Here is a 144,179-nt window from a genome sequence, read left to right as displayed (position 1 = left end):
TACTTACAAACAAGATATTGTATTCTAAGCTCCCGTGTTATCTATGTAACCTCTCCCAATTAAATAATCAATGCACAAAATCTACAGTTCAGACTCACACATATCGTACTGTAAAATACAATAAATCTCCCCTTCACACACCATCATGGCTTTTTAGTACTTTTCATCTTCATCGACTTACAAATTACGCCATCATTACGTCTCTCAAAATATCTAACAACCTGCTTTTTGCATGAATGCGACAAATTATATTAATTAATGAAAAATTCCTTTGCATGGTATGCTCGTTAAAGCATCTCAGCTCTGCTTAGTATCAAAATAAATTCCCCGATCCTGTCTGTCTGTCTGTCTGTCTGTCTGTCTGTCTGTCTGTCTGTCTGTCTGTCTGTCTGTCTGTCTGTCTGTCTGTCTGTCTGTCTGTCTGTCTGGTTTAATATCAATAACCACCGGATGAATTTTCATGCACTTTTCACCATTGAATTAAGGATTTCCCTAGAAACGTTTAGGCACAGAAACATTCATCTGTGATCAAAGGAAGCCGAGCAGTTACGATTTCAGTGAAACAAGTCGAAGTAAAAACGGCTGTTCGTGCAACTTTTTAGCTTACGCTGTTTAAACCATACTTCTATACTAATAGGGTAGCAGCAAACTTAAGTCAGGAGGTAACAGTACGAGGTCTAATCCTAAGCATACAAGAACGAGTAGAAAGACATCCCTTCTATATTTATCAAGTTCCTTATTCAAAATATCAGATCAAGAAGGGTTCTGTATGATGCTCTACTTGGACCGAGAATCGTTCAAGATAGACAACTGGAAGTGTTGTGAAAAGTGAAACTTGTTACAATGAGGTTGGTGTTGGAGCAGGTGGACGAAAGCAGTTCTTCATGCGAAAAATGTATTTAGTGCTCTGGGAATGGCAAGAAAATGCTCATGTGAAGAAACATGCTTTTCAGCGTGATTATTTTACTAGTTGTACGCATCTTAAATTCTCGAAAATTATTGATGCTATGCACCCCACAATATTTTAAAAGTGAGCTTTTGCAATGGGTGTGGTTTTTATATTTTTGCTAATAAATACATTTTTGATAATTCTTTCTTAATCTGCTTACCCTCCAGGATCGGTTTTTCCCTCGGACTCAACGAGGGATCCCACCTCTACCGCCTCAAGGGCAGTGTTCTGGAGCTTCAGACATCGGGTCGCGGGATGCAACTGGGGAGGATGACCAGTGCTTCGCCCAGGCGGCCTCACCTGCTATGCTGAACAGGGGCCTTGAGGAGGGATGTGAAGATTGGAAGAGATAGAAAAGGAAGAGGGAAGGAAGCTACCGTGGCCTTAAGTCACGTACCATCGTGGTATTTGCCTGGAGGAGAAGTGGGAAACCACGGAAAACCACTTCCAGGATGGCTGAGGTGGGAATCGAACCCATCTCTACTCAGTTGACCTCCCGAGGCTGAGTGGACCACGTTCCAGCCCTCGTACCACTTATCAAATTTCGTGGCATAACCGGGAATCGAACCCTGGCCTCCGGGGGTGGCAGCTAATCACACTAACCCCTACACCACAGAGGCGGACTTTTTGATAATTACGACATCATTTGTTGCCCGAAACTAGAGAGTACTACGGCAGACTGTATTTTGCCATCACAGAAAATTTGTTTTACATGCACTTGCGTTCACTTAAGTCTGAAATAGCCGTTCCCTACCCTAATTGTTCAGCATAATAAGTTATACAAAAATGTCCGAGACAGAATATATCTAATCTTTAACTCTACCCACTATAACTAATTTTATGTCCAAATTTATGGTATAAAACGTCAAATTTAAAGCAACATTTTGAATTAATTTAATCCTTATAAAAATAGTGTTTATTCCCCTCACATGTTATGTAGAATGAAATGTAATCTAGTTAATTATATTTTCATATATACTTTCGGAGATCTCATCGTTTACATTATTCTTCGCGAAATCTCAATTATAAAATAAGAAAATCTAAATGGCCAGCTTCAGAGCGACCTAATACATTGCGAGCCAGGGCGCGAGCTATCAACGACTTCGGCAAAAATTCGTTAAACATGCTATGACGCAATTAATAGATTTTCGGTGATTTTTCGTTATTTAAAGAACCTATTTCTGTCGAGATGGAAAGCGAATACAGGTCGCAGTACATTCCATGCGAGAAAATGCGTTTATCACGTAACAATGAGACTGACAAACGAAGTGATTCTCAAATGTCACAGGAGAGATTAAAGTATATTACTCAGTGTTCACAGCAGTCGATAGTGAAGAACCTGTTCATTACATTACAAAAATTCTAAATTTTTATATCCTTTTTTATAGCCATCGCACAAGTTGACTTTGAAAGTAGGGCTGCCTGTTACATTGTAATGTAATCTACATCCACCAAAGTTATGCAATGGGGCGCGATTTGTAGTGAACATTTTGAAATACTGTTTGATTGAATCTACTAATTTAAATGGCAATGGTAGAGAAGAATTTGTCTTAATACGGACAATATCTTCAGATTCCTGCAGATTTGCCTTTTAATTTCACACGAGTGCAATTCCCGGTAAGCGTCTGCTTTGGCATGACAATAAACGAAGTACAGTGTCAGGCATTAGTGAGGCTGGAGTTCATCTCAGTGGAGTCCGACTCGTTGGCTGAATGGTCAGCGTACTGGCCTTCGGTTCAGAGGGTCCTGGGTTCGATTCCCGGCAGGGTCGGGGATTTTAACCTTAATTGGTTGATTCCAATGGCCCGGGGGCTGGGTGTTTGTGCTGTCTCCAACATCCCTGCAACTCACACACCACACATAACACTACCCTCCACCACAATAACACGCAGTTACCTACACACGGCAGATGCCGCCCACCCTCATCGGAGGGTCTGCCTTACAAGGGCTGCACTCGGCTAGAAATAGCCACACGAAATTATTATCTCAGTGGAGAATGTTTTCCTTACTAACAGCTTTACGTGTCACTTTCACGTGTTTCACCAAAACCAAAGTGTTCATTGCTGGAGCGAAAAAAACTAATGTCGTACACAGTGAAATCGTATGTAAATTCTCGGTTCCCAGGTGTATGCATAAGTTCGGTTTTTGTGGAAAACAAAACACGCTATTTTCAAGGGAGATTCATTTTTGTTTATTCAAAATATTGGCCATCGGCTTCTACACACTTCGCCCATTTTTCAGGTAAGTTATGAATACCATGCCAGAAAGACGGCTCGTCTTTTTCGGAAAATCATTCGTCGAGCCATTTTATAACTTCCTCGGAATTGCTGAAGTGCTGCTCTGCGAAGAATGATAGGTGGGGCCAGGTCGGGAGAGTACGGCGGGTGCGGAAGGATGTCCCATCCAAGGGATTTCAAAGTGTCTTTCACTGGTTTTGATGTGTGAGACGGCGCATTGCCGAGTAGCAAAATCACTTTGACATCTCTTCTGGCCCATTCCGGTCGTCTTTCGATCAATGCGTGATTTAAATTAATAATTTTTTGGCGATGTTCTAATCGATGGAGCGTGTTCACCTTATGTTTCTACCAGCAAACTATGACTACCCACAGCCTTTTCCTTTTGATTAAACAATAAAAGCCACTATCGGCAGCCCTGAAGATGGTTTTCCGTGGTTTCCCACTTTCACACCAGGCAAATGCTGGGGATGTACCTTAATTAAGGCCACGGCCGCTTCCTTCCAACTCCTAGGCCTTTCCTATCCCATCGTCGCCATAAGACCTATCTGTGTCGGTGCGACGTAAAGCCCCTAGCAAAAAAAATAATAATAAAGGCAATGCGTGCCGCAAAAGTTCTTTTTCATGTACAAACGTCGACATGATCACTGAACGATACAACACAGACGCTAGTCTTTGGCGAACAGAACGTGTGTGTGTTGGTAGGTTAATATCAGACGAATAAGCTGACGTATATGTCAAATTCATACGCTGCGTACTGTTCGCTGGCGCCATCTCTTAGTAAAACGAGAAGAGACTTATGCATACACGCGGTAGAAGTAACCTAACATTAAAAGTAACATTGCCGAGAATTGTTTACAGTTACTCACAATCATGTAACGTACTTATTACTCTATTCCTTCGGCAAAACATTATCCGAAAAAAGCCTCATCTGTGACTGCATATCTTTACTCCATTCGAGTACTGCTGGGAGGTTCTCCTTCCCTGCCAGACAAAATACGGATGGTGAAATTTTTCTCCATCCACCGGACTCGAACTGGTGTCGCAACATACCGAAATAACGCCTTAATGATCATGCCCTCCACAAATGAGAGAATTATTTAAACATTCACTTACCTTGATGTACAGCGTTCAGCGGCAGTTGCACTTGGCAACTCGTTAACACAGACCTGTCAGTCTTCCTGGTTTAACATATACATTTTAAAAAACATATTCTCCCGACAATGGGTCGCGGTTAAGAGGGAGAGTAGTTTCGCTTATATCACTATATAACAGGTAATTTAGATAAGATTAAATATTTTTAGTGTAAATATCTCTCACGAATGGCAATTATGTTGAAAGCGAAAGACAGCTTTATCTACCGGCGACATGGGGTCTAACGTAACGGATGTGGAAGAAAATGAGTTTCACCTTGAAACGACAATAATGGAAATTTAATAATGCATTAACTGCTATATGATGCACTGATTTCGTGATTTCGAGGTTTATTTCTATTTTTGTGGCGCACATCAAAACATAGCACTGCTTCAACTTAATTATGACAGATTTTCACTTTCGTATTTATTTCATGTAAAGCTTCCGCAGACTGTCAAATTATTTAGTTCTGTCTGAATAAAGAATCACTACATATTCTACTTTGCAAATTTAAATATCAGATGTTGCCTCGTGACGTCATAGTTTCATCATGGATGACCTTCAACAAGTTGAAGGGGTGTATTGAAAGTGAACTATGACGTAATACAAATATAAATGGTCCGTTATTGGACATCATAAAATTTGTACCCAACTCATTCCTGGTTGCCAGCGTTTCGCCCCAGTGTGCTAAGTTGGGCTCATCAGTTGGTAAATAGCACACGCACCAAGACGCATGGCTAGTGCGTACCATGGAAGCCACGCAGTGGCAGGCATCAATTTTTGGCAATGAGACAAAGTCTCTCATAGTGTATTGGCACTGCCGGTGGCTCCGGGTAGCCTACGCGGTGGCCTCCATGGTACGCACTAGCCATGCGTCTTGGTGCGTGTGCTTTTTACCAACTAGTGAACCCAAGTTAGCACACTGGGGCGAAACGCTGGCAGCCAGGAAAGCTAGAAAATTTATGATGTCCAATAACAGACCATTATTATTGGTATTATACATTTACTCATTCGGGACAAATATTTCAGGTTCCCTATGGGAACCAACATCTATGACGTCATAAACAAGGCTACCATGGCAAAATAGTCGCAGCGCTTGGCAAATACTTCCATTTAATAATCGCTTATTAATTGCGAAAAATCACAATTTTCGTACCCAAGATCTTTCTTTGGACATGGTAGAATTCGCACTTCAGGTTTAAAATTTTCTCAGAACTTTTTATTTTAGGGTGATCACCAAATGAGTCGCCAGGGACGTTGGCATGTTACAACATGAGGGCTCGGTAAAGAAGCCAACAATCGCCATTTCAGGTTTCAGAAATGTTCTTGTATTAGAAGACTAGCAAGATACCCGTGTTTTAATACGGCATTATAATGAAATTTATAATTGAATGCTTATTGTCTTATACTTAATCCGCCGAAATTCGCGATCTGAGTGGTTTTGTAAGAGAATCCGCCAAAATTCGCGATCTGACTCGTTTTCTGATAAATTACGACAAGTTTCCTCCCATTTTTCAATCTTTCTTTCCAGCAATCGATTTCGTACTTCCTGGGCTAGGTCCAGGTATTCCACCCGGTCAGTTGGGTCCCTAAATCTTTGCCATCTTTTCCTATGAGCTTTTTTAATGTGGATCATATCCTTGAGGAGATCCGGCGTGGTGTCGTCTTGGGTGCCTTGACTGCAATCATAGTCATTACCCGTTCAGGACCCGTTTCCAGCGCGGTCCGCATATTATTATTATTATTATTATTATTATTATTATTATTATTATTATTATTATTATTATTATTATTATTATTATTATTATTATTATTATTATTATTATTATTATTGTTACGGAGTTTTCCGTGGTAGTTAGAGGTGAAAGAAGGTGCGGGGGGTGAACAGGTCTCAGGCTACGAAATTAAAGTGAATTTAAAATTTAACAAGGTTATATTTTCTTAGCAAAAAAAAAAAAATAACAATAATGGCAGGTACAGAGTAGCAAAACCACTAATCGAGAATGTACAATTACAGGATTTGGGCTCCGAGAGCCAGACACACCATTCTGAGCAATTAGCCCAACTTTACGATATACAGAATTCAACAAAGGGGCAGAAGACCCCAATCAAGCCCGGGAGCACTTGCTCCAAATTACACAGTAAAGCCTTCTTGAGGCATACAACACGCAATTTTCGAAAAAGAGCCACTCGCTCTCAACTTTAAGCCTATCAAAGGCCACACCAAACTCCACCTTCAAGTTGTCCTCTAAGGACATATACACAGGGGTAACATACCCAACCTACTGAGGTCTATTAAGTGAGAAAAAGGTTAAGTACATGACCTCTAAAATAACAATTTGAGAGGAGGCGATCTGCACTCCTAATACATTTGTTTAAAACCTAATCTGGCTCTAGGCCGCTAATGCAAGGGCTAATCCCATACTACGGAGGTGACTTTAGAAAAGAATAATTTACATTACATTAAGGAAGAATCGGTTGTGAGAAATAAGTTCACCTCAAAACAATATGAGTGGGAGCTCGAGAGGGTTAAGCACTCTCTATCCCAATATGTAGCTTGAAAGCGAATAGATACAAGGATTCTTTACATTTTAGGGAAAGTTACATGGTAGAAACGCTTCGGACCCGCCCCGAGAGTGAAACTGCTGAGCTAGCAAGAAAAGAAGTTATTAAAAGGCCATTACCTTGGTGTTGAACTGCTCCCCGAAGAAAGAGGCGCTTCCCACCCCCTGCTATTTACTTTACACACTGAAAGATGGTACTGAAGTGGCGCAGAGACCCTAAAATCAGCAGTTTATATACTCTCGCAGAAAGTTCGAGGCGTTTCAGGAAGGAAAACACCCGCCCACAAACATTTTATTGGTGGATAAAGAAAACCCCTACACAAGATGAAGAAGAAACACATTATTGGTGGAAAATTAATTAAAGAAATTCGGGATTGGCTAAATTCAAAACAAGGGGAAAGAAAGGGTTAATATTGCCAACTTAAGCAATGACTGAAAGAAATTTAGCAAAGAACAAACTTTTGAAATTAAATTTTCTCCAAAAAAAACAGTTCTTTCACTTCGCACTAGGGTGCACCGATGTAGTTCTTCAGTAGTGTCCTCTAGAAGAGAATGTTCACACTTCTTACTACAAGCAAAACAAAAATACGTCGAAAACAACACAGTTCAGAAACTTCAAAATTTCCAAGTAGTGACATCTTCAGGATAACTTGAACATTAATACATTAGATAAAGTTCAGACTTCCTCCGCCAGAGTAGTTTCAACTGGCGCAATTTTTAAATTAGCGGCGTGGAGGTGTACCGCCCGGTACAGACCTCCCCCCACAAAAGTTCCTCCAAGGGGTAACACAGAAGAGCATAAACTTTTGTTTGAAAACAAGGTCCAAGTTATGATGATATGGAGATTCATTGCAGAAGAATTTATCAAAATTGTTGAAATTTGATTTGATCCAGTTTCAAAATTCTCGTAGTAACTGCTGAAGTAATGTCTTTATGTTTGTAGAAGTTAAATTCAGAAGGAAATCTTTAGTTTTTAAAGTTGAGGAAAAATTTTCTAAGTCCACTAGGTACTGCAGTAAAATCCAAGAAAAGGTAGTAATGTTGAACTGGAATGTCCATATAGCTGATTAAATATTTTCAAGGTTGATTAAGTTGGATGGCCAGAGCGGCCGCTGCAGCTTGTGTCCAGAGGAGCCCGTTCGGACCCCTCAAGTACCCTGAGATACCGCTCGCCCGCACTATGGGATGAGTAGTGGTGTTGAAGCACGCCGCGCCCGCGGTGAACATATACGGGCTGCGGGCCAGTAGCAGGTCGTGCGCCGCCAATCAGCCTTGGCCGGGAGGAGGGCTCCGACTCGCCGTACACAGGTTGGCCTCACTGGGGAAGGGCGGGCCCGTACCCTGCCTCAGGAACGGTACGGCGCCGCGCTGCTGCGGGGGCACTGAAACATTAAAGCTCGGCGGCAGAATTTTGTTGGACCATCATCTTTTTGAGGGCACAGGCTTTGTGGAGAGGTTGAGGGGTCAGCGGCGTGCTGAATTTCTTTTCATAAGCAAGCCACTGTGTGTAGTGGAGCAGGAGACGGGAGCGTGGTAATGGCCGTGGCAAGGACAGGATGGCAGTTTAACTGTGCGGGGAGGGTTTACAATAAATGCTTAAATATTAAAAAAAAATATTACAGAAAGGGCAGAAGGCCTAAAAGTGAAACCCCTCAGAGAAAAAAAATATAACCTTCCTATTTCTTTCAAAATAATATGAAGCAAGTTAACACAGAAATTACACCGGTTTCACCTGTGACAGGTGAACCCTAAATATCCTCTCGGTGGCTGGATTACTTAATAACAACGTAACCGGCGTAAGAAAATCGAGAATGATACACGGCCCATGAAATCTGGGGGCAAGCTTGCCCGCGGGAACAAAGTTCTTGACCATCACCTGGTCACCTACCTTCAAATTGGTGGGTCTCCGTCCACGATCATATCTTTCCCTAACCTTTTCATGAGACACCTTAAGATTGGCTTTAGCTTTCTTCCAAAGATCTTTGATATTATCCGGATCTATTGTCTTAGGTAGAATGTCACTCAGAGACCAGAGGTTAGAGAGCGGCGTGTTGGGAACGAACTTGAACATCAAAGAAGCTGGAGTAAACTTGTGAGATTCATGGACCGCCGAATTCAAAGCAAAAGCTAACCAATGCAGGGACGTGTCCCACCTAGAATGATCTTCATGATGATAGGCAATAAGCGCGGACCTGAGATTACGATTAACCCGTTCAGCCAGAGACGGTTGAGGGTAATAAGAGGAAGTCGTCACATGAGAGATGGACAAGTCAAAACAGAATTTACGAAAAAGATTTGATGTAAACGCCTTAGCATTATCAGACACAATATATTGGCACGGACCAAAAGAAGCAAAAATAGAATTTAGGCAAGTAATGGTGGACTGAGCGGTAGCCAGCTTAGTCGGAAATAACCAGGAAAATCTTGTAAAACCATCTACGCATACAAAGATGAACTTGTTGGCATTTTCCTTTGACTGGGGAAGGGTCCTACATAATCAATATAGAGGCGTTCCACGGGGCGCGAAGCCTGATGCGAAGACAAAAGGCCTACCTTAGTGGACATGGTTGGTTTACTAAGCAAACAGGATTTACAAGCCTTAACTAGTTCACGGATTTCACCGTCCATACCCTTCCAGATGAATCTTTCACGAATCTTTTCACGAGTTTTAAAGATTCCAAGATGCCCCCCTAATGGGGTCTCATGATAGTACTTGAAGATCATAGGTACAAGAACAGCTGGAACGACAACCTTCATCATCTTATCATGCCTTGATGGGCAACATAAAACACCATTCCTCAGAACAGAAGGGACGACATGTTCCCCAGAAGAAAGGGTTTCCATTATCGGAGCCAGCGTCGGATCTTCACGTTGGTATTTCTCGATATCCCTAATGAGCATGGGAGCATCTGTTAAGATGGCATTAACATCAGATAGTATGGACTCGGGAGGTGATGAACTGTCGACCGGTTCATGGTTCTCAACGTCGTTGGAAAACATACGGCTGAGTCCATCAGCGACAACATTTTCGGTACCTCTGATATGCCTGACATCGAATTGGAAGGCAGAAATACGGATGGCCCAACGGGCTATACGACCAGTACGACGCGGCCTACCTAAGACCCAGCTTAAGGCTTGATTATCTGTCTCCAGGTCGAATTTGACATGTTCCAGATAGAGACGGAACTTTTCTAAGGCAAATAAGACTGCCAAACCTTCGAGCTCATAGATGGAATACTTGGCTTCTTGAGCCGATAGAGTCCTAGATGCATAGGCGATGGGTCGCCTCCCTAGTTCAGTCTCTTGAAGAAGGACTGCTGCTACTGCTGACGACGACGCGTCAGTTTGGACGATGAATTTCTTTGAGAAATCAGGCATAGCAAGGACAGGGTCATTACAGAGAGCTAACTTAAGATCTTCAAAAGCGGCTTGTTGAGAAGGTCCCCACTCGAATTTGATGCCTTTCCTACGAAGGAGGTTTAAGGGCGCCGCTCTATTAGCGAAGTTAGGAATAAACTTCCTGAAGAAATTCACCATACCAATGAACCTGGCGATACCTTTAATGTCCTTGGGAGGTTTAAAATCACGGATGGCCTGTGTTCTAGAATGATCGACGGCAACACCATCAGGAGACACAATATGCCCTAGGAATGACATAGAGGGCTTCGCAAAGGCAACATTGGACAACTTAACAGTTAACCCAGCCTTACGAAGGCGATTAAGAACTTCTCGCAGATGATCTAGATGTTCTTCAAAAGTCTCCGAAAATACGACGACATCATCCAAGTAGTGATACAAGTGCTCAAATTTGATGTCGGAGAAGACCCTATCTAGCAGCCTAGTGAGTACAGCTGCTGGAGATTATTATTGCTGTTGTTGTTGTTCTGGACTCCACAGCAAGATGCAAGACGGTCAATCTCATTCCTATCGTTTATTTCAAATGTGTTTAAATTTTTATTTATATGCCAGAAGAATCTACTTTAATCTAAGAAGGTTCTCTGAAGTATCCTCATTAGAGGCATTCAACCCATTCTTCACTCCTTTTCGCTCCTCCTATTGGGATTTTCCGAAAACCAAAAAATACGTGTTTCTTTATTTTGAAAGGAGATACTAAATACCAATTTCTACGTTTGAAAACTTTTACAGTTTTGAGATATAGATACATTCATTTTAAAAATTCACCCCCCCTTTTCACCTCCATTATTTGGATTTTCCAAAAACAAAAATTACGTGTTTCTTTATTTTTAAAGGAGGTTCCAAATTTAAATTTTTATGCCTATAACATCTTCAGTTTTTGAGATATAAGTCTCCACATAAAAGGTGTTCAACTCTTTCCCCCCCCTTTTCACCCCCCTTCATCGCATTTTCCGAAAAAAAAAACGTGTTTCTTTATTTTTAAAGGAGAAATCAAAGACCAATTTTTATTACTCTAAACCTTTAAGTTTTTGAGATATGGATATTCTCATTTAAAAAATTAACCCCCCTTTTCACTCTCTTAGCAGCGGAATATCCAAAAATCCTCCCTTAGCGAGCACCTGCATGTTAATATGAATGTATCCCCAAAATTTCATTTCTCGATGTCCAGTAGTTTCGGCTCGGCGATGATGAATCAGTCAGTCAGTCAGTCAGTCAGTCAGTCAGTCAGTCAGTTAGGACAAGTTACTTTATATATATAGATATTTACTTACCTTCGCTTCTAAAACCACCGCAGCTAGAACTTTCAAATAGATACAATGTTGCCAAATGATCATAAATATATTTACCGTCACATCGCACCCTGTAGGATGGCAGCAATCACCTGTACTCTAACACCCCTCTCTCTCAGTCTTCCAGTCTTGCCCATTCACGAATACTTCACACCTCAGCTTTGCACGGTTGCTAAGCAACGTCGCCTCACACATTTTATGTCGCTAATTTCGGGACGGAAATGTTTAAAGGACCCGCAGCCATAAGGCATATTTATGACATATTTGCCATTTACTCTATCGTTTTTCTGTGCTGAATTCACGACATGACTGGACCCTGTCAGATAGCCGACCAGCAGTTCCCATATTATCGGCACGGAGTAAACGTTCCACAGAGATAAGTTGAAACAAGGTGTGGACACTGCTGAAAATTTTCGAACAGGGCTCTATCGGGGTTATGGCCGCAAATAATGGATAGCTTCGATACGGTTTTGGAATGTTATTGTTGAGATTTCATTTATTAATTTAAAACAATTTATGCATCTTCAGGACCGTGAGTTATACAATATATTCCACTACAAGAGAAGGAGATGTACTCCGCTGGATCTCCGATGGCGCAAATATCGCCTTGCGACGCTCGGCCGCCTAGAATTTCAAAACACTCGCGATAAGTCTTTGGACGATCACTGTTGGTAATTTCAGACATTTTTGGGATTAAGACTCTGTCTTTCTTCGAAGGTCAACTGAGAATGTAATTCCTTATCGGATGCTACAGCTTGCGGTCTCCTCTCACCATATTATTGGCCCCTGTCAAGTAGGTGACCAGCAATTCTCAAATGCATTTTCTATACCAGGGCCTCTCAGGGTGCATGCGCTTGGTGCATGCACTGTGCACGGTGCAAAAGATGACTTCGCTTGGTTGACCAGAGTGCAGACCCCCACTCCTCGATTAGGAGCAATAGCGCTTACTCTCTCTTTCCTCGCGCCTGTCTTGCTCGCTCCCCCTGCATCCCTCTTCCACACTTGCCCCGTAGCGCTCCAAATCCGAACTGAGTTGCGCCGAGTAGAGCCGAGCTTAGCCGAGTAGCCCAGAGACGAAGCGTTGGTCCGAGACAAGCCGAGCCCGACCAATGCACAGTGCACGGAGCCCTTGCGCCTCGATTTGCACGCGTGAGATTTTGGGCGTTTGAGAGGCCCTGTTCTATACTCTTGAACACGTTTCTTGTTCTCATACCCCTACATTTTAAGAAAGAAGAAACATTTCGTAGTTCTTCTCACCACAATTTTCTCAAATGTTCACTGATTGATTTATTTTTCCGTACAGGTTTAGGACCCACTGAGTTGATTCAAAGAATTAAAGGGAGGGGATGCAGTCATTTGTTGTGTTCTTGCGGTAATCTGTAACCGTAAATATGTTCGAGATAAGGCTCCAGTACTACTGAACTACAGCATTACCATTTCTTAAGTTTGTAAACAGGGATATCAGTATTTGTCTGAGACTTCTTAATTTAAACAGAATATTAACGGAGGCCGTGACTAGCTCATTGGATTACCTGTTAACTTAATACACAGAAGGTCGAGATTTCAATCACGATCAATCCTGGGTTGACACTTGCATCCCAAAAATCACGTAGCATCAGCAAAGCCATTCACCATCAAATTTTCCGCCATCACCAAACAGAGCCTGAAAGGCTTCAACTATCCCCAGAAATTACTACGATAAACTGAAGAAAGTTAATAATAATAATAATAATAATAATAATAATAATAATAATAATAATAATAATAATAATAATAATAATGTCATTTGCTTTACGTCCCACTAACAACTTCCTGGCTTCGCAGATGCCGAGGTGCCGGAATTTTTTCCCGCAGGAGTTCTTTTACGTGCGAGTAAATCGATCGATACGAGGCTGACCTATCTGAGCACCTTCAAATACTACCGGACTGAGTCATGATTGAACCTGCCAAGTTGTGGTCAGAAGGCCAGTGCCTCAACCGTCTGAGACATTCAGCGAAGAAGAAAGTTTATGTACATTACAATTGAAGACCTGAGTGCAAGAACTAGCTAATAACCAAAAGTTAAGTTCTGAGAAAAACGAGAAAAACATTTAAAACTATATAAATCCGATAATTCGTTAACGGTTTCAGTTTAATGTGAAAGTATATGTAAATATACACTACTGTTTCAATTTTTAACCCTCTACTCCATTTAGAAATAATGAAAAAATGAGAAAATGTGTGATGGAATTATCCATTTCTTGCAGTCAGATGTTTTAAGGAATGTAAAGACGGGAATAGAAATTGGAAAATGAATGCCATTACATGTTTATTACATGTTTTAATGTTATAATTATCAAATATTGAGTTTTGATGGGCCAGTGCACATCATACATAATAAGTATTAAGTAAAATATGGTTGAAAACAGTTTTTAGAACTCGTGGTATGATGCCTCACTTTCAGAGCCATGTTCTTCATCCTCGCGTTCACATCTGAGATCGGAATACCATTTCATGTGTACAGGAGGAATATACTTCTGTGCCAATTTCATCACATCTCTGTACTTCTTGTTATTCAAAAGCAGTGGAGCTTGGTATAACTTGGCGGGATGTAATATTGGAGTACGTTTCGTCTTGAACAGACAAAATTTTGTATGAACAAAAGTGTTTTGACCAGCAGAAACAGACAGCTCTGTCCCTTCATAAACAAATTTATGGTACCTACTTATTCTGAATGATTCAGTACCATTCCTTATTATTTTCTTAAAATGTGACACCAAGTGATGTTTAAAATCAAATACCATGTCCTGGTGTACTTTCACCACAGTAAATTTTTGGGAAGCAGATGAAACAATATCGTACCATTCCTGAGGGACAAACACGTACTGTTTCTTGCGTTTTAGCTTCTCAATCTGTGCGAAGGTACGATCACAGGGCATGAACGAATGTCCACGTTCTGGAAAATGGTGATATATTTTGACAAATCTGCCCGAAGCCGCTAGTGTACTTAAGTACTGAACCATCAAAATATTCTTGTTTTGCCCTGCACTGTTGTCAGTAAAAATGTGCAGAGTTTTAATTTCATGCGGAATGTAGTTCTCTACATAATGGTTCAAAATAGATACAGTTTCATTGGACCCCTTCTTCGCAATAGTTTCATCATACATATACATTTTGGATTCTCCAGTTGAACAAGAATAGAATCCCATATTATACACCCACACTTGCCGCATGTAAAATATTTCTCCTGTTGTCAATACAGGAACTGGAAGGTTTTGCTGAAAATCAAAGCATAATGCCTCGACGGATGCATCCCTCTGGGCGAGCAAAGTAGTTTTCTTCAGATCATCGTAGAATATCTGTGCTTTGACTAGATGTAAATTCCTTTCAGCCTCTAATGCTCTTATTGTATCTTCATTCTCTTCTTTGTCTAATTTCAATTTTAAGCTGTCACATATTTCACAAGTGTCTGATCGGGGAAAGCCAAAAGAAAGATTGAATTTAGTATTGAATATGTGTAAGTAAAATTCATATGTCACTTTAGGTTTAATCTTACTTCCTCTTTTCATGGCTAGAAAAGCTTCAGGTTCAAATGTCTGCAGATACAGCATATGCATTTTATTTACACTCAAGTCGGCATTTAAATACTTCTTCTTGGTTGCGTTTCTTGAGTAGTGAGTGGATCGTGCAGGAAAACTTTGAATATGTTCAACAATCTGCTGTATAATGTCATTCTGTATTTTATTTGGTCTTGTATCATGCTTACCACGTTTATCTGTTGGTGGAGTAATGGCCACTCGTTTATGTTGAGCTAGACGTTCCACTCGACCCTTCTTTATACCATGCAGACTGCAGAATCCTGCCTTGCACACAATGAATTCTGTAGCAGCAATACAGACCTAAAGGAAATAATAACAAATAAATATAATACAGTAGTAATAATAATAATAACAAACCAATACAAACATATTTAATTTCATTTATGCAATTGTTTTTTTGAAACTTACCTTGTATTTAAATGATGAAGCTCTGTTTTTGACTTCTACACCTATTTCTTCGTCCTCATCTTCACTCTCAGTTTCATTGTTTCTTGCAGCAAGTTTCTTCTTCCTTCTCCACTTCGTGCTGAGATCAGGGCGCCTTCTACAACAAAAATATATTCCACTGTTGTGTATTCAATTCTCCTACAAAATTTATGTCTAAAACTAATATTTACCTAAAACATACCTTTGAATATTATGTGAGGTTATTAAGCCCATGAGATATGCATCCTGAGCATTCTTATCACTCATATCGTTGAAATTCCTAAGAATTTGTTCTTTAATATCTTTGGAGAACTTGGCTGTACATTCTCTCTTACAAAAACAATCTGGAGCAACTGTCTTTGCAGGCACAAGTTTCCCTGTTGTTGATATATATTCTTCTCCAATCAAAATATTTCGTTTCCTAACATTTCTTTGCGTTATCTTCTTTCCTTGTCATTTTCTTACTCTTTACAGGAGAAGTATCAGTAGAACTTGGTAGCGGTATCTAAAAATGTCAATCATTTACAAAAGCATTAAGTGTGGGCTACAAACTTCCACATTTATTTGAATATAATATTTAGGTCTAAAATATTGTTGTATAATGCATTGTAACATTGAACTGAATATTCTGTAATATACATTCTATATATTTAGCACTAAAATACAGCTCTTAGTGGAACCTACCTCTGAAGTAAAGCTTGCATTTGCAGCACTCAATAACTCACTGCATTCAGCCATCTTCCTTACTCTTCTTCAGTACGAGGGAAACTGAGAGCAAGAACTGGATAATTCCGGTTATTATCCAAGTCTTGCACTCAGAAAGGAAACAGTTGAAACTTAAAGGCCATCTAGCGAGAAAAGTAGGCACTTTCTGAAATTAACTTCTATAGTAACTGATAGAGGGCAGTTATGGCTACAAATAGAAGTAAAAAACTAATTTTCGCTAAATGTGGTCATTATCTAGTTCTTGCACTCATGTCTTCAATTGCAGTTCCAAGTTTCAGAGTTTAACTCAAAAGCAAGAAAAATTTAAGAAAATTCAGCTTCAAGATCTCAGGGTAATTTAAGTCAGGGAGAGAAATATGGCAACATAACATTCATCTTCGACTCATACGGATGAATTTGATGATGCTATATAATGGCGTATGGCCTCTGGAGAGACCTGGTATTTCGAACTGATGCCAATAGGCAACCTGCGTGTTCTCGAGCATGAGGCCCTACCTATGATGATATCTAAGGTCAGAGGAATTAACCAATTAATGCTAAAATACCTGACGTATTCGGCAATCGAACCTGGGACCCATTGGAGCAAACGCCAGCATGTTAACCATTTAGCCATGGAGGCAGAGATGATGATGATGATGGTGATGGTGGTGGTGGTCATGACGATGATGATCATGTTCCGCGCTGTACGTCCAGCTACCCCTGCCGGATTTGAAGTCGTGATCTTGTGATTCAGAATCACTTTATCACTGATTTACAAAGTAAGTTGTTATCTATATAAATGAAATAGTAACGACCGTGTGTCTGTACATTGACTATTTTGGCGAAATTCCCATACAGTTATCCGTTTCAGGTGTAATATTGATCATCTGCATCATTTTTAGCTTTGGTGTCTGGTTGTCGGTTTGTCTGTTTGTCTATTTGTCTGTTTGTCTGCTTGTCTGTCCTTGTATAACTTGAAAACTACTGGATGTATTTCCACCAAACTTCATATTTAGATTCCACCTGTCCTTGGGTAGGTTTTAGGCCAAATATTGTTTCTAAATCCCTGAAGTGATTGATGGTGTTTACGAAACCAAAACCGCGATTTTGCACTTCCACAAAATATACACAACCAAACTTAATGGAAATCTACCTACCTTGGTAGAAATTAATTTATAAACCTTTTTTCTCATGTGCATCATTTCGATACGAGGATTAATAAGGGAGATATCATTAACGGACCGTTTTTCGACGGAAGTCCCACCGGAATTAACGCAAGAGGGGGTGCGTGTAAAGTGTATATCTTACAGCTTGAAAACTACTGAAGATATTTGAACCAAACATTATATTTAGCATCCACCTGTCCAAGGGTAGGTTTCTTTGGTGTTTGTTTGTTTGTTTGTTTGTTTGTTTGTTTGTTTGTTTCTTTGTCCGTCTTTCTATAACTTGAAAACTACTGGACATATTTCCACCAAACTTCATATTTAGAATCTACCTGTCTTTGGGTAGGTTCTAGGGCAAATATTATTTATAAATCCCTGAACTGACTGGGGATTTATACGAAATCGAAACCGTGACTTTTCATTCCCTCATAATATACACAACAAAACTTAATGGAAATATACCTGCCTTAATGGAAATTAATTTCTAAACCTTTTTCTCATGTGCATCATTTCGATACCAGGATTAATAAGGGAGATATTAACGGACCGTTTTTAGTTACAAGGCCCACGGGACTTAACGCAAGAGCGGGTGCGTGTAGCGTATTTCTTACATCTCGAAAACTACTGAAGATATTTGAATCAAACTTTATATTTAGCATCCACCTGTCCAAGGGTAGGTTTTAAGGTCAATGCCATTTCAAATTCCGGGAATTGTCTGGGGTTTTATAGGGGAAAGAAATGATGATTTCACACTCCAAGACCAACCAGACTGGAAATCGACCAAACTTCATGGAAATCCAATTCTAATTTTTTCTTATGTGCATTTTTCAACAAGAGGATTAATAAGAGAGATATCATGAAAGGTCGGTTTCTCAGGCTAAGTCCAGCGGACATAGCCCAAAAGGTGTTATATGTGGAGCAGATTCCTTTACTATCTACATAAACCATATCGTAACGACCGTGTGCCTGTGCATTGACTATTTAGGCGAAAGTTTCGTACAGATTTCCGTTGAAAAAAGTCGTATGGATTTTAGTGCCGGGATATCCCAGGACGGGTTCGGCTCGCCAGGTGTAGGTCTTTCTGTTTGACGCCCGTAGGTGACCTACGCGTCGTGATGAGGATGAAATGATAATAAAGACAACACATACACACAGCCAACGTGCCGTTGAAATTAACCAATTAATGTTAAAATCCTCGACCCGGCCGGGAATCGAACCCGGGACCCTCTGAACCGAAGGCCAATACGCTGACCGTTCAGCCAACGAGTCGGACAGATTTCCGTTTAAGGGGTCATAATGACCATCTAAATATGTTTTTAGCTATAGTTTCCTGAAAGTCCTAACTTTTACCCCCCTCGTCCAAAATCAAGATTGCCTCACAATCTGCCACACGAGTTGGAAAATTGAAATTAAGCAAAATTTTACGTTTTAGTCGGTAACCTACAGAAAACTTTCAAGGTCTTATAATTGTTCACACTTTATGCCCAAGAATATCGAAATATGGAGGCAATTTTATGACGGTGCAGACCTTCGTTTTGAAGTATTTCGTGGCTAAACGGTAAGTCTTATCACAAAACGGATGACACAATCTCAGTTCAATTTGGAGAGATCTACAACTTTGGTCCTGTGACATTTTGTTGTCTCTCTCTCTCCGTTATAGGGTACATTTCGCTGTATATTTCGATTGTTCGTAAATGTTGTGCTTTTTACACGTGTGTTACTTAGATTGCCAACGGCCGTAGCCGTGTTGAAACACCGGATCCCGTGAGATCTCCGAAGTTTAGCAACATTGGGCGTGGTCAGGAGTTGGATGGGTTGCCACGCGCTGCTAGCCACCCTACCGCACGTAAACTCCGGCTCAGGAACACCTCTGCGGAGGTTCGGACCTGCCTTCGGGCAGAATAACCCTTATCTTACCTTACTTAGATTGACACACTTATAGGAAAGCAAGAGTCATAAAATTTGGCACGCACATTGACACAATCAATTTCTATGTGCTAACGAAATTTCATAATTCTAGCTTCCACAGAAGTATGTGAAAAATAATGTAAAATGTTAAAAACGTACCCGAATTGCAACCCATTGAAGTATCGTAACTCAATCTAACACATAAATATGGGAGATACGAGAAAACTTTTTAAGACCAAACATGTAGAGTGATGAAAGGGGCGTCTGAGGGTGTGAACCGTTTGTTGGTATGATGTACTGTTTAGGAGCAGTAAATCTCGAAATGAAGGTTTGCAGCTACGAACGTGCCCATGCTTATCTGCCATCTATCTAAATATAATCGTAACGACCATCTGCCTGTAGATTGACTATTTTGGCGGAATTTCCGTACAATTATCTGTTTCAGGTGTAATAATGACCATCTGTATATTTCTTCGTTTTGGTGTCCGTTTATCTGTTTGTTCTTATATGTGAGTTCTTATAACTTGAAAACCACTGAATATATTTCTACCAAAATTGATATTTAGAAGCCACCTGTCCTTGAGTAGGTTTTAGGGCCAATATTATTTCTGAATACCTAAATTTACTGGGGGTTTATCCGAAACCGAAACCGTGATTTTGCACTGCCCCAAAATATGTTCATCCGAAATCAATGGGAATCTATAGCCCTAATTGGAAATCCATTTCTAAAACATTTTTTTCTCATGTGAATTTTTCTACATGAGAGATATCATGAACGGTCGGTTTTGCAGGTTAAGTCTAGCGGACGTAGCCCAAAAGGTGTTGTACGTGGAGAAGATTCCTTATCTATCTATATAAATAAAATTGTAACGACTGTATGTGTCTGTACTTTTACTACTTTGGTGAAGTTTTCATACAGCTACACGTTTGAGGGGTAATAAATGACCATCTGCATATTTTTGGTGTACTTCCCTGAAAGTTCTAATGTTTACTCCCCTCACCCAAAAATTCAGATTGCGGCATAATCTGCCAGACGAGCAAGAACATTTAAATTTGACAACATTATACGTTTTAGACTGTAACGGAGAAAACTTCCAAGATCGTTAAATTGTTCACTTTTTATCCCCGAAAATATATCGAAATATTGAGTCAATTTTAATGATGGTACAGACCTTCGTTTCGAGGTATTTCGTGGGATAAACGGGAAGTCCTTTCACATAACGGATAGCACAATCTCCGTTCAATTTATAGTGATCTTCAACCTTGGTCTTATGACCTTTCGTCCTATCTGTATCCCTTATACGTCAGATTCGTCTATATTTCTCGATTTTAAGGAAATTTGGACTTTTTACATGCATAATTCATACTTTCAATCACTTACAGGAAAGATAGAATCATCAAACTCTGCACGAATATTGGTCCACCCAATACCCATATGTGAGCCAAATGCTATGTCACATAATTATCCAAAAAGTAACGCAATGTAAGATAATCTTACACAAATTCCAACATATTCAACGTTTCTAACTCGATCTGACCCATGAATAGAAGATGCGAGATGTCATTTAGGCCACTAAATACTGCGTCTTATAGTACAATCCTTTGTCGATATGACGTACCGTTTAGCAGCAGTTAATCTGTAAATGAAGGTCTGCAATAACTTAAACATGCATATACTTTCGTACGTCGATCTATATATACATTGATGTCGATTTGTAGCGATCGAGAAAGGGTGTGTCTGCTGGTTTAATCAGTCCTGCCCACACAGAATTTGACTGGCGGTAGGTTTGGGGTCCTTCTCCAACTGCTGTGTAACTGGCATTAGTAAGGAGGGCCTACCATTGTAATGAATAATTCACTTATCGATTTGACTTGCAGAAGGCAAGGGAGCGTGCAATTTTCTTCAAAACTCCCCTACCCGAATGTGTTTGGCTGTAGCTAAGAGTACACGACATTATAAACAAATGTACCCATCTGAAATGTGACTAGCATTAGTCATAGTGGCCTGCTATTTTAATGGAAACTCGCCAACTCAGTGTGACTGGCGGTAAGCTGGCTGGCAGAAGGAAAAGGAACTGTCATTATAATTATAACTGCACAACTCAATTTTGACTGATAGTAGGGAAGTTCCCTGCTATTATAATGAAACCTCCTGAAGTGAAATCTGTCCGGAAGTAGGAAAGTGGGCCTGCCGTTTTAACTCCCCAAAACGATTTTTTTTTTTTTTGCTATTTGCTTCACGTCGCACTGACACAGATATGTCTTATGGCGACAATGGGATAGAAAAGGCCTAGGAATGGGAAGGAAGCGGACGTGGCCTTAATTAAGGTACCGCCCCAGCATTTGCCTGGTGTGAAAATGGGAAACCACGGAAAACCACCTTCAGGGCTGCCGACAGTGGGTTCGAACCCACTATCTCCCGATTACTGGATACTGGCCGCACTTAAGCAACTGCAGCTAACGAGCTCGGTCCCAAATCGATTGTGACCGCGCAGTAGGCAATGGGGCCTGCAATTATAACGTAATCTTCCCAACTCAATTGTGAATGGCAGTAGGCAAGTGAACCAGCCGTTATCATCACAACTCCGCAACCCACACTTTACATTGGAAACAATGTATGGGGACCTCCCCATGCTATTACTCGGATAACGCTAAGGGACATGCAATTTTAAAACAATCTTATTTACTGCACGCACAGTATTTACTTCGATATCCGCATAAAATATAGAATACCGTAGCGAAGCACGGGTACAATTGATAGTCTATATAAATAAAATCGTAACGACCGTGTGTCTGTACATTGACTATTTTGGCGAAATTTCTGTACAGTTATCCGTTTCAGGTGTAATAATGTCCATCTGCATAATTTTGAGCTTTGCTGTCTGTTTGTTTGTCTGTTTGTCTGTCCTTCTATAACATGAAAACAACTGGATACATTTCCACCAAACTTCAAGTTTAGAATGCACCTGTCCTTCGGTAGGTTTTAGGGCAAATTATTTTTCTAAATCCCTGAACTCTCTGGGGGTTTATACGAAACCAAAACCGTGATTTTGCACTCCCTCAAAATATACACAACCAAACTTAATGGAAATCTACCTGCCTTAATGAAAATTAATTTCTAAACCTCTTTCCTCATGTGCATCATTTCGATAACAGGGTTAATAAGGGAAATATCATTTACGGACCGTTTTTCGGTACAAGTCCCACCGGACTTGACGCAAGAGCGGGTGAGTGTAAAGCTTATTTCTTACGACTTGAAAACTACTTGTGATGTTTGAACCTAACTTTATACTTAGCATCCACCTGTCCAAGGGTAGGTTTTTAGGTCAATACCACTTCAAATTCTCGGACTGGGGTTTTATAGGGAACCTAAATGGTGATTTTACTCTCTCTCTCTCTCTCTCAATATACTGTACAAAGTACAAGACCAATCAACTGAAAATCGACCAAATTTGTTGGAAATCCAAATCCAATTTTTTTCTCATGTGCATTTTTTCAACAGGAGAATTACTAAGGGAGATATCATGAAAGGTTAGTTTCTCAGGCTAAGTGCAGTGTTATACGTAGAGCAGATTCCTTATCGATCTATATAAATCAAATCGTAACGACCGTGAGTCTGTGCATTGACTATTTTGGCGAAATGCTATGCCACATAATTATCCGAAAAGTAATGCAATGTAAGATAATCTTACACAAATTTCAACGTATTCAACGTTTCTAACTCGATCTGACCCATGAATAGATGAGATTCGAGATGCCATTTAGGCCACTAAATACTGCTTCTTATAGTACAATCCTTTGTCGATATGACGTACCGTTTAGCAGCAGTTAATCTGTAAATGAAGGTCTGCAATATTGTAAACATGCATATACTTTCGTATATCGATCTTTATATATATATATATATCGACATCAATGAATATATATCTGTAGCGAGCGAGAAGGGATGTCTGTGTCGGTGCGACGTAAAACAACTAGCAAAAAAAAATGGGGTCCTTCTCCAACTCCTGTGTAACTGGCATTAGTGAGGTAGGCCTACCAATGTTATGAATAATTCACTTCTCGATTTGACTTGCAGAAGGAAGGGGAGTATCTAATTTTGACCAAAACTCCCCTACCGGATTGTTTTTGGCTGTAGACCAGGACGACTGCCATGATAAACAAATATACCTATATAAAATATAACTAGCATTATTCATAGTGGCCTGTTATTTTAATGGAAACTGACCAACTCTGTGTGACTGGCAGTAAGTTGGCCGCAGAAGGAAAAAGGGCCTGTCATTATAATGATAACTGCACAACTCAATTTTGACTAGTAGTAGGGAAGTTTCCTGCCATTATAATAAAAGCTCCTCAACGCTAATCTGTCTGGAAGTAGAAAAGGAGGCCTGCCATGTTAACGAAAACTCCCCAACTCGATTATGACCACGCAGTAGGCTATGAGGCCTGAAATTATAATGTAAACTTCCGAAGTCAATTGTGAATGGCAGTAGATAAGTGATCCTGCCGTTATCTCAACACCACAACCCACACTTTACATTGGAAACAACGTATGAGGACCACTTCATGCTATTTCTCGGATAACGCGACGAGACATGCAATTTTAAAATAATCTTGTTCACTGCACGTACAGTATTTACTTCGATATCCGTATACAATGTACAATACCGTAACGATGCACGGGTACATTTGCTTGTTACTATTATTAGCCCATTATTTATTTATTTATTTATTTATTTATTTATTTATTTATTTATTTATTTACTTATTTATTTATTTATTTATTTATTTATTTATTTATTTATTTATTTATTTATTTATTTATTTATTTATTTATTTATTTATTTATTTATTTATTTATTTATTTATTTATTTATTATTCAGTTTACTGTAGGCCTACTGGGTTGGTTCTTTCCTCGGAGTCAGCGAGGCATCCAACCTCTTCCACCTCAAGGGCAGTGTCCTGGAGCGTGAGACGTTGGTTCGGGGAATACATCTGGGAGGAGGACCAGTACCTTGTCCAGGCGGACTCACCTGCTGTGATGAACAGGGGCCTTGTAGGGTATCGGGATGATCGGAATGGATAGACAAGGATGCGGCCGTGGCTTTGAGTTAGGTACCATCCAGGCATTTGCCTGGAGGAGAAGTCGAAACCACCGAAAACCACTTCGAGGATGGCTAAGGTGGGAATCGAATCCCCTCTACTCAGTTGACCTCCCGAGGCTGAGTGAACCCCTTTGCAGCCCTCGTACCACCATTCAAATTTTGTGGCGGAGTCGGGAATCGAACCCGAGCCTCCGGTGGTGGCAACTAAACACACTAACAAATACACCACATAGGCGGTCATTATTATTATTATTATTATTATTATTATTATTATTATTATTATTATTATTATTATTCAAGAAATTATGCTCTTTTGCTTTTTTTGCTATTTGCTTTACGTCGCACCGACACAGATAGGTCTTATGGCGACGATGGGACAGGAAAGGCCTAGGAATGGGAAGGAAGCGCTTGTAGCCTTAATTAAGGTTACAGCCCCAGTATTTGCCTGGTATAAACATAGAAAACCATGGGAAACCATCTTCAGGGCTGCCGACTGAGAGGTTCGAACCCACTATCTCATGAATGTAAGCTCACAGTTGCACGACCCTAACCGCACGGCCACCTCACTCGTTAATTTCGTGTGACACAAAACTCTACTGAAAATGTCACTCCACATGTGTTGCCGGACCCCGTCCCTGCTGTGTAACATTAAGTACTAAAATGTAATGCAGAGTCCGTCTCTGTGGTGTAGTGGTCAGTATGATTAACTGCCACCACCGCAGGCCCGGGTTCCATTCCCGGCTCGCCACGAAATTTGAATAGTGTTACGAGGGTCGGAACGAGGTCCACACAGTTTCGGGAGGTCAAATGAATAGAGGAGATGTTCGATTGCCAACTCAGCCATCCTCGAAGTGGTTTTCCGTGGTCTTCCATTTTCTGTATGTTTCATGCAAGTATCGGAATGGTGCTTAACTTAAGGCCACGGCCGCTTCCTTCCCTCTGCCTTGTCTATCGCTTCCGATCATCCATTCCCCACCACCACCACAAGCCCCTGTTCAGCACAGCAGGTGAGGTCGCCTGGGCGAGGTACTGGTCCTCCTCTCCAGTTGTATAACCCGACCCAAAGTCTCACGCTCCAGGATATTGCACTTGAGGCGATAGAGTTGGGATTCCTCTCTGAGTTCGAGGGAAAATCCAACCCTGGTGCGTCAACAGATTAATAAAGGAAGAAATGTGTTACAGATGTAGGCTATATTGAGTAACTTACATTTAACCACTTTTATCATTTTAGTGCCAATTTTCGCGATTTTAAATGCCTATTTCATGCATTTACTGCGTATTTCCTGCCTAGTTTAGCAAAAATAAAATGCCTGAACTTCCGGGCTTAGCGATCACTCTTTAGACCAACTTCTTGATACTTATAAATAGCAGGCCATGTCAGAAGACAAAATTTGCCATCTAGAACCAAGTTTGTCTAAAATGTTGTGTTTTCATGGAAGAGAACGTGGCAAATACTGTATATCATACTTTACTTCACAACCGTTGACATATTTAATGGCCGTGCAACACTAGAAGTAACCTTACCGGTAAGATAAGTTGTCGTAACTGATACAGTGCAGAACATGCCATCGTCCTTCGTAGGAGAGAAAGTTCGGTGTGGTGAAATACATCCCAAGAGTTATTCCTGCTTATATATCACTTAATTTATCTACAGTTGACTAGCGACTCACCCTGATGGCTGAGGTGGGAATCGAACCCCCTCTACTCAGTATTTCTTAGTTAGTGGAGAAAACTCTTCTAAGATTTTCTTATAGACGACTTTAGTTCTTTTCTTTCGTAATGCATTTACTCTCCAGGGTTGGTTTCCCCTCGGACGTAGTGAGGGATCCCACCTCTACCGCCTCAAGGTCAGTGTCCTGGAGCGTGAGACTTTTGGTCTGGGTATAAAAATGTGAGGAGGACCAGTACCTCGCCCAGACGGCCTCACCTGCTATGCTAAACAGGGGCCTAGTGGGAGATGGGAAGATTGGAAAGGATACACAAGAGAGAGGGAAGGAAGAGGCCGTGGCCTTAAGCTACCATCCAGATATTTGCCTCGAGGAGAAGTGGGGAAACCAGGGAATACTACTTCGAGGATGGCTGAGGTGGGAATCGGAACTGCCTCTACTCAATTGACCACCAGAGGCTGAATGGACCCCATTCCAGTCCTCGTACCACTTTTCAAATTTCGTGGCAGAGCCGGGAACTGAACCAGGGTCTCCGGGATTGGCAGCTATCACACTAACCACTACACCACAGAGGCGGACTCAATAAAGAATTATGAAATATCTCGTAATTCTATGACGAATGTCTTGAAAATATAACTGCTCTCGAACTCCGTTAGTCCCTGCATTTCCACACAGGAGCCAGCTCTTACATCTTCCTTGATCTGTGGTTGGCCAGTTGCATCTTGAAGACAGTTTTGTTTTTAACTTTTTGGGCAAGTATGTATTATTCATTGCATAAATATTTCTTCGTTGTTGTTTTCTCACGAAAGTTACATTCACTTCCATTCAGTTGCATTCATTGTTCCTCCGACTTGTAGACTAGTGGATGTACTTGACAAAAATAGTGAGGTGTCACAGTGTGTAAACAATGTTTTAAACATGTCAAGTTCAGTGGAACTTTTAATCATGATGTCTTGATCCCAAGTTATAAATAATTCAGTATAATTTTGAATTCTTATATTTGAAAATAAATCATTTCAGGTCCATAAACCTATATTTGGTTTTGATAATATTGTTATTTTAGTATATAGTACGTAGTCTGCGAAGGAGGTCCATTCATGGCACGGGGGAAGTGAGAGAATGAACGCATGCAGCTGAACAACTACTGTACTCACCAAATGAGGGAAGCTAAGCCAAGTCAAGGTCTCACGCTACTCCTTCCAAAGCCTCGTGCATCATTGGACCAGAGAGCTGACATTTCCTATGCGCGCACTTGTGTGCCTTACTGGGGCACAGAACTGACGTCTTCTATGCGCGCACTCTCATGCCTCATTGGACAATTGGCCCAGACAGCTGACACTTTCTATGCGCAGAATCTCGTGCCTCATTGAACCAGATAGACGACACCTTCTATGTGCGGACTCTCGCACCTCATTAGACTAGACAGCTGGCAATTCTATGCGCGGAATCTCGTGCCTCGTTAGACCAGACAGCTGACACCTTCTATGCGCGAAACACGTGTCTCATTGGACCAGATAGCTGACACCTGCTATGCATTGACTCTCGTGCCTATTGGTCCAGACAGCTGACATCTTCTATGCGTGGACTCTCGTGCCTATTGGTCCAGACAGCTGACAAATTCTATGAACGGATTCTCGTGCCCCATTGGACCAGACAGCTGACAAATTCTATGAACGGACTCTCGTGCCTCATTGGACCAGACAGCCGACACTTTTTCTTGCTAGTTGCTTTACGTCGCACTGACACAGATAGGTCTTATGACGACGATGGGACAGGAAAGGGCTAGGAGTGGGAAGGAAGCGGCCGTGGCCTTAATTAAGGTACATCCCCAGCATTTGCATTGTGTGGAAATGGGAAACCACAGAAAACCATCTTCAGGGCTGTCAAAAGTGGGGTTCGAACCTACTATCTCCCGATTACTGGATAATGGCCGCACTCAAGCGACTGCAGCTATCGAGCTTGGTGCCGACACTTTCTATGCTCAGCAGTGGCGGCTCGTGGCTGTAAAGTATGGTGAAGAGCTATTACCCGTTCGGTTTCGAGCGACAGATTTCTTTCTTTCTTTCTTTCTTTCTTTCTTTCTTTCTTTCTTCCTTTCTTAATCCGCTTACCCTCCAGGGTTGGTTTTTCCCTCAGACTCTGCGAGGGATTCCACCTCTACCGCCTCAATGACAGTGTCCTGGAGTTTCAGACTCTGGGTCGGGGGATACAACTGGAGAGGATGACCAGTACCTCTCCCAGGAGGCCTCACCTGCTATGCTGAACAGGGGCCTTAGTGGGGGATGGGAAGATTGGAAGGGATAGACAAGGAAGAGGGAAGGAAGCTACCGTGGCCTTAAGTTAGGTACCATCCCGGCATTTGCCTGGAGGAGAAGTGGGAAAGCACGGAAAACCACTTCCAGGGAATCTAGCCCACCTCTACTCAGTTGATCTCCCGAGGCTGAGTGGACCCCGTTCCAGCCCTCGTACCACTTTTCAAATTTCGTGGCAGAGCCGGGAATCGAACCCGGGCCTCCGGGGTGGCAGCTAATCACACTAACCACTACACCACAGGGGAGGACAAGATTTAGGAACTACGTTTTGTTTTTGGTTGTTTTGTACTCGTGCCTCGTACCTGTGACTGGCGGAGGGTCCAGCACCTGACCACGATTTATTGAATTTAATGTTTCGTCATGACCACGAAAAGCTAGTTCTTGCTTACTTAAATAGAGCACTGCATCAATTACCAACTGAAGGAAAATCCTATTTAAATGTACGTTTTCACTGAACTGTACAATTACAATATACAGTCTGGCATTTTCCTTCAGGACATCAGAGATCGTATTTTGGTTTGCTTCCAATGTCTTGAAATCTAGCTGCCGTATTTCATGTTCTGCAGAGTCTGAGTGCTTATGTAAAGAACGTGTTATGTTCAAAAGGGGTGAAAATCCTTCTTTATTCCAAAGGTTATTTTTATTGATAAAAGGCAAGCAGGCCCAACAAAACAACTTCTGTAGAGCTGGAGAGGAGCACAACCATGGAAATTCCTTAAACCACGATCGTTTGAAACTAACATTGTAAGATTTACCGGAATGTTTAACTTCTTTTGTAGCACAAATTTGCAGTGATTCAGTAGGGCGATCAAAACATAGAACTTCATTCTGATCTTCGTTTCTCCAACGTGAAAATGGTGTTTATAATAAAATGCACACCATGCCATAAATAGGATACATATTTAAATAAAACAGCACAATACTACGAATGAACCACGATACGTAAGTACTCGTACTTCACACAGGATGACGCAGTGAAGACGAAACATTCCGCTCTTCCGACAACTTCACTAGCACATTCCGCTATGTGGAAAGTACGCGGGTGACGTCACGGTTGTCATGGTAACCACCAAGGCCAAGCGCTAGGAGGGAGCACTTGGGAGGTAGAGACAGCTGCGGAATCTCTCGTCTTCACTCAGTCTCACGCGCGGTACTGTGGCCGACAGCCGGCGCTTTCGTGAGTTCCCCTGGTTTTCATCAGGTGATGAGGTGCTCCAAACGCCGTACAATAAACATTTTCTTTCCGTAAAACCAACAAATGTCATAAGAAAAATAAATTTAAGTAATTCATTATGGTAAAAATAAGTGGTGAAGTGGCACTTTTCCTACTTCACCTGAAAAGCCGCCTCTGATGCTCAGGCTCTCGTGCCTCATTGGACGAGACAGACAACACTTTCTATGCGCAGGCTCTTGTGCCTCATTTTACCAGACAGCCGACACCTTCTATGCGCGGCCTCTCGTGCCTGATTGGTCAAGACAGCCGACACCTTCTATATGCAGGCTCTCGTGCCTCATTGGACCAGACAGCCAACACCTTCTATGTGCAGGCTCTCCCGCCTCATTGGACCAGACAGACGACACCATCTATGCGCAGGCTCTTGTGCCTCATTGCACCAGACAGCCGACACTTTCTATGCGCAGGCTCTCCCGCCTCATTGGACCAGACAGACGACAACTTCTATGCGCAGGCTCTCCCGCCTCATTGGACCAGGCAGACGACACCTTCTATGCGCAGGCTCTTGTGCCTTATTGTACCAGACAGCGGCCACGTTATATGCGCGGCCTGTCTTGCCTGATTGGTCAAGACAGCTGGCACCTTGTGTACGCGGATGACACGTTCTTACACTGACAGTTTGTAGACTTCGTGGGCTGAGTATAAGTACAAAATTTCGTGAAAAAATGCTAAGGAAACTCAACAATCAGTATAGATCCTATCTGCGCTAGAATTCTCATGTGCTATTATTACATTTTTGCTGTATGCATTATTTACTGCAGTATGTTGATTTCTCACTTTGGTGTTGCAGCTGTACGCGCTGCGGAAATTGATGCAGGGCTCGGCGGACACGCCTAAGGCACCGCTCGGGAACAATGCGCGGCCGTTGCAGCCCCTACATCATCGGACCGTGCGGACCAACATTAACTTCCACAGAGAAGAGGTAACTTCACTAATTCATCAAGCATGTATACATCATTATCAGTGTATTTAATTCATGATTTCTGTCTTGCTTGTGATCTCTCTTTTTTTTTGTTGGCCCCGTCGTCAAGGGAGGCTCCGGGTTTGATTTCCCGGTTAGGATAGGGAGTTTTACGGCTGGTTCCAGGTCAACTCAGCCTAAATGATTAAAACTGCGGAGCTATCTGACGGTAAGAATATGGCTCCAGTCTTGAAAGCCACGGATAAATGTCGAGAAGATTCGACACACCAACCATGCGGCACCTCGTAATCTGCAGGCCTTCGGCCTGAGCACTGGTCACTTGGCTGATCAGGGCTATAGCGTCATGAGATTTCTTTGGCTTGTTTGTTATGATAATAATTCATAACGCATTATTACCGCTCAGTTTGTTGCGGTCCGGCCAGTTACAGGTGCAAGCTCAGTACTTCGGCGACAAGTGAGTTTGAATCACTTCTCGACACCTGTTATGCGAGGACTCCCATGCCTCATTGATCCAGACAGCTGGCATCTTCTATGCACGAGCTCTGGTGCCTCATCGGACCAGACAGCTGACACCTTCTATGCACGAGCTCTGGTGCCTCTTTGGACCAGACAGCTGACATCTTCTATTCACGACCTCTGGTGCCTCTATGCACGAGCTCTGTTGCCTTATTGGACCAGACAGCTGACACCTTCTATGCACGAGCTCTGGTGCCTTATTGGACCAGACAGCTGACACCTTCCATTCACGAGCTCTAGTGCCTCATCGGACCAGACAGCTGACATCTTCTATTCACGAGCTCTGGTGCCTCATCGGACCAGACAGCTGACACCTTCCATTCACGAGCTCTAGTGCCTCATCGGACCAGACAGCTGACATCTTCCATTCACGAGCTCTGGTGCCTCATCGGACCAGACAGCTGACACCTTCCATTCACGAGCTCTGGTGCCTCATCGGACCAGACAGCTGACAACTTCTATGCACGAGCTCTGGTGCCTTATTGGACCAGACAGCTGACACCTTCCATTCACGAGCTCTAGTGCCTCATCGGACCAGACAGCTGACATCTTCTATTCACGAGCTCTGGTGCCTCATCGGACCAGACAGCTGACATCTTCTATTCACGAGCTCTGGTGCCTCATCGGACCAGAAAGCTGACACCTTCCATTCACGAGCTCTAGTGCCTCATCAGACCAGACAGCTGACATCTTCTATTCACGAGCTCTGGTGCCTCATCGGACCAGACAGCTGACACCTTCTATGCACGAGCTCTGTTGCCTTTTTGGACCAGACAGCCGACACCTTCTATTCACGAGCTCTGGTGCCTCATCGGACCAGACAGCTGACAACTTCTATGCACGAGCTCTGGTGCCTCATCGGACCAGACAGCTGACAACTTCCATTCACGAGCTCTAGTGCCTCATCGGACCAGACAGCTGGCATCTTCTATTCACGAGCTCTGGTGCCTCATCGGACCAGACAGCTGACACCTTCCATTCACGAGCTCTAGTGCCTCATCGGACCAGACAGCTGACATCTTCTATTCACGAGCTCTAGTGCCTCATCGGACCAGACAGCCGACACCTTCTATTCACGAGCTCTGGTGCCTCATCGGACCAGACAGCTGACAACTTCTATGCACGAGCTCTGGTGCCTCATCGGACCAGACAGCTGACATCTTCTATTCACGAGCTCTGGTGCCTCATCGTACCAGACAGCTGACACCTTCTTCTTCATCTTCTCCTATAGCTTTTAGGGGTTGTAGTAAGGATGTAAAAGACAGGGCGTATAAGCCTCTCGTAAGCCCCAATTGGTGTATGGTTACGGTGTATGGAACCCTCACAGGACTACTTCATACAAGAACTGGAAAATGTCGAAAGGAAAGCAGCACGATTTGTTCTCGGTGAATTCTGACAAAGGAGTAGTGTTACAAAAATTTTGCAAACTTTGAGTTGAGAAGATTTGGGAGTAAGGAGACGAGATGCACGACTGAGTGGTATGTTTCGAGTTGTCAGTGGAGAGATAGCTTGGAATGACATTTGGAGACGATTAAATTTGAGCGGAGCTTTCAGGAGTGGGAAATATCACAGTTTGCTGAAAATTTGAACTGGAGAGGACAAATATGTGCGAATATTAAATTATAGAACTAGAATTGTTCGCGGTTCACCGAGGTAGAAACCTCTTCTGCGTGTTCGTCGTAGAACAAACAGATTACTTTCTGTGTCTTGCCTGGTCTTTCCTGTGTCTTTCCTGCGTCCATATTAGAGTGTAATTGCTTAACGAGAAGCAATTCGTATAGAAATTCATCCTCGTTTGGAATTGAACTAAGTGCTTGCTTTCTTATTCCAATATGGATATGACACTACTGCTAGTATACACAGATGGTGAATAGTGGTTGCTATGGTTACAGTGGTGTCGCGAAAGTGATAGCGCTAACTCCAGATAGACCCCGCCAGCCCCGAAAAGTTACCCACGTTAATATAAGTTTTAAAATGTCGAACCCACACTGACTAAGTGTTTTATATTGACAATATTCATCACGCCGTGGGTATTATTTGTCAAAACGTCCACCCGTGACATTCGAATAGCACCCACGGTACCCCTGCCTGTCGTAAGAGGCGACTAAAAGGAGCCCCAGGGGCACTCGACTTGGGAGCGACGGTTGACGACCACGTGGCCCTGAGCTGAGTCCTAGCTTTGCTTCTTTTCTTCACTTACTTATACTAGCCTCCTCATTTAATATATCCTGTATAACCTGCCTTGGTCTACTCTTGTTCTTTTCCGACGCCGACGGTATTATGTTTTCGAGGTCTAGGGAGTCTTTCATTTTCACGCCCTTCAAGGCTCTTGTCTTCCTTTGGCCGATGCCTTCATTTTTCGAAGTCTCGGATCCCCCTTCAATTTTCCTCTCTGATTAGTGTTCATAGACGATGGTTGCACAGTTGTATTTGCTCCTTAAATAATAATCACCACCACCACCACCACCACCACCTGACCCTCGAAAGAGCCCAGTACGAATTTATTTTCTGTGGATTTAATGCTACATTAAGGGGTCTGGTACAGCTTATGACCTTCAAAAAATCAATTTTTCGAAATATTTTTTATTTTATGTTCCTAACCTTAGGAATATTTTGGTGGAAGAAAAAATATGTCATTATGCGCCATAGTTTTTGAGTTATGATTATTTTAAAACGCATAGCCCTGCACCCAATGTTCACCTTGACAGTGTAGACTGCCACACTGCCACGTTCCTCCCCCCCCCCCCCCCGCTCTTCAATTTCATTTCATTTAATACACATAAGAATGCCTTACCACTTGAAGTAATGGAGGCAATCAAGCCTGTATTTAAAGGTTAGTGAACTTCTGTCAAGATATGTGGGATCAAACACTCAGAATGAAAATGAGTCTTTCAACTCAAAAATATGGAAAACATGCCTTAAAACTGGCCATTGTGGGAAGAAAATAGTGAAAATTGCTACAAATGATGCAACTCTCACATTCAATAATGGCATGAAGAGTAAGCTGCTTGTTATGAAAGCGTTAGAAGTAGAACCCGGAACATTTTGTGAACTTGTTCTACGTGATGAAGTTGAAACAAGAGTAGCGACGGCAGAGAAAAGGAAACGTCAAGCGACAAAAGAGAAAAAAAAACAAAAAAGGGTCTCAGGTTGGGAAAAACTACACAGAAATCAGAAGTAGAATGCAAAACGGCACAACTTATGCTGTAGGGGAATTTTAACTTCACTAGCAAGGTTGATGGTATCTAAGATTTATGATCAAATATGCATCGCTCATTTTCTCAGAGCGGTGTTTTAGATAACAGTTTTAATGATAACTCTAAAACTAATTGACATATATTAGTGAAATTTTGTTTGTGCATTTCTCCTTACTACATCTACAGAATTATGTAAATTCATGACACTCTCTAAGATGGTTTCTTTTAAAAAATAACATGAATGCAAAATATAGTAAAATTTTGACATTTTCTTTTCAATACAAATGTTAAAATATTATTTGATAAGGCATGTTGCTGAAAGTACTTTCATATCTACAGGGATTGTTTGCAATAAAATAAAATTAACAGAAGCTAAAAATTTAGAATATTACAGGAGTTATCACTAAAACACTGCAACCTTGTATGATGAACAAACAAAATTTTGAATTTTGAAAAATTACGGAAATTTTTTAACATAGTGCTGTTTTTCGTATAAAATAATGCTAGGTGCACAAAATTTCATTGCTGTAACTGTTGTGTTTTTGAAGGGGGGAAAATTGTTTGTTGTTAAAAAATTTTCCATCGTAACCTGTACCAGACGCCATAACTCAGACCTAGGAATGGGGAGAAGGCGACCATGTCTTTAATTCAGGTATAGCCTTGTGTGGGAATAGGAAAGCACGCCAAAATTATTCAGGGCTGCCGATGGGGGGGGGGGGAGGTTCGAACCCACTTGAGTGCAAAGTAACCGCTACACTCCCATACCACTCAGCAAGCTCACCCCGTTTGAAGGCACAGTTCTTCAGCTTTACTCAAAATGAGCGCAAGGACCAGTAGTTATCTTTCTTAGAACTGCCATCATTCACTGACAATAATTCAGCAATTATTATTATTATTATTATTATTATTATTATTATTATTATTATTATTATTATTATTATTATTATTATTATTATTAACAAACTGGTTGCAGTTCCCGTCGTTGACGAGACAATCATATAGCTTGTGCAAAGTTGTCCAACATCCCAGCTACTTTGCGTCAATATTCAGGCGTCCGGCTCCATGGCTAAATGGTTGGCGTGCTGGCCTTTGGTCACAGGGGTCCTGGGTTCGATTCCCGGCAGGGTCGGGAATTTTAACCATAATTGGTTAATTTCACTGGCACTGGTGCTGGATGTATGTGTCGTCTTCATCATCATTTCATCATCACGACGCGCAGGTCACCTACGGGTGTCAAATCGAAAGACCTGCACCTGGCGAGCCGAACATGTCCTCGGACACTCCCGGCACTAAAAGCCATACGCCATTTCAATATTCAGGCAGGCTGTTTTACTCGGGACGCAGCAGTATCGGAGATGAGTGGCAACTGAAGAGGCAAATCCGAGTTTTATAAGCTATAGATATTGTAGGCCTTCATATATACTTCCCTTCCGACTCCGGGATATTAGAACATCTAATCAAAAGGCGTAAGTACGTCCTTCTTTCATGGCCCTCTCTTATCTTATTCTTCAAGCAATCGTTCGTTTACGACTTTTTCCCATTTATTTTATAAACATCACAATTTTTTCTTGTCGAAACGGACCGACGAGCACACGGTTTAAAACTTATGGTAATCATGACAAAAAACCATCGCCAGTTAACACAATTAAACAATATTTCTTCGTTAACAATGCTTGGCGTTGATATGAGCTAAGCAACAAAAGTCTGAATTCATTCTATTATCATAGCAGGTACGATAAAATGTAAAGCAAAGCAAAGTCACCTCCGTACAAGCCATGAAGGCCCTTGGAGGAGTGAAAGGTAAAGTCTTCCACCATTTTTAACCTCGGCACGTTATGGGTACAGCGGTTAGCTCTACGCCCGGCCGCCTTTGCCCCCAGGAATTAACCTGGTACTAATTTTTGGTGTATGCTGAGTGAACCTCAGGGCCGTATGCACCTCCGGAAGTGGAAATCTCGTTTCTTAAAGTTTACGACTTCCTGACGGGGATTCGAACCCACGTCCTTCCGGGCAAACCGAGCATGCCTTTACCGCCTCGGCCAGGCAGCCCCTACGATAAAAATGTATAAGACATAAATGATGTAGTATTTATCGACAAGGCCATTAATAACATAAATATTTGAGAATTACATTTTAGCCCTTCCCCTAGACCAGGGCCTCTCAGGGTGCATGCGCGTGGTGCATGCACTGTGCACGGTGCAAAAGACGACTTCGCTTGGTTGACCAGAGTGCAGACCCCACACTCCTCGATTTGGAGCAATAGCGCTTACTCTCTCTTTCCTCACGCCTGTCTCGCTCGCTCCGCCTGTCTTCCTCTGCCCCACTTGCGCCGTAGCGCTCCAAATCCGGGCTGAGTTTAGCCGAGTAGAGCCGAGTAGAGCCGAGCTTAGCCGAGTAGCCCAGAGACGAAGCGTTGATCCGAGTCATGCCGAGCAACACCGATGCACAGTGCACGGAGCTCTTGCGCCTCGCTCTGCACGCGTGAGATTTTGGGCGTTTGAGAGGCTCTGCCCTAGACTACCATTTCATGTTTAGAATCTAGATAAGCCCAAATATAAGGTCTCCAATTTTTTTATAAATACATTTCTACCTGTTTACATCATTTTACAGCTTGAATGTTTAGCTATTTTTCTACATAATCACCATTTCGGTCGATACATTCCAGTAGACCCTGTGACAGTTTTTGTATGCCCATGTCATACCAGCTCGCCGCCATGCTGTTCAGGAAGTTGTGAGCGGCACTTCGGGAAACCTCAGGAACCAAAGTGCAGAGATAATCCAGTGTGATCCACCGATTTTCACGCATGATTTGCTCAATCTTCACGACTGTATCGACGTAAATTGACGGTCTCCCGCTCCTTTCTTCGTCGTGAATATCAGTCTGACCGGCTACAAACTCTCTACACCACTTGCGAACATTTTTGACATCCATGAACTTGTCGGTAACATTCAACTGGAGCTCCATTCTCAACGGCTGCCAAGCCAAGACGCGGCGTGCGCATGTTGAGATGCGAGCGCGGGAAACACTCTTCACAATATTGTGACCAACAGCCACACGAACAGAGTTCTGTACTTACAAAAATATAGAGGACCTAATTTTTGGGATTACCCTCGTAACAGTGAATCATTCCCCGACGTTACATACCGATTTTCGTTCAGTTCTCTTCAGTCATTACCGAGCTCGATAGCTGCAGTCGCTTAAGTGCGGCCAGTATCCAGTATTCGGGAGATAGTAGGTTCGAACCCCACTGTCGGCAGCCCTGAAAATGGTTTTCCGTGGTTTCCCATTTTCACACCAGGCAAATGCTGGGGCTGTACCTTAATTAAGGCCACGGTCGCTTCCTTCCCACTCCTAGTCCCTCCCTGTCCAATCGTCGCCATAAGACCTATCTGTGTCGGTGCGACGTAAAGCAACTAGCAAAAAAAGTCTTCAGTCATTTCCTCGTGGTGCCCGTACATACAGACAGACAGATAGACAGACAGAAATGACGAATAATTAAAAAGTACATTTCCTTGTCACTGTGAACACGACCGATACAGAAATACCATTCCTTTTTTAAATTCTGAAAACTATATAATTCAGTTCATATAGAGATTATAGATACATCGCAATTGGGAAATATCCCGGTCGTAATAGTCACTTACAGTAATGTGATAATGTAGTAATGTAAAAAGAAAATTACCCAACTACTACAACAACAAGAGTACAACAAGCAAATCCATGAAAGAAAATATTACAAGAAATATTACAAAACATTCTATATCCACTATCATATACAAATTCACAGAACTTAAGTATTTCCTGTGCTTAACACAATGGCTTACAATACTATAGGTTGAGCTTTTTACTGGTGATAACCGGGCGAGTTGGCCGTGCGCGTAGAGGCGCGCGGCTGTGTGCTTGCATCCGGGCGATAGTAGGTTCGAATCCCACTATCGGCAGCCCTGAAAATGGTTTTCCGTGGTTTCCCAATTTCATACTAGGCAAATGCTGGGGCTGTACCTTAATTAAGGCCACGACCGGTCGTCGCCATAAGACCTATCTGTGTCGGTGCGACGTAAAGCCCCTAGAAAAAAAAACTACTGGTGATAAAGAAGTAAAGTTAAAAACCTAACTACCCAACAACACTAACTACAACAACGATAGTTGTGGTAATACGGCGGTAATATCTAGAGTTCATATTTAGAATGTAATGTCAAACATCTCTGCGCGCTGAGTGAAATGAACAATTATTAACATTAAGTCCGAATATGAAAACGTTATTAGTTATAATATCACGTGCATGTTCAGTTTGTTTACAGTTTAATTACAATGATTACCATAAAGGAGAGTGATATATATAACAATTGATACTTTATCTCATTTTAATTACTGTACATGTTTTCATTTATTTCACATTAACCCCTTCCTTGAACGCTTAGTGCATTACTCACTCACAATGATTGACACTTGAGTTTCATTAATTTCATTAAAAGTTCCCTGTCCACGACGTGTATTTAGTGATTGCAGTTTATTTTTCGCATAGTTAAAATTTATCAACATAAAATTACATTTTATTTGGGTACCTCATTTTGTGTTATTCATCTACTACAGTCGCATCTCTTTGTTACCGAGCTTGTGGCTCTACGGTCTGGTCACGTTGCTGTCAACTTGTATTCGGTTTAGGCCTAAAGGGATTTCCAACCGTACTGTCAGCTGCACTGAAGATGATGCTCCATGGTTTCCCATTTTCACCCCAGGCAAATGCTGAGTCCGTGCCTTAGTTAAGGTCACGATCACTTCCTTCCTATTCCTAGCCCTTTCCTATCCCATCGTCACCGCGAGACCCGTCCGTGTCTGAGCGACGTAAAGCAAATTATTGAAACGTATTCTTTATGTTAACTGAGGACTATATTATACATACAGAGCTTAGCACTACGGAGCCTTAGAGTAGTGACAAGTTTAAAGTATGGTTGTGCGAATATGGTCGTAATACACTGACTGACAGAGCAAATGCAACACCAAGAAGGAGTGGTCAGAACTTTATGCCAATTGCAGGGTAAACTGACGTCACTGAGGTGTGCTCAAGATGTGAAATGCGCCGCTGTGCTGTGCACGTAGCGAACGATAAATGGGACACGGCGTTGGTGAATGGCCCACTTCGTACCGTGATTTCTCAGCTGACAGTCATTGTAGAACGTGTTGTCGTGTGCCACAGGACACGTGTATAGCTAAGAATGCCAGGCCGCCGTCAACGGAGGCATTTCCAGCAGACAGACGACTTTACGAGGGGTATGGTGATCGGGCTGAGAAGGGCAGGTTGGTCGCTTCGTCAAATCGCAGCCGATACCCATAGGGATGTGTCCACGGTGCAGCGCCTGTGGCGAAGATGGTTGGCGCAGGGACATGTGGCACGTGCGAGGGGTCCAGGCGCAGCCCGAGTGACGTCAGCACGCGAGGATCGGCGCATCCGCCGCCAAGCGGAGGCAGCCCCGCACGCCACGTCAACCGCCATTCTTCAGCATGTGCAAGACACCCTGGCTGTTCCAATATCGACCAGAACAATTTCCCGTCGATTGGTTGAAGGAGGCCTGCACGCCCGGCGCCCGCTCAGAAGACTACCATTGACTCCACAGCATAGACGTGCACGCCTGGCATGGTGCCGGGCTAGAGCGACTTCGATGAGGGAATGGCGTATTCAAGGCACGTTAAATGCCCACCGCTACGTGCAGCATGTGCTGCGGCCGGTGGCACTCCCGTACCTTCAGGGGCTGCCCAATGCTCTGTTTCAGCAGGATAATGCCCGCCCACACGCTGCTCGCATCTCCCAACAGGCTCTACGAGGTGTACAGATGCTTCCGTGGCCAGCGTACTCTCCGGATCTCTCACCAATCGAACACGTGTGGGATCTCATTGGACGCCTTTTGCAAACTCTGCCCCAGCCTCGTACGGACGACCAACTGTGGCAAATGGTTGACAGAGAATGGAGAACCATCCCTCAGGACACCATCCGCACTCTTATTGACTCTGTACCTCGACGTGTTTCTGCGTGCATCGCCGCTCGCGGTGGTCCTACATCCTACTGAGTCGATGCCGTGCGCATTGTGTAACCTGCATATCGGTTTGAAACATCAATTATTCTTCCGTGCCGTCTCTGTTTTTTCCCCAACTTTCATCCTTTTCGAACCACTCCTCCTTGGTATTGCATTTGCTCTGTCAGTCAGTGTATAACTGAAGGATTGATTCTAAAAGCCAGGCTAGTCTAAAGCATTTACTATTCAGGAACTGTAAATTACAAGACAAGAATCATAAAGATGGAATTAGCGTACCAGTTGACGAAAGATGTGTACAACAAGGGATCATCAAGTCTGAGAACAAAACTAAGTCACTATAACACCGTGATGAAACCATAAGGACTGTACGCTGCTGAGGCCTTGGATTTAACAAGCAGAGGATTGCTGAAGCAACTGGAGGAGAAAGAAAGGAAGATCCTAAGGAAGATTCTGGGACCCATACATGTTGGTGGACAACGAAGATGTGGGATGTGGGATGATGATGATCATTAATAAGGTAGGGATATTATGAAACCCGGTATGAGCACATAGCCTGCTACTATCGAATAACACCAAGAGGTCCGCTCGAGCTTAACGTCACCATCCGACGGAAGATAGCGTAATATGCCTTCGCTTCAAATGAACACTGCCGAGAGGTTTGGAACTGAATCCCGGCTTTTGGCACGCAACCAAAGGAGTCATACAAAGAGACTGGTGGAATTATAGAGTCGATGAAGAAGATACGAATACAATTTTACGGACATCTTCTACGCATGAATAAAGAAAGGCTGACTCGAAAACTCGTTACACATTTCGGAGGAGGAAAAAATTGCTCCCAAGTGGTTTGTGGAGATACATGCGAATATGAAGAGATTGGTCATTAGTCACAAAGACATCCAAAACAGGAACCACTTTCGACAATTAGTTTCAGACTTCAGAGGCTTCCGAGGAGGGGGAGAAAAGAAATCTTCAAAAGTGATTTATTCAGAAGAATGAAGGAAACAGATAAGCCAACGAATGAAGCTATATTGGCAGAAGATCAAAGCCAGGGGAGATAAAAGATGATCCAGGATACCGTATTTGTTACTCTGTGGTCCTTAGTGGCTAAAATCGAATAGAAGTGAAGAACAGTGTAGGTTATTGTATTTTGCATAGTGCTGTATACAAATGTTCTGTAATTCTGACTCACGTATGTTTGTTCATTTTTAGTACAAGAAGCTTATTTTAAAAAGTATAATACAACTGTTGGATTTTTGTAGATTTTGTGGAATAGTGATGTCAAGAAGTCATGTTCACACTAGCAGTGAAGGCCCTGGTAGTGTTGCAAGGTAAACGCTTCCACCATCCGTAAACTCGGCACTTGGTGGAGTAGAGTGCTTAGCTGAACGCCAGACCGGCTATGTACCCGGGAATTAACCTGGTACTGATTGTTGGTGTAGGCTGAGTGAACCTCAGGGCCATGAGCACCTCGGGAAGAGGAAAACCCTTTTATTGATGTTTTCGATTTTTTTTTTCGCTAGTTGCTTTACGTCGCACCGACACAGATAGGTCTTATGGCGACGATGGGGCAGGAAAGGGCTAGGAGTGGGAAGGAAGCGGTCGTGGCCTTAAGTAAGGTACAGCCCCAGCATTCGCCTGGTGTGAAAATGGGAAACCACGGAAAACCATCTTCAGGGCTGCTGATAGTGGGGTTCGAACCTACTATCTCCCGAATACTGGATATTGGCTGCACTTAAGCGACTGCAGCTTTCGAGCTCAGATTTTCGAATTTTTGACGAGAAATCGAACCCACGTCCTTCCGGGTGAAACGAGCGCGCCGTTACCACATCATCCAGGCAGCGCCTAATTAAAATAAAGCCCAATCCCAAAAGTCTAATGTTGCATCATTTATTTTTTTATCGTACAGCTTTTAGTGACGGGTGTGTTTGAAAACATGTTCGGCTGGCCTGTTCCATGTCTTTCTATTTGACACCAATGGACAACCTGCACTTGTGGATATGGGATGATGATGTTCATTAATAAGGTAGAGATAATATGAAACCCGGTATGAGCACCTAGCCTGCTCCTATCGAATAACACCAAGAGGTCAGCTCGAGCTTAACGTCACCATCCGACGGACGATAGCGTCATATGCCCTCACTTCAAATGAACACTGCCGAGAAGTTTGGAATTGAATTCTGGCTTTTGGCACGCAACCTGGTGATTACAATATTTGCACCATCTCTCCTATCCTACCTTGCTGACCAACATTATTTATTTATTTATTTATTTATTTATTTATTTATTTATTTATTTATTTATTTATTTATTTATTTATTTATTTATTTTAACGAACGGGATGGTACCTAACTTCAGGATACAGCCGCTTCCTTCCCACTTCCTTGACTATCCCTTCCAATCGTCCTATCCCCCCACAAGGCCCTTGCACAGCATAGCAGGTGAGGCCATCTTGGCCAGGTACTGGTCTTCCATCCCAGTTGTATTCCCAGGGCAAAAGTATCACGCTCTAGGGCACTGCCGTTGAGGGGGTAGAGGTGGGATCCCTCTCTGAGTCCGAGGGAGAGTGGTGGTGGTGGTGATTATTGTTTTAAGAGGAAGTACAACTGGGCAAGCATCCCCTATATAACACTAATCAGAGGGAAAAAATTGAAGGGATCCGACACTTCAAAATATGAAGATATCGTCCAAAGGAAGACAAGTGCTACGAAGGGCGTGAAAATGAAAGACTCCCTAGCTCTCGCAAACCTAATAGCGTCGGGGTCGGAAAAGAAGAAGAGTTGACCAAGACACGTCGGATAGGATAGAAAGTGAGGAGCATGGCACAAGTAAGTGGAAGCAATGCCAGGACTCAGCTAAGGACACCGTGGACGCCAACCCACGCTCCAAAGTTCAGAGCCCTTGAGGCCCCTTTTAGTCGCCTCTTACGACAGGCAGGGGATACCGTGGGAAAAACCGACCCTGGAGGGTAAATAGATTAAGAAGAAGAAGAAGAAGAAGGAGGAATAAATGTTATTTTGGATCCGTATTGACAATTATGTTATACAAATTTTAAAAAACCTAGTATATTGGTTCCACCTAGCCAATACCTATAAATTGATTTACAATTCAAAGTTGTAAAAGCGTCTTATTAAAATTTCAGGACATGTTTCGGCAGCATTAGGACATCTTCAGATGTGTAGAATAGTGATCGTGGCAGTTTACTTGATTTGGAAGTACAGAGACGCCACTTCTGGCGTAGACAAGCTTGGTGCTGCAATCAGATGCAGAAACAATTCAACAAGGCTAAGCTTGGTGATCGCTGATTCATAATCTTTCTGACTATCCGTGTTTACATTACCGGTACTATGAAGTGACGTTCAACCAGTCCGAGATGGTTTCTGATAAACACAATGCGGAAAGTATAATTACAGTATGATACATTGTCATTATTCAGTACTCTATTGAACGCGGAATGAAACCAATTACGTCAAAATATGAAGTAAAATGTATTATCAGTTGTTGTATTATTAAGACTGATACGGTCCGTAATTTAGACAAGATAATAAGATTTTGGGCTTTGGCCGTGTCAGAAACAAAGGTGAAATTCTTTACGTTTAGCAGAGAACTTTGCCCCGTGTCTTCAGAAGAAAATCTCGTCTGTTTACAAGCAAGACTTCTCCAATAATTAAGGTTTGAATTTAAGAATGCTTTACACGGCCGACTGGATCCCTCGCTGCGCTGAGCTAGCTTGAGTGACGCATCAAGTGGGCCGTGGTCTACAGAAAGTTGTACTGTTGTTCGTCACCAGATGGCTCACTATGCGCTTGCCTTCCGAGCTCCAGTTAAGATGACTACTACTATGAAAGTATTCATTCCATCCCCGAAGGAGTCGACGGGCCACTTAGAGGGTAACGCCGTCTCTCTGGCCGGGGAGATTTGATACGATGAAGCAGATGCTGTGAGAAGGTGAGGAAGCTGGCGGCCGTGATCTGTACTAGGAAGTGACTCGGCATTCACCTTAATGTAGGAGAATGGAAAAGCACGGCAAACTATTCTCAGGTCAGCCGACGCGACTGTGGGGACCAGCCCTGCTACGTCTCACGAATACCAAGGCTTCACCCCTCCTCTGCTCGGTTGGTCGGACGGAATGCAGAGCTGTCGGACCACGGACCCACCGTGGCAATTTGTAGGCCTAATCCTACTCTGCAATCGCCGACTCCAATTTCTTCTGTCGTATGTGCATGCGAAGTAAAGAGCAAGGCATCATTATTGTTCTGCCAATCATTTTTCTTTCCATTTTCAGCTGTATTCTATTCTTCTATCCTGTTAGTCTATTATTGTACTTCATTTTATGTTATCATTTCATTTCATTTGTGTTTCTTATTTCTTCGACCGCATTCGCCCTTGATTTGTTGATAACTTTGCTGTTTACTTCGCATGCACATACGATGGAAAGGAACATCTTAACTGGAGCTCGGAAGGCTAGCACATAGTGAGAAATCTCGTGACGAAGGTGAGTACTGCTTACTGTAGATCAACGGTAAAGCATTCTAAAATTCAAAACCTCATTATTAGAGAACTCTTGCTCGTGAACAGGCCAGATTTTCATCTGAAGACGAAGAACAAAGTTGTTTTCTGACACGACAAACGACCAAAAGCTGTACTGGTAGCAAGTATCATCACCATCTTTTCATCATCGCCTTTCCCAGGGAGATCTTAACTATAATAGGCTAGATGAAAGACCTGAGTTTCAATTATCTTGTATAGTAACAGGTTACAATTATCGAACAATACTTGCTACTTGCTGTATTGTTGAATTTTATTTCGGTGGTTAAGTGTAAGAAAGGGCACAGAGCCCTAACTTCGCCTCCAATAACGACGATATCTAACCTAATCTAATTGTCTCCATAGTACTTATGGGGGGATTGAATGTTATAACTTATGAAACTCTCGGTCAATTTACATACATGAACTTGCATAGGTACTAACTTGCATAATATTATATCGATCACAGCGTTGCTTGTCCAAACATCAAGCTATTTCTGCAGCTATTGTGAATTTATATTCATCAGTTTTTCACTCATTATAATCGGGTCCTGTTAATATGATTTACTGAGAATTACAGAGAACATTATTTGAGATGAAGTTTGAATACGCTAACAATCGCCTATCACCGGCCAAAAATTACTACCGGTTAATGCATATAAATTTCAACTAATAATGAATTTATAAACTAATAGATATCAACAGGCACGTCACATGTTAGGCCACACTGCGTAATTTAATTCCAGTATTAATTTTAAATATAACCCCACTTCTATTGTATATTTACATACCTGTACGAGGGTAAATAATTGATATGAAAGACCTGAGTTTCAATTATCTCATGTAGTAACTAGTTACAATTTACCAATATGTCAAACAATACTTGCTGCCATCAATTATGTTCTATATACTCCAACCCCCATACATATTCCAGTGATGCTGTGTGTCAGACTAATAATTCACATAGGAGATGCGCATGAAGGAATGTATCTATTTTCATAGTTACATTCGCCAAATGAAGGCGGCCCACATAGATGAGATCAGTTGGATTTGGATGTGTAATGGAAGGAGATGTGTGAGATAAATACTTCGAGTTTGATGGTGGGAGTATTATCTTAGTTAAGATCTTCCTTGGAAAGGCAATGATGAAAAGATGGTGAAGATAGTTTTACGAGGAAGCATGGGCAACGATCTTTTATTAATACGAACCAGAAACAAATAGGGTAGGATAGTACGATAACTCATAATCTTTCATTATTGTTCAATTTGTGATAATGGACTACGTTTCTGTCAATTGTAACTGCTATAGCAAATGCAACACCTAACTATGATAGGTCTTTTATTTCTTCTGATAATATGTATTATTAATTTTTATGTAATACATTTATTTATTTATTTATTTATTTATTTATTTATTTATTTATTTATTTATTTATTTATTTATTTATTTATTTATTTATTTATTTATTTATTTATTTATTTATTTATTTATTTACACTCCAGGGTTGGGTTTGCCCCCGTGTTCGGCGAAGGATCCCACCTCTACCACCTAAAGGGCAGTGTTCTGGAGCGTGAGACATTTGGTTGGATATACAATTGAGGAGGAGGACCAATTCCTCGTCCAGGCTGTCTCACGTGCCATGCTGAACAGGGGCACTGTGAGGTGATGGGAAGATTGGAAGGGATATGCAAGGAAGAGGGAAGGAAGCTGCTGTGGCCTTAAATCAGGTGCCATCCCGGTATTTATCTGGGGAAGAAGAGGAAAACCATGGAAAACCACTTCGAGGATGGCTGACACAGGAATCGAATCTCTTCTACTTAGTTTACCTCCCAAGGCTGAGTGAACCCCGTTCCAGTCCTCGTACCACGTTTCAAATTTCGTGGAAGAGCCAGGAATCGAACCCGGATCTCCGGTGGGTGGCAGCTAATCACATTAATAAGTACACCATAAGAGGCTGACGTAATTTTTACTCAAATATTGGAATTCTGTCTGCGATACTTCCATCACACGAAACAAACATATCAGGTGTTAATGAGGAGCACTTTCATGCACGGTTTGAAATAACTGGATCATTTGTGGAAATACTGCTTAAGTTTAGCGAAGCTTAAAACTTGAATCGTTTGTTAAAGTCTTGAGGTACAAACACAAGAAAGTATTACGAGACCATTTAACTCTCGTTGAAATCTGAGAGGGTGGATATCTCTTGCCCCTGGCTCTCAATTACGCTCGGTCGAGTTTGACATTCCTGTGTTCATAACTGGTATGTGCGCTATGCGTTAGGGCGAGTGGACTAGAACATGTTGTGAACACTTAAAGTTGGGATACAATGTGAACATGCAAGCCACTGCATGATTCTAGAGGAGTAATAATTTATAAACTGTGGCGTTCTGGGAGGACACACACGAGAAATAGTTATGTTTACTTGTAGATGAAGTGCGCTTTACCAGTAACATGCAACTTATCATCAACACTTGTTGTCTTTAAGAAAATTCACATTGTATGCATGATGTCGTATAAGGAAACAAAGTGAAATTCTTTACCTTTCGCAGAGAACTTATTTCTCGCTTTTGTGCTACAATTTTATTTCCGTCTTCAGCTCTGTTCTATTCTTCTATACTGTCACTCTTTCCTTGCTCTTTTTTAAAATATATTCTACAATGTTCTCCGAGATGAGTGGCTCAGGCGGTTAAGGTGTAGGCCTTATTACCCCAACTTACCATGCCCGATCCTGGCTCAGTCCGGTGGTATTTGAAGGTCCGTAAATATGTCAGCGTTGTGTCGGTAGATTTACTTGCACGTAAAAACTCCTCCTGGACAAAATTCCGGCTCCTCGGCATCTCCCAAACAGTCAGAAACAGTTAGTGGTACGTAAGCTTATTATTATTGTTGTTATTATTACTATTATTACTATTCCTTGGACACGTTCTGAGACATTACTCTCTTCTCCAAACCATCATTGAAGGTGAAGTACTGGCAAAGAGACCAAGGACATCAGGAACTCCGTCGGTGAACTGGCATGTAGATCATACAGCATCATCAAACGTCTAGCAGAAGATCGCCAGATGTGGCTACAGCGATAAGGCATTGCCTTTTGTAGATGATGATGATGATGATGATTTATTACCAGGCGTGTTGGTCATGCGGTTAGGGGCGCACAGCTTTGAGCTTACACCCGAGAGATAGTGGGTTCGAACCCCACTGTTGGCATCCCTGATGATTGTTTAAGGTGGTTCCCCCTGTTTACACTAGACAAATGCTGGGACTGAACCTTACATAAGTCCAAGGCCTTTCCTTCCCAATATTAGCCCTTTACCATCCCGTCGTCGCCATAAGACCTCTCTGTGTCGGTGCGACAGAAAACAAATTGTAAAAAATATATATATATTATTCTACCACAATCTTCCCTAATTCCTCTGATTACCTTGCTGTTTACTTCGAAAGGACACGGGATGGAACAAGAAATATCTTAATTGGAGCTCGAAAGGCTAGCACACAATAAGTCATTTAGTAGCGAACAAGAGTACCACTAAGTACAGACCAACGGTAAAACATTCTTAAATTCAAAACTTCATTATTAGAGAAGTCTTGCTCATGTAAAAACGAGATTTTCTTCTGAAGACGCGATGCATTTTCGAAATCTACGATAAATCCACAATTCTAGCCCTTCAGGTAAACAACTCAATATTGAAATCATCCTAGGGATATGGGCTACGAATTATAGGTAAATAAAATATAATAAAGTATGATAACATATTCTTTATTTATTCCCCAAAAAATACAATCCTGTTCTTAATCGTCGTTATCCGATCGATTATATTAGCAGTTTGCCGTTTTCTAGCAGTATGAGCGCTAATTTGAGTCAATGCAGAGTTTCAATTAAGCACCACTACGAGCGCTAATATGAGTCAATGCAGAGTTTCAATTAAGCACCACTAGGAGCGATAATGTGAGGCATTGCAGAGTTTCAGTTAAGCACCACTACGAGCGCTAATATGAGTCAATGCAGACTTTCAGTTAAGCACCACTAGGAGCGATAATGTGAGTGAATGCAGAGTTTCAGTAAAGCACCACTACGAGCGCTAATATGAGTCAATGCAGAGTTTCAATTAAGCACCACTAGGAGCGATAATGTGACTCAATGCAGAGTTTCAGTTAAGCACCACTACGAGCGCTAATATGAGTCAATGCAGAGTTTCAATTAAGCACCACTAGGAGCGATAATGTGAGTCAATGCAGAGTTTCAGTAAAGCACCACTACGAGCGCTAATATAAGTCAATACAGACTTTCAGTTAAGCACTTGTTGACTTGTTTTATGACTTACTGCGGCTACCATCTATGATGATTAATGAAGACAAGGAAATTAGCTCATTGAAAGAAATTCTGGATAATTTTGCTGACACTTTCAAAACATTCCATCCACCCAGTGTTCCCTGTAATTCTCACACCGAACAATTAGGGGAAATTAATTTATCATCAGTAGTAACTTCGGCATCTTTTTTTTTTTTTTTTTTTTTTGCTAGGGGCTTTACGTCGCACCGACACAGATAGGTCTTATGGCGACGATAACTTCGGCATCGGAAGTCTGCAACATCTTGAAGTCGATGGATACGAAGAAGTCTTGTGGTCCAGATCAAATTCCAGGAATTGTGTTACGTGAGTGTGCTGAGGAGCTGGCAACCCCACTAGCTACGATAATCAACTGGTCTCTTCGTACAGGCAATTTCCCGTCGGAATGGAAGAAAGGCTATGTTATTCCAGTTTTTAAGAAAGGTGACAGATCTTTATTTGTCAATTACAGACCAGTAGTTCTTCTTTCACTCATATCCAAAGTAGCGGAAAGAGTCGTATACAAAGCCGTGTACAGTGCAGTCAGTGGTTTAATTAATATTAACCAGCATGGGTTTGTCCAGAAACGCTCAACTACCACCAATCTTGCTGTGTACTCCCACTTCATATCTAGCGCTCTGGACAATTGCTAGCAGGTTGATGCCGTGTACACGGACTTTTCCAAGGCTTTCGACTCAGTGCAGCATAATGCTCTTCTGACTAAGTTGTCAGCATATGGCATTCATGGAAGCTTGCTTGAATGGTTTAAATGTTATCTTAACGAAAGAAGGTATTCAGTAAAATACGAGGGTATCATTTCTCGCCCTTATCAGCCTATGTCTGGCGTCCCGCAAAGTTCACTACTGGGTCCTTTATGTTTCCTTCTATTTATTAATGATCTGCCATCACAAATCCATTCGAGCAACTACCTGCTCTATGCTGATGACCTTAAAATCTACAGGGTAATTGAAAAGATGAGTGATTGCGAATTGTTACAGTCTGATATAAATAATATTAGTGATTGGTGCAAAAAACTGGCATTTAACCCGAAATATTTCAAAGTGCAGTGCGATATCCTTCACGAGAAAAATGCAAGTTAATGTATTCAATTATAATGTAGGGAATCAAGAAGTGAAGCGTGTTAATAAAATTAACGATCTTGGTATTATTTTTAGTAATCAAAATGGTCTGTCTTTCAATGAGCATGTGTTAAATATCGTTAACAAGGCATTTAAAACGTTAGACTTCCTCAAAAGAAATTGCAAGAGTTTTAAGTCTGTTGTCCCATTGAAAACCCTGTATTTTTCGCTTATACGATCTAGTCTAGAGTACTGCTCTGAAGTGTGGATCCCCTCACAGCAATACTTAGTTAATGCCTTAGAGCGAGTACAGATCAGATTCTCAAAATGGATTGGTAAAAAGTGTTTGGGTATCAAGATGTCATCGACAGATTATGATTTGTTTTGTACAAATATGTGTATTGAGTCGCTTAGGACTAGGCGCAGGTATGTCAACGCACGTCTCATACACAAATGTATCGGTAATTTCCTTGACTGTCCCAATTTACTCCAGTTGCTACCAATTCATGTTCCTTCCCGCAATACCCGACAGGCTGTCACCTTTCACTTACCCAGGTGCAGAACGGAATCACACAGGAACTCTTGGTTAATGCAGGTCCTAAGATCCCTGAACGAAATTAGCGGGATAGTGGATATATTTCACTCGTCAGCTAGTGAAATTCGCAGACACCTTATGGACACTTCATAGACAGAGTGTTCCTTGTATCTTGTTCTGCCCATTTAGTAACTGAAAGTTATACTTCCTTCCTTCGGTCATTTCAAAACATGTCTTTTTTCCTTCCTAATGTGTTTTGTAAATATGTATATATTATATAATGCTTATTTATAATTAGTGGTAGTAGTAAGTTCTATTAATATTGTTATTATTTGAATGTATTATATCATCTGTAATTGGAGAATCAATAACTCTGTTGATGATAAATAATAAAAACAAATCAAATCAAAACCACTAGGAGCGATAATATGAGTCAATGCAGAGTTTCAATTAAGCACCACTAGGAGCGATAATGTGAGTCATTGCAGAGTTTCAGTAAAGCACCACTACGAGCGCTAATATAAGTCAATGCAGACTTTCAGTTAAGCACCACTAGGGAGCGATAATGTGAGGCAATGCAGAGTTTGTTAAGCACCACTACGAGTGCTAATATAAGTCAATGCAGACTTTCAGTTAAGCACCACTAGGAGCGATAATGTGAGTCAATGCAGAGTTTCAGTTAAGCACCACTACGAGCACTAATATGAGTCAATGCAGACTTTCAGTTAAGCACCACTAGGAGCGATAATGTGAGTCAATGCAGAGTTTCAGTAAAGCACCACTACGAGCGCTAATGTGAGTCAATGCAGAGTTTCAATTAAGCACCACTAGGAGCGATAATGTGACTCAATGCAGAGTTTCAGTAAAGCACCACTACGAGCGCTAATGTGAGTCAATGCAGAGTTTCAATTAAGCACCACTAGGAGCGATAATGTGAGTCAATGCAGAGTTTCAGTAAAGCACCACTACGAGCGCTAATGTGACTCAATTTAGAGTTTCAGTAAAGCACCACTACGAGCGCTAATGTGAGTCAATGCAGAGTTTCAGTAAAGCTTAATGTATGAGTCAATGCAGTGTTTCAATTAAGCACCACTAGGAGCGATAATGTGAGTCAATGCAGTATTTCAGTTAAGCACCACTACGAGCGCTAATATGAGTCAATGCAGAGTTTCAATTAATTATAACTACATTCGATGTGGACAGTTTTCAAAGAAATCAAGAAATGCTTGAGTGTATTGTACCAAGTAACACATTACAGAAAGTATTAAATAAGTTAATTTGGCTCAGATTTGAATCAAAAGGAACACGAGTAAAGAAACAAGTGAGTTTAGGCTGTTTTTCCGAAGTAGACAGTGATTTTCGATTTTTTTTTAAAAGTTTGATAGACCTATCCAAGACTCATAGTTTGATACCTCCCCAGGCCTTTTAGCCCTTCAACTTTCGGCCCAGTTGAGGAAATTGCTTAATTTTACGTATTTCATAGTATGTTCCCAACATTTTTTTAAAAAAATACTCAGTGATAGACATAGAAATTCGTCCAGGGCAGTGTAAGCCTGATTTTTTTTTTGTTAGTGTTCTTACGTCACACCACTTCAGACACAGAGAAGGAAGGAAACGTTGCCCTAAATTTGGTAAAACCGGGAGAGTTGGCCGTGCACTTAGGGGCGCGCAGTTGTGACCTTGCACCCAAGAGATAGTGGGCTCGAGCCCCACTATCGGCAGCCCTGAAGATTGTTTCCGTGGTTTCCAATTTTCACAGCAGGCTGTACCTTAATTAAGGCCGCGGTTGATTCTTTACCACTAGTAGCCCTTTCCTATTCCATTGTCGCCATAAAACCTATCTGTGTCGGTGCGACGTAAAGTAAGTTGTAAAAAAAAAAAAAGAAATATGGTAAAGCCTGGTGGGGAATAAGAAAACACGGAAAACCATTTCATGGCTGCTGATTTTTTAGTTCGACCTCACTACCTCCTGAATGTCAGCTAACAGTTAACACGGTCGGGACCACACAGCCACCTCAGTCAGAAACAAAAGTAATATAAGCAATATCTAAGATTGAGGAAAGCAACGGAGAACCATCTCACTGCTCATTTCCCTAGTATGCCTCTTCAGTGACGTATAGTCCATCTATGATAAATGATGTTGGAGCAGTTGATGATTAAACTAACTTTCGGGTTGAATACCTAACATACATTATCTAAGTTACAAAGTCTAACCATGCCTTAGCAAAACCTTTGCATGTCTTCTTCTTCTTCTCTTCTTCTTGGCGTTTTCCAAATTACCTGGCATTCTGTGTGGATTAATTCCAGTTTTACGGTTGGATGCCTTTCTTGACGTCGACCCTGTGTCGGGGTTTGTATTTACTAAATTGCGTGTTTCTATAGTGATTTTTGGCGCAATGTGTTGGATGTAAATAAAGGTATGTATTTAGACGACCACAAGCACCCAGATCCATCGGCAAGGAGAACTAACCGGAGAAAGTTAAAATCCCTAACCCAGTCTGGAATCGAACGTGGGGCCGTCTGAAGGCCACTACGCTGACTAGTAAGCTCGAAGGCTGGTTGAATCTTCAACAGCTCCATCCACCATTTCGTGTTATGGATAGCCTCGGCATCACTGGAGAGGCGTACTAGGGAAATAAGGAGTGAGGTGGTTCCCTCACTGAGCCAGAAGTTGCTATTACATATCAGCCTGCCAAGCCCACTGATATGCATGCACCAACCGATCCTATGTGCAACATGTTTATGCCATTCATGGCAGGGATTGGCTGCATGAGAAATGGCATTACTAACATCGCTCATACCTCTGTCACTTTCATATTGTCAAAGCACCAACTGAGTTGTCTGTCTCCATGACTAAATGCTTAGCGTGCTCACAGGAGTTCCGAGCTGGACTCCAGGCAGGGCCGGGAATTTTAACCATCATTGGTTAATTTCGCTGGCACGGGGGCTGGGTGTATGTGTCGTCTTCATCATCATTCCACCCTCATCGCGAAGCGCAGGTCGCCTATGCGTGTCAAATCTAAACACCTGCATCTGGCGAGGCGAACATGTCCTCGGACTCTCCCGGCACTAAAAGCCATACGCCATTTCATTTTACCCAGTGAGTTGGCCATGCGGTTAGGGGCGCGCATCTGTGATCTTCCATTCAGAAGAGAGTGGTTTCGAAACGCACTGTCGACAGCCCTGAAGATGGTTGACCGTAATTTCCCATTTTCATACCAGGCAAATGCTGGCGCCGTGCCTTATTTAAGCCCACGGTAGCTTCCATCCTACCCGTAGCCCTTTCCTCTCCCATCATCGCCATAAGAGCACCGAAAGAGATTGCGGTCACTTTTGTAATGGCTGCAGGGTGTTCAGGCTTTCGTAGACTTACATATTAGAAACTTACCACGATGTATTCACAACAACAGATAATCTCCAGCTGAATGCGCGAGTCAACACAGCGCCATCATATAACAGATCTGTTTTCAAAACAATTCAACATCTCCGTGAAAACTAATTTGTAATGCTGTTTTGAACCTAAAATGTGTTATAAACGTTCCACAGGAAGCCCTTTTCCATTAATGTAATTATAAGTGCTAGAAGTAGAAGAAAATAATAGTTTAGATGTGAAATTACGATTTGTTTCGTCCGGCCCCGCGATGTAGGGAGCAACGCGTCCGCCTGTCACCCGGCGGCCCCGAGTTCGATTCCCGGCCGGGTTGGGTGTATGTGTCGTCCTTAAAGTTCCTTTCCCAACATTCAACACTCTACACTTCCGCAATTACTCTTACACGTAGGTTTCTCTCATATGGTGAAAGTATTGGCAAAAGATCTGCAGAGGTCGACGCCACGAACAAATATAATTTTAAACAAACGTTATTTTTATTTATTCTTTCTTGTAAAGATTAAATTAGATCAGATGTGAAATACTGTTCCTTTCCCATTGTAAATATAATATTAGAATACATCAGGTATTAGGTTATTAGACTAGTTTAGATACGAAATTATGTTCTTATCTACTTGTTCCTTGTAAGGATTAGATAAGTAATATTATTCCTTTCTCAATAAATGTATATTACAATAGTTCAGGTATTAGGTTATTATACTCAGACTGATTAGAAACATTAAAAAGAACACGTTTAAACATTTGCCACTGTATTTAAGATTACAAATCCTCTAGTGCACAGTAAATAAATAAATAAATAAATAAATAAATAAATAAATTAAATAAATAAATAAATAAATAAATAAATAAATAGCAGAGCATTCCTGTGAAGTCACATATGTAGCATAAATCTTGTCTTATTTTGAAGCACAATTTCATGAAATGTACGTTTAATATTTTCGATTCCTCTCGTTTTTTCTTTCATCAGTTAGCCTCCTCTTTTATCTGCCAATTGAGACATTAAACATAATCGCAGTTTAAATACTTTCGGCAGTATACGCGTTCTATCAAACACAGAAAGCGTCTTAATCTCTTCTTTCCATGTACCCGGTGTTGAGGAACGTAAGTCTACATCAAAAATATTGTCAAAGCTAACGAAAAGACTGAGACAGTTCAATGAAAGTAACAAAATGACTTTATCCCATACCAGAAGACATAGTGCACTGTTAACAATACGTTTCGCTGGGCAAAGGCATTTCTATGCCTTAAGTGTTTGAAACAATCTCATCCTCTGTCAGTGAGTGTCATCACTTTTCCTTCCCTGGTTTGACTGTTCACTCGAAGGAAGACTGTACGCCATGCACACGTGCATTGAGTGAAATTATTCTCCTCCTTTCTCTGCCGGCTGCAAAGCGCACCGTCTACTCAGTATTAATCTTATAAACAAAATTTTCCAATACCAGCGCCGTGCTGAGTGTTTGTACACATTGGGAAGCGGAAATTAGAAAACATCTGTGCAGAGTGCTGGGGCTGATAAAGTCTGATATACCGCTCGTGCAGTGGGCCAGCCCAATTCCCAACATGATTTATCTTCCATTAGTTTAAAAGGATTTGTAGCTATTATTAACGGTTTTGAGGGTTTGTGAGAGTCTCTTTTGCAGGAAATGTATTTATGTCTTCCTTCTTCCATCTCACTTATTGGTAATACGTTTATCATAGTCTCCTAAATTCCATTATAGATATTGCTTTCCATAAATGGCAATGAACGCCATGCAACAGTGAAGTAACTTCCAACAGAACAAACTTAACAATTTTCTTTTGTAAGCAACTACTTCTTATACAATTTCCATTCTATCTCAGGAGTGTAACTGTGGATTTCGAAAGCATCAATTAATTAATTAATTAATTAATTTATTTATTTATTTATTTATTTATCGTTCGTTTGTACTGTAGGTGGCGAAGTTGGCCCTCAGTTATACTTAACCACTGTAGTGATTCATCTTTGGGAGTAGAGCTTAAGAGTATATAATAATATATATAAAGTTGTATGGGGTTCCGTTGTCTGAAATTTAGTTTGTTTTGGCAATTTTTCTGATATTTGTCCGATTTAGGTCAACTCAAGACCGTATCAGTGGCTTTTAGTATTCGTGCCTGTTTCTCCGTCTGTTCCACTATCATGGCGGAACGGCTGAATAGATTTCGACCAAACTTCATTTACAGTATACTCATACAGGGGAAGGTTTAATATGCATATAATTTAAAAATAACTGAATAGACTGGGGGTTTATAAGAAAACCACAACTGTTTTCTTCCATTATCTCTTATACTATTTATTTTCGTAAAAATCCGTGTACTATATGTGAAACTTTCCCTTCAACAACGTCTCTTATCAATATAATTTCGCTTACTCTTCAAATATCGGACAAAATTATTACTTTCTGCAGGTTTTATGCTCTGCATTGGGAGACCGACAGACCGGCAACTAATCTATCGGTTACCATGGCAACGTCCCTGGCTGCTTGCCAGGAGGAAAGTAGCATAATGCCATTTTCGACAAACTTGCTGTAAACTCGTGGTTATTTCTTGCGTAGAAGGTGAAAGAGACGTCAAGCTGCCATTCTTCGGGATATTTGCGGAATACCGTTGGAGGTTACAATCGTCTTCGAATAGCACTAAGGGTGGCTGTTAACATTTGAACAGTACCGCGGAGTGTAGCCCATTATTTCACACCATAAGGTGTTTTCTGGCATTTGCTATACTTTTTACAGTATTTCCCTTGTACTTCTGTTCTCCGCTTTAATTTCTTGACTCTGTCTTGCCTCTTTTAGCTTAAGTCGTGCTCGTGAGAGGTTCATTGTATATTTCTTGCACAAAAAATATAAAGAGACACAGACATCTATAACTGGTACCAATTTCAACAGCTGAAACTTTCTCCTTTTCTCATTATGGCTGTGAATGACAGACATAATTAAGGATTATACTGTATATATACCAATATATAAAGAGGTAAAGTTTGTATGTAATGAATAATCTCAGGAACTACTGGACCGATTCTAAAAATAATTTCACTAATAGAGATACACTATCCCTTAGTGTTCTAGGCTATATTTTATTTTCAAAACAGTTCGGTGGGGGGGGGGGGGGCGACGTCGGGAGATACAAAAATACTAGGCCTATATAGGCGGCATATCGAATTTGTCGTACAAGGACGAGACAAAGCTCATTTTAAGCCCCTTGAAGCAAAGAACAAAACTCAGTAAGACCTACGGCACCTCCTAAACCATGTTTTAAGGCCCTAAAACCAACCGTTATTGAGATATTGGCACCATACTACCGCTGCTCCAGGAATCGGATAAAGAAATGAACTGCCGTAACCTTGGCAACATCAGCTCCAGTATGCTTACAGCAGCGAGATTATCTACTATATATCACAAAAGCCTAACATGTTACAGTCATAAAATTTGGTATTTGGAATCTCCTTTAAGATAAAATAACACAATTTTTTGTTTTCAGGAAATCCACTTAAGGGGTGAGGGTTGATAAGAAGTGAGGAACGAGTTTAATTATTTATATGAAGATACATATATCTCAGGAACGGAAGATGTTACAGACGTAAAGATTCGTAGGCCGTACTTGGAATCTCTTTTAAAAATAAATGAACGCACTTTTTTCTGGAAAATCCACTTAAGGGGGTGAGCATATTTTTTAAAAGCGGGTGATATTTTAAAATGAGTATCTTCTTCTCTTCTACCGGTTTTCCCACACCTGTGGGCTCGCGGGTGCGAACTGTGTCGCACATGTGGATTTGACGCTGTTTTACGACTGGGTGCTCTTCCTGACGTCAACCCTATGTGTAGGGATATAAGTATTCCTGTTGTGGTTGTTAATGTGGTGTGTTGAGTGAATATCAAGAGGAGAGTGTTGGGACAAACACCACCTGTCCTCAAGCCAGAAGAATTAATCACACGCGATTAAAATATCCGACCCAGCCCGGAATCGAAACCGGAACTCTGTGAACCGAAGGCCACAGCGATGAACTCTCAGCCAAAGAGTGGGGCAGTATATTTTGTTATGTACATAATTTTGCATACTCTTCAAATGACAGAGAAAATTACTGTTTTCTACGGGCTTCATGCTCTGCAGGCAGTGACGGACACCCTCTCAGACCTACAGGTATTTGAAGGATTTATAACAGGAGAAAATCTCACCATGCATCATATTTCGCTCGGCTTGAAAATTAACCTCACCTAATGTAACTGAACACCGAGAAAACATGACGTAGAACTTTTCCCTTTTGTGTCTGTCTGTCTGTCTGTCTGTCTGTCTGTCCCTGAAAGTGGAAAACTGCTGGATTTATTTCAAACAAACTACGTGTATGGAATCTACTAACTCAGGATTGTGTCATCAGGTGCATATAAATAAAATTTCGTGTGGCTATTTCTAGCCGAATGCAGCCCTTGCAAGGCAGACCCTCCGATGAGGGTGGGCGGCATCTGCCATGTGTAGGTAACTGCGTGTTATTGTGGTGGAGGATAGTGTTATGTGTGGTGTGTAAGTTTCAGGGATGTTGGGGACAGCACAAACACCCAGCCCCCGGGCCACTGGAATTAACCAATGAAGGTTAAAATCCCCGACCCGGCCGGGAATCGAACCCGGGACCCTCTGAACCGAAGGCCAGTACGCTGATCATTCAGCCAACGAGTCGGACATCAGGTGCATATGATGTCAGAGAGTTGATATTTATACGAAGATAATTCTCAGATATTTTCGTTAACATTAGATCTATCAAAAGACTGTATACAACAAACGTTTAAGAATATGTTATTTCCGTTCCTTTATGCCGTGTTCGTATTTATCGTACGCAGATGATTACAAAAATGGGATTTTTAGTCCAACTCCCGTGGGACATGCCGCGGATGTCACTTCAAGTTAGGCAATGGGAAAAACTAAAAAGCCATTTTACTCTTCTCGATGGAGCAGATATTAAGGGAGGTATCATAAATATTAGAGCGCCACGCCATTGGTCAGCGATGCAATACACAACCTCAGAACTACTGAGAATTTCGCGCAACTTCGGACCAGGCACTGTACCGAAAAATAAATTCGGAAGTAATCATTTTCAACCATCTTATTTAAACTGCAAATATGATCTTCTGTGTATGAATTAATTACACACAAATATGTTACGCAAAAAATAGAAATACATTTTGTTAAAGTTATAAAATCAGTTTTATTGTAACAATGTAAAACATGTAAAGCCTATATTAGATTTGTGGAGAATATTACATTTGGTTCAAGTCTTCTGAGATCTGTGTGACACCTCATTCTTTAATACAGCAGTAGATTGGCCTGCTTTTTTAACTGCAAAATATTTTCTTAAAATATAAATTGAGAGGAAAGCACACACAAAACCTTTAGAGTGTCGTGTGGTTAGGGGAGCTCCACCCCTCTCCCCCAGAAGCGCGGCGACCAACCAGTTTAATTTATCGTCTCCACATTCCCGTAATGCCATACGAAGAACCATAACGATAATGAGGTTTTTGTTGTATGATGATGATGATGATGATGATGATGATGATGATGATGATGATGACTGTTGATTTAAGGGGCTTAACGTCTATGTCATCAGCTCCAGTTAAATATATTGATGAAAACTTTACTTAATTACCCGCACTAAATAAAAAATGATTGACCATGGAAGCAACCGGAGAAAAATTTAGTCTAATGGCTCCCATTGGTGGTAGGATCTTCTACTCTGTTCGCCCTTGGAGGTGTGTACTGTTTCTATCATGTAGTACCTCAATTATTTCATTCCAGGCTGTGTGAGTCCTGCGCAGCAGACACCACCTTAGCCAAGGAAGAACCCTGTAAAGAGATCGTAATTGAGCTCAGCACAACCCATGCAACAACCTGACACATTAACCGGTTTGTTATTATGACATTGTTATGTAAATTTTCCCTATCCAATAATATCCTGTAGTATGAAATTCGTACATTACATCTGGTTAACTTCCTCAAACCCAGCACTAACACACACACAAACCCACCCATACACACACCCACCCACTCACACATAAGCAAACACACATCTTAGTCTAATTCTCACCTTCTGATGATCAACTGACTACTCCGAAATCTTCTGATGTTCGGCTGGCGACTTCAAAATCTTTTCATGATCTGCTGGTGACTCGAAAATTCGTCTGATGGTCAAGTGGCGAAACCAAAATCTTCTGATGATCAGCTGGCGACTCAAAAATCTTCTGATGAGAAGTTGGCGACTCCAAAACCTTCTGATGGCCGGCTAGCGACTCCAAAATATTTTGATGATCAGCTGGCGACTTCAAAATCTTCTGATGATGGGCTGGCGACTGCAAAACCTTCTGATGATAATCTGGCGGCTCCAAAATCTCCCGACGATGTCCATCGTTAGTCAATTTCACGTCTATATTGGTGACAGATGGGAGGGTGTTGGATGGATACAGCAGTCCTACTACCAAAGGTGAAATGAAACTACTTCGCTGGAATAGCTCTTCTCGTAACAACAGTGTAACTTGCGACATGGAGAAGGAGAAATGTGTTAACATATTGTCCCCACTATGGCAAACTAGCGAAAGTGACATACTAGGGAAACTGTAGTTGTGAAGTTTTGGTCTAGATTTTATTGTTTATATAATGCCTACCCTCTGACAAAGTCTCACATCTGCAGCTCGTTCTGTATGGCTAATACATAAAACCAATCAATAAATATAAAAAATAATTTTGACATGAGTAATCACAACTTTTTCAACTCTCCTAATTTTTGGCCAATTTGCAGACTCGTTAATTTGCCACAGCGGGGAAGATACGACCCTAAGCACTCATTGCAGGTATAATACTTCGTATGACATTATTGGCATGCGTTGTTGAAGATCGTACTCCTTACGTAGTCAAGGTGCGAACCGTACAGTGGACAGCACCGCACGACAGTAATATATTTTTTATTTGCTTTGGGTGTTAAATGTTCCTAGAGAAGGAAGTCTTTTAGGGGATCCTTCATTTTTGTCTCAGATATTTCTTTTATTTCTGAAAAGTAAAAGCTATAAATAAATTCAGAATATGATGTATTTTCATTGAAATTGTATATAAATCTATTCGGCATTGATTTGCTTTTTTATTTTAAGTGTCATTTTCTATGTTACTTCTCATAGTATATTTTCCCTCTTGTTTTCTTTTTACAATTTGTTTTACGTCACACAGACAATGATAGCTCTCATGGTGACGATGGAATGAGAAAGGCGTACGAGTGAGAAGGAAGCGGCCATGGCCTTAATTAAGGTACAGCCTGGTGTTACAATGGGAACCACGGAAAACCATTTTCAGGGCTGCCTGAATGCAGGTTGACAGCTGCGCGTCCCTACCAGAACGACCAAATTGCTCGGTTTTCGTACAATCGTAAGTTATTAAGCCAAACGAAGGGCTAAACAAATTTAATTACTTCATAGTCGAACAATAAACACGATATCAATATCAATTTTATTCAAATAACAAGAAATGTTTCCGTGGAAACTAAAAATATTTCCTCCCCAATGCATTAACATTATCATTACAGTCTGGAAGAAGTTTGGCTATAAGGTACAAATAACATGTTAATGAGGTCAAACATGAAAGAAATTCAGCAATGAGAGAGCATATTGTTGAAAAGAATTATAAATTTACAGACATTTCTAATGACATGGAATTCATAAATTCGGCCAAGAAGGGAAATTTCATTAACGTTTTAGACAGTTGAGAAATTTATCTCGCTCAAAAAATTACTTCTATTAAAGTTTGAATGAAAGAAGTGTAGATGAGAACCCATTGTATAAACTGGCGATTAAATATTTAAGAAAGAGGAGGGAAAAAGATAAACCTTGAACATATTAAATTGATTTAGGTATTATCATTCAACATCATCTATACAGGGTGAAGCGTAATTCGCGCACTCGGGCGTCGCAGCGCGACTCCTCACATGCCACCAATAAAAAAATGTATCTTACAAAATTTCGTCTTGCGAGTATATCCGGTAGAAAACGGACGTTAAAGAGTAGCAATCTGGCAACACTGTAACCATATGTAGGGTAACTACCGCTGTCAGCACGTCCGCGTCGTGCTGTACAGTTGGTGCAGTGGGTAGAGTTTTTGGCATGCAGGAGGTCGATGGTTCGATCCTGGGTTAAGGCGCATTTTTTATTTGCTAATTTCCATCTGACATTACCTACTGTGATACAGTAAGACACCGTTTCTGAGGTCACATGTATCCTACATTTACATCATCATCATCTGTTTACCCTCCAGGGTCGGCTTTTCCCTCGGACACAGCGAGGGATCCCACCTCTACCGCCTCAAGGGCAGTGTGCTGGAGCTTCAGACTCTTGGTCGGGGATACAACTGGGGAGAATGACCGGTACCTCGCCCAGGCGGCCTCACCTGCTATGCTGAATAGGGGCCTTGTGGAGGGATGGGAAGATTGGAAGGGATAGGCAAGGAAGAGGGAAGGAAGCGGCCGTGGCCTTATGTTAGGTACCATCCCGGCATTCGCCTGGAGGAGAAGTGGGAAACCACGGAAAACCACTTCCAGGATGGCTGAGGTGGGAATCGAACCCACCTCTACTCAGTTGACCTACCGAGGCTGAGTGGACCCCGTTCCAGCCCTCATACCACTTTTCAAATTTCGTGGCACAGCCGGGAATCGAACCCGGGCCTCCGGGGGTGGCAGCTAATCACGCTAACCACTACACCACAGAGGCGGACTCCTACATTTACAACAACATAATAATAATAATAATAATAATAATAATAATAATAATAATAATAATAATGAGGAACTATACAAAAGGACCGAAAAAATCACAACATCCTTCAAGAAGAGAAGACTCTGCTTCTTCGGACACATTAAAAGAATGCCACCAGAGAGAACAGCCAAGCGAATTCTGGAATACATGAAGAACAGGAAGACACAAACTAGCTGGCTTAAAGGGGTCAAGGAGGATATGGAGGAAAATAATATATCACAGCAGGCAGTATACAACAGACAGGAATACAGAAAAATCATCAACAAAATTAAGGGATTCAAAGATCAAAGTAGCAAAAAACGGACCGGCAACAACTGGTCACGAGAACGTAAAGAAGCCCACTCCGAAAGGATGAAGAAGTACTGGGCCGATCGAAAGAGGAAGAACCGTAAATGAATGATACTTAACGTGGTCCATAGTAGACCTATTCGAAAACAAGAATAATAATAATAATAATAATAATAATAATAATAATAATAATAATAATAATAATAATAATAATAATAATAACACATTGAGATACGAACTAAACAGCATGCGGTTACCAGACGCAACACGCAATGTTGAAAGGCAGAATTATTGGGACCATGGTGATAACACATACAAATTGTAACCGAGTTTGGACATTATTCGCAGAGCACGTTGCTAGGCCTACTGGTAACGTAAGGCCCTAACGAAATGTAATGGACCTGAACGAGGCAAGAATAATAGTTGGTACTAATCTATGGGACCACTGGAGGAGGGTACAAAGAAAACAGGTTTCACATCTAGTAGATGAAGTGGTGCGAATAAATTCACGCCTACGACGTGGAAAGAGCGCCTTTCAAAGCTGACCAATGAAAACGATTGTTCGTCCATTTCTAGGATCGTAGTATGTAAGTGCAAATGGTTTCTAGAGGACCCACTGCAATCGCTGTTGGCGATTATGATGCCAGATACCATACCACCTGGACTACATCTACGAAATAAGAAACATACGCCTCAACCCAGGATCGACCACTCGACCTCCTGCATGCTAACCCAAAACTCTATCCATTGCACCAACTGTACAATACGAGTAATGTCTGCTGACAGAGGTTGTTACCCTACATGTGGTTACAGTGTTGCCAGATTGCTAATCATCAACGTCGTTTTTCTGCCGGATATACTCGCAAGATGAAATTTTGTAAGAGACATTTTTTTATTGCTGGCATGTGAGGAGTCGCGCTGCGACGCCCGAGTGCGCGAATTACGCTTCACCCTGTATATTAACATTTATGTAATGATAATTTTCGTAACATGTCACTAATGTTTGTTTATTGTTTGTTTATAATACTTCTTTAAATTTGGGTTAAACGAAAGAAGGTGTTATATTGTTCTTATTATTTGACTGGACTTCACTGGTGAAGGGAATATAGTATGTTCCTGAAACATGTTTGAATAAATAATTTTCAATTATAAATGTGCATTGACAAGGTGGATCATTCACATACTATCTTAAATAGTTTTTAATAGCTTTAGATAGAAACCAGTCAGTGTTTGCCAGCCACCACAACCACCACCGTTCGTAAATCAAGAATCGCCTACTCGCTGGCTTCCATTGAAATAAATTGCACGGTAGATTTGCATATATTGCGGTTTTTTAAACAATAATACCTAATGTCTTCCCCAGCCTCCATTGCGATAAACATTTTACTCTCTTTGGCTGTGGAGAATGATTTAAATGTGGAGAGGATGGGGCAGGATTTAGTTATGCATTGGGGCTTGTTATCGTTAGAGAGAAAGATATTGATTCCCCCATACATTCTGGCAGCACAACAGGTACTGCGCTATTTTTATTTTGCCGCGATTGTAAATACAGCGAAGTGGAGTGGACCGCCAATGGAGCGGTTCCCCACAATCAATACCGTGTTATTTTGTCGCATCTCGCAATGCCACACTACTATAATGACCGAGTAATAAACGACAATTACATACTATTAGTGTGATATGCATACCTATCCTGCAGTAGCTATCAACCCAGAGGCATTTCTCGGATCTCATTCCACCAGTTAGCAGAACAGCTGCTGCAATCCTGGAATAGGTATTTAGCCAAAGGGAAGTAAGGATCCGGAGGATGACGTAGACTACATCGCAATGATTACACACATTCACGTATTGATTGGAAATTAAGATGTTTATAGAAATGCATGGATAACCTATGGGCCGGGATGAGTTGCTCAAACGGTTGGGGCACTGGCCTTCTAACCGCAATTTGGTGGTATTTGAAGGTTCTCAAATACGTCAACCTCGTGTCGGTAAATTTACTGGCACCTAAAGGAACTCCTGCGTCACTATATTCCGATACGTCGGCGACTCCAAAAACCGTAAAAAGTACTTAGCGGGACGTAAAGCAAATACCACTATTATTATTATTATTATTATTATTATTATTATTATTATTATTATTATTATTATTATTATTATTATTATTATTATAACCTGCGGGATTAAATGGGAAGCACTGGAAATACGTAAAAATCATTTTCAACAGGGACACTGGCTATCAGTTAAGTTATCAGTTAATACGTGGTGACCAGCCATTAAAATTTTACGTAGGTAGTCTCATCTCTATCTTTCATAATTGTTAATTTTGTATTTTTTTTAATTCGTACTGTCCGCATCACTAGGTGGTTAGCTCTAGCATGTCATACCCTCGTAACCTGTGTACACCTGTTACTATAGTATTCATGCTTTCCTTCACTCTCGTGTCTTCATCTTCATTGTAGTACGTCTTCCTTTCCGCCCTCTCCTCCACACAACCGCACGTCTCAAGCACACATTTTATCTCTTCTCTCTCTTCTCTGTTTTCCTTGTACACACTTTTCCTTTTCATCTTCACCTTTCTTCTATTCTTCTACCCTTGTTAGCCCTTCGTTGAAATTTATTTTACACTGGGGGAAAAAGTATCCAAACACCAAGAAAACGTCGTGCTAGATCAATGAATGGTAGGCATGTTTATACATCTGAAAGATGACATTGATTCAAATTTCCCGCAAATCGCATTACCGTGGCGCTAGTAGCGTCCCATGACGTCGCACATGAGGTTTGCTTCAAATACGGGCTGTAATGTGCCAGAGCATTAGTTACCTGTGAGACTGGGCAGAGTGAGTGGGTCAAGAATGCCTTTACGACGACAAAGAACTCACTGCGGTTGAACGAGGCTGTATAACACGGCTACGTGAAAGTGGATTTCTCCTTCCGCATTATTGCAGAACGACTTGGCAGGAAAATCTCCTCCACTGTGTTTGCGTGCTGGCAGCAGTGGTCACGAGAAGGTACGCTCGCAAGAAGACTGGGCTCCGGGTGCCCCCGTGCAACCACCCGAGGGAGGACCGCCGTATTTAGGCGTATGACGGTGGTACAGCGGACTATATCTGCAGCAGCAGTTACAGCCGCAGTTGGCACCATAGTGACGCAACGTAGTGTTCGAAATCCGTTGCTTCAAAGACAGCTCGAGCCAGACGGCCTGTGGCGTGCATTCCACTTACAAAAACTACCACCGTCTGCGATCTCAGTGGTGTCAAGCGAGAGCTTATTGGAGGAGGGGTGGAGGTCCGTTGTCTTTCCCGATGAAAGTCGGTTCTGCCTTGGTGCCAGTGATTGCCGTGTGTTGGTTAGAAGGAGGCCAGTTGAGCGTCTGCATTCCACCTGTCTGCAGCGTCGACACACTGAACCTGCACCAGGAGTTCTGTTCTGGGGAGCAATTTCCTATGACAGCAGAAGCACTCTCGTGGTTATCCCACAAACGCTAACTGCAGATGTATACATCCGTCTGGTGATTCGACAAGTTGTGCTGCCGTTCATAAACAGCATTCCCGGAGGTGCTTTCCAACAGGATAATGCACGTCCCCATGCCGCTGTTGTAACCCATCGTGCTCTTCAGAGAGTGGACATGTTGCTTGGCCTGCTCGATCCTCCGATCTCTCCCCAGTCGAGCACGTGTTGGACATCATTGGACGAAAACTCCGGCGCCATCCACAACCGGCATTAACCGTACCTGTATTGACCGACCAAGTGCAACAGGCATGGAACTCTATTCCACAAGCTGACATCCGGCACCTGTACGACACAATGCATGCACGTACGCATGCCTTAATTCAACAGTCAGGCGATTGCACCTGTTATTAATGGTCCAGCATGGCACACTTGCGATGGCTTCTCTCGAGCGGATATTAACCTGTAGTTCCGTACCTTTAATCAATTTATGTTTCCTCGACAAATATATTGCCAAAATGTATGTACTCTACATTCTTTACTTCATAGTGTTTGGATATTTTATTCAACCAGTTCATTTTATTTATTACATCCAACATATTCCTTCCCCAATGTCTTTGCTTCAGCTGATGACCTTGCTGTATATTTCGCAGCACACATACGAATTGAAGCTAAGGTGGCGTCGTCACTTCCTATTTGGAAAGCTAGCGCACAGTGAGCCATCTGGTCAAGAACGAGAGCACCACTTACAATGGCCAAAGGAGAAGTGTTGTCAAAATCAAATCGTTATTTTTAGAGAAGCAATCCTCGTGGACAGACGAGTTTTTCTCCTGAAGTTGCGGAGCAAATTCTCCGCGAAACGTAAAGAATTTCACCTTATTTTCTTCGCACTGCAAAACACAAAAGGTAATTTATCATGTGTAACGTACTGAATTTATTATATACTTTATCACTTAAATTTTATTCTTCGCCTTTTATATTCCATACAAGAAATTAAAATTAACAACACATGAGAGTGAATGTTCAAATAATATAATGTAAAAATGATTACGGGGAAATATTTTATGAACATATTCACAGAACGGACAAGAGTCTCCGTGGTTCAGTCGGCAGCGCTCCGGCCTCTCACCGCTGGATTCCGTGGTTCAAATCCCGGTCACTCATGTGAGATTTGTGCTGGACAAAGCGGAGGCGGTACAGGATTTCCTCCGGGTACTCCGGTTTTTCCTGTCATATTTCATTCCAGCAACACTCTGCAATATAATTTCATTTCATCTGTCAGTCATTAATAAATGCCCCAGAGGAGTGCGACAGGCTTCAGCAGCCGGCAGAATTCCTATAAACGCCGCTAGATGGGGGCTTCATTCATTTCATTCCTGACTCGGTCGAAAGACTAGAAACAGGCCGTGGATTTTCATTTTCATTCACAGAGGGGAATAGCTCTGCTACGGCTGTGGAGCCGTTCGAGAGACGCGTGGGTTCGGAGCCCACCGTCAGTTGTCCTAAGAATGGTTTCCTGTGCTTTCTCATTTTCACTTCCATGTAAATGCTGGGACAGTTCGTATTCATAGCCCGCAGACAATTCCTTCAACCTCTTTTCGCAGTTTCATTTCATCTTCATTCGCTCCTAAACTGATGTTGGTGTCAGGAAGGGCATCCAAACGTAAAAACATGCCAGATAAATTTATCTCGCCTAATTCCGCAAGGCCGTGACAAACATTTCAAGAAGGTAGCGGAATTTAGTCGTGCAGGAGTTCTTTTACGTGCCAGTAAATCTACCGACACGAGGCTGACGTATTTGAGCATCATCAAATACCATCGCACTGATCCAGGATCGAATCTGCCATGATGGGGTCAGAAAGCCAGCGCCTCAACCGTCTGAGCCACTCTGCTCGGCAGATTCATCAAATTAACATGGAAGACAGTTATATTAAAAGACGGACCGGAAACGTTCAATCTCGGCGTTATCCGACTGTCATGCCTGATCGTAGTGTTCACCAGTATGTTTATATTCCGAAGTAAAGTTAAAAATAATAATGAAAATCCATAGTCATTCGACCGGGTCAGGAATGGAATGAATGAACCCCCATCTAGCGGCGAGGATAGGAATTGTGCCGGCTGCCGAAGCCTGTCGCATTTCTCTGGGGCAATTATTAATGAATGACAGATTAAATGAAATTATATTTCAGAATGTTTCTGGAATGAATAAATATGACAGGGAAAACCGGAGTACCCGGAGAAAAACCTGTCACGCCTCCGCTTTGTCCAACACAAATCTCACATGGAGTGACCGGGAGTTGAACCACGGAACCCAGTGGTGAGAGGCCGCCTTAGCCACGGAGGCTAATAATAATAATAATAATAATAATAATAATAATAATAATAATAATCATCATCATCATCATCATCATTATCATCATCATCATCATCATAGGCTCTGGTGCGTATCACTGAATATGTGGCCCTTCCCAAGCCGGTAACTGAATTTGGGACTCCTTGGATGAAGGGCCAGCACAATAATCATTTAGGCATCGAGCCGGACAATTAAATATAATGGTAATGTTGTCATGAATATCAATTATATCTCGGTTAAAATACAATGCTGTTGCGCCAAGTGAGTCGCGCCGTGGTTGGGATACGTAGCTCTAAGATTGCATTGGGTAGATGGTGCGTTCGAAACCCACTGTCGGCAGCCATGAAGATGGTTATGCGTATTATCCAATTTTCACGCCACCTTAATTAACGCCACGGTTGTTTCCTGCCCGCTCTTAACCCTTTCCTATCCTATTGTTGCTATAAGACGTATGCGTGTCGGTGCGAAGTAAACAAATTCTAAAAAGAAAAAAATATTTCTTCTGCACTGGAGAAGACACGACAAGACAAGACGCAGGCATGACAAGTTTTCTCCGCACTCTACAGTTTTTCTCGCAAATTCACTTCAGTAAAATTGATATTGGAAATTTATCGCGTGTTGGCAAACTCCAGATCAAAACTTCTCATTTCTGTTCTTATTGCTAACACTGAAAATAAAAGGGCTTTAAACTAAGATTTCCATAAATGCTTCTGATTTTTGAATGTATGAAATTTTCTGGAAGCTCTTCCTAGGTTATTCAGTACCAAAAATATATATACGGTTCTTTTTTTTCTTTTTTTTTTCTTTTTTTTTTTGCTATTTGCTTTACGTCGCCCCGACCCAGATAGGTCTTCTGGTGACAATGGGATAAGCAAGGCCTAAGAATGGAAAGGAAGCGGCCGTGGCCTTAATTAAGTTACAGCCCCAGCATTTGCCTGGTGTGAGAAACGAGAAACCACGGAAAACCATCGTCAGGACTGCCGACAGTGGGATTCGAACCCACTATCCCTCGATTACTGGATACCGGCCGCACTTAAGCGACGCATACGGTTAGGAACAAGGACATTCAAAATTTCACTTTAATGAAAGTTCAAAATATGAACCAAAGACGTCATCTTTATTCCAGTAAGAATGATACATTTGAATACACATTTGACACAAAGTTTTTGTTTGACCCGTTCTGTTTACCAATGGCTAACGACTCAACACCTTCCCAGAAAAAAAATATCGTAATCATCAATTAATTGTGGAGCAAATTAAAAACTGGCTGTTTTATTGGTCTAATTTAATTTAGAATGACCCAATCAGCACACACACACACACACACAAACACACGCACACACAATTAAACTTGAACATGAATGGCAATAATTTCTTTATTATCAGCTACTTACTAAATCCCGTGTCCTTACAGTGAATCTCCAGTTGGTCTATATTTACCGGAATTGGGCGAACCTTACATTATCTTGATTAACAATTCTTAACTCCTAATTGGCTTTGCACGCACCAGTCACTTAATTCAGTAGCTCCATGTACACAGGTTCAAACACATGAACCTTGGATATCACAACGCACGACGACTTTACTCTTGGCTAACAGCTCAACACAACTAAACATCAAAACTGGACAACGACAACACTCCAACACTATTCATCGACAACAACCTATTCGCGACGAGCCTGCTTTTATATACCTGGCTATGAACTTCTAGTAATTTCACGGTGCAGCTCGAATAGGATTGTTCTAGTTTCACCTTCCTGAAAATCCACAGAGACAGCAGACGAAAAGCACAAAGCAGGGAGAGACCGTCGCTCAGTCACCCTATCCGGGGAAAATCAGAGGGGTCTTCAAGAGGACTGGCAGTTTATTGATTGGAATTAGCACAGTGAGCTCTTAGTTCTGTTTTTCTTATCGTCATATATTTTATTCCACTGTACAAACTAGTCTTCTCCATTGACCCCACTAGAGGCAAAGCCGATTTATCATACATCGAGTTCGTTCCTAAATATGAGAGGTCTCTTCTCGTTTGTGCTTGATTGTACCGGCATTTATCCTGAGTTCACTCAGCTTTCACTCCCTCTCCTGTCTGTTTACCCTTCATATGGTTTGGTGGCATGTCATGTGTGATTTAAAAGTGTTTACCATGCTCTTTTCTACTGCGCTAGATGCGTCGATTCATGTAGAGACCTCCCAACCAACTCCCTCATGTTGTCGATCCTCCTTGCTGGAACCCATCCTCGCGTCCTTGTTCCTTGCAATTTTCCCTATACGATCAACTTTTCCATAGCTCCAGTCCTCCTTTATCTGTGGCCAAAATATCGCAAATAAGCCTCCCTAAACTTCTTCATAAGACTCTCCTTCATCTTGAGCCTTTCTAGGACAGAAGCGTTCGTCCAATGCTCGGTCCATAATACTCTCAGCAGTGGGCGGTACACCCACATTTCCATCACTTAGGTCTTTTCCCTATCAGCTTTATGAATTGTCCAGGTTTCAGCTGCGTATGTGGCGATTGGGAAAGCCAGAGGATTTACCAACCTAAGTTTGGTGTTGTTATCGAAGGCTCTGTCTTTCCAGATATTCGTCATGTTCGCCTTCATATTGTGTGCCATTGCAAGGTGTCTCCTGATCTCATCCGAGCAGCCCCTATTGTTCGTTATAAGATTCTGATCACCACGCCAAAGCATACTATTTATGTTATTATTATTAGTAGTAGTAGTACTATTATTAGAAAACACGTCGCAATTGGTAATGATCACCTAAAGTAGTGTGACTGTAAAGTTCAAAAATCATTACCCAACAACAACAAGAGTGATGAAAACCTACAACCTGTTATCCAGTCAGTGACCGGGTCAGGGATGGAGTGAATGAAGCCCCCATCTTGCGGCGAGGATAGAAATTGTGCCGGCTGTCGAAGCCTGTCGCACTCTCTTGGGGAATGATTAATGACTGACACATGAAATGAAATGATAGTGAAGAGTGTTTCTGGAATGAAATATGATAGGGAAAACCGGAGTAACTGAAGAAAACCCTGTCCCGCCTCCGATTTGTCCAGCACATACCTCACATGGAGTGACCGGGATTTGAACCGCAGAACCCAACGGCGAGAGGCCGACGCGCTGCCGCCTGAGCCACGGAGGCTACTACAGCTACATGAGTTCAACAATAAATTCCATGGAAAGTAAATAATACAAAAAATACTACTACTTTAACTTTCTAAATCCATATACAAATTCAACACAACTTAGGTATTTTCAGTGCTTAACACTGAGGCTTACAATATTACAAATTGAGCTTACTACTAGCTTAACATGACAAGTGATAATACAGCAAAGTTAAAGCATAATTACCCAACAACAACTACAACAACAAGAGTACAACAAGCAAATCCATGGAAAGGAAATAATTCAAGAAATACTACTAGTTTAACATTCTAAACACAGCAGAAAATATCACAAGAAATACTTCTAGTTTAACATTTTAATCCAGTATAAAGACATGTAACTCCATGGTTACACAATTAAAATATTATATAAAATATCGTTTTATATCATCGCCTTTGTATAACAGGAACAGGTGAAAAAAGTCAGACATTCAGAAACGTGTCGGTTATCACAAATTCAGTGCCCGTCATTTACAACATTTACTTTCCACTTTGTCTCAGGTGTGGCTCGTTGTTTTTTTTCTCGTTCCTCAAACAATGGTCTTTATTCCACACTCCCCACTGAATCTTGTGAGCCAGTTCATGATAATCTCCATCATCCTGGCTTTCACTACCGTACTGTAAAGTCGAAATGTATTATTTCTTAGCAAAGCTCTAAAAAAGGTAAAACATTCAAGTGATGCCTCATGTTTGCCAGTCATTTCTTTTGTTACTTCCTTTTAATCCAGATAGACTATAATTCTCGTTTGCTTCGAGATATTGGTTCGGAAACAAAATAAAAACAGAGACAGTGCAGAGAAAATATCACAATCCCTTTTGTGTTTATTTAACTCCCAAATATTCCACTTCACCAACTCCAAAGGAAAAACAACAACGTATTTTTGTCACATTCTGAAAAAATACTTTCCCAATTTTCAATTTAATGTGAGGAAACGATAGAGTGTTAACTGACGGAAGTGCTGAGGTGAGGTGAAGTCAGCACAGTCCACTGCAGAATTTCAAATATTTTATGGGTGTTGGAGTGGATACAACTATGCGTTATATCAACCAAATATGTCACACTTGAATCAATACCGATTTGTCGACTACATTGTCCTGTAGCCTCGTAAAGCGCCATACGTCAGAACAGAAATTGGTTCCCATCCACATCTGCACGCAGTGATATAAAACGGAACAAGCGAGTGAAATAAAACAGAGCCTTGTATAATAGAGATCAATCAGAGTGTAACTCAATTGAATTACATAGCACAAGAGGATAAGGTGCATTTTATACTACATATCTTCCATAGAGGTGATGATTTATACAACTGATAGCTTTCTATTTGAAAAATGTGTCGCTTCATTATCGAAAAAATTTAATATTATTTCCTTATTTTTAATACAGTATTTAAAAAATTGATCGAGCTACTTCTGTGCTGTTTGGGCCACATAGCTGTCAGGTTGAATTAGGGAGAAACCGAGTTCCAACTACACTGCCGGTAGCCCTCACGATATTTACCGTGGTTTCCCATTTTCACACCAGGTAAACGCTGGGGCTGTGTCTGAATTACCTCCTCGAACGCTTGCTTCCAATTACTACTCTCTCCTATTCCATTGTCATCACAAGGCACCTATCTGTGTCGATGTGACGTTAGAATAAGCAGATTGTAAACAAGATAAATTGAAAAGAAGTTATATTATCAAAAAATGAAATTATTGAGACTTTTTGAACCACTAATTAATCAGCGTTTCACCCAGGTATCATGTATCTTAAAATATAGTCCAGCACAGATTTTCACAGGAAATTACGAACTACTTTTTTGATGCATACCGAATACAGTATATCTATATCAAGATAAACTTAACAACGTTGGAATAGGAATCATAGTTATGAATGCTCATGTTACATTTTAATATACCATGCGAGTTGGCCGTGCAGCTGTGACCTTGCATCCGGGAGATAGTAAGTTCGAACCCCACTGTCGGCAGCCCTGAGGATGGTTTTCCGTGGTTTCCCATTTTCACATCAGGTAAATGCTGGGGCTGTACCTTAATTAAGGCCACGGCCGCTTCCTTCCCACTCCTAGCTCTTTCCTGTCCCATCGTCGCCATAAGACATATCTGTGTCGGTGCGATGTAAAGCAATTATTATATTATATCTGGAATTTGCTTCGTCAGTACTTCCCGACACCATTGTAACCGTGCCAATTAATGTTTGTCTTCTACGGTATATATTCTAGGTCAATAGCGTCATCTATACGAATACCATTTACTACATATCGTACCTTGTGGTGATGTGAACATCGGTATAAAGTAAGCACCTGGTGAAGTGTTTCTCTCCTTCATGCGAGATACATTCGCCCTGGAATAAGAAAATGACCCAGCCACTTCCCTTACGAGGAGTAGCACCGATGTTGTGTTCAGTCGCCACCGTAAACTAGTTAAAAACCCAATTTCCCCGTTATCGACCGGCATGCTTTTGAAGCCTTGATGGCTGGCTGTGTTTACATTCCTTGTTCGTGGAGTGCCATGATTTCCCCAACTCAAATCACAGCGTTGTCAACCCTCCGTTTTAACTGTTTAATATCTGAGAGCGAGCAGCGAGACTGGACAGAACTGCGTGCAGCTGTGCAACACTGAAGAGCTGACAAGCGAGTCGGCTCCATGACCGGCACGCTTTTGAAGTACTTTTGAATGTCACTAACAAAGCAAGCATGCTATTGATCAACAGCCATGTGCTATTGGTCACAGAAGAGACGACTGTAGACAGTCATAAATCTGTCATTTCATCACTGAAATTTAGAACTTCCACAATTTACCACTTACCACAACCAAATTTAAAACACAAGCATACATTAGTGATAGAGAACCGTACAAAATTTGAAGCTGATAAGTTAATTATTTCAAAGTTATTAGCATGGAAAATACTTATTGCTGCACACTTTCATTATTTTTAGGTCACAAGTTGTCATATCACAAATACTCATATATTTAATAATAACTATGAGTTTTTTAATCAAGTGTAAAGTATTGTTGATACAAGATTTTCAATTTTTGATTATTAATAGGCAAAACTCTAGTTTGAAGATATTTTAGGAATAAACATATGAAGGTATTTTTAAGCTAGAAAAATACAATTGAAAGTTTTAAGAAACATACTTGTATTAAAACTGCTGAGAACTGTAATTTACTCCCTCAGACTTTGTCTCCTCTAATGCACAGTCTAGGCCTACTGCAAGGTAAATATATTCCAGCGGGATTGTTTCTAGGAAAGTGAAGCATTGCGAGTAGCATCCACTGATTGTTTTAAATACATATTCATGCATTCATTCATCATCATCACGTTTTGAATTCTGGTCAGTGGGTGAAATTTTGACTTTTAAATTGTCATTGCATTTCGTGTCATCATGGGCCGATGACCAAGATGTTAAGTAGTATAATTGGATGGTTCTGGCGCCTCCTCCCGCGGGAAATTTGAATTCTGGCGGGAAATTTGAATGTTGGCGGGAAATTTGAATTTTTGCGGGAGATTTGAATTTGTAGACAAAGCCACGTGCTTTTTGACAGCTGTCATCGACAACAACGCATCGCTAACCTCACTGCTGCCATCTTGACGGGCCTAAACCTCAGTAGTGCCAACTTAACCTAACTAGCGCGAGGTAAACAAAGCCACGTGTTTTTTGACAGCCACGTGCTTTTTGACAGACAACAACGCATCGCTAACCTCACTGCTGCCATCTTGATGGGCCTAAATCTCAGTAGTGCCAACTTAACCTAACTAGCGCGAGGTAAACAAAGCCATGTGTTTTTTGACAGCCACGTGCTTTTTGACAGACAACAACGCATCGCTAACCTCAGTACTGCAATCTTGACGGACCTAAACCTTAGTGGTACCAACTTAACCTAACTAGCGCGTGGTAAACAAAGCCACGTGCTTTATGACAGCCACGTGCTTTTTTGACAGCTGTCATCAACCATCTTTAAACTACAGAGCACTGTGCTGCCCTCTTTATCGTAGTAAATGAAAATTCGTCACCTGTCATCGGCAGTGCTGCCATCTTGGCGGGCCTAAACCTTAGTGCTACCAACTTAACCTCACTAGCGTGAGATAAACAAAGCCACGTGCAGCTGACATCCGCCATCTTTAATCCAGAGAGCACAGTGCTGCCCTCTTTAGCTACTTACATTTGAAATGTGGTACGTCACAGCTGTCATCCGCCATCTTGCATCCGAAACCTCAGTGCTGCACTCTTTAGCTCAAATGAAGTGGCGGCAAGTTCTTTATGCTCTTGTTTGGAAACAAAGCCACGTGCAGCTGTCATCCGCCATCTTTAATCTAGAGAGCACAGTGCTGCCCTCTTTAGCTGCTTACCTTTGAAATGTGGTACGTCACAGCTGTCATCCGCCATCTTGCATCGCAAACCTCAGTGCTGCACTCTTTAGTTTGAAATGTAGTGGCGGCAAATTCCACATGCTCTTGTTTGGAAACAAAGCCACGTGCAGCTGTCATCCGCCATCTTTAATCCAGAGAGCACCGTGCTGCCCTCTTTAGCTACTTACCTCTGAAATGTGGTACATCACAGCTGTCATCCGCCATCTTGCATCGCAAACCTCAGTGCTGCACTCTTTAGCTAGATACCTTTGAAATGTAGTGGCGGCAATTTGAAAAAATTTTTATGCTCATGTTTGGAAACAAACCTATGCGCTTTTTTTTGTCAGCTATCATCCGCCATCTTTATTCCAGAGAGCGCCGTGCTGCCCTCTATGTGGTGGTGGTAAATTCTACAAGCTTTACAAACCTATGTGCTTTTCTGACAGCTGTCAACCGCCAGAGAGCACCGTGCTGCCCTCTTTGTGCCGGTGACAAATTCCACGTGCTTTTTGACAGCTGTCATCCGCCACCTTGCATCACAAACCTCAGTGCTGTACTCTTTAGCTGAAATGTGGTGGCGGCAAATTCCACGTGCTCTTGTTTAGTAAACAAAGCCACGTGCTTTTTTGACAGCTGTCGTCCGCCATCTTTAATCAATAGAGCACTGTGCTGCGGGTAATTTCGTCAGCTGTCATCCACATCTTTAATCCACAGAGCACCGTGCTGCTCTCTGTAGTAGCGGGTAATTTGAAAAGTTCTCTTAGCTGTCATCCGCCATCTTTAATCAAGAGAGCACCGTGCTGCCATCTTTAGTTGAACTGTGGTGGCGGCAAATTCCACGTGCTCTTGTTTAGTAAACAAACTCACGCGCTTTTTGTCAGCTGTCATCCGCCATCTTACATCGCAAACCTCAGTGCTACACTCTATAGTTGAAAAATGGTGGCGGATAATTTAAAAAGAAAAATTCTACAGCAGCCATCTCTCGACGCTAATTGCACAAGATGGTGGCTATACATGACTCCTTAAAGGTGCTTATGCGAGATGATCGCTATACATAGTTTCTTATGAGACTCCCTTTTGATGCTTGCGCAAGATGGCGGTAATACAAGGCTCCTTATGAGACACCCTAGGGATGCTTGCGCAAGATGGTGGTTGCTCTTATGAGGCGGCTTAAGGGTCCTTGCACAAGATGGCTAGAGACGCCCTAAGGATGCTTGCGCAAGATGGCGGACGCAAGATGGCGCCTATACATAGCTCCTTATGAGACAGCCAGTACTCGATACAACATGTGATCAGAACATTGATTGATGTGTTCAGAACACAAAATAAGTGATCAAGACTAGAATCGAACACTGTACTCGATGTCGTTAACTTCAACATGTGATTAAAACATTGTTTCGTGTGTTCAGAACACTACATAAGTAGAATCGAACGCTGTACAACATGCTAGGGGATACCTTTGTTCTAAGAAGATCAGATTGAAACATAACAAGACTAGAATTGAACACTGCACTCGATACAACATGTGAACAGAACATTGACTGATGTGTTCAGATCACTAAACAAGTAGAACCGAACACTGTACAACATGTTAGGGGATACCTTTGTTCTAAGAAAATTAGATTGAAACATAACAAGACTTGAATCGAACACTGCACTCCATGTCGTTAACCTTAACATGTGATCAGAACATTGATTGATGTGTTCAGATCACTAAACAAGTAGAACCGAACACTGTACAACATGTTAGGGGATAACTTTGTTCTAAGAAGATCAGATTGAAACATAACAAGACTAGAATTGAACTCAGCACTCGATGTCGTTAACCTTAACATGTGATCAGAACATTGATTGATGTGTTCAGATCACTAAACAAGTAGAACCGAACACTGTACAACATGTTAGGGGATACCTTTGTTCTAAGAAGATCAGATTGAAACATAACAAGACTAGAATCGAACACTGCACTCGATACAACATGTGATCAGAACATTGATTGATGTGTTCAGATCACTAAACAAGTAGAACCGAACACTGTACAACATGTTAGGGGATACCTTTGTTCTAAGAAAATTAGATTGAAACATAACAAGACTAGAATCGAACACTGCACTCGATGTCGTTAACCTTAACATGTGATCCGATACAACATGTTAGGGGATACCTTTGTTCTAAGAAAATTAGATTGAAGCATAGCAAGACTAGAATCGAACACTGTAAGAACATTGTTTGATGTGTTCAGTACAACTTCAATGATTTACCTAGTGTAAAACACGCACTGTGCAAATATCGCATAGCTATCTCGCCTATCACTTGCCTAGTATGAAAATCAAAAACACACTGTGCACATATCGCATAGCTAACTCGGCAACACTTCAAATGATTTGCTTAGTACGAAAATAAAAAAATCTATACCGCGTAGCTAACTCGTTCATCGCACTGCTAAGACGCTTAGTAATTGCAAATACACTGATATATGTCATACGAAAATCAAGAAAGCACACTGCGTAGCCAACTCGCGCGGGTCACTCGCTTAGTAATTGCAACACGACTAGAACACTGATACACACACGGATAAGAATGTTGTGAGATACTACATACTTACATGTTAAAAAAATTGGGGGTGAAAGATCATAAATTATATGTACACATGTTGTCTCCTCCAAGTTGTAAGACGAAATAGACGCAGTACTGCGAGTTTCCGCTATAGCTGGCGAACGGAAGTAGCATGATATCTCAGCAAAAAAAAAAAAAATTACGCGTGAGCTTGCAAGTCAGACACAATGATGGATACCGCGATTCAAATCCTGGCAACTTATGCCGTCAGGAAGGGCATCCGGCGAGCCTGTAAATCCCCGATTCTGATGTTAGAAAGAGCAACTTGTTGTAAAACATTCTTAATGCCAGTTCTTTGACGTCAGGTAGGGCAACAAGTCGAAAACAATAGTCTATGATGTAAGAGGCTAGATACTGCTAGTTTTGCGTCAGGAAGGGTAACTAGTCTTAAAACAAATTCTTCTGATTTAAAATCTTAGTTTTGCGTCAGGAAGGGCATCCGGCTGTAAAACAATAGTTCATAATACAGCGATTTAAAATCTAAGAAGAGCATCTAGCTGCAAATCCCCGATTCTCGTGTTAGAAGTTGTAAAACAGATTCTTAATCCGAGTTCTTTGACGTCAGGAAGGGCAACGGGTCGAAAACAATAGTGTATGATGTAAGAGGCTAGATATTGCTAGTTTTGCGTCAGGAAGGGCATCTAGTCTTAAAACAAATTCTTCTGATTGAAAATTTTAGTTTTGCGTCAGGAAGGGCATCCGGCTGTAAAACAATAGTTCGTGATACAGCGATTTAAAATCTAAGAAGAGCATCTAGCTGTAAAACACCGATTCTCGTGTTAGAAGTTGTAAAATAGATTCTTAATCCGAGTTCTTTGACGTCAGGAAGGGCAACCGGTCGAAAACAATAGTGTATGATGTAAGAGGTTAAATACTGCTAGTTTTGCGTCAGGAAGGGCAACTAGTCTTAAAAAAAATTCTTGCGATATAAAATCTTAGTTTTGCGTCAGGAAGGGCATCCGGCTGTAAAACAATAGTTCGTGATACCGCGATTTAAAATCTAAGAAGTGCATCTAGCTGTACAACCCCGATTCTCGTGTTAGAAGTTGTAAAGCAGATTCTTAATCCGAGTTCTTTGACGTCAGGAAGGGCAACCGGTCGAAAACAATAGTGTATGATGTAAGAGGCTAGTTACTGCTAGTTTTGCGTCATGAAGGGCAAGTAGTCTTAAAACAAATTCTTGCGATTTAAAATCTTAATTTTGCGCCAGGAAGGGCATCCGGCTGTAAAACAATAGTTCGTGATACAGCGATTTAAAATCTAAGAAGAGCATCTAGCTGTAAATTCCCGATTCTCGTGTTAGAAGTTGTAAAACAGATTCTTAATCCAAGTTCTTTGAGGTCAGGAAGGGCAACCGGTCGAAAACAATAGTGTATGATGTAAGAGGCTAGATACTGCTAGTTTTGCGTCAGGAAGGGCAACTAGTCGTAAAACAAATTCTTGCGATTTAAAAGCTTAGTTTTGCGCCAGGAAGGGCATCCGGCTGTAAAACAATAGTTCGTTATACAGCGATTTAAAATCTAAGAAGTGCATCTAGCTGTAAATCACCGATTCTCGTGTTAGAATTTGTAAAACAGATTCTTAATCCGAGTTCTTTGACGTCAGGAAGGGCAACCGGTCGAAAACAATAGTGTATGATGTAAGAGGCTAGATACTGCTAGTTTTGCGTCAGGAAGGGCAACTAGTCTTAAAACAAATTCTTGCGATTTAAAATCTTAGTTTTGCGTCAGGAAGGGCATCCAGCTGTAAAACAATAGTTAATGATACAGCGATTTAAAATCTAAGAAGAGCATCTAGCTGTAAATCCCCGATTCTCGTGTTAGAAGTTGTAAAACAGATTCGTAATCCGAGTACTTTGACGTCAGGAAGGGCAACCAGTCGAAAACAATAGTGTATGATGTAAGAGGCTAGATACTGCTAGTTTTGCGTCAGGAAGGGCAATTAGTCGTAAAACAAATTCTTGCGATTTAAAATCTTAGTTTTGCGTCAGGAAGGGCATCCGGCTGTAAAACAATAGTTCGTTATACAGCAATTTAAAATCTAAGAAGAGCATCTAGCTGTAAATCCCCGATTCTCGTGTTAGAAGTTGTAAAACAGATTCTTAATCCGAGTTCTTTGACGTCAGGAAGGGCAACCGGTCGAAAACAATAGTGTATGATGTAAGAGCTTAGATACCACCAGTTTTGCGTCAGGAAGGGCAACTAGTCTTAAAACAAAACAGATTCTTAATCCGAGTTCTTTGACGTCAGGAAGGGCAACCGGTCGAAAACAATAGTGTATGATGTAAGAGGCTAGGTACTTCCAGTTTTGCGTCAGGAAGGGCAACTAGTCTTAAAACAAATTCTTGCGATTTAAAATCTTAGTTTTGCGTCAGGAAGGGCATCCGGCTGTAAAACAATAGTTCGTTATACAGCAATTTAAAATCTAAGAAGAGCATCTAGCTGTAAATCCCCGATTCTCGTGTTAGAAGTTGTAAAACAGATTCTTAATCCGAGTTCTTTAACGTCAGGAAGGGCAACCGGTCGAAAACAATAGTGTATGATGTAAGAGCTTAGATACCACCAGTTTTGCGTCAGGAAGGGCAACTAGTCTTAAAACAAAACAGATTCTTAATCTGAGTTCTTTGACGTCAGGAAGGGCAACCGGTCGAAAACAATAGTGTATGATGTAAGAGGCTAGGTACTGCCAGTTTTGCGTCAGGAAGGGCAACTAGTCTTAAAACAAATTCTTGCGATTTAAAATCTTAGTTTTGCGTCAGGAAGGGCATCCGGCTGTAAAACAATTGTTCGTTATACAGCGATTTAAATTCTAAGAAGAGCATCTAGCTGTAAATCGCCGATTCTCGTGTTAGAAGTTGTAAAACAGATTCTTATTCCGAGTTCTTTGACGTCAGGAAGGGCAACCGGTCGAAAACAATAGTGTATGATGTAAGAGGCTAGATACTGCCAGTTTTGCGCCAGGAAGGGCAACTAGTCTTAAAACAAATTCTTCCGATTTAAAATCTGTAAAATATATTTTTATTCCCAAGAGAATCGAACCCGAGGCTGCCGGGTGAGAGGCATGCACACTAAACCAAACTGTAGGCTATAGGTTACATTTTTTTTGTTCCACAGTCTTTGAAGTTGTATTGGCGCAGTCATTCTGAGCGATGTATGGAATGCATGTGTTAGCTGAAATTGTACACTCGGCTTCCGACAGCATTAACCTTGAACGAAGACACTGCGTGGTGATAAGCTACTTGTAACTCACCGTGTAAGCTCCTAACATAAATTATCATGATTGTACGGAGAGGTTGAAACACACAGTGCCAGCATATAGCCCACTCCTATCGAAAGAGCCTGCACGACACGGCATGTAGGCTACTCCTGTTGAAGGACCTGTACAAGGTTTAACAACTGCCATCAACAGCCCTTACTTAACGCTAGCATTTTTTTTTTTTGCACACCCGCCTCTTAGATCATACACCATAGTTTTACAGCCGGATACCCTTCCTGACTAAGATTTTAAATCGCAGTATACGCAATAAATTTGTTGTAGCGGGTTTTATAACTAGATGTCCCGGTACCGGCACATAGCCTACTCCTACCGAAGAATCCTGCACACAGCATAACGCCTCCATCCGACAAATGAATCACCCTCAACGTCTTGTACTCAAAATCATTTTCGAAGGAGTCTGCACAAGGTTTAACGCTCCCTATCAACAGCCCTTACTTAATGCTCGCTTTTTTACACACCCGCCTCTTAGATCATACACCACAGTTTTACGACCGGTTACCCTTCCTGACTAGGATTTTGAATCGCAGTATGCGTGATAAATTTGTTGTAGCGGGTTTTATAACTAGATGTCCCGGTACCGGCACATAGCCTACTCCTACCGAAGAAGCCTGCACACAGCTTAACGCCTCCATCCGACAAATGAATCACCCTCAATGTCTTGTACTCAAAATCATTTTCGAAGGAGTCTGCACAAGGTTTAACGCTCCTTATCAACAGCCCTTACTTAATGCTCGCTTTTTCACACACCCGCCTCTTAGATCATACACCATAGTTTTACGACCGGTTACCCTTCCTGACTAGGATTTTAAATCGCAGTATGCGTGATAAATTTGTAGTAGCGGGTTTTATAACTAGATGTCCCGGTACCGGCACATAGCCTACTCCTACCGAAGAAGCCTGCACAAGGCTTATTGCGTCCATCCGACAGATGAATCACCATCAACGTCTTGTATTCAAAATCATTTTCGAAGGAGTCTGCACAAGGTTTAACGCCCCCTATCAACAGCCCTTACTTAATGCTGGCTTTTTTGCACACCCCGCCTCTTAGATCATACACCATAGTTTTACGACCGGTTACCCTTCCTGACTAGGATTTTAAATCGCAGTATACGCGATAAATTTGTTATAGCGGGTTTTATAACTAGATATCCTGGTACCGGTACATAGCCTACTCCTACCGAAGAAGCCTGTACACAGCTTAACGCCTCCATCCGACAAATGAATCATCCTCAACACTCTTCAATCATTCTCGCTACTTCGGGAGATAGCGGGTTCGAACTCCTACTGTCGGAAGCCGTAAAGAAATAGCAAATGCTAGGCGAGGGGGTCCTGCGCGATCGTCATAACATGATCTAGCCAGATGCCCATCATGACGGCATAAGTTGCCAGGATTTGAATCGCGGTATCCATCATTGTGTCTGACTTGCAAACTCACGCTTATTTCTTTTTTTAGATTTTAAATCGCTGTATCACGAACTATTGTTTTACAGCCGGATGCCCTTCCTGACGCAAAACTAAAATTTTAAATCGCAAGAATTTGCTTTAAGACTAGTTGCCCTTCCTGACGCAAAACTAGCAGTATCTAACCTCTTACATCATACACTATTGTTTTCGACCGGTTGCCCTCCCTGACGTCAAAGAACTCGGATTGGGAATCTGTTTTACAACTTCTAACACGAGAATCGGGGTTTAAACAGCTAGATGCTCTTCTTAGATTTAAAATCGCTGTATCACGAACTATTGTTTTACAGCCGGATGCCCTTCCTGACGCAAAACTAAGATTTTAATTCGCAAGAATTTGTTTTAAGACTAGTTGCCCTTCCTGACGCAAAACTGGCAGTATCTACCCTCTTACATCATACACTATTGTTTTCGACCCGTTGCCCTCCCTGACGTCAAAGAACTCGGATTAAGAATCTGTTTTACAACTTCTAACACGAGAATCGGGGATTTACAGCTAGATGTTCTTCTTAGATTTTAAATCGCTGTATTATGAACTATTGTTTTACAGCCGGATGCCCTTCCTGACGCAAAATTAAGATTTTAAATCAGAAGAATTTGTTTTAAGACTAGTTACCCTTCCTGACGCAAAACTAGCAGTATCTAGCCTCTTACATCATACACTATTGTTTTCGACTGGTTGCCCTTCCTGACGTCAAAGAACTGGCATTAAGAATGTTTTACAACAAGTTGCTCTTTCTAACATCAGAATCGGGGATTTACAGGTAGATGCTCGCCGGATGCCCTTCCTGACGGCATAAGTTGCCAGGATTTGAATCGCGGTATCCATCATTGTGTCTGACTTGCAAGCTCACGCGTATTTTTTTTTTTTTTTTTTTTTTTTTTTGCTGAGATATCATGCTACTTCCGTTCGCCAGCTATAGCGGAAACTCGCAGTACTGCGTCTATTTCGTCTTACAACTTGGAGGAGACAACATGTGTACATATAATTTATGATCTTTCAGCCCCATTTTTTTAACATGTAAGTATGTAGTATCTCACAACATTCTTATCCGTGTGTGTATCAGTGTTCTAGTCGTGTTGCAATTACTAAGCGAGTGACCCGAGCGAGTTGGCTACGCAGTGTGCTTTCTTGATTTTCGTATGACATATATCAGTGTATTTGCAATTACTAAGCGTCTTAGCAGTGCGATGAACGAGTTAGCTACGCGGTATAGATTTTTTTTATTTTCGTACTAAGCAAATCATTTGAAGTGTTGCCGAGTTAGCTATGCGATATGTGCACAGTGTGTTTTTGATTTTCATACTAGGCAAGTGATAGGCGAGATAGCTATGCGATATTTGCACAGTGCGTGTTTTACACTAGGTAAATCATTGAAGTTGTACTGAACACATCAAACAATGTTCTTACAGTGTTCGATTCTAGTCTTGCTATGCTTCAATCTAATTTTCTTAGAACAAAGGTATCCCCTAACATGTTGTATCGGATCACATGTTAAGGTTAACGACATCGAGTGCAGTGTTCGATTCTAGTCTTGTTATGTTTCAATCTAATTTTCTTAGAACAAAGGTATCCCCTAACATGTTGTACAGTGTTCGGTTCTACTTGTTTAGTGATCTGAACACATCAATCAATGTTCTGATCACATGTTGTATCGAGTGCAGTGTTCGATTCTAGTCTTGTTATGTTTCAATCTGATCTTCTTAGAACAAAGGTATCCCCTAACATGTTGTACAGTGTTCGGTTCTACTTGTTTAGTGATCTGAACACATCAATCAAAGTTCTGATCACATGTTAAGGTTAACGACATCGAGTGCTGAGTTCAATTCTAGTCTTGTTATGTTTCAATCTGATCTTCTTAGAACAAAGGTATCCCCTAACATGTTGTACAGTGTTCGGTTCTACTTGTTTAGTGATCTGAACACATCAATCAATGTTCTGATCACATGTTAAGGTTAACGACATGGAGTGCAGTGTTCGATTCTAGTCTTGTTATGTTTCAATCTAATTTTCTTAGAACAAAGGTATCCCCTAACATGTTGTACAGTGTTCGGTTCTACTTGTTTAGTGATCTGAACACATCAATCAATGTTCTGTTCACATGTTATATCGAGTGCAGTGTTCAATTCTAGTCTTGTTATGTTTCAATCTGATCTTCTTAGAACAAAGGTATCCCCTAACATGTTGTACAGCGTTCGATTCTACTTATGTAGTGTTCTGAACACACAAAACAATGTTTTAATCACATGTTGAAGTTAACGACATCGAGTACAGTGTTCGATTCTAGTCTTGATCACTTATTTTGTGTTCTGAACACATCAATCAATGTTCTGATCACATGTTGTATCGAGTACTGGCTGTCTCATAAGGAGCTATGTATAGGCGCCATCTTGCGTCCGCCATCTTGCGCAAGCATCCTTAGGGCGTCTCTAGCCATCTTGTGCAAGGACCCTTAAGCCGCCTCATAAGAGCAACCACCATCTTGCGCAAGCATCCCTAGGGTGTCTCATAAGGAGCCTTGTATAACCGCCATCTTGCGCAAGCATCCCAAGGGAGTCTCATAAGAAACTATGTATAGCGATCATCTCGCATAAGCACCTTTAAGGAGTCATGTATAGCCACCATCTTGTGCAATTAGCGTCGAGAGATGGCTGCTGTAGAATTTTTCTTTTTAAATTATCCGCCACCATTTCTCAACTAAAGAGTGTAGCACTGAGGTTTGCGATGTAAGATGGCGGATGACAGCTGACAAAAAGCGCGTGAGTTTGTTTACTAAACAAGAGCACGTGGAATTTGCCGCCACCATAGTTCAACTAAAGATGGCAGCACGGTGCTCTCTTGATTAAAGATGGCGGATGACAGCTAACAGAACTTTTCAAATTACCCGCTACTACAGAGAGCAGCACGGTGCTCTGTGGATTAAAGATGGCGGATGACAGCTGACGAAATTACCCCCAGCACAGTGCTCTATTGATTAAAGATGCGGGCGACAGCTGTCAAAAAAGCACGTGGCTTTGTTTTCCTAAACAAGAGCACGTGGAATTTGCCGCCACCACATTTCAGCTAAAGAGTACAGCACTGAGGTTTTTGATGCAAGATGGCGGATGACAGCTGTCAAAAAGCACGTGGAATTTGTCACCGGCACAAAGAGGGCAGCACGGTGCTCTCTGGCGGTTGACAGCTGTCAGAAAAGCACATAGGTTTGTAAAGCGTGTAGAATTTACCACCACCACATAGAGGGCAGCACGGCGCTCTCTGGATTAAAGATGGCGGATGATAGCTGCACGTGGCTTTGTTTCCAAACAAGAGCATAAAGAATTTGCCGCCACTACATTTCAAACTAAAGAGTGCAGCACTGAGGTTTGCGATGCAAGATGGCGGATGACAGCTGTGACGTACCACATTTCAAAGGTAAGTAGCTAAAGAGGGCAGCACTGTGCTCTCTAGATTAAAGATGGCGGATGACAGCTGCACGTGGCTTTGTTTCCAAACAAGAGCATAAAGAATTTGCCGCCACTACATTTCAGCTAAAGAGTGCAGCACTGAGGTTTCGGATGCAAGATGGCGGATGACAGCTGTGACGTACCACATTTCAAAGGTAAGTAGCTAAAGAGGGCAGCACTGTGCTCTCTGGATTAAAGATGGCGGATGTCAGCTGCACGTGGCTTTGTTTATCTCACGCTAGTGAGTTTAAGTTTGTAGGACTAAGGTTTAGGCCCGCCAAGATGGCTGCACTGCCGATGACAGGTGACGAAATTTCATCTACTACGATAAAGAGGGCAGCACAGTGCTCTGTAGTTTAATGATGGTGGATGACAGCTGTCAAAAAAGCACGTGGCTTTGTATACCACGCGCTAGTTAGGTTAAGTTGGTACCACTAAGGTTTAGGTCCGTCAAGATGGCAGTACTGAGGTTTGCGATGCGTTGTTGTCTGTCAAAAAGCACGTGGCTGTCAAAAAACACGTGGCTTTGTTTACCTCCCGCTAGTTAGGTTAAGTTGGCACTACTGAGGTTTAGGTCCGTCAAGATGGCAGCAGTGAGGTTAGCGATGCGTTGTTGTCTGTCAAAAAGCACGTGGCTGTCAAAAAACACGTGGCTTTGTTTACCTCGCGCTAGTTAGGTTAAGTTGGCACTACTGAGGTTTAGGCCCGTCAAGATGGCAGCAGTGAGGTTAGCGATGCATTGTTGTCGATGACAGCTGTCAAAAAGCACGTGGCTTTGTTTACAAATTCAAATCTCCCGCCAAAATTCAAATTTCCCGCCAAAAATTCAAATTTCCCGCCAGAATTCAAATTTCCCGCGGGAGGAGGCGCCAGAACCATCCAATTATACTACTATGTTAGGCTCCCTTAAATAACAAGCATGATCATCATCGAACTTAGAACCCAATATTGTGTGACAAGGTGAGAGAAAGGGGTGTTATCTTTCTCTATATACCCCGTGCCACTGCCCTTTAAATCCGAAATTTAGAGCTTTTAAAACAGCCGTTGGAGGAATACTACAAACAGCATGCAAAAGAGGAAGAATTGGTGGATTTTTAAGGCTCAAATTGAAAATTCGGTTTTTTAGTCAAAAATCATAATTATTATTATTTATCGATACGGCCACCTGTGGGCCACGTTTACACAATCTTACCTCTGTCACGCAGACTGATACCCTTTACACTCTCGCCATAGATTCTTGAGTCTTTGACCTCCTCCTGCTCGCTCTTCCACCGAGATGTTCCGTGGCTTCGCATGTTGCTCTTCAGACTCATCCCTCATTCCCGCAACCTTCTTCCTAAATGGTGTCTTTTTTATATCCTCCTCCTTGATACCTATTCCTGCCAAGTCATTGTGCACCTGAGTAAGCCATCTCGGTTTGTTTTTTTCACTTTTCCTGCAGAGGAAGTATCCTGTTGGCCAATCTCTCAGATTTCATTCTTTTAATATGCCCATAAAACGTCAGTCTCCTGTTCTTCATCACAGTCCTCATTTTTTCTACTGTCATGTAGAGCTCCAAATTCGATCTAAAGCGGAATGTGTTTGGGTCACTCGTCGACTTTCTTGGGCCTAAGATTTTTCGTAAGAATTTTCTTTCTCTTTCTTCAAGGACGGGGTAAGCCATCCTCGTCAAGGTTTCTGCTCCATAAAGGCACTCCGTTCTAACCACTGTGCAGTAATGTTTTAACTTGGCCTGAATTGAGAGGGACTTGGACTTACAGGTGTCATGACATAGTCTGAATGCCAACTCTATCCTTCTCACCCTCGCCTTTAATCCCTCCTTTTCATCTCCATTGGGGGTGAATATTTCTCCCAGGTATTTAAATTTTTGCACAGGCTGGATATCTCTATGCAGTGTAACAAGTCTGTCCGTGTCGCCTTCTTTTATAGAATCCATGAACGCTGTTTTTTCGAAGGAGATTCTTAACCCTGTTTTGGCAACAACATTTTGTAGTTCTTCAACTTGTTTCTTCGCTGTTTGACGGTTGTCTGTAATAAGAACGACGTCGTCTGCGAAGGCAAGGCAATCCAACATCATCGCATTTTTTCCACAACCTATCTTTACCCCACTCTTCATTCCATTTTCAGTCATTCTCAACCTCCATTCCCTAATAATGTTTACTAAAATGCAATTAAAGAGTAGTGGAGAAAGGCTGTCTCCTTGCCTCAACCCCGTTTTTATCTAAAACGGATTTGAGAGTTCGCCCATAATATTTAGGTCATTAATCCTTAACGTTTGACTCGCCTGTCTTTAAGGAGTATAAGTAATGTACCCAACCATATGTTTGTACATTAATGTGTAAACACACTCATATTTATACAAAACAAAACACCTTGAAAGACTAGAGATAGGAAGTTCATATTCACAGGACATGTTCATTAGTATGTTCCGCAGAAAATATTAGCATTTCAGTTACCTAGTTTCAGCATGTGTCTTGTTGCATAGTAGGCACTGAGTCCTCCATGGGCACTGATAAATTGTTCCATGGGTGATGCCATCGACGCGTATAAGGCGTGAATGGCGTCCTGGGGTATAACAATCCGTACTAAGTTCACCTGGTTCAACAGTTCATCTTTGGTGGTTCGCATAGGGTCAGAGCGCCGCACCCGTTGTTTCACCATATCCTACGTATTTTTGATTGGCAACAAGTCCGGTGATCGGGCGGGCCAGGGCAACATTCTGACATCCTGTGACAACAAGAAGGCACGTGTTCGTGCAGCAACATGTGGTCGCGCATTGTCCTGCTGAAATATGGCGTCTGGAGTGTCGTGCAGAAAGGGTAGGGCTATGGTTCTTAGGATGTCATTCACGTAGGTTAAACTGGTCTTAGTGTCCTGGACCCGCACCAACTGTGATTTGTGGTTGTACCCAATAGCACCCCTCACCATAAGGTATTGAGTTGGCGCTGAATGTCGTGTGCGAATGCAGTCAAAGTGATGCCTCTCCTCCTGTCTGCAGCGAACCAAAATGCGTCAATCACTTCAAGCAAAGAGAACGTGGATCCGTCCTAAAATACTATATGATGCCATTTCTGTCCCAGTGATGTCGCTCTGTACACCATTGCAGTCTAGCATATTTATGCACATTAGTCAAAGCCAGGTGGAGAAGTGCAGGATGCGCCGGTAACACAGACCGTAATAAACGGCGACGGACAGTAACTACTGATAGTGTACGATGTATTACACTGTTCCACTGTTGCGCCAGAACCGAGGAGGACGCAGATCTGTCCCGCAATGCCATTCACATGAAGTGTCAATTTTCTCGGGGGTGGGGGTGGGCGCGATATGGGTGGTGCGACCAGACCCATCTCGTCGTGTTCTATGGCCTTCTGTGAACCATTCTGTACACACCCGTTACACAGCCGACACACTTTGTCCCACACGAGTAGCAATTTCCCGGGTGGATGCGTCATGTTCTCTCATGCATATAATGCGCCTTCTTTCAAATTCACTCATTTGACGATACGGTTCTCACATACGTCTGCGAGGCATACTTCACGTCTTCTCAAGTCACACTGACTGACATCGACAACGAGACCCGCAGGCAAATTTTATCAGTCGATGGTGATGCGCAGAGATATCGATGTGGATCTTGAACCTGAGAGCCGACGTAGTTCAAATGCTAACCATTTCTTCAGAATATACGAATGCAGAGGTCCTGTGATTATGAACTTCCTATCTCCAGTCTTTCAAAGGTATTTTGTTTTCTTATGAACATGTGCGTAAATCGCTTGCTTTTCGAGGTTCACATCCCGAGGCTGATTTGAGTCTCTTTCAAAGCGAAAGTTGGGATATAAGACCATTGATTTACTGTCCTTTCTGTTTATGGCTCTGATGTCAGCCCTCCAATTATAGTCAACGGTAGAGGTGCAGTGAACCTTCTCGTTGTCCTCCCATCCACGCTGTCTCATGGACTGACGTTCTTACATGGTGGTGGCGATGGCTGTGCATTAGCTCAGTGCTTCGGCAGAATCCCGCCACATGCCCACGGGTGTCTGCCTAGTCGCAGCCATTTTGATGGCAACGATTTGTGCTGAATGATATGCTGGGAACCAATCTGACTGCGGTAAGGTAATGTGTCTGCTCTTTAACCGAAGGAACCGTGTTCTTGACTGAGTGCAGCTACCAGTTTTACTCGGGCTTCTGAGACCAACTGGGGATGTCATTTCTGGACGAACATTTAAAATTTAAATGCTAATGTTGAGTATTTTTATCCGAATTGATCAAGTATTGTTGACTGGATTTGGTGAAACAAGAATCACAATATTCTGTAAATAGTTCAGCAGGGTGGTTCATGGTGTGGGTTACTGTAGTGACGTCCTAGTTTGTGAACCATGGGCAACAGCTGAGTGGCCTAGTAAGTTGTCCTGAGAGTCGGGATACCAGTTGCTATGGAATGGGAGTGGGCATCTATTATTCTGATGTCTTGGCCCTCCTTGTGCTCAACCGGCTAGGACTATACAATCCATCGGTGGTCCATAACCCGTTAGAGGGGAGATCCTCACTTGGACTATGTGTAAGTAGTGTAGCATCCTGCTTCATGAATTTACCGAGCTCAGAACATTTCAAGCAAGCCTCGGACTTACGGCAGTAACGGAGTCCCACTCCCATTTGACAAGCGAGGGACTCCTTGGAAACAAAGAGGTATAGAACTAAATGAGGTCACAGCACTAGTTGCAAATAGAGGATTGTGGAGATGTTTAGTAAATTCACAGAAGCTTGCAGACTGAACGCTGAAAGGCATAATTGTCTATAATGATAATGTATGTACGTATGTATGTGTGTATGTATGTATGTATGTATGTATGTATGTATGTATGTATGTATGTATGTGTGTGTGTGTGTGTGTGTGTGTAGTTCAGCAGGATATATCATTGTTTTTGGCAAACATTTCCTGAATGATTAGAGTAAGAATTATCATTTGTTCAACTGCCTACTAAATTTCTTCCCTGATATTGTTGATTTATATTTATTTGTAATTAGTGATTCATTTTCATTCTACAATAATTCATTAACCAAATCCAAGAGTAAATGTGACTTAATTGCTGAATGTAACAAAGTTGTAGAGAATGTATTCTAATGCGCATTATTTTTCATGTTTTAGGGAAAGAACTGCCCTACCATGCACAGGGAAATGTATTACAAAGGTAAGTACATTTAGCAAATTCTTTCTCTCCTTTCCATATATTCATTCGTGTTTCTTAAAAATATCTAAATATTCTTCATATATTTGGGCCTCGGTAAAGTTGTACCGTTTATTTTTTCGTATAACAGAATTGTTCATTTATAAATTCAGAAGCATGAAGGAACCTATGAATAATATAGACTTCTTTCAGCTATTTCATTATCTGGTTTCTAATACAGTATTAAACTTATGCAATTGCACATTACATTACGATAAACTATATAAAGCGAACCACTATCTAGTGAACTGAAATGTGTATTCTCAATTTGTCCGCCCACTGTGTGTCCTGTGTAGAAGTTTGTTAATATTTGGTCTTTTACTGGGATAAGCTCCCAATTACAATTGACAGTACGATTTAAATATTCAATTTATGCCCATGTTACGAAAATATTTTAGAACACAGAAATTGTTTACAATATTATAAGTAAATACAAATATTAATACTAAAATTTACCTCCTAAATAAACAAATTATTTAATTAAATGTAATAAAACTTCATATATTGAAGATGTAATCGAAGCCATATCAACTTCATAGATAATGTTCAGTGTCACTGAGTTAGTATCGAATACATGCAACCATAATTCAAAGCACCTCAACCTGAATCCTGTTTACCATGGTGTATTTTAAAATGAAATCATTGCCAAGTCCAAGAAGTAAACATTCATTACCATTGTGTTAGACTCATAGAGAATTCTAAATTATAATTGCTGGGAATTACAGTCTCCTCGAAGCTTCAGCTACGATATACTGTAGGAGGAAATTTGATTAGTTGACAGCAGTGACAGATGAGGGAAGTCCACATATCCCACTTATGGGCGTTGACATTAAAAATATATACACAGTATTTGCTATCGCCAGTTACCTTATGGACCCTATTTTATGAAAATGTACATGTTCACTCACTGAAATCAGAAAATGGGTTGCTGGTGGATCTTGGCCAATGATTATAAGGCCGCACATGTCCAAGGAGAATAGAATTTCAGGAAAACAGACTTCCTGATGAATGTTTGCTCCAGTCAATCTTTCGTATCACACTGATTTTCAACACCATACACACACTAGAGAGGTACTTAAATCCTGTTTGCTCTGACGGTGAAGTCGTCATATCCAGCTAACATCCAAAGACAGTAGAACAGAATTGTTGGTGTATCACAAACGGTATATGTCCATTTCTACACGCTACTACAGTTAACTTGATGTCACTTTCTTCTTGCCTTCGACACAAGGTATTTCCCCCTCGACCAGACATCCCCTCCCTCTGAGATATATACACTAATAATTTCGCTGTGGGTAATGAGTTCGTTCTCAGATATCTTCGATGACGAAAACGTATTTTTAAATTTGGGACACTTGATGTACCACTACTCTAGTTGACACTAGAAAAACGTGATTTACTGGTATCAGAAGGAATATTAACATTATAAAGCTTACTATCTGCATTGAGCCTCCGTGGCTCAGGCGGCAGCGCGCCGGCCTCTCAACTCTGGATTCCGTGGTACAAATTCAGGTCACTCCATATGAGATTTGTGCTGGACAATCAATCAATCAATCAATCGATCAATCAATCAATCAATCAATCAATCAATCAATCAATCAATCAATCAATCAATCACTACTTATCTGCATTTAGAGCAGTCGCCCAGGTGGCAGATTCCCTATCTGTTGTTTTCCTAGCCTTTTCTTAAGTTATTGCAAAGAAATTGGATATTTATTGAACATCTCGCTTGGTAATTTATTCCAGTCCCTAACTCTCCTTCCCATAAACGAATATTTTCCCCAATTTTTCCTCTTGAATTCCAACTTAATCTTCGTATTGTGATCATTCCTACTTTTAAAGACATCACTCAAACTTATTCGTCCACTGATGTCATTCCACGCCATCTCTCCACTGACAGCTCGGAACATACCTTTTAGTCGAGCAGCTAGTCTCCTTTCTCCCAAGTCTTCCCAGCTCAAACTTTGCAACATTTTTGTAACGCTACTCTTTTGTCGGTAATCACCCACAACAAATCGAGCTGCTTTCCTTTGGATTTCCAGTTCTTGAATGAAGTAATCCTGGTTAGGGTCCCATACACTGGAACCGTACTCTAGCTGGGTTCTTACCAGAGACCTATATGCCCTCTCCTTTACATCCTTACTACAACCCCCAAATTCCCCCATAACCATGGGCAGAGATCTTTACCCTTTATTTACAATCATATTTATGTGATTACCCCAATGAAGATCTTTCTTTATATTAACACCTAGATACAGACAACGATCCCCAAAAGGAACTTTCACCCCATCAACGCAGTAATTAAAACTGAGAGGACTTTTCGTATTTATGAAACTCACAACCTGAATTTTGACCCCGTTTATCATCATACAATGCCTACTGTCCACCTCACAACATTATCGGGGTCATTTTGCAGTTGCCTACAATCTTGTAAGGTACTTATTACTCTGTGCAGAATAACATCATCTGCAAAAAGCCTTTTCTCTGATTCCACTTCTTTACACATATCATTGATATATATAAGAAAACATAAAGGTCCAGTAACACTGCCTTGAGAAATTCCCCTCTTAATTATACAGGCAGGGGAGCCTCCGTGGCTCAGACGGCAGCGCGTCGCCCTCTCACCGCTGGATACCGTGGTTCAAATCCCAGTTACTCCATGTGAGATTTCCCTGTCATCTTTCATTCCAGCAACACTCTCCATTCTCATTTCATACCATCTATCACTTATTCATGAATCACTTTGGGAGTGGTGACCCCATCGTACTAATAGCCTATATCTGCTTCATTCATTACATCCCTGACTCGGTCATTGACTGGAAAACAGGTTGTAGGTTTTCATTTTCAATTATTACAGGGACAGGTACAGTAAAGCTTCGCCTACTCTAATTCTCTGAGTTCTATTTTCTAGAAACGTTGTCTCCCATTCAGTCACTTTGTCAAGTCCAGTTGCACTTGTTTTTTGTCAGTCGTCTCCCATGATCTACCCTATCAAATGACTTAGATAGGTCAATGGCGATACAGTCCATTTGATCTCCTAAATACAGAATATCTGCTATATCTTGCTGGAATCTTACCAGTTGAGCTTCAGTGAAATAAGCTTTCCTAAACCCAAAATGCCTTCTGTCAAACCAGTTATTAATTTCGCAAACACGTCTAATATAATCAGAAAGAATGCTTTCCCAAAGCTTACATGCAATGCATGTCAAATTTACTGGCCTGTAATTTTCAGCTTTATTCTACTATGTTGTAATAGTAATAAAACCTGCCGTTTCGTTAAATTCTAAAGTATCGAAAGGGTTATCGTACGCAAAGGTACACACGAATATAACAGGTAAGATACTATCTAATATACAGTATCTACATTACAATTCTCAACTAAAATGTGGTTATGTGATTATTAGAGACGGCGGATTACTAGTATTTTCCCTACTCCGTGGGACGGAGAATAAAAGTGTCCTTAAATGCTGAAAAATATGAGGTTGTCTACAATAATTTCTCAAAATACTTCTGTCGATAGTACGCTAGGGACTTGAATTGCAGTCATTAGTATATAGGAACTTGATTTTTATTAGCCAGCTGCTCATATGTACTGAAAGATATAGGGTGTGAGATATAAATTACGGATACTTCAACTGCATACTCAGAACTACAAATGATCGAAATACAAGAATCAGCTGATATTTATTTATATTTTCTTGATAAACTAAACTATGTGTTCACTACTGTAGCCAACAATGCAATATTTGAATACGGAGAGCGACAATAATCTTTAACAATACAACTACTCTTAACTATTTCGCCAGTGAAATACTGTATATTCTATCGAAATCCTTCCTTTAAACAAAATTGACAACACTATCGCGTTATTTAGAGAAGTTATTACCCTCGTGATAAGTGGAACAGTTGAACTGCTATTTGAAATATCCTGACAATTGCCTGCTCTAATATAACCGATGACGAATTTACGACTCTTTTTAATATCCCGTCTTTGTAAGTATTTTATCAAGAAACCTACTGATATTTTAATAATAATATTAAAAAGAAAGAAATATTTCTTCTTTCACGCAGTCCTAAATTTTAGTTTATAATCTATCGAACGCCAACGGAACTACTTCGTGTGAAAATTGAAAAAAATACCACTAATCACAGTTACTGCAAACAAACACTAAACATCAATATTTTTGGAACTAAATGTATCACACATACACAACATATGCTAAATTTCTGCAGCTATTAACTACTTTATCACTAAGATAATGCAGAGCTCTTTTAACAGCCAACCACTCGCTAGCGCATCCAACAGTGGAATAAAATTGAATGAAATTGAAGCTCTCATCGATGATGAAAAGGGACATTTATTATAGCTGATGCAATCTCCAGTCCTCTTCAGTGCTACCCTCAACTGCCTAATATATCGGAGGTCCTACAAAGAAACATTGAAAGTAAGGTGACCATCCTCAAGGGAAGGTCTCGACAGTCGATCGGATGTCACCTGTATCGGTTCTATCAACGCATGTCACGAGCAAGTCAACCAGAAGGAGAAACCCTTTCCATCGCGTGAGAGAAACGTCTCGAAAACATCCGCTATGATTTGTTACATGATTAGGCCAATATTAACGACCAGATGAACCAAATTTTGTCACTTTAGCATACAGAATATCTGGACCACTTATACAATACTGCTGCCTCTACAGCAGATGTCGCTCTGGAAACTTTGTCACATGACACTGGGTGTGGCTTATTCTCACGATAGCAGATATAATACATTCACAGTCAGCTAGCGTCGATATGCTTACAGGACATCAGCGGACTGAAATTAATATGATGTTAGGTGTGGTCACTTCTGAGAGAAACTTCGCATGCTTGCATCTAACGAGGTAACTGACTATGACATACATCGTCGTTGAGCCTAGAAAAACTGTAATGTGATACTATTTCAGCTTAGAACTCTGACCAGAGAGGTTCTATCATACAAGGTTCAGTATTGAATGGACTATATCAACGAATTTTCGTTCTACGTGACCCGAGCTCGATAGCTGCAGTCGCTTAAGTGCGACCAGTATCCAGTAATCGGGAGATAGTGGGTTCGAGACCCACTGTACCTTAATTAAGGCCACGGCCGCTTCCTTCCAATTCCTAGGCCATCCTATCCCATTGTCGCCATAAGACCTATCTGTGTGGGTGCGACGTAAAGCAAAATAGCAAAATAGCGTTCTACGTGACACATGTGCTGCGGGCCGGTATTTGTCACCTCAACGTTGTCACACAGCGGTATTTAGAGTCGAAACGACGATATGATTTGTGAATGATTATTATACACGTCCATCCTTTCCACATATACAAGAAGGATTATCATTTTCTTGAAAGGTAAATAACGGACACTGTCCTACAATTAGGTTTTAACATACAAAAATGCAAATTATTAAAAAAATTCAAAGTATTTAAAAATAAACGAACTAAAATTATACATTCATTTAAATTTTTCAGTCAGTGTCCCATACACTTAAAATAATATCTAAATAATGGCACAAGTTTTTATTTTAAAAAATTGAAGCATACACAATCTAACGAAAATAATCAGATACATTCATTTGCATTTCACATCATTCTTGTAAAACACAATGCATTTAGTAATGATAACCTCTTTTTATGAAGAATTGTTTGTATAAATGTGAATTCCTTACTGTCCTGATAATTACCCCCAAGAACCTTGAAACCAGAAGCATGAATACCTATTTCTTTGTAGACTACTATAACAAACTCAGAACTGGGATAGGTGTCATCATGTCCGCTAAGCAGGACCCTTGGGATACCCTTTATATTCATGCTGATATTAACACACTCACTGCAACGAAAATCTACGTTATTGTTCATTTTCTTCTTTTTGTATTTATAAATATTTTATTTTGTTCATAACTGCTGTAAGCTATGTGTACATTTTTATAGCATTCCGAATCCCTTTGATTCCCTATAATTTGTGGTAAGTATATTAACAGTTCTTTGTGTTTGTTTCAGCTAACTCTTGGACTGATGCGGACCCAGTGTGAGGTCTGTGGCGCCGAGGAGGTGTTGGGAACGCGGTTCTGGTCAACACCAGTGTGAGGCCGTAGGGAGAGTTTCTCTACGATTCACCTGTTAAATCGATCAATAATATGTGCACAAGCGGTCAGAATTACATTGTACCTGGAATTATAAATATGTATGAACGCATTGATCATAACTTACTTGAATCGTTCAGTTCATAAAAGTGTCTTCTTTCACAGATCAGTAACTTTTCCTTTATCTACAAATAATCGCATTAGGTCAACAAGAATGCATTAATGAGGTTTTAATATGACATTTTACTTTACTTGAAAGTAATGGTTTCCATTATTAGAGGTGTAATGATAGAGGAGCGATAATACACTGGAGAATTCTTTTCTTTCCCATTTTACCGAACAGAATAATAAATTTTACTGCAAAGTTACTTCTTCGAAAATGATGCTCGAAACCTTCAAAAATGACACGTTATAGGAAAAATACCATACAGTAACGACTGGCGACGATAAGGATTAACAAGACAGTTAAAATGGGTATTAGAAACAACCCTCTACCTGCCAATTTTCATCCAGTCAACTGGGGGGAAAGTAAGGCATTGTAAAGGTCAGACGCATTCCTCGTTAACGACCGGCACTCTTTTCAAGCCTATTATGTCGGCTGTGTTTACATTCCTTTTCCTCGTAGTGCCACGATTGCCCCAACAGCGTTGTCAAACTGTAACTTTTGACAACATAGCCACTGAGTGCGAGCAGCGAGGCTGGACAGAACTGCGTGCAGCTGTGCAACACTCGAGACCTGACAAGCGCGTCGGCTTTAACACCGGCACACTTTTGAAGTACCCCACGTTGACTGTCAGTGACAAAGTAAGGATGCTAATGGTCAAAAGCCATCTGCTATTGCTTTACAGCAGAGGTAACTGTAGACAGTCAAAAATCTGGTTACTGCCTTGGGGTGGTATCGTTTAACGTTTGAGTCGCGTAGTTAACGAGTAAGCTAAGAGAACTGAAATTACACTACCATAATTTATAACATTGGAGTCTACACAGTGCTTAGTTTCAGTTCAAATTTCGAACGACAAAATGAGATACGGTAGTAATATATTCGTGCAAAATTCGACATCCAGTTTTCGACAAACCTTGAAGTTTCATGATCACTAGACATCGTAAAAGAAAACTTTTCAACTTAACTTTGGTTTGAGACGTCGTTGGGACCTTACTTAGGGGTATTTAGACTTCATATCTCGTGAGAAACATTATTACCTTGCTTACCCCACGTGACTTCATTAGTGAAAATTGTGAGTTCCAGTACTTTTTTACTGTCTTTAATTACTGAACTGGAGTTTTCGTAACCCTATTTATCTCAATTCAGTTAACATTAACAACACTTAGAGAAAATTTCATAAGTCTAACTTGTACAAATCTTAGAAGTATGTACAGTATATTAAACTATCGATATAACATCACAAAACGGACTAAAGTTTTTCAATAGAGCAAGAAACGGGAACACGTTCTGGTAGCATACTGAAGTATAATTGAGAATTTTGAAACTTATTAATATTAAATTACTTACTGTTGAATTGTGTAGAATTAATTAGGAGATGAACAGTTTAACAATAGTAATTCTACCTTGAAGTAAAATAAAATGCACGTTTAAACTCACATGATTTCTTAATTTATAAATCTATCAGAAGTTATGAGTTGTTATTCATGTGAAATGTTACTGGAAGTTCCTCAGTCGAGTACTGAAAAAAGTGCTAAATTATTCCAAAATGGTTCTATTAATAACGTCTCCATTATAATGATCTGACACATTCCCTTTCTGTTCTAGTATTACTACTGTCAGTTATATTATATTTTGCCTGGTCTGTTAAAGGAGATGTCATAGGTATTTTAAAGTCTCCACACTCCTGTAGTCAGCTTATCTGTAAGGAATCATCCGCTCCTTATGAAATAATCCAACCAAAATTGATTTTAAAAATAAACATTGTTTAAGACTCCTTTGATGCTAAATCACAACTGGTATTTTGAATTTCTGTTTCAAATTCCTTCTTTATTTCCACTTGTGCACATATTAATTATGTATTCAAAATGAAAGTTGAGTCAAGTGTCCTCGTCAATTTTTAAATACCACTGGGAAAGAAGTTCCTTGGACAACCCCCTTGGCGAAGATTCAAAGTCCTAACGCGAGTGCTTTATATAGTACAGTATACACAATACAGTGAGTTACGTAACTAAACAAACTAACAAACGTGAACTAACATTAACATGTCTAAAATTTAGTAATGCTTTATTGCAAACTTTGCCTTGTATTGGCCGAGTATCTTCCGCATAAACTAACAACGCTTTTACTAACTGTGAATGATTTACAAAGAACTGATAATTATGTATATTCAAGAAGAGAAACTGAAACGAAGGGACATGATTTGTAACACAGTGGTGTAGGTCATTACAAATCTAAGTAAACTAATGTTTTGTACCTCAGAATAATACTTGCAATGGACCTCAGTTGCAGGAATATTCCTAAGACATGATTGTGAAAGTTACAAATATATATATATATACGTATATAATATGACTGTCCGCAATGCGCTATGGTAACAAATATATTATAGTGTGGCTTGGTGAACGGGCTTGAATATCCAAAAGAATAATAATTGATAAGAATATTAACCGTGTAAACAAGGTTCTGATTTTCATCGCTGCAGCTAGAATTCTGTGACTGCCAATTGTAGACCAATGTGATGATATAATGTGACAAAAAGCTCAGAAACTGTTCTCAAAATATTCAGCTGTCTTAATTTTTCCCATAATTATTGCTAGTTAGAATGTATATTTTATTTCCTGTATATCATAAATCAAATTCAATAGAACGTTTGCAGTGTATGAATGTTTCTTGAACATTTTAAATATACATTTATTTTTGGAATGATTTTTCTAAGCAAGTGGACGAGTACGCTTGTCCTGAAAAAACGACTTGTCTTAGCGAAGAAATGGGTTTACTCTCAATTTACGAACTTTGTGCTTTTAATACCAGACACTATTAAAGAGTGAGACTCGAAATATAGAAAGTCACTGAAGCATAATCTAATGTATGCTTTAATGATCGCGTTTTCATATTATAGGAAAACAGTTTTAAAGCCTTTGCATACTCCACCCGAAAAATACCATTTCATTCATTTTCTTTCAGTTTCTCATGAAGAAAGATAACTTCTTTGCAAATAGGTGCATGAAATAGGTCTCAAGTGTGAAAAAATAGATTCTAAAAGATAATTTAGGCAGCTTCAAATTTTACGGATTTTGAATTGTCATTTATCAATTAGAATACTTTTTTTACTAAATTTTTGATAACGCTTTAGGAGGAAATATGAAACAAATTCCACTCACCACTTTGTTTCAATATAATTTTACCATCCGATGTGAAGTGGGCAAACTCCCGTAAGCTTTTAATTAAGGACGACTTGGAAGATGACACTTTCACTTGTGACACAGACTATCGACTTACGGATAAAAATATAGGAATTATAGAAGTACAGGAAAATACAGTTTCTAAGATCAATTTAGGCATTTTAGGCACTAATGGGACCATCCTTTCTAACCATATAACTACATGAAACGTGTAGATGCAACTTCATTTTAAGTTACCTTTTCAGGAGCAAAGTAGATTTTTACCCAAAATCCGAGGTCTACTTATGACACAACACAATTAAAATAAAGCAATCACCCTTAGAAAAACCCTCCTGAAGTGACTGCCAAGTGATCGATATCATGCCGTCCTCGTCAAATTCAAAAAAGAAAGGTGCTCGTTCATTAGAAACTACTGTTTATTTGAAAAGGCATCTACATCGTAAGAGAAACCTAGTCAGTGTATCAGCGGATTATAAAGATACGTTGCAGCCTATGTACACTTTGAAATTTTCATTTCTGAGATATTCTAATAAAATTACAAAATACTGCATATTAATTTGTCACACTTTCCTTAATTGAAAATTTCGAAGTGAGGAGACATCTGTTTTAATAGCTACAAATTTTAAGGATTATAAAACATTTCAAGCAGGTGGTTTCAGTAAAAGAATATTTGAAATTATTATAATCTTAATAAGTTAGTAAAAAAGATATAGTTGTTTACAGACGTATATTGAGATCCTGATGTAGTCTTTTGGGCTTATGCCGTATCAAGAAAATAAGGTGAAATTCTTTACGTTTCGCAGAGAACTTTGCTATGCGTCTTCAGAAAAAAATCTCGACTGCTCACGAGAATCACTCTTTAAGGGGAAATATAAAACAAATTTCCCTCATCTCTTTTCGCCGATGTAATTTTACCATCCGATGTGAAGTGAGCAAACTCCAGGCTTGTGTCTATGTGATATGTGACTCAATCTTAGACTAATTCTGATGGTTCCGTCAGCTTCCGCTTCAAACGCTAGCGCTGTACCGCGTCCGGTGAACCATCTGGTGACGAATGAACGTACCACTTCTAACGTCATGATTCAAACCTCATTCTTGAAGAGCCTTTCAGGTGAACAGTCGAGATTTTTTCTGAAGACGCAGAACAACGTTATCTGCGAAACGTAAAGAATTTCACCTTATTTTCTTGGCACGGCATAAGCCCAAAAGCCTATGTCATGTCTATAAGTACGGGCCGTGAAAGCATCAATGCGAATATTGAGATTGATTGTTGTTACTGGTGAGGTGGTTTGTTCCTAGAAACAATTTAATATTAGCAGTACAATAGAGTCTCTATGACGTAAGGGTTACTAGAAAACGAGGCTATGTTCCATTATTTAATACTTCTACATCCACACTGAGAATTCTTTTCCGTGCTAGGAAAGTGTTAATCTTTAATCGTGTTGTAGCTGTGTATGAAACTGTTTAATACATATACAAGACTCCTTGAATGTTTTCACTTAAACATGTATGCTATATATTGTATAAAATATAATGGTTTTACCCTTTTAGTGAATAATTATAGATTAGATAATTGTTCAAGTCTTGGATTACAGCATGAATATCTCGTGGATTAAAACTTTTATTCCACACTGTGGAGAATTAAATTCAATAATAGGAAAATGTTAATTTTTAATCGTGTTTTAACTGGGTACGGAACAGCTTAAAATTAATGGTACAGCACTTGAATAAATTTGAAGATACTAGTACAGATTAAAGTCACAATCAAAACCAGAACAGACAGAATGTTTGAAACCTTACATACAAAAACAGATAATGTATAAATCAATAAGCCAAGTATATGAAGGGTGAATTATACCTTGAGAACACTTTCCCTATAAGGGTAACATTATTGTCAAGTGTGAGCTATTCAATGTATATTAAATATCATACGTAATCCAGGGGTGAAGCAAAAGGTATATATGTATATGACAGTATGTACAAACTGCTCGTAACGGAACATAATAACCTTCAATTATTAAAAAAAATACCTAGCACAGAAACTTTCTTTCCGTGTTATATCCAGAGCAACTATGCTATGCTATAATTATTTTTAATATGGTGAGTTGAGGGTTAGAATATCATAACCTTACAGAGTTTCCAGGTAATTAAAATTCTAACATTTATTAGAAGGGTGGAGGTTGTAAAAGAACTTGTGATGAAAGTGGATCTCGAGTAGTGTTGGATGTCACAAGACAAAGTTGGAAGAAAGTTGCTTCCCCTTACAAGGACCCGCACTTCCCACCTGTCATGTGCGGCAGTCTTCAAATGTTAAGAGATGAACGGAGACAGCTAAAGCTAGCTGCGTGCCTTCCTTCACATTCCATATAACTCGGGGAAGAATCGTGTTACTGTTCGTAACTCCAATAAAATGCATTTGATTCTGTTCAATGCACAGAATGTCATACTATGTCAGCTGTTTAGTGTTCAGTTTAGAACAGGAAAGTTCGTTATCAAGCGCGAAGAAATAAATAAATAAATAATTAATATTTTCATTGAACCATTAATAATTCAGTACCCCATTTTTAAATATAATATTTATATATAGATTTCCTGGTTATCACGCCATAGACTGCTTTCTTCCAGCTCTATCCTGTGCTAATCTTTTAATTTCTACGTAACATACTGCATATTATATATGCTCTAATCTGCTTGTCATATCCATACCTTGGTCCGCACCTACCGTTCTTACCACCTGCACTTACCTAAAAAACCAACTGAATAAGTCGTGGGTGTCTCATGATGTGTCATTCTATCTCTTCTTCTCATCAAATTTAGTCAAATCGATCTCCTCTCACCAATTCTATTCCATATCTCTTCGTTCGTGATTCGATCTACCTATCTCAACTTCAGCATTATTCTGTAACACCACATTTCAAAAGCTTCTATTCTCTTTCTTTCTGAGATAGTTTTTGTCCATATTTCACTTCCATGCAAGGCGAGAACATCTTTTTAACTCCTATATCAAGGTTCGACGTGAATTTGTTTTTCTTAAGGAAGGCCCTACTTGCTTGTAGTCGACATTTTATGTCCTCCTTACTTCTGCCATTGTTAGTTACTTTACTACCCACATAATAATATTCATCTACCTCCTTTAAGGCTTCATTTCCTAATAAAATATATCCTGCATTACTTGACTACGTTCGACTGCAGTCTGTAACGTTTGTTTTGGGCATTTATTTTCATCTCATACTCCTTCCCCAGGACTTTGAACCTACCTTTCAGCACTTCCTACAGATCTTGTGCAGACTCAGTTAAAATAACAATATCATTGGAAAATCTCAAAGTTTTGATTTCCTCTCCATGGATTGTGATTAGCTTTCCATAATTGCTCTTTGATTTACTTTACCTCCTTTAGTATGTAGACATTGAAAACGAGGGGGACAAAGTGCGGCCTTGCATCACTCCTTTCCGGTTTGCTCTTCCTTTTGCTAAAGCTCTCGATTCTTATCACAGCAGACTGATTTTTATACAGGTTATAGTTAATTCTTCTTTCTCGGTATCTGATCCCGATAACCTTCAGAATGTCAAGTAGCTTGGTCCAATGAACGTTATCGAATACCTTTCGTGTTGGATATAGTGTACATACCTAGAATAATGGAATATAGAACATTTTGTACACTTACAATTATTTGTTTAAGCCACGAATTCAGAGCTGGGAAAGAAATCGAATTTGGAGCAACTGACTCTTGAGAAAGCTATAACGATATAGCCCTATACACTACCAAATTTTTAATCGTTTAGAGAAACTTAAGTATAACAACTGTTAACCCATTGGGAGGCAGCAATTGTCGATCATCAGAATATAATAACATCTCATGTATCAATATTATTCGATCAAGTGTTACAATATGGAGTAATTGAGCTTTTTTTTCTTTATCTTCACCGTTATGTCAGTACTCTCAGAAAGTGATCACCTTGCAACTTATGGTGCGCATTAAAACAGGAAATATACTTTTCAATTACAGTTTCTATACTGAACGAGGCTGCCCCTCTTGCATGAATTTTAAACAACCGTATTAATTATTTGCGCTCGTATGTCGGATATGTTCCGATCTCTTCCTTCCCTTATATCATGATCTTCTTATTGGGGAACATGTTTATTTAAGGACACCGCACGTCAACGGAATCATTTAAGCGTTTAGCAACTCTCAGGCAATATCACGTCCATAAATTCAGTTCGTAGACTTTCGAAGAGATTTTCCTGTAAAGACGAAGAGCAGCTGAATGAAAACTGCGCGTTATGTAGCAGCACACTCAGAAAATCCCAGGGTCCTATGCTGAGTGTAGATAATAGACCTAAAAAGGATGAGAAGAAACCCATTTCTTCCCCAAAACTTTTAAATAAATATATTTATCAAGATGTTTGTTTTGACACGTGCTATATAGAGAAGAAATGTAATTAAACGGACCATAACTAGAAATTCTGCAATTCTTTCATTTATGCAGCCATTTGCAGTTTGAGATCAGTATCAGAAAATGTTTAGCCTTAGGAACAGAAAGAAATCCGCCCATCATTTTCCAGAACAACCGAATAAAGTATACAAGAAAGCAATATAAAAATAACTATAATTTCAGTTCTGAGCGAGTCTACGTCTGTTACCTGAGTTTGAGCAATTATTATTATATGATACACCCCAAAACTTTTAAATGATCTGATATATACATGATACTGCATTCATTTTGAGAACAGTTTTTATGCTTTATCCACGGAAAATGAGGCACAATAAGGACAAAGAAGGGTCTGTGAAATCCAGTTCTCCTATAGGTATATGACAGTATGTACAGCTTTTAGCACAATAATGTAACAAGACTCATTGTACAACATGTGTCGTACATAGCCAATTTATTACTATATTATAGAATTAAAAGGCAATGAATGCTATGAACTATGTTAAAATATTTTTATGTAGTACATTATTTTACTTCATAACCTTTGTTACTCTCAATTCATTTCGTACCAGTGACGCTATGTAAGAACAATTTTCCTTGTTCCCTATACCTAAGATCCACCTATCTCAAACATACTTCTGACAGATTTCTTTGAAGATACAAGAATGAAATAAAACTACAAGGTGACCTAAAATTTCGTTAACATTTGACGAGGAAATACTTCACGGAATAAAGGAGGTAGAGAGGTAATTATTGACACACATGGTTGGCATGAGATGGGGTTTTATTGACACCAAAATAAAGTACACAAAATGACCAACAGTTGGTGCTGCATACAATGCACGAGCAATAATTTGCATGAAAATATAGGTTCAGCAGACGATGTTATTTATAATACATGCTCATCATGCCGGCCGTCATTCATCAACAATACCTGTAGTTGAGGGACAATGTTGTGAACAGCACTGTACAGCACATCCGTAGGTATGGTGAGAATCTGCCTACTGCTACTACTAAAATGTTTTCGTTCCTCCCCTGAAGGGAGAGGCGGGCCTCTTAAACGGTGACGCCGTCTCTTAGGCCGGAAGATTTGTTAAGGTGAAGGAGATGCCCGGTGAAACTGACCGTCGGATGTTGTCTTTTAGCATCCCTAGCGGTAGACTTGCGACTTCAGGTAACCCCACCACCAATAATCACACGGATTGAGGTCGGGGGACTGGGAAGGCCAAGCATTACATGCCACTATTGCAGGCGTATCTGACACCCTCTCTGACGACAGCTCCTTTTATACCACACACGGGCCTCATGAGATATCACTGACGTGTTGCTGTCCAGCGCCACGTGTTGGCCTGTTTGTGCACTCGTTGCTGGTGTCAATAAAACCCCATCTTACGTCAAGCATATGTGCCCATTTGTACCTGACGCGTTGCTACCCAGCGCCATCTGTTGCTCATTTTGTGTACTTTATTTTGGTGTCAATAAAACCCCATGTCATGCCAATCACGTGGGTCAATTATTTCCTCTCTACCTCCAATATCTCCTGAAGTATTGCCTCGTCAAATGTTAACGGAATTTTGGGTCACCGTATACTTCATGAGAAGAGATCTCCCGTGAAGTGCGTGGTAAGTAATGAAGGTAAGATCCACTAATTAAAGATAATGTGCTTGTTTCTCGGTTAGATGAATGGCGGTAGAGTCATTTTTAAAATGAAAGTACAACTGAGGAATGCCAGTAGAAAATTTGCAACTTCCATTGCATAAACATTTTTATTTCGCCCACATGCATCGCAGTATTTGAATGCTGTAGACCCATATGATATAAATACCGATATTTAGCTTAATTGAAATACAGTACATAAATAAGGAACCAGTCTTAAGACATGTAGTAATAATGTGTCTTTACCAAGTCTACTAACACGAAATGAGTTGATGTTGTCTTAATCATGCCCTCATACACAACTGAACTTTCAATCCTGATAAAAGATAAACACTCGTGGTGAAAAATTAAATGCAGAAAAACATACTTTATTAAAAACTCAGAATTTAATTTGTGAAGGACCGGGCAAGTTGGCCGTGTGGTTAGAGGCGCGCGGCTGAGAGCTTGCATCTGGGAGATAGTGGGTTTGAATCCCACGGTTGACAGCCCTGAAGATGGTTTTCCGTCGTTTCCCATTTTCACTCCAGGCAAATGCTGGGACTGTACCTTAATTAAGGCCACGGCCGCTTCCTTCCAACTCCTAGGCCTTTCCTATCCCATCGTCGCCATAAGACCTATCTGTGTCGGTGCGACGTAAAGCCACTAGCAAAAATAATGTATAAAGGTACTCTAACACTTCGTATAAATATCATAGCTCGTCATAAACAAAAGGAACTCACATTACAATGTAGTACTGCCTCATAAACTCGGCATAATTCAAAAATTAAAAAACGTACTTTTCTATTCTTATTTTTTTTTTTTTTGTTGCATGGTACTTTGCCTATGCTCACGGCCATTGAGCTCTGTGTCCACGTGTTAGCAAAGGGACAAGAGTTGGTTATTGGTCCCAACATTCAACTGGGCAGTGCTACTTTAGTAGCAAAATCAAGCCACTTATTTATAAACATTACATCAACTGCTGCTGCTTCTGTCTGTTGTTCAAAATACACTTACTTGTTAGTGGCCAAAAGTCGTGGGGAGATACTGAATGCGATTTTAATAAAGAGTTGCTCCTCCGCGAGCCCTCAAAACGACTGCAATACGGCGAGGCATCGAATCTAAAACGTGTTGGAAACGTCCTGGAGGGATCTGGACCCATGCATCTTGCACTGCTATCAACAATTCATCTTGTGTAGTTGATGCGGGGTTGAAGAAGTGTCCCCCAGAATCGACAGCATCCAATTGGATTAAGATTGGGGTATCTGGAGGGCAAATCCCCCAACCACCTGCGTGCCATCACAGAGCGGTGGCATGGCGCATTTTACTGCTGAAGGATGGCATCACCATGAGGGTACTGTAGGGCCAGAAAGGGATGCCGATGGTATGAAAGAATGTCCACATAACGTGCACCTGTCAGCGCTCACTACAGCCGGACAATGGGACCTAATTGTGACCATGGGAACGCCGTCTACATCAGAACTGAGCCACCTCCCGCCTGTACACAACCTTATTGTCACGCATACACCACACCCTCATGAGCCCATCAGCTCGATGCAATAGGAACTGGGATTTATTGGACCACACCACACGCCACCACTGTTGCATGGTACTTTGCCGATGTTCGCGGCCATTGAGCTCTGAGTCGACGTGTTAGCAAAGGGACAAGAGTTGGTTATTGGTCCCAACATTTAACTGGGCAGTGATCTGACTCATAGTAGCCCGTCGAGCGCCCAGTATGGTTCTGCGACGTTATGTCCCTTACATGCTGCAGTTTATGCGGGTGGTATATTCTCCCTGTGATATTGAAGATCTACGCTCGACACTTCTGAACTCGGAAACCCGAATTAACGCGTAATCTCCGCAATTCTATGACCCATACGCCATGCATCGGTGATCATCCCACGTTCGAAGTCGGTTAATTCTCGAGGTGTTGTCATCTTCACGACACTGGTGTCTGAGGCAGACTGTTCAGCTACCCCGCAGCTAGCCGCAACGCTCAGGGGTCATTCATGGCACATTTTCTAACGGGACACCCCTTCCTGTGACTTTTCGCCACTCATTGTATAATCGATCAAACCGTCCGCTTCGAATCCTCTGCGACTCAACCTGACAATGTTGTTCGTTAGAAGAAGGGAATATACGAGGCCGCAGTTCCGTTCTACAGAAAAGGAAGCTTACAACCTGAAAAGGATCGAAGTCATAGGCATTAGTCTGTGTGATAGAAGGGCAGGTAGCTTATATAAACGAGGCCTACGGGTGTCCGTATCGATGAAAAAGAAACCATGGTGCAACAGCCCCGAAGGACCATGATAAGGGACCGAATCTTTATGCACAAAAATGATTAAAATATGCGTACAATTATGCACTAAGATATAGAAAATATGCATTAAAGTTGAAAAATATGCATTTAAGAATCAACCAAGTTTATTGACTCACTTTGTACATGCATCATTCACTGCAAAAAGAAGCATCACGATAGACAACTGCAAGTCTTTCAATGTTTTCTGGAGATAAATTACGTCTATTGTCTGTAAAATTTAGTTTATAAGCCAAGAATGAACTTTGAACATCACTGCCCCCTGTGGGTGGGGGACGCCGACGAAGAATTCACCCACGGCATCCCCTGCCTATCGTAAAAGGCGACTAAAAGGGATGATTGTATTAGAACCATGAAACTACTTGTGATTAGTACTATCACACGGGGAACACTATCGGTCGCCTTTACTTGCGAGTAGTTCCACTATGTAAGGTACACAATAGGTTTGTGGTCGGTAGCAGCAGAGAGTGGTTCACTGTGGGTTTCCAGTACCCGTGATTAGTATCATTGTGAGAAACACCACGGGTCTGGGCGTTGCCTGTGATTAGTACCCACTGTGTGATAAACACCACGGGATACAGGCGCCCGTGATTAGTACACCTAGGTGAGGAACACAATGCGTTTGCGTTGCCTACGAGTGGCGTCATTATGTGAGAAACACCTTCTGCCTTACCTGTGCAACGTACAATACTTATGAGTAATACCAGAATGTGTGGAACACCGTGAGTCTACGCTACTTTTGATTAGTACCGCAACATGACAATTACCATCGTCCTACTTTACTAGCGACAAGGGGCCGTTGACCTGGATTTTGGACCCCTTTAGACAACAACTTTAGTGATAATTTACTTGCTTTAGTTACACTTTAGGTTGTAAAGATTTCATATGTTTAAATTTTATGTAAAAATTATATTGTATATACATGAAGTGGTTAAGTGTAAGAAAGGGCCAGGAGCCCTAACTTCACCACAATAAAGACGCTTTAATAATAATAATAATAATAATAATAATAATAATAATAATAATAATAATAATAATAATAATAATAATAATAATAACAACAAGCATCCTCGATTTAGGATCGTGCTTTAGAAACAGTCCCTTGGTCTATAGTTTGTGATAGTTTCTGGGTCGGATCCACTGATTTTTGTTAAGTCATATCCATCCATTCATTCTTCATCACACTTTTTTAAATTCTGGTCAGTGGATGATTTGGAACCTATAAATTGCCATTACATTTCGTACCATTAGGGGCCGATGACCTAGACGTTAGGCCCCTTTAAACAACCAGCATCATCATCATCATCATCATCATCATCATCATCATCTTCATCACTGAAGTGATGGGACAAAATTTATACACTGGTACCGAAAGTTCCGAACATTCATCTGGCAAATACACCCTTTCCACTGAAGTACTGTCTGATTGTTTGAATCTTCTTTTAGTCGTGGGATATTCACTTTCCCTTTTAAACTAAACAAAATTCTTGCTGAATCACTCGCATTACCCCATTTTGATTATTGCGATAGGTTTACAACAACCTAGGAGCGGAATGGGGAAGGAAATTACAGAGTGCACAGAATGCTTGTGTAATGTTTATCTGTGGGCTTTGTTACGCTGATCATGCCACACCGTCGTACACACGGCTCAAGTGGCTTCGCCTGCAAGAACGACTTTTTGCTTTTTGCATTATATTTTTAAAACTTCTCAACCAGCTTATCTCCGTGATCGCATCAAACTCCTCTCCACAAACCATAAAAATACCCGATCCTGCAGCACCATGTGTTTATCCCTTCCTGTACACACAACAATCTACACGAAATCATTCACTGTTACCGCAGCCCGACAATGGAATCTATTACCAGTGGGTGTCAGAATATGTCCAGCAGTTCAGCTTTTACAAAAAGCCTGTGTCGAAATACTAGGTAAACACGCATGAATCGTCAAATTTTGACCTGCAATTACCTCCTCGTACTTCCTCTTCATAACTATTTCCGTCTTCACAGACCTTCATCTTCATCTTCATCTTAATCTTATTATTATTATTCCTCACTTCTCAATTGAAGGCGATATCTCGGTATTTTGTAGAAATGTATATATTTTGTAACTTTCTCTTAAAGTTGTATATATAGTACTCATCTAAAGAGGTAAAGTTCGTTTGTACGTAATAGCTCAGGAACTACTGGACAGATTCTAAAATTTATTTTACTAATGTAAATATACATTATCCCCGAGGGACATGGGCTGTATTATATTTTCAAAATAATTAGAGGGGGCGACGGAGGGGCCGAAATATAAAAATAATAGGACTAATATAGGCTGAATATCGAATTTGTCGTACAAGGATGAGACAAAGCTCAGTTTAAGCCCCTTGACCCAAACAACAAAACTCGATAAGCTCTACGGGCCCGAAAACCATGTTTTAAGACCCTAAAACCAACCGTTATGGAGAAATTGGCACCACACTACCCCTGCTCTATGAATCGGATAAAGAAATAAATTACCGAGCTCGATAGCTGCAGTCGCTTAAGTGCGGCCAGTATCCAGTATTCGGGAGATAGTAGGTTCGAATCCCATTGTCGGCAGCCCTGAAAATGGTTTTCCGTGGTTTCCCATTTTCACACCAGGCAAATGCTGGGGCTGTACCTTAATTAAGGCCACGGCCGCTTCCTTCCCACTCCTAGCCTTTTCCTGCTCCATCGTCGCCGTAAGACCTATCTGTGTCGGTGCGACGTAAAACAACTAGCAAAAAAAGAAAAAATTAATAAATTGTCATAACCATGGCAAACGTCAGCTCCATCATTCTACAGCAGCGAGATTATGCATGTACGTTTTGGCACAGCTGCCAACCAAAATTGGTACACATGCGGCTTACTATCTGAAAGGAAGAACGACTTTGGGGGCAAGACATCCTTAGCATCCTGATATTAATGTCGAAACCGTAGTTCTCAAGGTCCCCGAGAGGAAATGTGACAATTTGGATCCCGTTTAAGTCATAGTTCAGCCCCAGTCGGAACGTCCAATATGACCAACGTTATGGATGTATGCGTGTATACCCAAGCGTAGCTCTCAAGCAAATTTGGTACACTTACGACTTACTGTCTGGGCAGGGAATGACATGCAATAAAATGGGTATTGGTCCTGTCGAAAAGTATCCTACTGTACTACATAACGAAAGTCATAGAGAAAACAATTTCCCACCATTGATGTCTTATACAGTTTTACCGTACGAACTATGATGAAAGAATTCATGAATTTAGAGTTCTATTGCTTAGTCCATATCAACGCCGTGTATCGCTAACATGGAGATATGGTTCAGTCGCGTTCACTGGCAATGATTTCCCTCATGATTGTTTAAGGTATAAAAGCCACATAGTTATCGGTCCATATCGACAAGGCAGCGGGAATAGATGAAATTAAACCTGAAATGGTGAAGTATAGTGGGAAGGCAGGGATGAAATGGCTTCATAGAGTAGTAAAATTAGCGTGGAGTGTTGGTAAGGTACCTTCAGATTGGACAAAAGCAGTAATTGCACCTACCTATAAGCAAGGGAACAGGAAGGATTGCAACAACTATCGAGGTATCTCATTGATTAGTATACCAGGCAAAGTATTCACAGGCATCTTGGAAGGGAGGGTGCGATCAGTCGTTGAGAGGAAGTTGGATGAAAACAAGTGTGGATTCAGACCACAGAGAGGATGTCAGGATCAGATTTTCAGTATGCGCCAGGTAATTGAAAAATGCTACGAGAAGAATAGGCAGTTGTGTTTATGTTTCGTAGATCTAGAGAAAGCATATGACAGGGTACCGAGGGAAAGTATGTTCGCTATACTGGGGGACTATGGAATTAAAGGTAGATTATTAAAATCAATCAAAGGCATTTATGTTGACAATTGGGCTTCAGTGAGAATTGATGGTAGAATGAGTTCTTGGTTCAGGGTACTTACAGGAGTTAGACAAGGCTGTAATCTTTCACCTTTGCTGTTTGTAGTTTACATGGATCATATGCTGAAAGGTATAAAATGGCAGGGAGGGATTCAGTTAGGTGGAAATGTAGTAAGCAGCCTGGCCTATGCTGACGACTTGGTCTTAATGGCAGGCTGTGCCGAAAGCCTGCAGTCTAACATCTTGGAACTTGAAAATAGGTGCAATGAGTATGGTATGAAAATTAGCTTCTCGAAGACTAAATTGATGTCAGTAGGTAAGAAATCCAAGAGAATTGAATGTCAGATTGGTGATACAAAGCTAGAACAGGTCGATAATTTCAAGTATTTAGGTTGTGTGTTCTCCCAGGATGGTAATATAGTAAGTGAGATTGAATCAAGGTGTAGTAAAGCTAATGCAGTGAGCTCGCAGTTGCGATCAGCAGTATTCTGTAAGAAGGAAGTCAGCTCCCAGACAAAACTATCTTTACATCGGTTTGTTTTCAGACCAACTTTGCTTTACGGGAGCGAAAGCTGGGTGGACTCAGGATATCTTATTCATAAGTTAGAAGTAACAGACATGAAAGTAGCAAGAATGATTGCTGGTACAAACAGGTGGGAACAATGGCAGGAGGGTACTCGGAATGAGGAGATAAAGGCTAATTTAGGAATGAACTCGATGGATGAAGCTGTACGCATAAACCGGCTTCGGTGGTGGGGTCATGTGAGGCGAATGGAGGAGGATAGGTTACCTAGGAGAATAATGGACTCTGTTATGGAGGGTAAGAGAAGTAGAGGGAGACCAAGACGACGATGGTTAGACTCTGTTTCTAACGATTTAAAGATAAGAGGTATAGAACTAAATGAGGCCACAACACTAGTTGCAAATCGAGTATTGTGGCGACGTTTAGTAAATTCTCAGAGGCTTGCAGACTGAACGCTGAAAGGCATAACAGTCTATAATGATAATGTATGTATGTATGTATGTAAAAATCGTAAAGAAATGATCTCTTGAAGAATGAGAGAAGAGGGAGTGATGACTGAAGGCTATTTAATGAAAATCAGCATATTAAGCCGGGAAATGAGGCACTGCAATCTGGGCTAAAAATAATTGTATTCACGCTAAGTGAAATGGCATTTTAGGGGAAGGCCTATCGCTTAATTCTTAAATATCTATGTAATTACCTGCCAAATTAGGCCCAGAAGGCTAGCAACTGAATTACCTATATCTTTTAAACGCTCACAGTTTCCAGTGAAGATGTCATTTGCCATCACAATAAATAAGTCACAGGGACAAACATTGTCACTTGTGGAAATCGACTTGGGGAAGGAAAGTTGTATGTTGGCTTGTCTCGAGTTGGATCACCCGGAAGAGCCATATCGGGCAAGTCAGCCTGCTAACATATGATTTTGAGCCAGAAAATAACAAAAAAAATAACAAATAAGAAACTATTTACCTTAGAGTGCCCAGAAAATAACATCAATCATTGTCTTCAGAGGAACGCTCATATATTATATTTATTCTGTTGAGAAATTTAAACCCATCAAAATTTTGTAATGCCACTCTTTGTTCATGTCTCCAATGATACTACATCAAACATTGTATGCAAATAAGCTTAATAAGTCAGAAATAAATTCCATGCGTACGAAGTTGCGAGCAATGCTAGTTATTCATATATTTTAAAGTACTCTACGTACGATTTGTGAGATATAGGTGATATGATATGTTTTCTTTTACGTGTGATTATTTTATGAATACTATTAATGTAATTATTGTTAATATTGTTTTCATATTATTGTCACCAATAGTTATTATTAACAGTGTTCTAGGTTAAGACTGGTTAAGTATAAGAAAAGGAGTACGGTCCTATCTTTACGGGAGTAAATAAAATATTATTATTATTATTATTATTATTATTATTATTATTATTATTATTATTATTATTATTAACGCAATATTTCTTCAACAATGATTGTAGAACTGTATTGTTTAATTTATTCCACGGAGTATTGCTTAAAATGCTTGTCATGCGTAGCAAGGAGTTGCAGTGTTTTTTCTTATGTGCCTCCTTTGCCGTAATATGTGCAGTCGTTTTTGCATGTTGAAATTTATTTTCACATTTCACTTCCTTCGAGCATACTTTAAAATAGACGACCACGTTATCAGTTGAATAATCACTGTTACCTGACACCACTGATTTAGTAAGTATTTTCTGCCGCTCTCCTGCTTAGGCATTTTGAGTAAAAGATATACAGACCAAGAATAAAGTGAGTGATTAACTGAAGAAATTTTACCCCATCCCTTTCTTGAAATAGCAAGGCAGCGTGCTTACATAAAATACTGAATTTCGTTATCTGTTTCTCAGAATGTTGCATACAAGGGATGTCCAACAAGCAGGCGAAACCAATTTTGCTCCATATGTTTTAAATTATACTTAATTTCAACCCGTCTCTGTGGTTTAGTGGTTAGCGTGATTAGCTGCCATCCCCGGAGGCCCGGGTTCGATTCCTGGCTCTGCCACGAAAGTTGAAAAGTGGTACGAGGGCGGGCACAGGATCCACTTAGCCTCGTGATGTCAACTGAGTAGAGTAGGGTTCGATTCCCACCTCATCCATCCTCAAAGTGGTTTTCCATGGTTTCCCACTTCCCCTCTAGGAAAATGCCAGGATGGTACCTAACATACGGCCGAGGCCACTTCCTTTACTCTTCCTTGTCTATCCCTTCCAATCTTCCCATCCCTCCGCAAGGCCCCTGTTCAGCACATCAGATGAGGCCGCCTGGGCGAGGTACTTGTCGTCCTCGCCAGTTGTATTCCCCGATCCAAATCTCACGCTATAGGACACTGCTCTTGTGGCAGTAGAGGCGGGATCCGTTATAAAGCCACGAAATATGCATTTGCATATGCGCACATGAATTCAAAAAGTTCGGTCCCTGGCCATGACCTACCAAGCGACCGCTGCTCAGCCGAAGGCCTGAAAAATATGAGTTGTGGTGTGGTCAGCACAACGAATCTTCTCGGCCGTGCTTCTTGGCTTTCTAGACCGGGAACGCCATCTCGCCGTCAGATAGCTCCTCAATTGTAATCACGTACGCTGAGTGGACCTCGATCCAGCCCTCAGTTCCAGATCAAAATTCTTGACCTGGCCGGGAAACGAAACCACGGCCGAGGGTGCACCCGAGGAACAACTAGTCAAGCCACAAAAATCTTGGTGGAACCGTGAGAAAGGACGAGTCCAAGAATTGGCTCTTTGGTAGGAAATCAAAGAAAGGCCTAGGAGTTGGAAGGAAGCGGCCGTGGTCTTAATTAAGGTACAGCCCCAGCATTTGCCTGGTTTGAAAATGGGAAACCACGGAGATCCATCTTCAGGGCTGCCGACAGTGGGATTTGAACCCACTATCTCCTGGATGCAAGCTCACAGCCGCGCGGCCCTAACTGCACGGCCAACTCGCCCGGTATATGAATAACTAGCATTGCTCGCAACTTCGTACGCATGGAATTTATTTCTGACTTATTAAGCTTATTTGCATACAATGTTTGATGTAGTATCATTGGAGACATGAACAAAAAGTGGCATTGCACAATTTTGATGGGTTTTAATTTCTCAACAAAATAAGTATAATATATGAGCACTCCTCTGAAGACAATGATTGATGTTATTTTCTGGGCACAAAATAGTTCTCTTACCTACCAGTTAATTTGTCGAGATTGTGATGCATCTGAACATTTCTCAATACCATTGGACTGAACCGGGTTCGAATTTGCCAACTAGGGTTTTATCGCCTTAGTCACTCAGACCTGATAATAATAATAATAATAATAATAATAATAATAATAATAATAATAATAATAATAATAATAATAATAATACATTTTTATAACCTATATACAGTACGTTTGCAGATACTTAGTACAATATATTATACATTATCTTTGCAAATATTTATACTTACCCCATAGTCGTCATAAGGCCTACCTGTAACGGTGCGACGTAAAGCCACTAGCAACAAAAAAAATACTGACGTATAGAAGTTATTTTGTGGGAGTGAGTGGCTCAGACGGTTGATGTGCTGGCCTTCTGATCCCAACTTGGCAGATTCGAATCTGGCTCAGATCGGTGCTATTTGAAGGTGCTCATATACATCGGCCTGGTGTCGGCAGTTTTACTGGCACGCAATACAAGTCCTGAAGGACAAAATCCTGGCACATCGGTGTCTCCGAAATTCGCAGGAAAGGTGTAAGTGTGACGAAAAACCAATAACATTATTATTATTATTAGTTATTTTTAGATCACCAGGTACTACAAAAATATGACTCCAGAACACTACAAGTTGTAGGTAGTTCTAAATTTCTGAAGAAGTTGCCTTCGCAAATAACACACTTGAGAACAAAATAATAAAAAAGCATAGAAATCATAGAAAATAGAATTACAATCTAAATATTTGTCCATGAATGGGAAATTTATCATACATTTACCTACGTATTTTGAAAGATAAATTCAGGTATTGATAAAATCCCGCAACGCAGGACGAAATGACCACGTGTAAAATATTACTGCGCTAACATACTTAAGTAATTAATATAAAAAAAGCTAAGAACATTTTAAACAGTAAGGATTGTAGCAATGTATAAAAATATGTATCAACCTCACCGGCCGATAAGCACATTAGGTGCTTTGCAGGTGTAAATAATTGCAAACATAATAAATAATATATTGTACTAATCATCTGAAAATATATTGTATATACAGTATCGGTCAATAGCTTAGGATCACATTAAAAAATCATGAAGTTCCATCTAGAACCTAAATTTTTTTTTTTGCTAGGGGCTTTACGTCGCACCGACACAGATAGGTCTTATGGCGACGATGGGATAGGAAACGCCTAGGAGTTGGAAGGAAGCGGCCGTGGCCTTAATTAAGGTACAGCCCCAGCATTTTCCTGGTGTGAAAATGGGAAACCACGGAAAACCATTTTCAGGACTGCCGATAGTGGGATTCGAACCTACTATCTCCCGGATGCAAGCTCACAGCCGCGCGCCTCTACGCGCACGGCCAACTCGCCCGGTGAGCCTAAAATTGTTCTAGTAGACGTCTGTATTCTTTTGCCGAGCTCTCACATCTGAAAGGATATACGTCGCCTGATTTCAGTGATTTACACCAAGTATTTTATAAGTTATACATTTTTAACTGTTGAAAGGTGACATCAGAGCGTCAACCTTTTTGGAAATATTATATACTATATACTCTAATTGTTTTCAGGTATCACCACCAAGATTCATTTATAGACTTAGCAATAGTTGTTGGGGGTCATTTTGGTATAAATATAAAAATTCCGAAAAGGAAAGCGTCACCGATTTTTGTGCGTTTATTTTTTGTTTCAAACCAGCTCTAAAATAGTCAATTTTTCCTTGTTCTTGTCATAGGTCACGGTGTGAGCTATCGTCATCAAAAGTGTGTTCTTGGATGCCATCCGTAGAGTGCAAATGAAACTATCAGGGCAGATAAGTTTGACGCCGATAGCACGTTCTGAGACCTTGATCCATACATGACAAAGGCAAAGAAAAATCGACCATTTGGCTCTGGCTCAAACAATAAAACACGCAAAAAAATGGTGCCACATATTTTCGGAATTTTTATATTTATACTAAGATGACCCCTACCTATTGCTAAGTCTACAAAAAAATCTTGGTATTGATACTTGCAACCAATTAGAGTATTCAGTACGTTATATTACCATAATTTTTTATCTTTTGGTGTGACCTTCCGAGAGTTAAAAATTCATACCTTCCACAGTATTTGGGCTAACTCAGTGAAATCAGGCGACATATATCCTATCAGATGTGAAAGATCAGAAAGAAAATTACAGATATCTCGTGTCACAATTTTAGGTTCTAGAAGACATTTCGTGATTTCTTTATGTGGCCCTGAACTTTAGACCGGTACTGTAGATTATAAGAACGTATTATTATTATTATTATTATTATTATTATTATTATTATTATTATTATTATTATTATTATTATTATTATTATTATTATTATTATTATTATTATTATCTGCCTTTATTGACGAGACCTAGTGTTTACAGTGCACTATGTCTTCTGGTATAGGCTAGAGTAATTTTGTTACTTTTATTGATCTCTCTGTCTTATCCTTGACTTTGACAATATGCAAGTGACTGAGGTATGTGCGATACTAGTAGTACCAATAATGAGCGAGTTGGCCGTGCGGGTAGGGGCGCGCAACTTTGAGCTTGCATCCGGGAGATAGTGGGTTCGAACCCCACTGTCGCCAGCCCTGAAGATTGATTTCCGTGGTTCCCCATTTTCGCACCAGGGAAATGCTGCGGTTATACCTTAATTAAGGCCACGGCCGCCTCCTTCCCACTCCTAGCCCTTTCCCATCCCATCATCGCCATGAGGCAGACTTACTATTGTTGTATAAAACACATAAACTAACAACGTTAACTGAGCGAGATGACCGTGCGGTTAGGGTCGTGCAGCTGTGAGCTTGCATTCCGGAGATAGTGGGTTCGAACCCCACTGTCGCCAGCCCTGAAGATGGTTTTCCGTGGTTCCCCATTTTCACACCAGGCAAATGTTGGGGCTGCACCTTAATTAAGACCACGGCCGCCTCCTTCCCACCCCTAGCCCTTTCCTTTCCCATAGTCGCCATAATGGCTATCTGTGCCGGTGCGACGTTACACCGATTGTGTAAAAGAAAGAAATACCATATGCAGCCAGTCCCTGCCATGAATGGTGTGAAAATTTTGCTCATCGGATCGGTTGGTTCATGCAGTTCAGTGGATTTGGAAGACTGATACGTATTAGCAACTTCTGGCTCAGTAAGGATACCAATGGAAAACTGCCATATTCCTCCTTTCCCCAGTACGCTTCTTCATTGACGCCTAGACCATTTATGACAGATAACGGTGGGCTCTTGAGGATCCAACCAGCCTTCGGGCCGAGGATTGAACATACACGTATTATTATTATTATTATTATTATTATTAGTATTATTAGTATTATTATTATAGCACCCGTTTTCTGAATAGTCAGTGTCGAGGTCTTCGGTTCTGTGGGATCCGGCTTCGATTCCTGGTGGATGGGTAATTTTGACCCTCTGACTTGGGAACTTAATACACTCTCGTCACAAACACACCACACTACGAACCACCATAAATGCATGGAATGCATACACATAGAGTTGGAGTCAGGAAGGGCATCCGGTTGTAGAACAGTGCCAAGTTACATGTACTACCCAACTAGCGTGCGCAAAATGTGGAGGAATTACTATTATCATTATTCACTATGTAAAAGTATACTTCACAACACATACAAATTTAATTGGATCTTGTTTCTTATGTATGATCAAGAAAACACTTTTCTCAAGAGGAATTAGTTGTTTTATAAAGACATCGTAACTGGTCCTCGAATATGTAAGAATGTTTTAAGTTAAATGAAGAGAATTGGTGAGGCAAGTCACCGGAGGCGCTTTCAGAAGAAAGCCTTTGAACCTAATACCTAAATACCTAATACCTAAATTAAATGTTCTTTTGGACCATGCGCAATCTGGACTTAAGAAGAGTCAGAGTACCGTGACTGCACTTTTAATGCTTACTGAAGACATTAGAAACGCTATGGACAAATGACTGCACACTATAATATTTAGTGACATCAGTAGCGCCTTTGACAATATAGAAATTCACACTATGATAAAGAAAATGGATTTGCTAAATTTCGACCTTCCTGCGCTTAAGTTTCTTAGTTCTTATTTGAGTAACCGTCAACAGCAGTTAACAGTAAACGAAAAGGCGTTTAAATGGAAAATGACACTTAGCGGTGCACCACGAGGGAGTACCCTTTGGCCCATACTTTTCTGTATTTATATTAATGACGTACCATCTGTGATAGGAAACAATACACACCACCTCTATGCTGACGATCTAATTTATCGACATTTCAAGAATTCAGACTTAGGTGAAACAATAGAAGATATTAACAATGACCTCCGACGACTCAGTACATAAGCACAACGAAATCCTCTTGTATTAAACGCCATAAAAATTCAGGCAATCATAAGCAGATCACGAAAATTACTGATCTGCTCAAACAATGTCCCACTCCCACCTATCCTACTGAATGGTAACATTATACTCTACAGTTAAACGGTTAGAAATCTCTGAATAATTGTGAAAGAAACACTTGATTGATCTGATCACACGAAAGAAACCCGTCCTCGGTTTTTTGGAGCGTTTCACACTCTTAAACGGCAGAGAGATATATTTCTATATGAGCTAAAGCCAAACTAATACAAACACTGGTTCTCCCTATTATTCTTTATTGTGACGTTGTTTTATTTGAAATCACAAGTGAAGAAACACTTAAGCTCCAACCAGCACTGAATTCCTACCTGCGATTTATTTACAATATCGGGTATGATGTTCAGTACTATCAGGCTCTGTCATGGCTGAAGCGTGCGTGATAAACGTCGGTAGTTACACATTTTAACGATGGTGTTTAGAGTGTTACCTGAAAATCAGCCACTGCATATTTCTTCTAAATAATTCACCTTTTTACTATCATTTCACAATTTAAATACATGTTAGAAATCTGTTCTTTCTATTCCAATAAATGAAATGAAATGAAATGGCGTATGGCTTTTAGTGCCTGGAGTGTCCGAGGACAAGTTAGGCTCGCCAGATACAGGTCTTTCGATTTGACACCTTAGGAGACCTGCGCGTCGGGATGAGGATGAAATGATGAAGACGACACATACACCCAGTCCCCGAGCCAGCGCAATTAACCAATAATGGTTAAAATTCCCAAGCTTGCTGGGACTGGAACAAGGAACCCCTGTGAGCAAAGGCCTGCACGCTAACCATTTGGCCATGGAGCCGGACTTCTATTCCAGTGCATCGTGCAAATAAAATGATTAGATCATTTGTGGTGACTAGCGCCAGATTTTTGAATTCCGTGCCAACTCAGGTTAGCGAAACAAGCTCATTATCAAGATTCAAAGTCGCCTGCTGAGGACAGCTGATTGAATGGTTGAAGTATGAATGTTTGCGCGCATCAGGATTAGTCAGTTTAAAAAGTTTTAATATTAATTTGTTTTAATATTAATTTAATTAGTAATTTATTAAAATTCAGTTTTAATTCTATTAATTTATGTAAACTATTTTATGTATCTTGGCGTTTTTTATAAGATTGTAATTAGTATGTGGTTAAGTATAAAATAGGGCCTCTATCCCTAACTTCACTACCGGAAAAGGCACTAATAAATAAATTAATTAATTGATTAATTAATTAACTTACCTGTCGTATAAGTAGCTGTAGTATGGACGGCCGGGTAACTGTAACTAGCAGGAGGAACCTAGCTCTGACTGCTTCCTTGCTGATGGTCAGTTACAAGTTCTTGACCCCAGATGTCTATGGACCGGTTTGAACTGAGCCTCGGACAACTTTAAACGTGTAATATTGCTGAACACGAGGCACGTTCTGCGCGGAATTTCGCCGAGCAATTCCATATATTATGTTAAATAATAAGAGTTATGTCTGTACATTGTTCAGAATTTAAAAAGAATGGTATTTCTGTACTGGTCGTGCTCACCGTAACAGGGATGTGTACTTTTTTTTTATTTTCCGTCCGTCCGTCTGTCTATCTGTCTGTCTGTCTGTCAACCTTTTATTTTCTTATTTACTTTACGTCGCACCGACACAGATAGGTCTCATGGCGACGATGGGATAGGAAAGGCCTAGGAATGGGAAGGAAGCGGCCGCGGCCTTAATTAAGGTGCAGCCTCAGCATTTGCCTGGTTTGAAAATGGGAAACCACGGATAACCATCTTCAGGGCTGCCGACAGTGGGATTCGAACCCACTATCTCTCGGATGCAAGCTCACAGCTGTGCGCTTATAACCGCACGGCCAACTCGCCCGGTGTATGTATGTATGTATGTATGTATGTATGTATGTATGTATGTATGTATGTATGTATGTATGTATGTATGTATGTATGTATGTATGTATGTATGTATGTATGTACATCACGAGAGGGATCCCACCTCAACGGCAGTGTCCTGGAGCGCGAGACATTGCGTTGGGGATACAACTGGGGGAGGACCAGTACCTCGCTCAGTTGGCTTCATCTGCTATGCTGACCAGGGGCCTTGTGGGGGATAGGAAGATTGGAAGGAATAAGTAAGGAAACGGGAAGAAAGAGACCGTGCCCTTAAGTTAGGTACCATCCCGACATTTGCCCGGAGGAGAAGTGGGGAAACCATTTCGAGGATGGCTGAGGTGGGAATCGAAACCCCCTCTACTCAGATGTTCTCTCGATGCTTAGTGGACTCTGTTCCAGCCCTCGTACCACTTTTCAAATTTCATGGCAGAGCACGGAATCGAACGCGGGCCTCTGGGTGTGGCAGCTAATCACGCTAACCACTACAGCAGAGAGGCGGACTCATTTAAATATTATTTAACTAATCTGAATCTTCACTGTGTATAACTTAATTTTGATCATTCCGTATCTTAAATACAGTCAATTAGCTGATGACTTCATTGAAATTTATGCCATTCAGAAGGAAGTATTTAGAGTCGCAGTGCCAAAAACTACCACATTCAACTTTTGTTAAGCATGAAAATTTCTTAAACTGCAAAAGCATTAACAGAAATACTTCGTATAATAATGTGTTAGTTCTATCTTAACACGACGTCGGATCCACAAGCAATCGGAACCATTCGAGTTGACGGTGAGGACCTGCCGCGAGTGACAAGATTCAAGTTTATTGGTCGCACGATCACTGATAATGGCCGGCTGACTTGTCGGAGAGGTCAATGGATGAAATGCAGAACTACAACCGGCGTCACATGCGACCGGATAATCTCAAAAGAAAATCTATCGTACCGTCATCCGACCTGTTGCACGATATGGTTGCGACTGAGACAGCGCGTCGACATGGCGTGGTGGTGGTTGTGGTGGTGATTATTGTTTTAAGAGGAAGTACAACTAGGCAACCATCCTGTATATAACATTAATCAGAGAGAAAAAATGGAAGGGATCCGACACTTCCAAAAATGAAGGTATCGGCCAAAGGAAGACACGGGCCACGAAGGGCGTCAAAATGGATGACTCCCTAGGCCTCAGAAACCTAATAGCTTCGGGGTCGGAAAATAGCAAGAGTTGACCAAGGAAGGTCGCATAGGATAGATGAAAGTGAGGAGCCTAGCACAAGTAAGTGGAAGCAATGTCAGGATTCAGCTAAGGGCCCCATGGTCGTCAAACCTCGCTTTACAGAGACCCTGGGACCCATTTTAGTCGCCTCTGACGACATGCAGGGTATACCGTGGGTGTTATTCTACTGCACCCATCCACTGGGCGTCATAGAGACTAAGATTTTGAGATGGACAGCTGGCGTCACTAAACTGGATCCCATCTCTAATGAATCCATCAGGAAGAGATGTTGCACCGATTAAAAAATGCGCGAGAGTCGTCTACGAAGGTTAGGTTATGTACTAAGGGCAGACACCGACACTGTCGCGAAGACGGGTTACATGTTAGAAGTCGCCGGTACCAAAAGGGGAATGAAAACAACGACGGGCCGATACCCTTCACAAAGATATGAAGAGTATCAATCTCCGCCCTGACATAGACCAGGACAGAACTAAATGGAGACAACGATTCCATGTAGCGGATCCCGCCTGCAGGAGGGTCAAACAGTGAAGAAAATAATAATAAAAAGAAGATTCTTAAATAATAAAAGTGTTAAAATTAATTTTCACTTGTAACATTACACTCTGAACGTCTTTCTTCTCTCCTGTAAAATTTTACTTTTGAAAATGAGCTTCTCATCTTAAAACCAAGCGACACGGATAGGTCTTATGGCGACGATGGGATAGGAAAGGGCTGGGAGTGGGAAGGAATCGGCCGTGGCCTTACTTAAGGTATAGACCCAGCATTTGCCTAGTGTGAAAATGGGAAACCACGGAAAGCCAACTTCAGGGCTGCCAACAATGGGGTTCGAACCCAATCTCACTATTGCAGACCCACAGCTACGTGCCCCTAACTGCACAGCCAACTCACTCGGTAAAGGTGTTCGTTTATGTGTTCTATACAATAACTGCAAATCTTTCGGTCTAATTTGTTTATAACCAGTACACGAATATTATTAGATTTCTAGGTGCCAGATATAGTTAGTAAAGAAGTTCAAAGCCAACATCAAGACAGTGACCACTCAGCCAAGAAGCAATACAACAAGCAAGCAAGCAGGGACTTAAATATCAAAATAGTGTAGGATCCAACACAATTCAATATAAAGCAAGGAAGGTATAGTAACAATAGGAACAGTATATAGTGCAGAAATAGTCAATACGTTTAAAATTAAAACTTCCACGGTCACAGATGAACAAATCACAGCCATAAGAATCTAGTGGGTAGACCGTGTTTATGTGCAATGTTTCGCCCGCAGCGTGCTCGTCTGTTGGACAAGTTGGACAATGCTCGGTTACCTTAAATTTGAGACGCTGCAGAAAAGATTTAAATGCTCGATATTGCTAATTTTTAACACTTTTGTAAACCTAACAATCTACCCTATCTTCTAGAATACGTTGTCGATCAGTTTGGAGCCATTTTTTGTCCAAACATCGCGATATTTTCGGAAACAAAGATTTTCTTCACGCTTCTTGGCACCATAACTTTCTCAAATGTTTCTGAAACATTCTTGTATAACTCATCAAGATGAATACAATGACAACTCGCATATCATGCTACCACGCCGGAGTCCAGTGCTACATTCATTGTCAGTCGCACCGCACGGAGATTTTCGTACCTCGAGGTGGTGGTGCTATTACATCACTCGATGAGATTTGACGTGGTCAGACTACTTTTGCTGGGCACAGTTGTCCTTCGTCGTTACAGTGAAATACTGAACATTATCGTCCCACGTGTGTTGTTCAGAATTATTTCAACTTTTATTTCAATTTGCTTAACGTCGCAACGACACAGATACGTCTTATCAGTCGCTTAAGTGCGGCCAGTATCCAGTATTCGGGAGATAGTTGGTTCGAACCCCACTGTCGGCAGCCCTGAAACTTGTTTTCCGTTTTTTTTTCCATTTCCACACCAGGCAAATGCTTCCTTCCCACTGCTAGCCCTTTCCTATCCCATCGTCACCATAAGACCTACCTGTGTCGGTGTGACGTAAATCAACTTGTAAAAGAAAATTATACATCTTATGGTGACGATGGGATCAGAAAGTACTACGATTGGGAAAGAATCAACCGTGGCCTTAATTAACGTCACCTGCTATGAAAATTAGGGGCTGCCTGGCCGAGGCGGTAAAGTGTGCTCGGTTCATCCGGAAGGACTTGGGTTCGAATCCCCGTCAGGAAGTCGTAGAATTTAAGGAAAGAGATTTCCACTTCCAGAGGTGCATATGGCTCTGAGGTTCACTCAGCCTACACCAAAAATGAGTATCAGGTTAATTCCTGGGGGCAAAGGCGGCCGAGCGTAGAACTAACCACTCTACCCCATCACGTGCCGCGGTTAACAATGGTGGAAGCCTTTACCTTCTACTCCTCCAAGGGCCTTCATAGCCTGTATGGAGGTGCCTTTGTCTTTGTCTTTGTCCTTTGCTGTGAAAATTGGGAAACACAGAAAACCGCGTCCAGGCCTACCTACAGTGGGGCTCGAACCCGTTATCTCCGAAATTTGAATAATTTTGAAACCTTCAACGGCCCAAGTATGATTCAGAAATTATAGACCTATTGCATGTGAAATCTTTTCTTACGTTGGTGGTACTGTAATGGCATGTATGGCTGTCTTCAATACAGAACATGTGTAGCAATTGACATTAATGTATTTTGGCTGCAGTCATCTGAATTAAGCGATACTAAATGCGTGAGGTGATGCTACCTAGCAACCGTGAAGGCTGTGATGTAAGGTATTCATGAATGGCTATGATTCAGAGACATATTGTCAATGAGGGGCGTTATAGGACATATGGTCGATGTGATCCTACAGGCTGTGATGTAAAGCATTCATGGATGACCATGAGTGAGAAACATATTATCAAAGAAGGGCGTTAGAACACATATGGCCGATGTGATGTTGCAGGCTGTGATATGAAGTATTGATGGATGGCCATGACTGAGGAACATATTATCAAAGAGGAGCCTTAGAACACATATGGCCGATGTGATGTTGCAGGCTGTGATATGAAGTATTGATGGATGGCCATGACTGAGCGACATATTATCAAAGAGGGGCGTTAGAGTACAGATGGCTGATGCGATGTTGCAGGCTGTGATATTAAGTATTGATGGATGCTATGACTGAAGGACTTATTAACAAAGAGGGGCGTTAGAGCACATATGGCCGATGTGATGTTGCAGGCTGTGATATGAAGTATTGATGGATGGCCATGACTGAGGAACATATTATCAAAGAGGAGCCTTAGAACACATATGGCCGATGTGATGTTGCAGGCTGTGATATGAAGTATTGATGGATGGCCATGACTAAGCGACATATTATCAAAGAGGGGCGTTAGAGCACATATGGCCGATGTGATGTTGCAGGCTGTGATATGAAGTATTGATGGATGGCCATGACTGAGGAACATATTATCAAAGAGGAGCCTTAGAACACATATGGCCGATGTGATGTTGCAGGCTGTGATATGAAGTATTGATGGATGGCCATGACTAAGCGACATATTATCAAAGAGGGGCGTTAGAGCACATATGGCCGATGTGATGTTGCAGGCTGTGATATGAAGTATTGATGGATGCTATGACTGAAGGACTTATTAACAAAGAGGGGCGTTAGAGTACAGATGGCTGATGCCATGTTGCAAGCTGCGATGTGAGGTATTAATATATGGCCATGAGTGAGAGACATATTATCAAAAAAGGGCGTAAGAGTACAGATAGCAATGTGATCGTTAGGCCGTGAGATGATGTATTGATGGATGACCATGACAGAGAGACAAAAAAGGATCGTTTATCAAAGAGGCTTCTTCACACGAATTACTATTATTATTATTTCTTTGGTGGTATTTCTCAGGCCCTGATACAGTTTCCCCCTTCCAATGCACTGAATTCTACAGTTGTCGACACCAAATTGCATGCAGTTATCTCTCGAAAACGATTCGTCAGATACCAATAAAATAATCGAAATCAATTTCAGTTTTATTTATTGAAAGACATATTCATGATCAACTGTTCTTTTTTTCAAGGGGAAATTTGACACTATTTTGTTTTTTACCGTAGTTTTCAGCATATCGCTGTTTTCAAAATACCGTATACAATGCTTCTTCTTCTACAGCTATTTTCACATCAATGGGGTCGCTGGTGCGTATTGTGTCGCATATATGGATTTGGCATGTTTTACGACGAGATGCCCTTCCCGAGGCCAACCAAATATGGAGTGATGTAATCACTGTTGCGTGTTTCTGTGGTGGTTGGAAGTGTTGTGTTTTGTCTGAATATGAAGAGGAGAGTGTTGGGACAAACATCCAGTCCGCGGCCCAGAGGAGTTAACCAGACGCGATTAAAATCCCCGACCCGGCCGGGAATCAAACCCGAAACCCTCTGGACAGACGGTCTCAACGCTGACCATGCAGCCAACGAGTCGGACTCAGTAAAACATCTACAATAAACCACATAAAAATTGTCCGCCGCGGAAGATAACTTTGTTTCAAAATCCTGTTGTTTGAAATAGGATCACCAGATTGTGCTAATGGCAGAATCTATATCTCTTTGGCCATCAGTTATCCACAATTTACGGATGTTCTCGCGTTTCGAGGATGTACAAAATTGAATACTTATTTGTCAGCCAATGTGTGTGTTGTGTGTGTGTGTGTGTGTGTGTGTGTGTGTGTGTGTGTGTGTGTGTGTGTGTGTGTGTGTGTGTGTGCTTCAACCTGACAAATTACTGAACTGATAAAATTCAAAGTTCTCATGAACTGCTTAAGGCAATAAAATTACTTTAGGCTATGAAATTAAAATCACAGTAAAATGTATCTCATTGCCTGAAGTAGATACAAGGAATGATTATTTCTTTAAAATATTGCTTTAAATAAAATAAAATAATATCATAAACATTATACCAATTATAACAATCTTTGAAATCTGGAACGGGGAACTTACGAAATATGCTAAACTAAATCTACAAATGTAAATGTAAACCAAAAAAATTTAAATGTAAATATTTGGGAGAAAGGAGACGAGCTCCTGGACTAAGTGGTATGTTCCGATCTGTGAGTGGAGACATGGCGTGGAATGACATTAGTATACGAAAGAGTAGTGTCTTTAAAAGTAGGAAAGATCACAATATAAAGTTGGAATTCAAGAGGACAAATTGGGGCAAATATTCGTTCATTCTCAGTTTCTTTGAAATCATTCAAGAAAAGGCTAGAAAAAGAACAGATTGGGAACCTGCCACCTGGATGACTGCCCTGAATGCAGATCAGTAATGATGGATTGATGCACAAGTTTCAGGAATACAGAAACATAAATTTGCAATTGTAATAATGACAAAATTGAACATTCCATCTCCCAGAATATTATTTGTTTATAATTTTACATAGATCTTACAGAGACGCCAAGGTTTCGGACACAGCCACACCAGAAGTCAGTAAGATGCAGTTGCCACATACATCCTCAAATTCCATCATCAGGCACGAATATTTATCTTCGAAACCTTTAGTGATGTTATTTATTTAGCAAATACGTATGTTAGAAAGAGATACTTTAAATACAAATGCGCACAATATTACAATGCAGAATATGCATTTCTGCTTAATGACAGGCCAAATTGTTCTGGAAATACGCGGTTTTACCGTCCCATACCCTAGAACCAACATAATTGGCCATCAGATATAATGGTCAGGCAAAGGTTTATTGATTGGAAATTCAAACAAAAATAGAATTATAAGACGAAATTGTATTATGGTACCGCTTAGGGGAACAAAAGCAGTAATTCCATACTTGTAAATTAGAAACGAATAAATGCAAAAATCATCGAGGTAGTTTCTTCACTTCAGGCAAACATTTACGTACTTCTGTAAAGGGGAGAGCACGATCACCGACAGAGTAAATATACGGATTGAAAACAAATATATTCCGACTCTGTGGTATAGTGGTTAGCGAGAGTATCCGCCATCCCCGAAGGCCTGGGTTCGATTCCCGGCTCTGCCATGAAATTTGGTACGAGGGAAGGAGCGGGGTACACCCAGCTTCGGGACGTCAAATGAGTAGAGGTGGGTTTGATTCCCACCTCAGCCAACCTGGAATTGTTTTTCCGTGGTTTCCCACTTCTCCTCCTGTCAAAATACCGGGATGATACGTAACTTAACGCCACGGCCACTTCTTTCACTCTTCCTTGCTTGCCCCTTCCCATCCCCCTCCCACAAGGCCCCTGTTCAGCATAGCAGGTGAGGCAGCCTGGTTGAGGTACTGGTCCTTATTCCCACTTGCCAGTTGCAAACCCCAACCCAAAGTATCACGCTCCAAGACACTGCCCTTGAGGCGGTAGAGGCGAGGTCCCACGCGGAGTCCGAGGGGGAAACCGAGCCTGGAGGGTAAAGAGATTAAGAAAGAAAGAAAGAAAGAAAGAAAGAAAGAAAGAAAGAATGAAAGCAAATATGGTTTTAAAGAACTACATTAGAGTAAAATAGAGTAACCGGAAAATGTTATAAAAATGTATACTCGTATAGACTATGTTTTATATAGCACCGTTCATCGATTATAACCACCTACGATTTACAATGGGTACTGTATATTGACGAAATGTATCTAAGCGAGCGAGTTGGCCATGCGGTTAGTGTCTGGTAGCTGTGAGCTTGAATTCGGGAGATGGTGGCTTCGAATACCGTCATCAACAATCCTGAAGATTGTTTCCCGTGGATTCTCATTTTAACACCAGGAAAATGCTGGACTCTTAACTTTCCAACCTTGCGTCGCCGAAAAAAATCTGAACTGTTCTGATTATCCTGTCTACCAGTTAGACCTCGTTAGATTAACGTCATAATTACAATAACTAGAGCCCTCCAAGGATGCGGATATCCGCGAATTTAGTGTTTTGGCGGGTACAAACTGTAGGGCGGTGCGGATAATTTTCCTGATAATTTCTAAATAATGATGCTTATTAATTTTCACTCAGGTATACTCTAGAAATCTCCTTAAGTTAGTCTTTCATACATTTCTTGCAGTTATTCTGACTTATGGTGAGGCGACCCTTGACATTGGTATGGGAGAATGATGATATAGAAAGAGTATTGAGACCAAAAATCCGGAAATCTGACCTAAGCTTACCGAGCAAGTCGGCCATGCGGTTAGGGGCCCGCAGTTGTGAGCTCGCACCCGGGAGGTAGTGGGTTCGAACCCCAATGTCGGCAGCCCTGAAGACGGTTTTCCGTGGTATCCCGTTTTCACACCAGGAAAATGCTGGGGCTGTACCATAATTAAGGCCACGGCCACTTCCTTCCCATTCCTAGGCCTTTCCCATCCTATCGTCGCCATAAGACCTATCTGTGTCGGTGCGACGTACAGCAAATAGCAAAAAAAAAAAAAAAAAAATACCTAAGCTTAACTGGCTCCTGTCTGCAATTAGTGAAAGGAAAGAACAAAGATTCCGAAAGGGAACCGCTCAATACTTTTTTTAGTTGTCGCAAGGGGAAATCCCATATAAACCTATTACTGTAGGAGGTGTGGGTTGGGGGTAGAATATAGTCAAATTGTTTGCAATATTTGCAGATAACCATTCGTGGATGCGGATGGGGGTACAGATGAAGGAAGTACGGATGCGAAGCGGATTCGGATAATATTTTTTATATCCACGCAGGGCTCCCGATCCCGCTGATCGAATATTTCATGCAGTTCATTTACCAAATCGGTAGAGTGGAGGAGGATAATTGCAAATGGTGTGAAAGTTTCTACACCACCTCAAAGTGCTTGAGAACATTACTGGTCTTATCTTATCTAGCAACGGGAATTAGAAACCTGTAACAAAGGCCTTATTGGATAATTGTTGGCGGAAATTATGGATAATCTGTTATATTTTCGCTTAACCATTCACGGCACATTGAAATGGATAATGAAAGATGTAATCGAGATATAAACAATGCGTAAGGCACTTTACCACGTGCATTTATATCTCGTAAGTGGCAATAATACAACTAAAGTAATAATGATACCGAGTGAGTTGACCGTCCGGTTAGGGACTCGCAGCTCGGAGCTTGCATTCGGGAGATAGTGGATTCGAACCCCATTTTCAGCAGCCCTGAAGACGGTTTTCCGTCGTTTCCCGCTTTCACACCGGGTAAGTATTCGGGCTGTTCATTAATGAAGGTGACGCCCGCTTCATTCTCATTCTTAGCCCTTTCCTGTCCCACAGTCGCCATAAGACATACCTGTGTCGGTGCGACGTAAATCAGGTTTAAATAATAATAATAATAATAATAATAATAATAATAATAATAATAATAATAATAATAATAATAATAATAATAATAATAATAATAATAATCATCATCATCATCATAATAATAAGTAAAGTAAACTCGTGTCCTCATCCTGAGGTTGTGCAGCTCTTTTCAGGCACACCCCCGTTGGACGTGAGTTGCATGTACCATTTTAACCTCATGCCAGCCCTCCTGCCATTCTTAAATTCCTGGCAGTACCGGGAATCGAACCCGGGCCCTCGAGGACGGCAGCTAATAACACTAACCGTTACGCTACGGAGGCGAAAATAATAATAATAATAATAATAATAATAATAATAATAATAATAATAATAATAATAATAATAATAATAATAATAATAATAATAATAATAATAATAATAATAATAATAATAATAATAATAATAATGCAACTCTGCCCCTACCACACAGTTGTTCTCCCAGAAGCACTCTAAGCAACTGAGACGTCATCCTTAACCATCAACATCAAGGACATATATATGATAGAACGGCAGATACTCAAGAAGATATTTGGACCCAATATTCAAGACGTTGTCTGGATGCATAAGAGCTCAGAAGAACTGTATTCTATGACTGAGCGATTTTCCTCAGTTGTACGGAAGAGGCGCATGGAATTTTACGGACATATAGCACGAATGGACGACTCTCGACTGACGAAAAATTCTTTTTTTTTTTTTTTTTTCATCATTAACGGAACTCGATAAACCAACTTACCCTGGGTGGTAGACCCCAAAAGCGACACCCTAGCGCCCAGGATAGGTCCCCATAGCAAAACAATTATCTTCATTCAGAATGAGATTTGTATGGTTGTTCTATAAATATACTACGCATAGTTGAAAACTTAATGGTATGTATTGTTACTGATCTGTCACAATGGGCATTAGCGGCACAGATGTTTCATAGCGACAGGAAAATACTGAAGTCCCAGTGTTACACGTATGTAACGCGGGGCACTAGAGGGATTTATTAACCCACTGGCAACTACACGAACCACATTCAGAAAGAAAATCAATTCACATAAATTCACATCCAAGAACCCAACAGTCAGGAACTTGAAACTACAAAATGTTTGGACACAAGAGAGAAGACAAGCCCACAGTGAAAGGATGAGAAAGTTTTTGGAATATAAGAAGAGCAAGAAGTCCAGTGCTAAATAATGGTTCTACGTGCTCCTTAGAGGTCAAAACGCATTAAGTATAAAATACAATTGTTATGAAATTATACAATTGTTATGAAATTAATTTGAAGAAACATTTTGGACCGGTCTGTACAGGGGGAATCTGGATGATAAGGAAATTTCATGACTTGTACCAACACACAGAAAAAATTCCAGACACATTTAGGAAAAGGTCTTTGAAATTTTACGGATATTCTCAGAATGAGCAATCAACGATTTGCCCGAAAGAATTCTGAACGTTTCCAAATCAATGAAAGTAAAAAGTATTGAAAAAACTGGCTAGTCGAAGGTTAAAATGATCTTCAGCAATAAGGCATTACAGATGACACTGTATTAGACAGAAAATTAGAAAATTAGTCGACAATCACCGCTTTAAACACCATCCACCAACAAATCCCGGTCAGAAGATCACAAAAAAAAAAAAAAAAGCCACAGCGAGAAGATGAAGAGAGTTTGGGAGAAGAAAAAGGCAACGACATGTACTAAATAAGTTCCATTGCGGTCCTTAATCAGGCATAAAATAATAATAATAATAATAATAATAATAATAATAATAATAATTGTTACCGTGTTTTTGTGGTAGTTATGCGTGAAAGAAGGTGCGGGTGTGAACGGGTCTCAAACTACGAAAGTAAAATTAATTTAAAATTTAACAAGGTTATACTTTCTTTTCAAAAACAAAGAAATAACAAGCATGGCAGGTACAAAGTAGCAAGTCAAAGGGTAGTTACAATATTTACAGGATTTGGGCTTCGAGCCCTGAAAACACAATGCTTGAGCAATCAGCTCAGTTTTACCCCAAACACAAGTTTCAACAGAGGGGCAGAAAACCCCATTCATGCCTAGGAGCCCTAGCTCCAAATTACACTGAAAAGCCTCCACGAGGCATACAACACTCAATTTACAAAAAGAGCCACTCGCTCTCAACTTTAAGCCTCTCAAAGGCCACACCGAACTCCACCTTCAAGTTGTCCTCACTGGACATAGACACAGGGGTAAAATACCCAACCTACTGAGGTCTATTAAATGAAAAGGGGTAATTACATGACCTCTAAAATAACAATTTGAGAGGAGGCGATCTGCACTCCTAATACACTTGTTTTTAAAACCTAATCCGGCTCTAGGCCACTAATGCAAGGGCTAATCCCATACTACAGAGGTGACTTTAGAAAAGAACAATTAGTTTTACGTTAACGAAGAATAGGTTGAGAAAATAAGTTCACCTCAAAACAATATGATTGGGAGCTCGAGAGGGTTAAGCACTCTCTATCCCGATATGCAGTTTAAAAGATAGGATAGATACCAGTTTCTTTACATTTTACGGAAGGTTACATAATGGAAAAACTTCGGACCCGCCCCGAGAGTTAAACTGCTGAGCTAGCAAAGAAAGAAGTTATTAATTGGCCATTACCTTGTTGTTGACCGCTGCCGAAGAAAGAGGCGCTTCCCGCCCCCTGCTATGTACTTTACACACAGAAAGATGGAACAGAAGTGGCGCAGAGACCCTAAAATCAGCAGTTTATATACTCTCGCGGAAAGTTCTAGGTGTTAGGGGAATGAAAACACCCTCCCACAAACTTTTTATTGGGTAGGATCCAGCAACATATTCAAGTTGGGGGAAGATACCTATGATTGGTCAGAAATTAATAACGGAAATTCGGGATTGGTTAAATGCAAAACAAGAGGAAAGAGAGGGGTATACAGCCAACTTAAACAATAACAGAAAGGAATTTAACAAAGAACAAACTTTTGAAATAAAATTTTCTCCAAGGAACAGTTATTTTTCTTCGCACTAGGGTGCACTATTGTAGTTCTTCAGTAGTGTCCTCTAGAAGAGAAAGTTCACACTTCTTACTTCAAGCAAAACAAAAACACATCAAAAATGACACAGTTCTAAAACTCCGAAATTTACAGGTAGTGACATCTTCTGTGAAAGTAGAAAATTAATACCGTCAATAAAGTTCAGACTTCCTCCAGCAGAGGAGTTTCAACTGGCGCACATTTTAAATTAGCGGCGTGGAGGTGTACCGCCCGGTACAATAATAATAATAATAATAATAATAATAATAATGATAATAATAATAATAATAATAATAATAATAATAATGAAATGCTCCTTCTTATTAGACGCCAGGAAGCCGTAAAGTCACCCCGAGAAGGTTCATTTTACAAGGACTGGTGCCTTGTATTCAAGTGTTCTATTCTTAAAACATCAGCAGTATGACACTAAGTGGACTACTGACCTTCTGAAAGAATGTTTCCCTTGAAAATGCAGGGCACTGTTTCTGGTGAAACGTTGGGGTCTACGAACCAATTCGACCTCTACCTCCAAGTCTCCATATAATCTATTCTGGCCTTGAACGTCTAAGCAGTCATACTACTTACGAGATTGCACTCGCAACGGGATTATGATGAGAGTCCACGATAACATTTCTGTTAATTCAGAATACACACTAGTCCGCCTCTGTGGTGTAGTGGAGGCCCGGGTTCGATTCCCGGCTCTGCCACGCAATTTGAAAAGTGGTATGAGGGCTGGAACGGGGTCCACTCAGCCTCGCGAGGTCAACTGAGTAGAGATGGGTTCGATTCCCACTTCAGCTATCCTGGAAGTGGTTTTCCGTGGTTTCCCACTTCTCCTCCAGGCAAATGCCGGGATGGTACCTAACTCAAGGCCACGGCCGCTTCCTTCCATCTTCATTGTCTATCCCTTCCAATCTACCCATCCCCCGCAAGGCCCCTGTTCAGTATAGCAGGTGAGGCCGCCTGGGCGAGGTACTGGTCATCCTCCCAGTTGTATCCCCCGACCCAGAGTCTGAAGTTCCAAGACACTGCCCTTCAGGCGGTAGAGGTGGGATCCCTCGCTGAGTCCGAGGAAAGAACTGAACCTGGAGGGTAAACAGATTAAGAAAGAAAGAAAGAAAGAAAGAAAGAAAGAAAAACAAACTAATTTGTAATATTTAACATTCCATTAACCGTAAATTAGCTAAACAGTACTCATTTGTCGGCTCTTCTCTAAGATGGTTTGGGCACATAAAGCGAATGAGCGACGAAGGAATGCCAAAAAAGGTGATGGAAATGCAAATCCAAGGAAGGAGAGGCCGTGGACGACCACGATTGAGATGGAAGGATACCATCCAACGCAGCATTATAGAAAGAAACCTGGACTGGGACACAGTGTTGGAGGAGGAGTGGTGGAAAGACCGAAGAAAGTGGAAAGGAACCATATTTGCCCCTACCGGGCTACAGCTGGATAAAGGGAAAGATGATGATGATGATGATGATGATGATGATGATGAGTACTCATTTGCATGCCAATTATTTATCTGTCCCACAATATATCGGCAGCAGAAGTAAATTATGTAGGAAATATGCAGCGTATACGCAATCAAAAGTTGATGCAGAGAAATTATTATATAAATATCGGTATTTTCAAATACTGTATGTTCATTGTCGGGCTGAGTGGCTCAGACGGCTGACGCGCTGGCTTTCTGACCCAAACTTGGCAGGTTCATTCCTGGCTCAGTTCAGAGGTATTTGAAGGTGCTCGTGACGGCAAATTCACTGGTGCGTAAAAGAACTCCTGCGGGACTAAATTCCGGTACCTCGGCGTCTCCGAAAACCATAAAAGTAGTTAGTGCGACGTAAAGCAAATAATAGTAAAAAATATGTTCATTGAGGTTCTAGGGATGAGATGTATGAATATTGGAAACCGGGTAGAACATACTAACTTTGTATCTGATAGTCATTTAAATACACTGACTGACAGAGCAAATGCAACACCAAGAAGGAGTGGTCAGATCTTTATGCCAATTGCAGGGTAGACTGACGTTACTGAGGTATGCTCATGTTGTGAAATGCGCCGCTGTGCTGCGCACGTAGCGAACGATAAATGGGACACGGCGTTGGCGAATGGCCCACTTCGTACCGTGATTTCTCAGCCGACAGTCATTGTAGAACGTGTTGTCGTGTGCCACAGGACACGTGTATAGCTAAGAATGCCAGGCCGCCGTCAACGGAGGCATTTCCAGCAGACAGACGACTTTACGAGGGGTATGGTGATCGGGCTGAGAAGGGCAGGTTGGTCGCTTCGTCAAATCGCAGCCGATACCCATAGGGATGTGTCCACGGTGCAGCGCCTGTGGCGAAGATGGTTGGCGCAGGGACATGTGGCACGTGCGAGGGGTCCAGGCGCAGCCCGAGTGACGTCAGCACGCGAGGATCGGCGCATCCGCCACCAAGCGGTGGCAGCCCCGCACGCCACGTCAACCGCCATTCTTGAACATGTGCAAGACACCCTGGCTGTTCCAATATCGACCAGAACAATTTCCCGTCGATTGGTTGAAGGAGGCCTGCACTCCCGGCGTCCGCTCAGAAGACTACCATTGACTCCACAGCATAGACGTGCACGCCTGGCATGGTGCCGGGCTAGAGCGACTTGGATGAGGGAATGGCGGAACGTCGTGTTCTCCGATGAGTCACGCTTCTGTTCTGTCAGTGATAGTCACCGCAGACGAGTGTGAGACGAGGCGTTGGCGTGGAGAAAGGTCAAATCCGGCAGTAACTGTGGAGCGCCCTACCGCTAGACAACGCGGCATCATGGTTTGGGGCGCTATTGCGTATGATTCCACGTCACCTCTGGTGCGTATTCAAGGCACGTTAAATGCCCACCGCTACGTGCGGCATGTGCTGCGGCCGGTGGCACTCCCGTACCTTCAGGGGCTGCCCAATGCTCTGTTTCAGCAGGATAATGCCCGCCCACACACTGCTCGCATCTCCCAACAGGCTCTACGAGGTGTACAGATGCTTCCGTGGCCAGCGTACTCTCCGGATCTCTCACCAATCGAACACGTGTGGGATCTCATTGGACGCCGTTTGCAAACTCTGCCCCAGCCTCGTACGGACGACCAACTGTGGCAAATGGTTGACAGAGAATGGAGAACCATCCCTCAGGACACCATCCGCACTCTTATTGACTCTGTACCTCGACGTGTTTCTGCGTGCATTGCCGCTCGCGGTGGTCCTACATCCTACTGAGTCGATGCCGTGCCCATTGTGTAACCTGCATATCGGTTTGAAATAAACATCAGTTATTCGTCCGTGCCGTCTTTGTCTTTTCCCCAACTTTCATCCCTTTCGAACCACTCCTTCTTGGTGTTGCATTTGCTCTGTCAGTCAGTGTATTATTCGTCATTGTGGATTTGTGGTGGAAATTTTACATAATGCTTTACATCGCACTGACACAGAGAGGTCTTATGGCGACGATGGGATAGGTACGGGCTAGGAGTGAGAACGAATCTATCGTCACCTTAATTAAGGCACAGCCCAAGCATTTGCCTGGTGTGAAAACAGGAAACCATGGAAATCCATCTTCAGGCTGCGGACAGTGGGGTTCGAACCCAATATCTCCCGGATGAAAATCTTCAGCTGTGCTCCCCTAACTGCACAGCCAACTCGCCCGATTTGTGGGATAACTAGTACAACTGAAATCAACATGGTAGGCTCTGAAAAGTATCCATTATATTTTTCTATGAAAAATTAGAGAGAAATTTATGTAAGAAGAGGTAAGGCAAAGCACGCCCTTCTGACCTTGTGAACGAAGGAGCATATGAAAGCTAATACCTTTCCAGTCTATTAGTTTAAAATATCCTATACCTACACTGCTGATATGAAAGCAGTAAGAATTGTTTGTAAATTTATGCCACTTAGAGAACGATTAATACTGAGAATATTAAAGCTAAAGTCTTCCGGCAGAGTTCTTCGTTTGGTACTCTCACACCATTGACAACTGTCCAGTATACATTGTATGTTCAGAGATTGTCTTTCTTTTTCTGTCGTATGGTGTGTAGAACGCAATAATGTTTGAAGGTTTCTTCGTAATCATTATTTCCCGAGGTGTTGAAAATGGTAATCCATGGCCTGTTTCCAGTCATTCGACTGCGTCAGGAATGGAATGAATGGTGCCCCATCTGGCAGCGACGATAGGGATTGTACCGGCTGCCGAAGCCGGTCGCACTCTTCTGGGGTAATGATTAATGACTGACAGATTAAATTATATTGGAGGGTGTTGCTGGAATGGAAGATGACAGGGAAAAACGGAGTATTCGGAGAAAATTCTGTCCCGCCTCCACTTTGTCGAGCACAAATCTCACATGGAGGGGCCGGGATTTGAACCACGGAACACAGCGGCGAAAGGCCAACACACTGTCGCCTGAGTCACGGAGGCTTACTCCCGAGGTGTACCTGTCACAATTGGTCTGAAATGTCTTCTTATTCTTCTTTTTACCGTTTTTCCCACACCTATAGGGTCGCGAGTGCGAACTGTGTCGCACATGTGGATTTGGTCCTGTTTTATGGCCGGATGCCCTTTCTGACGCAAACCCTATATGGAGGGATGAAATCACTATTGCGTGTTTCTGTAGTGGTTGGTAGTGTAGCGTGTTGTGTGAATATGAAGAGGGAAGTGTTGGGACAAATACAAATACCCAGTCCCCGAGCCAGAAGAATCAATCTGAGGCGATTAAAATCCCCACCCGGCTGGGAATCGAACCCGGGACTCTCTGAACCAAAGGTCTCAACGCTGACCATTCATCCAATGAGTCCGGCAAATGTTCTGTTCTGACACCTTTTATAAATATTGGTATAGAATTAGCTATCGTAAGAACCCGCTCTATCCGCAGCTGTGTCCTAGATTCCGAAATCTGAGGGTTGTGTTTGTTCATTAGCACTTCGTGTTCATAAAAAAGTTCGATAGTATTAAGCTACTCTGCTGGCTGGTAAATAAGCGTTAGCAATACCCACTCTGAAAACTTCAGACCTACAATGGTACATTCGCGAAATGCATCCTAAGTTGCGACTAGTTGCATTACATTTCTCATTTTAAGTGTTACGGAGATAATAATTTCGTAGTCAGTTGGTATGCCAGTTCTAGCTTGTTAATTCGAGTTGATAATGCTATTCCTTCGGAGAGACTGGGTTCCAGTCATTCTCCCAGGTACTTGAACCTGTTAGTTTTCTCGACTCTTCCCTGCCCCAGATGAAGTGTGCAAAGAGATTCACCGATGATCGTGATGTATCGTGTTTTCTCAAGTGAAATGTTTAGCCCTACCTCTGCTGTTTACTGTGTGAGGAAACTGAGTTGTTTCACTGAAGTTCCTATTGAATTAGATAAAAGCGCCAGGTCGTCAGCAAATGATAGATTCTTATATGTATGACACTTTCTGGCTCTTATGAATTATCAGACGCGACAAAAACCTCCCACCTACCCGAGAATCGAACTTCGTATCACTGAAGAGAACTTTTATGAAACTCCCTTTATTGTGTTTATAACCAGGAGACCTGTAGGTTAACGTGGAATCCGAAGCATAGGAATATGGATTTTCCGCTCAAAAATCCCACATGCAATGGCCAGGATTCGAACCGTGACCGCCTTGGTGTGAAACCAATGTTTTTGCTAGTGGTTTAACGTCGACTAAGGTTTAGGTGACCCAAGGTTTGGAAAGGGCTAGGATATAGAAGGAAGCGGCCATGGCTTTCATTAAGGCACAGCCTCATTATATGCGTGATGTGAAAATTGGAAACCACGTATACCATTTTCCATGCTGCCGAAAGCGGGATTTGAAACCACCCCCTTCCGAGTGCAAGCTAGCAGCTACGCGACCCTAACCGTACGACCAAGTGTGAAACCAGCGACTAACCACTTCTACTTTCCTATTGAAAATGAAAACCTACAACCTGTTTTCCAGTCATTGACCGGGTCAGGGATGAAATGAATGAAACATATATAGGCTGTTATTAAAATGGGGTCGCCACTCCCAAGGTGATTTTTATTAATGAGTGATAAATGCGATGAAATGATAATGGAGAGTGTTGCTGGAATGAAATACGACAGGGCAAACCGGAGTACCCGGAGAAAAACCTGTCCCACCTCCGCTTTGTCCAGCACAAATCTCACATGGTCTCACCGGGATTTGAACCACGGTATCCAGCGGTAAGAGGCCGACGCGCTGCCGTCTGAGCCACGGAGGCTCACCTACTTTCCTATTATCAAACCTTAATTCAATGTACTCAAAATAGATGTCAAGAATATCCCTAAGAAATAACTGCTGAGGTTGAGGGCGATAGGAACATAAATTTAGGATATGGTTTAATCTAACTCCTTTTATACAGAGGGCCTACAACAAGTACTAACGCATATAAAAATCCACATTGTACCAGAAAACTACACAATTCCTGTTATCTCTCTCTGGCTCCATAGCTCTCTCGATACCAGGCTATACTTTGGTCCAAGGGTTCACGGGTTCGACTCCAGGCTGAGTCGGAGATTTTAACTTTCATTGGTTATTTCCTCAAGCTCCGGACTGTGTATTTGTACAATCTTCAATCTTCCAGGTAGGACCCCATGCTACCAGAGTTGCAGGTCGTCCATGGACAACAACTCGAAAGATTTGCACCGGGTCAAGAAAGGAGTCTGCACGTTATTAGTACTATTTATTTATTTATTTATTTATTTATTTATTTATTTATTTATTTATTTATTTATTTATTTATTTATTAATCCGTTGACCGTCCAGTTGGTTTTCCCTCGGAATTAGCGAGGAATCCCACCTCCCCCGCCTCAAGGGCAGTGTCCTAGAGCGTGAGACTTTGGGACGGGGGGATACAACTGCAAAAAATACCAGAACTTCACTCAGGCGGCCTCACCTCCTATAATGAGCAGGGGCCTTGTGGGGAGGATGCGAAGATCGGAAGTATTATTATTAGCAGCAGCAGCAGCAGCAGCAGCAGTAGTAGTAGTAGTAGTAGTAGTAGTAGTAGTAGTAGTAGTAGTATTGCCGACCCCGTGATGTAGGGGTAGCGTGCCTGCCTCTTACCCGGAGGCCTCGGGTTCGATTCCAGGCCAGGTAAGGAATTTTTACCTGGACCTGAGGGCTGGTTCGAGGTCCACTCATCCTACGTGATTAGAATTGAGGAGCTATCTGACGGTGAGATAGCTGCCCCGGTCTAGAAAACCAAGAATAACGGCCGAGAGGATTCGCGTGCTGACCACACGACACCTTGCAATCTGCAGACCTTCGGGCTGAGCAGTGGTCGCTTGGTAGGCCAAGGCCATTCAAGGGCTGTAGTGCCATGGGGTTTATTATTATTATTAT

At 41.2% G+C, this 144,179-nt stretch overlaps 1 long non-coding RNA gene across 1 annotated transcript; it reads left to right on the top strand.

Moving 5' to 3' along the window:
• Positions 1-30,480: 30,480 nt before the first annotated feature.
• LOC136866535 (uncharacterized) lies at positions 30,481-98,867 on the top strand. The gene is made up of 3 exons (XR_010859558.2): positions 30,481-30,608; positions 92,537-92,579; positions 98,634-98,867. It is a non-coding gene; the product is annotated as an uncharacterized lncRNA (long non-coding RNA).
• Positions 98,868-144,179: the final 45,312 nt, after the last annotated feature.

This window comes from Anabrus simplex, chromosome 3 (assembly GCF_040414725.1).
Source record: "Anabrus simplex isolate iqAnaSimp1 chromosome 3, ASM4041472v1, whole genome shotgun sequence".
NCBI classification, from domain to species: Eukaryota; Metazoa; Arthropoda; class Insecta; order Orthoptera; family Tettigoniidae; genus Anabrus; species Anabrus simplex.
This window is presented reverse-complemented; position numbering and strand designations above follow the sequence as displayed.